This window comes from Pochonia chlamydosporia, assembly GCF_001653235.2.
Source record: "Pochonia chlamydosporia 170 chromosome Unknown PCv3seq00018, whole genome shotgun sequence".
In the NCBI taxonomy this organism is placed as follows: domain Eukaryota; kingdom Fungi; phylum Ascomycota; class Sordariomycetes; order Hypocreales; family Clavicipitaceae; genus Pochonia; species Pochonia chlamydosporia.
Window position 1 is genome coordinate 1 of NW_019154053.1, and position 138,117 is coordinate 138,117.

The 138,117-nt window shown below is 49.4% G+C and overlaps 33 protein-coding genes across 33 annotated transcripts; 19 read left to right on the forward strand and 14 right to left on the reverse strand.

Annotated features, from left to right (window-relative positions):
• Window positions 1-3,691: 3,691 nt before the first annotated feature.
• Window positions 3,692-5,081, forward strand: VFPPC_18454 (MULE transposase domain-containing protein; the record flags this gene model as incomplete). The annotated part of the gene is made up of 2 exons (XM_022430060.1): window positions 3,692-4,102; window positions 4,155-5,081. The coding sequence occupies 2 exons, from the start codon at window positions 3,692-3,694 to the stop codon at window positions 5,079-5,081; spliced, it is 1,338 nt and encodes a 445-aa protein (XP_022284928.1).
• Window positions 5,082-6,207: 1,126 nt separating this feature from the next.
• Window positions 6,208-9,690, forward strand: VFPPC_18455 (phosphorylase superfamily; the record flags this gene model as incomplete). The annotated part of the gene is made up of 1 exon (XM_018294785.2): window positions 6,208-9,690. The coding sequence occupies one exon, from the start codon at window positions 6,208-6,210 to the stop codon at window positions 9,688-9,690; it is 3,483 nt and encodes a 1,160-aa protein (XP_018136283.2).
• A 1,632-nt stretch (window positions 9,691-11,322) lies between these two features.
• VFPPC_11380 (HNH endonuclease domain-containing protein) lies at window positions 11,323-12,621 on the forward strand (the record flags this gene model as incomplete). The annotated part of the gene is made up of 2 exons (XM_018289589.1): window positions 11,323-11,665; window positions 11,744-12,621. 2 exons carry the CDS (start codon window positions 11,323-11,325, stop codon window positions 12,619-12,621), a joined length of 1,221 nt encoding a protein of 406 aa, XP_018136284.1.
• A 3,278-nt stretch (window positions 12,622-15,899) lies between these two features.
• On the reverse strand, window positions 15,900-20,173 carry VFPPC_18456 (protein kinase subdomain-containing protein; the record flags this gene model as incomplete). Its single annotated transcript, XM_018294786.1, has 10 exons — window positions 15,900-15,905; window positions 15,962-16,096; window positions 16,693-18,104; window positions 18,156-18,791; window positions 18,865-18,898; window positions 18,946-18,980; window positions 19,037-19,472; window positions 19,580-19,616; window positions 19,660-19,902; window positions 19,950-20,173. The coding sequence occupies 10 exons, from the start codon at window positions 20,171-20,173 to the stop codon at window positions 15,900-15,902; spliced, it is 3,198 nt and encodes a 1,065-aa protein (XP_018136285.1).
• A 688-nt stretch (window positions 20,174-20,861) lies between these two features.
• Window positions 20,862-22,274, reverse strand: VFPPC_11383 (beta-lactamase domain-containing protein; the record flags this gene model as incomplete). Its single annotated transcript, XM_018289590.1, has 1 exon — window positions 20,862-22,274. The coding sequence occupies one exon, from the start codon at window positions 22,272-22,274 to the stop codon at window positions 20,862-20,864; it is 1,413 nt and encodes a 470-aa protein (XP_018136286.1).
• Window positions 22,275-24,220: 1,946 nt separating this feature from the next.
• On the reverse strand, window positions 24,221-28,264 carry VFPPC_11384 (nicotinamide N-methyltransferase; the record flags this gene model as incomplete). Its single annotated transcript, XM_018289591.1, has 1 exon — window positions 24,221-28,264. One exon carries the CDS (start codon window positions 28,262-28,264, stop codon window positions 24,221-24,223), a length of 4,044 nt encoding a protein of 1,347 aa, XP_018136287.1.
• Window positions 28,265-28,948: 684 nt separating this feature from the next.
• On the forward strand, window positions 28,949-31,847 carry VFPPC_11385 (hypothetical protein; the record flags this gene model as incomplete). Its single annotated transcript, XM_018289592.1, has 3 exons — window positions 28,949-29,592; window positions 29,653-29,934; window positions 30,767-31,847. The coding sequence occupies 3 exons, from the start codon at window positions 28,949-28,951 to the stop codon at window positions 31,845-31,847; spliced, it is 2,007 nt and encodes a 668-aa protein (XP_018136288.1).
• A 3,753-nt stretch (window positions 31,848-35,600) lies between these two features.
• VFPPC_11387 (F-box-like domain-containing protein) lies at window positions 35,601-37,578 on the reverse strand (the record flags this gene model as incomplete). The annotated part of the gene is made up of 4 exons (XM_018289593.1): window positions 35,601-35,987; window positions 36,052-36,964; window positions 37,022-37,461; window positions 37,525-37,578. 4 exons carry the CDS (start codon window positions 37,576-37,578, stop codon window positions 35,601-35,603), a joined length of 1,794 nt encoding a protein of 597 aa, XP_018136290.1.
• A 641-nt stretch (window positions 37,579-38,219) lies between these two features.
• VFPPC_11388 (hypothetical protein) lies at window positions 38,220-39,293 on the forward strand (the record flags this gene model as incomplete). Its single annotated transcript, XM_018289594.1, has 1 exon — window positions 38,220-39,293. The coding sequence occupies one exon, from the start codon at window positions 38,220-38,222 to the stop codon at window positions 39,291-39,293; it is 1,074 nt and encodes a 357-aa protein (XP_018136291.1).
• A 388-nt stretch (window positions 39,294-39,681) lies between these two features.
• On the reverse strand, window positions 39,682-41,955 carry VFPPC_11390 (hypothetical protein; the record flags this gene model as incomplete). The annotated part of the gene is made up of 2 exons (XM_018289595.1): window positions 39,682-40,214; window positions 40,389-41,955. The coding sequence occupies 2 exons, from the start codon at window positions 41,953-41,955 to the stop codon at window positions 39,682-39,684; spliced, it is 2,100 nt and encodes a 699-aa protein (XP_018136292.1).
• Window positions 41,956-43,399: 1,444 nt separating this feature from the next.
• On the forward strand, window positions 43,400-45,880 carry VFPPC_18457 (restless-like transposase; the record flags this gene model as incomplete). The annotated part of the gene is made up of 1 exon (XM_022430061.1): window positions 43,400-45,880. The coding sequence occupies one exon, from the start codon at window positions 43,400-43,402 to the stop codon at window positions 45,878-45,880; it is 2,481 nt and encodes an 826-aa protein (XP_022284929.1).
• Window positions 45,881-47,772: 1,892 nt separating this feature from the next.
• Window positions 47,773-49,029, forward strand: VFPPC_11391 (ankyrin repeat-containing protein; the record flags this gene model as incomplete). The annotated part of the gene is made up of 1 exon (XM_018289596.1): window positions 47,773-49,029. The coding sequence occupies one exon, from the start codon at window positions 47,773-47,775 to the stop codon at window positions 49,027-49,029; it is 1,257 nt and encodes a 418-aa protein (XP_018136293.1).
• Window positions 49,030-50,530: 1,501 nt separating this feature from the next.
• VFPPC_11392 (hypothetical protein) lies at window positions 50,531-57,704 on the reverse strand (the record flags this gene model as incomplete). The annotated part of the gene is made up of 5 exons (XM_022428755.1): window positions 50,531-50,917; window positions 51,370-54,629; window positions 54,697-54,894; window positions 54,983-55,456; window positions 56,243-57,704. The coding sequence occupies 5 exons, from the start codon at window positions 57,702-57,704 to the stop codon at window positions 50,531-50,533; spliced, it is 5,781 nt and encodes a 1,926-aa protein (XP_022283926.1).
• Window positions 57,705-57,796: 92 nt separating this feature from the next.
• VFPPC_11393 (hypothetical protein) lies at window positions 57,797-59,479 on the reverse strand (the record flags this gene model as incomplete). The annotated part of the gene is made up of 1 exon (XM_018289598.1): window positions 57,797-59,479. One exon carries the CDS (start codon window positions 59,477-59,479, stop codon window positions 57,797-57,799), a length of 1,683 nt encoding a protein of 560 aa, XP_018136295.1.
• Window positions 59,480-59,837: 358 nt separating this feature from the next.
• Window positions 59,838-62,329, forward strand: VFPPC_11394 (ribonuclease H-like protein; the record flags this gene model as incomplete). The annotated part of the gene is made up of 2 exons (XM_018289599.1): window positions 59,838-59,878; window positions 60,118-62,329. The coding sequence occupies 2 exons, from the start codon at window positions 59,838-59,840 to the stop codon at window positions 62,327-62,329; spliced, it is 2,253 nt and encodes a 750-aa protein (XP_018136296.1).
• A 595-nt stretch (window positions 62,330-62,924) lies between these two features.
• VFPPC_14915 (hypothetical protein) lies at window positions 62,925-63,683 on the reverse strand (the record flags this gene model as incomplete). The annotated part of the gene is made up of 1 exon (XM_018292683.1): window positions 62,925-63,683. One exon carries the CDS (start codon window positions 63,681-63,683, stop codon window positions 62,925-62,927), a length of 759 nt encoding a protein of 252 aa, XP_018136297.1.
• Window positions 63,684-64,318: 635 nt separating this feature from the next.
• On the reverse strand, window positions 64,319-68,139 carry VFPPC_18458 (nacht and ankyrin domain protein; the record flags this gene model as incomplete). Its single annotated transcript, XM_018289600.2, has 3 exons — window positions 64,319-66,158; window positions 66,226-67,081; window positions 67,134-68,139. 3 exons carry the CDS (start codon window positions 68,137-68,139, stop codon window positions 64,319-64,321), a joined length of 3,702 nt encoding a protein of 1,233 aa, XP_018136298.2.
• A 642-nt stretch (window positions 68,140-68,781) lies between these two features.
• VFPPC_17038 (hypothetical protein) lies at window positions 68,782-69,370 on the forward strand (the record flags this gene model as incomplete). The annotated part of the gene is made up of 3 exons (XM_022429056.1): window positions 68,782-68,881; window positions 68,924-68,981; window positions 69,040-69,370. The coding sequence occupies 3 exons, from the start codon at window positions 68,782-68,784 to the stop codon at window positions 69,368-69,370; spliced, it is 489 nt and encodes a 162-aa protein (XP_022283927.1).
• A 260-nt stretch (window positions 69,371-69,630) lies between these two features.
• On the reverse strand, window positions 69,631-69,921 carry VFPPC_17039 (hypothetical protein; the record flags this gene model as incomplete). The annotated part of the gene is made up of 1 exon (XM_018294789.1): window positions 69,631-69,921. The coding sequence occupies one exon, from the start codon at window positions 69,919-69,921 to the stop codon at window positions 69,631-69,633; it is 291 nt and encodes a 96-aa protein (XP_018136300.1).
• A 2,424-nt stretch (window positions 69,922-72,345) lies between these two features.
• Window positions 72,346-76,128, forward strand: VFPPC_11731 (ankyrin repeat domain-containing protein; the record flags this gene model as incomplete). The annotated part of the gene is made up of 2 exons (XM_022428776.1): window positions 72,346-73,483; window positions 73,541-76,128. 2 exons carry the CDS (start codon window positions 72,346-72,348, stop codon window positions 76,126-76,128), a joined length of 3,726 nt encoding a protein of 1,241 aa, XP_022283928.1.
• Window positions 76,129-78,076: 1,948 nt separating this feature from the next.
• Window positions 78,077-78,670, forward strand: VFPPC_18459 (hypothetical protein; the record flags this gene model as incomplete). The annotated part of the gene is made up of 2 exons (XM_022430062.1): window positions 78,077-78,436; window positions 78,533-78,670. The coding sequence occupies 2 exons, from the start codon at window positions 78,077-78,079 to the stop codon at window positions 78,668-78,670; spliced, it is 498 nt and encodes a 165-aa protein (XP_022284930.1).
• Window positions 78,671-80,236: 1,566 nt separating this feature from the next.
• VFPPC_11398 (hypothetical protein) lies at window positions 80,237-81,024 on the forward strand (the record flags this gene model as incomplete). Its single annotated transcript, XM_018289601.2, has 2 exons — window positions 80,237-80,441; window positions 80,507-81,024. 2 exons carry the CDS (start codon window positions 80,237-80,239, stop codon window positions 81,022-81,024), a joined length of 723 nt encoding a protein of 240 aa, XP_018136302.2.
• A 2,626-nt stretch (window positions 81,025-83,650) lies between these two features.
• On the forward strand, window positions 83,651-87,763 carry VFPPC_18460 (kinesin light chain 3; the record flags this gene model as incomplete). Its single annotated transcript, XM_018289602.2, has 1 exon — window positions 83,651-87,763. The coding sequence occupies one exon, from the start codon at window positions 83,651-83,653 to the stop codon at window positions 87,761-87,763; it is 4,113 nt and encodes a 1,370-aa protein (XP_018136303.1).
• Window positions 87,764-88,089: 326 nt separating this feature from the next.
• On the reverse strand, window positions 88,090-89,460 carry VFPPC_17040 (MULE transposase domain-containing protein; the record flags this gene model as incomplete). The annotated part of the gene is made up of 1 exon (XM_018294790.1): window positions 88,090-89,460. The coding sequence occupies one exon, from the start codon at window positions 89,458-89,460 to the stop codon at window positions 88,090-88,092; it is 1,371 nt and encodes a 456-aa protein (XP_018136304.1).
• Window positions 89,461-90,930: 1,470 nt separating this feature from the next.
• VFPPC_18461 (gag protein) lies at window positions 90,931-92,205 on the forward strand (the record flags this gene model as incomplete). The annotated part of the gene is made up of 1 exon (XM_022430063.1): window positions 90,931-92,205. One exon carries the CDS (start codon window positions 90,931-90,933, stop codon window positions 92,203-92,205), a length of 1,275 nt encoding a protein of 424 aa, XP_022284931.1.
• Window positions 92,206-92,979: 774 nt separating this feature from the next.
• Window positions 92,980-96,138, forward strand: VFPPC_18462 (polyprotein; the record flags this gene model as incomplete). Its single annotated transcript, XM_022430064.1, has 1 exon — window positions 92,980-96,138. The coding sequence occupies one exon, from the start codon at window positions 92,980-92,982 to the stop codon at window positions 96,136-96,138; it is 3,159 nt and encodes a 1,052-aa protein (XP_022284932.1).
• A 500-nt stretch (window positions 96,139-96,638) lies between these two features.
• VFPPC_18463 (transposase) lies at window positions 96,639-99,059 on the reverse strand (the record flags this gene model as incomplete). The annotated part of the gene is made up of 1 exon (XM_022430065.1): window positions 96,639-99,059. One exon carries the CDS (start codon window positions 99,057-99,059, stop codon window positions 96,639-96,641), a length of 2,421 nt encoding a protein of 806 aa, XP_022284933.1.
• Window positions 99,060-100,836: 1,777 nt separating this feature from the next.
• Window positions 100,837-103,524, forward strand: VFPPC_11403 (peptidase; the record flags this gene model as incomplete). Its single annotated transcript, XM_018289603.1, has 2 exons — window positions 100,837-100,944; window positions 101,017-103,524. 2 exons carry the CDS (start codon window positions 100,837-100,839, stop codon window positions 103,522-103,524), a joined length of 2,616 nt encoding a protein of 871 aa, XP_018135923.1.
• A 6,161-nt stretch (window positions 103,525-109,685) lies between these two features.
• Window positions 109,686-113,651, reverse strand: VFPPC_11405 (retrovirus polyprotein; the record flags this gene model as incomplete). Its single annotated transcript, XM_022428756.1, has 3 exons — window positions 109,686-111,400; window positions 111,454-111,560; window positions 111,625-113,651. 3 exons carry the CDS (start codon window positions 113,649-113,651, stop codon window positions 109,686-109,688), a joined length of 3,849 nt encoding a protein of 1,282 aa, XP_022283889.1.
• Window positions 113,652-113,773: 122 nt separating this feature from the next.
• On the reverse strand, window positions 113,774-114,928 carry VFPPC_17131 (reverse transcriptase; the record flags this gene model as incomplete). The annotated part of the gene is made up of 1 exon (XM_018294880.1): window positions 113,774-114,928. One exon carries the CDS (start codon window positions 114,926-114,928, stop codon window positions 113,774-113,776), a length of 1,155 nt encoding a protein of 384 aa, XP_018135926.1.
• Window positions 114,929-123,202: 8,274 nt separating this feature from the next.
• Window positions 123,203-125,158, forward strand: VFPPC_11408 (hypothetical protein; the record flags this gene model as incomplete). Its single annotated transcript, XM_018289607.2, has 1 exon — window positions 123,203-125,158. One exon carries the CDS (start codon window positions 123,203-123,205, stop codon window positions 125,156-125,158), a length of 1,956 nt encoding a protein of 651 aa, XP_018135928.2.
• Window positions 125,159-129,719: 4,561 nt separating this feature from the next.
• On the forward strand, window positions 129,720-131,285 carry VFPPC_11411 (hypothetical protein; the record flags this gene model as incomplete). Its single annotated transcript, XM_018289608.1, has 4 exons — window positions 129,720-130,350; window positions 130,404-130,699; window positions 130,754-131,086; window positions 131,157-131,285. 4 exons carry the CDS (start codon window positions 129,720-129,722, stop codon window positions 131,283-131,285), a joined length of 1,389 nt encoding a protein of 462 aa, XP_018135930.1.
• A 3,763-nt stretch (window positions 131,286-135,048) lies between these two features.
• On the forward strand, window positions 135,049-137,976 carry VFPPC_11412 (hypothetical protein; the record flags this gene model as incomplete). The annotated part of the gene is made up of 1 exon (XM_018289609.1): window positions 135,049-137,976. The coding sequence occupies one exon, from the start codon at window positions 135,049-135,051 to the stop codon at window positions 137,974-137,976; it is 2,928 nt and encodes a 975-aa protein (XP_018135931.1).
• Between the last annotated feature and the right edge of the window lie 141 nt (window positions 137,977-138,117).

The following is a 138,117-nucleotide window of genomic DNA, read 5'->3' on the forward strand; positions in this document are numbered from 1 at the left end:
ATAATCGTTATCGTCATTGCCGGGTACATCTTCTGGGTCTTCGTGCTCTTCGTCGAGAAATGCCTGCGCGGCAACATGCTCCGTGCCTATGGCGCAGATCCAGCCCACGGTGTAGTCCGTACGTTCCAACTTTCGCTTCGTAGCGTTGACAGCTAGCGTCCGAGTATCATCACGACGTGGTCTTTTCCTCCTTTGCTCTTGACTCGACACTGCGTCTGAAATGTTCCCGTCCACGGACTCCGTCTCCCGAAGTCGTGTCTGCAGTTCCTGGGCTGTTGTCATCTTCATCAGCCAGAATCCGCGAGAGTTCACATAAAGATATCGCGATGCCAAGCGTTTGAGAGCGAACGGAGCCGCACCGCGCCGTCGTCAGTTCTCAATATGTTGTGACTGTGGCGCTGGACTGCAGCAAGCGGACCCGATTCTGCTTGCTCCCGAGCCGCAAAGATATCCGAAAGTCGCATTGCTCCGTCAAAAGAGCAAGCCGTATTGCCTAGTCGGCTGAGACTGGAGGAACATCTGCACACTACCTGGTGGGAGTAGCGGCGAAAGGTGAGCCATTTTGGGCAGCGAATAACAATCGTGAGAATCTGAATCGTTTCTTTTTTGGTCTTAATGCAGATGCTGAATGGCTTGCCGAACTTGATTGGTCCATTGAGTCCTTTACGAGAAGCGGCAGTTAAGAAAAGACGGGCCCAACTAACAAGCCTGGCATTAATTCTTCTTGGAGATGTGCAGACCGGCGGCTCATGCTTTTTTGCTACATTATACTTGTAAGAACTTGACATGAACGTAGCAAAGTTAGTGGACAGCAGAGAATTTTAATGTTATAGAACTTAAAACAACCCACCTCTTTTTTTTTTTTTAGAGTAAAGGCCCTGATTTGGTGATCTTGAAGTTATGTGAAGTAGAATCGACGAGTTTTGTTTGACAAGGCAGCACCTCTAATCAGCTCCCATTTATCACTCAGCAGCGTGGAATTACCCGACACCTACGGTCGGCAGATGTCTATACGCTACGAAGGATTGGGATACATGGTGTTGTGTCTGCCGTTCTCTCGTCTGTAGCAGGTCATCATTGACGTATCACAACATCAACAAGGCCTTTGCTAAACTTCTTTCAACGACCCAACAAGCCCGAAACTGCACTCGTGATTCTTTCAAAAAATACTTTGGGAGCCGCTTTAAACCAGATTGGTGATGAGTTATGAGGGTAAGTCAATTAAGTTATGCAACTGGGTAAAGCTTTAGGGCACATACGACTTGCGGTGTTGTAGTTGGTCAATATATGCTATTTGCAATGGCGTAAAAGAGACCATAGGTCCCCGACGCCAAGCTTTCATGCAGGCAAGTCAAAAGGAAGTGTTCCGACCTACCATTGCCCTGTAAGATCATCCGCTTCGCTCCAACCTAGGCACTGAGACTGCGAGAAGAAATTTATTAAGCGCCGCCAATATTTAGTTTATCCAATCCCATGAATATAATAGTTTCATAGTCCTTCTCACCCATAATGCAATAACCAATCCGACCTAGCAAGTTGTCTAAATGCTGGCTTCCTATGACTCGACTGTCCGGACTTATTCGTCTCTGATGTTGAGGGGCCTCCGTAAATGTGTACGGAGCTTCAGCAAGTCGGAACCACAATTTTTAGTGGGATGCACTCAGCCGGAATTCGGCAAGCCAGCTTTGCGCTAATGTCAGACATGCATTTACTAGTCAAGCGCCTTTGGGAAGGCGTACATAGATGACGATCTCCGAGTAAGAGCGGGCGTGGACTGATGGGGGGTTCCCGTGGACTAGTTCCGAACTCAAGGCTTGGCCTTTGCAAGCCTTTGCATCCAGTATGACGAGGGTGACATCAGCAGAAAATACGGTTAATGTGACGGTAGCACTAAGGCTGGTTCTAAACTTTAATTCTATACCCACCCTTAGTAGCATGGTGTAAGCCATAATATGCAATTATCTATACATTAAATAAAAGAGAGAGCGCTGGTGCCTATTTTGCGTTATATCCAAAGCTACAATTGTTTACGGCCGACCCTTGCTGCCTGGCCGCATACGTAACGAGACACCAGCCACCAAAAATAAAGACTATTTAAGGTACTGGGGTGAAAGCGATTTTCACAAATGAGCCATCATGGAAAGACTATTTGCTGCCACAGAGTTGTTTGCCCAAGTTGCCACGTAGGATTGCCTCCCCTTTTTACAGAGTTATAGTTTCGAGGGCGCATCCTTCGCGCCATTCTGACTGGACAAACACTTGCAATTGTAGGGGTATCCTTGTAACCCTATCACACCTGCAATATTTTGCAGGCTACAAATAAGTTACATGGTGGGCAAGATCAAAGTCGATTGTCTCATCTATCCGAAATGGAGTATGGCTTGCCACTAATTAGTGGACAGTCTTTAATCGGACGCACCCAAATCTCTATTCGGACGCACCCCCCCACATTCAGCCACACCTAAGGTACCTTAAGCCACATAGCCTCCGACTTCGCGGACTGAAGCAACCGACGTCGAAACTGTTCAGTGTTGGTTGTCATTGTCGCCATTCTTAAAACTAACCAATTAAGCATTGTTGAGGTGATAGAAATTCCTCTTTGACTTCTAAACCACCGACTGTCAGTTGTCAGTGGGTAGCAAGCGTCCCAGTAGTTCTTACAGGACTGCGGTCTAGATGCTAGGACTTCGAGACATGCAGAAGTCCTAGATCTTAACAGAAGCGCCAATCTGCATATAGCCATAAAATCCTGTTAAGACAAATATGTTAATTCGCAGTGTATTGAATACAATAGCTTTACAAGCCGTCGATAAGACTCTTCTAATGCTGGCTATGGCGCACCCTCCAGGCTTCCCCGAACCGTCTGAAACGCTACCTGTCGACTCAGCAGATGAATCTATTAGTGACTCCGATGAATGTAACGAGATCGATGAATCTGAGGATTGGAATGGTGAACCATGGGAGGCGGTCTTTCCATCGGACTCTCCTCTTCTAACAACAACTTATGAGTCTCTTGAGTTGCTCCTCGACAGCCTAAAGGAGTTTTGTGTTCAGAATCGGATGGGCCTCATCACGATACGAAGTCAAAAGAATAAGGCGAAGACTAGAACAATAAAATGTGAGCTTGTCTGTGATAAAAGTCGGTATAAGTCCAAGGGAGATCAATACGCCAAAATACGGAACACGAATACAACGAAGTTGGCCGCCAACTGCCCGTTCAAAGTTATCGTTCAGTCCCTCCATGCCAACAACTACGAATGGTCCATGAGAGTTGTCAGCTCCCTTCATCGAGACCACGGGCCATCACAAGGCCTCACCGAGCACTACCAATGGAGAAAGTTAACAGACGAACAAATGAACCTCCTGAAAGATCTTTGTCTTGACAAGACGATCTCTTCTCGATCCGTTCATAAGCAACTGTGCCAAAAGTGGCCTCAGATTGCTATTCGCAGGACAGATATATATAACTGGCGATGGAAAGTCAACCAAGCCAAACGTCAAGGTACGGCCGCCAAGACTTTGTACGGACGCTTTCTGAGTCAAAGAGAGTCTGGATATGGGGCTTAGCTGGATTCATGATGAGTTCCGTTTTCGAAATGCCGCTTGGGCTTATCATAAAGGGGGAAAGATGTGGCAACAATTCTCGTCATGTCTCCAGATTGACGCTACATATAAGACCAACTGCTATAAAATGCCTTTGGTTACTGTCGTAACTGTATCGTCGGAGAAGACGTCCATGCCAATTTGTTATGGCCTTCTTAATAACGAACAAGTTGCTACTTATGAGTGGTTCCTCCAACAGCTGTCGAGATTCCAACAAGCAGGCAACATCGCGCCGCCAAAAGTTATTATCACGGATAAGGACGACCAGCTGCGTGCTGCAGCACGGCAAATATTTCCTAATGCGCAACTTCAGCTATGTGTCTTCCATATCAACAGCAATGTGGTCTTATCTATTAAGAAGTGGTGGAAGAAAACCGATGGCTCTGAGACAGATAGCGATAGTGACAATGCAGATACTGCTGACATTCAAGAGATGGAACGTGGGAATGTCAACGTTAAAGATATGAAGGATTCCAAACTTGGCCCTGTTCCCAAACGAGTATTAAAAACTCGAGCTGGTCTGTACTCCTCTGGAGACATATGGTATTTAGGAGATCGGAGGAGAGTTCAATCAAGCATGGCGGCAACTTCAAGAGACCTTTGAACACCAGGAGCGCATTCTGAGTTATCTCAAGAGCACATATTTACCTTTGAAGAAAGAATGGGCATGCTGCTATACTCGCCATTATCGGAACTTCGGTTTGTTTACGACAGCACCGGCCGAGTCAAACCATCATTCTCTGAAGACCTACAACCTATCCCTTCGGTCCGACCTCCCTGATGTCGAAGAGGCCACAGCTAGTCAGACAGTGGATAAACGTCTGCTATATAAAGACAAAATACAACAAGCAAACACCACCATTCGGAACCAGTTCTCAGGAAGAGAGTGGCTTGGCCAGCTGCCTTTAAGTGTCACTCGTTGGGCACTAGACCAACTCAACGAGATCCACAGGCCTATGGAATCAGGCCAGATCTCCAAGAAGCCTTTACTAGCGTGTACAGGCTCTACTAAGGCTCAATACGGCTTGCCTTGTGCTCACATGCTCCTCAGGTTAGCTGATCAAGATAAGCCACTGAAGAGGGAAGACTTGGATCCATTTTGGCACATCAAACGATCTCGAGAAATTGACGATCCTCTTCTTCAGGTACAGCGTCCTCCGATGGGAATACCCAAGGGACGACCACAAAATGGCGAACCATTTGGCAACGAACGTGCGATTCCCGATCATCAACTTGCGCCTCAAGGGTCAACACGAAGTGGCGTTAAGAGGTCAGCACGTCGGAACTACTCTCAATTCGAGCTAGGGTCAACTCTTGACGAGGAAGACGCAGCCGACCTACCAGACCAACAACAGCCTCGGCGAAAACGGAGTAAAGTTTCTGCTAGAGTCACAACTCGAGTTACTCGTCAACAGGCAAAGGGACACAGGGGCGGGTCCCCAATAATCCAGCTAAACAGCATCATTCTCCAGATGTAGAGGAGGACCATAAAATAACGAAGATTTTGCTTGCGAAGGGACAGAAAAAGTGGAAGGAAAAGGAAAAGGTTGGTGATAGCATTGTAGTTGCAACGGATTAAGGTAGGAAGTCACCCTGGGGTGGTAGCAAAATACTACTCAGGCACTGTAAGTAGTTGTTGGTATGGTGGAAATACTGGAGATATCACTTGCAGCAAATTTGACCGGGACATTATCGGAGACTGCTGTGGCTGAATGTGGGGGGGTGCGTCCGAATAGAGATTTGGGTGCGTCCGATTAAAGACTGTCAATTAGTGAATGGATCCCTTCGGCTCTGGGAGATGTATTAGTCTCTCCATCCCTTATTGTGCTTGCATTCTCCTGTATCTTCATGTATAATTCTAGTAGGGCTGTCAAGGTCAAGGGAGCCGCCTTGGCACCAGGGTGTTATTCCATAATCACAATAACCTATTCCGATTCCAGATCAGTGTTAGGGTGTTCCCTTCCCTAGCGCCGTTTCGTCCAACCTGGGTCCGTTTTTCTGTATGATGGGGTTGGATATTTGGCATCCACGATTGGAGCTCAGTGAGGCGACTCCTGCCGGGCTGCCACGTGATTCTTGGCCTAGGTAACCTCTGGAGGTAGTAAATGTAGGTGGGATACTCAGCCTGGGAAGATTGGAGTTCGTGGACCAAAGTCAAAGAAACCCGAGTGGCAGTCGGAGCGTTGGCCGGCCACAAGATTGCCAATAGTATAGAGGAAATAAAAAGATGCCTTTTGCAACTAGACAAAAGTACCTTCATTTAGTGTACCCCGCTCTGAGTTCTGTCTGGTGGTGTCCCTTCAAACCAAACCACACCTTGTGGTCGGAACCGTGAGGCGCGGCTGAGTGTTCCGTATCTGCGTATGTACCTGTCGAGATTATTAGGCGGCACCTCCTACTGTAGTTGTCCAGATTGCTGATTCCCAACCCACAAAGCTGTTCAATTCATCTACAGCCGCGGCATTTCGATGGCCAGAGAATACAACCAATGCTGCAGAAGCACGGGAGATGGGATGAAATGCAATACACGCACACTCTGGCTAGAGTAATATGAATGAAAAATTTCAAGCAGCACATTCCTTGTCAACCACGAGTGCCGTTACAATGACGGCTCCGCGACCTTCCTGCCGCGAAGACTTCGAGATCGCGATCATTTGCGCTTTGCCACTCGAATATAATGCAGTGGCCCTCCTGTTTGACGAGCGCTGGGATGAGTACGGTGACACATTTGGAAAAGCGCATAGAGATCCCAATACCTACACCACTGGCCGCATGGGCAAGCATAACGTCGTGCTGGCTCTCTTGTCTGGTATGGGCAAAGCCAAGGTAGCTGCCGCTGCGGCAAGCATGCGGTCGAGCTATGGGGACTTGGAACTAGTGCTTCTAGTGGGAATCTGTGGCGGCGTGCCGCATCATGGTCAGGATGAGATCTTGCTAGGAGATGTGGTTATCAGCAAGAGAGTTGTTCAGTATGACTTTGGCAGGAAATATCCCGATAAGTTTTTGCGCAAGGATACGATCGAAGATAATCTAAGCAAACACGACAAAAACATTCGCAATTTTCTCGCTCTATTCGACACAGATAACGGCAAAGAGACACTCCAAGAACGGACTGCACACTTTCTCACTCAGTTGCAAGCCAAAGCTGAGAAGCACCAGGCTAAATACCAATATCCCGGGACGGCCGAGGATAAGTTGTTCGAGTCAAGCTATCGACACAAGCACCGCATCTCACCGGCGTGCATCTGCAGCGACTGCCATGGAAGGATGGATCCCATATGCGACGACGCTCTTAGTGCGTTGTGCGATGATTTGGGATGCGACGAAAGATACCTAGAACGCAGAGATCGACTTCAGGCGAGGCGTCAGTTGGAGCAAGAAAAGAAGGACAGGGCGCAAGAGCCAGCCGTCCACATTGGCGCAATTGCATCTGGCGATACAGTAATGAGGTCGGGAGAAGACCGGGACAGGATCGCCAAGAAAGAAGGCGTTATTGCGTTTGAGATGGAATGCGCCGGGGTATGGGAAGAAATGCCATGCATTGTCGTGAAAAGCGTGTGCGATTATGCCGACTGTCATAAGAACAAGAAGTGGCAGGATTTCGCAGCAGCAACAGCAGCATCGGCATCGAAGGCAATTCTAGAACGATACATCCAAACAGACAGACGCCGTGGCCGGGTCGTGGACGAACCGCTGGTAGGCCATTTTTTAGTTCCGTTTGGAAGGAATCAGACCTTCGTTGGCAGGGAAACGATTTTATCAAAGCTTCTGGAAAGAATCTGCCCAGGCACGAACCAGGACGACTGTCAGAGAACCGCCGTCGAAGGCCTCGGTGGCGTCGGTAAGACGCAGATCGCACTGGAGGCTGTCTACCGAGTCCGCAATGTGCACCCTGACTGCTCCATTTTCTGGGTCCCGGCCGTGGACGCAAACACCTTTGAAAACGCTTACCGCGATATCGGCAAACGGATGAAGATTCAGGGTATCGACGAGGACAAGGCTGACATTAAGCGGCTTGTTAAAACTGCGCTAAGTGACGATAGTAGTGGCTGCTGGCTCTTGGTAGTCGATAATGCCGATGATATTACGTTGCTCTTTGGCGTCACTAGACTGTCAGACTATCTTCCATTTAGTCGAAAGGGCTCGATTCTGTTTACAACGCGGAATCATATGACCGTAGTGAAGCTAGACATCCCGAAAAGTGGTGTCCTCACCCTAGCGGAGATGAGCAGAACCGAGGCCACGGAACTATTGCAGACGAACTTGACGTCAAACCAGACGAGTGATATTGAAAGCAACATGGAGCTGCTTGACTTCCTGACCGACTTGCCACTAGCCATCAAGCAGGCGTCGGCTTACATGGCCGAGACGGGAATCACAACGGCACGATATCTCCATCATTATCGGTCCAGCGATAAAAATATGATCACGCTACTTAGTAGGGATTTCAAGGACCAGGGCCGCTACCAGACCATGAGAAATCCGGTCGCCACAACCTGGCTAATCTCCTTCGACCATGTCTCACGGGATAAACCACTTGCAGCCCGATATCTGAGATTTCTGTGCCTCCTTGGGGAGAAAGACATCCCTACATCTTTGCTGCCACCACCAGAAAGTGAGTTAGACATGGACGAGGCGATTGGCACGCTCAGAGCATATGCATTCATTACTCAGCGGGAGGGGCAAGATTCGATCGATATGCACCGGCTTGTTCGACTAGCGATGCAAAACTGGCTAGGGAACGAGGAACTGAAGAGCTCTGTGACGTCTGCGATACAGCGGCTTAATCAAGCGTTTCCGTTTCCAGAGCACGAGAACAGGGATATGTGGATGAGATATTTACCGCACGCACAAGCCGCACTGGAGTTTCGGGAGCACGCCGAAGGTGGGAAAGTGGACGCTAGTCTTTTGTATAGTGTGGCCGAAAGTTATTCCTTACTAGGACGATATCAGAAGGCAGAGCAGATGCATCGACAGTCGCTACAGGTTTACGAGACGGTGCTAGGCAAAGACCATCCGGACACACTTTCTAGCATAAACAGCCTCGCAAATGCGCTTAAAAACCTGGGGAAGTACGAGGAGGCCGAGCGGATGCATCGGCAGACACTCCAGCTTCGTCAGAAGGTGCTGGGCAAAGACCATCCGCGCACACTTGACAGCATGAACAACCTCGCCAATGTGCTTAGACATCTGGGGAAGTACGAGGAGGCCGAGCAGATGCATTGGCAGACACTCGAGCTTCGTCAGAAGGTGCTGGGCAAAGACCATCCGGACACACTTTCCAGCATGGACAGCCTCGCAAATGTGCTTAGACATCTGGGGGAGTACGAGGAGGCCGAGCAGATGCATCGGCAGACACTCGAGCTTCGTGAGAAGGTGCTGGGCAAAGACCATCCGCGCACACTTGACAGCATGAACAACCTCGCAAATGTGCTTAGACATCTGGGGGAGTACGAGGAGGCCGAGCAGATGCATTGGCAGACACTCGAGCTTCGTCAGAAGGTGCTGGGCAAAGATCATCCGCGCACACTTGACAGCATGAACAACCTCGCACTTGTGCTTGATAATCTGGGGAAGTACGAGGAGGCCGAGCAGATGCATCGGCAGGAATGGAAGTTAACAGAGAAGGTGCTAGGCAAAGACCATCCGTCCACACTTTCCAGCATGAACAACCTCGCAAATGTGCTTGGTAATCTGGGGAAGTACGAGGAGGCTGAGCAGATGCATCGGCAGGAATGGAAGTTAACAGAGAAGGTGCTAGGCAAAGACCATCCGGACACACTTGGCAGCATGTACAACCTCGCAAATGTGCTTGGTAATCTGGGGAAGTATGAGGAGGCCGAGCAGATGCATCGGCAGGAATGGAAGTTAACAGAGAAGGTGCTAGGCAAAGACCATCCGGACACACTTTCTAGCATAAACAGCCTCGCAATTGTGCTTGATAATCTGGGGAAGTATGAGGAGGCCGAGCAAATGCATCGGCAGACACTCGAGCTTCGTGAGGAGGTGCTGGGCAAAGACCATCCGTCGACGCGAAGAAGTCGGAGGAATTTTGAAAACTGCTTGAGGGCGAAGACATCTCCTTAAGGGCGGCTTTGCAACCATGGTCCGTGCACGGCCGCTTTTTTGCTTGGGAGGTACAGTACTTCGCAAACGACGCGTCTGCTAAGAACTGACCGCGTCTTGCCTACCTACTGTTTTTGGTGTGTTTTTTGGAGGCATCTTGTAATTACATCCGTGCCGTGCTTGTACGATGCCTCAACCGAAATCTTCCAGTACCCATGTGGCATTCCTTCTGAATTCTAGCCAACCTGAGGACCTCGATGACGCCGTAACACTTGAGCAAAACTCCGACTGTGCCAAGGCTGCGGGCGGCATTCAAACGGCGGTATTTTTAGTGGAGAGAGAGCCAACTCGCGATGTTAATGGCGGCGACTGTTCACAAGGTTGGGAATTTGGAGCTAGTAGTACACAAATAGTTGGCTTATGAACCAGAATGCGAGCTAGATAGTGAATCCGACGATGACGATGATCTATACCTGCCGCACTTCTCGCCGTTTGAGCCTCAGTGGCAACCTAAGACGGTTTTTAAGGGACACAAAGGTCCCACAGGTGATCCTGTGCCGCCATCGCAGCCGCTGCTGGCCGCCCAATTTTCCCTAGCTCAGAATCAAATAGCCTGGTCTCCAGATATCGGTAACCTAAAGGTGTTGCGACTGGTGATAGAAAAAGCTCATACGAGTACAGACAAATCCAACTCTACCTGAACGGAACAGGTTGCAGGGGCAGAGCAGCCAATCATGGGACGATATTAGGAAAGTGGGGATCGCATATTCCTACAGAATGCTTCATCCCTAATTCTGGATCAGCATTGGCCAGGTTTTGTGGTCAGCCAAAAGAATCGGATTTTACCCCTGTCGCGGTAATTCCAATCTACCCCCGAAAGTGGCGCATGAAATCCACCTCTACGTAGATTGGGATAAAGTCTTACCATTGTAGGGAGGTAGGTGGGTAGAAAATGTCATCAGCCTTCAAGCGTGCAGGCCACAATTGAGGTAGAAAGCACTACCTAATCGATTTGCGAGCTGCTTTGCTTGCACAACACAAATAGAAAACGCTACTTCATGCCCGCAAGATCTTAAAAAGTTCCAAAAAAAAAAAAAAATTCGCGACCCAGAACCGTAGAAAGGGCTACCACAGGTAATCCACGGCCGCTTGTACCCCGCCACTGTACAAAATAGTCACTTAAGCCAGTGGAAAACGCTACCTGTTCTGAAGAGGAAGCGGCTTTGCGTAGGTGGGGGTGGAAATCATTTTGACCGCGAGAGTGCATGCCTCCTGTTGTTGACCGCGAGCTAAAAACGGCCTAGTGCGCATGCCCGCAAAATCCAAAACGGCAACTTACGCCAACCCGACACCTGCCTCCCGACTAAGCACCATCGCCGCCCATAGAATAGGTTAACGCCCATTTTCTCAGGAGGTTTCTGCGGACGCAGCCAATGGAGGGCTGGCAGAGTGTCCTCAAAGAAGCCAGCCAATCAAGTACGCCCAGTGATGAACTCCATCCCTGTCAAAGTACCATCGGAAGAGCAAGAACTATTAATCCGGAATATTACCTAGCCAACAGCTTATTCACGTGACTGACCAACATTTGGGTGATCTAACTAGGGGCGTTTGCATTTTACATCACATTATTACACTCTTCAGTTACAACAAAAAATGTCGGCAGCCAACTCACAACAGGTATCGACAACGACAAGTTCAGATTCAGACGGCCCAACGCTCAACTTGAAAACACCCCGCACGCCTTTCAGGTCCATACGAGAATCACACCAAACGTTCTTCCTCCATCCTGGCTACCCTGAAAAGCATAACATTCTTCTCATTCTTCCGGCTCTCGACTCAGGTGGAATTCACCATGAAACAGCACGCATCGCATGTGCCATTCTTGCTAATTCCAGATGGGACGGCTTTCTATCGCTAACAAAAGACGGCCCAAAGCTCGAGGAGCCCCGCGATGCTGTTCTTCCGTCGCGCCGATATTACTTTCGTATAGAAGGAGGTAGGTCGTCATTTCCGTTCTTGGTTCGCGTGCTACCTCGTGACTACTCTTTCTAACGGAATGCATGGGGCAATGTAGATGACCGATATCCCGTTGTACCATCTTTTGACAACTTTCCATGCCCCCTCGAGCTCCCTGATTCATGGTGTGAGGACCTCGCTCCGATTGAACAGAGCAGTGTGGACGATGTGGGCAAACGGGACCAGATTTGTCGAGTAACTGGCTCTTCACTGCCAAACGAAAACGCGCACATTATTCCCCAGGCCCAGAGTGAATGGTGGCAACGAAATAGTATGTTTGCGTACACCGTAAATGCGGATCAAGGTTTCGACACGAAGTGTGCCGACAATACAATCCTTGTCCGACGCGACACACATAAGATGTGGGATGATCATCGATTCGCTATCGTGCCTAAGGCAGGGAAATGGGTTGCTCATGTCCTTTGGAACAGCCCAACGGTGGAATTAGAAGAATATTACCACAACCTCGAGCTTCAACCACTTCGCGGTGTATCGAGATACTTCCTCCTCTGCCGATTTGCTCTTGCTATCCTGTCTAAGAGCGCTTTTCTTAGTCAAGGTGTCCCGCGTCGATTAATAACCATAGTAGAGTCAGGGTCTACCCGCGTCCGTTCCATGTCGGCAGACGAGTACCGTGGCATGTTCAATACAAGTCGCGCGAACAGCCGAAGCCAAAGCCCGAAGAAGCGACAACGATCGACACAGAATGAGAAAGAAGGGGATGAACATATCGAGCATCCATACACAGAGACACTCTTCGAGATGGGAAGCGACCTAGACGAACCTGAGCGGGGTAGACCTCGAAAAAGGAGGTGCTCATGGGATGACGATTCAGTTAGAATCGGGATGAGCGAGACTTCCAAACGGTGGCAATCATCCAGTAACCACGACTATTTGGAGACGCCACCACGATCTACAAGCCCAATAAGAACTTGAGAGCATATATTCTTTGCCCCCCAGCCAAGTGTGAGCGTCGGGTACGCTCCAGGCGCTTCAACCCTACTACTCTATCAGTGTTGGCGGAAACGGGGCCCGTTTCCATGCAAACTGGTCAGATCGCGTCCAGCGTGTAACGGAAACGCGCCCCGTTTCTAATGCCAAAACGAGACCAGACCAGACGGACTACTACCAGTACTTTACATCATAATACAGACTTGCTTGGGAGTAGATAAAGCTGGCAAGGCTCCAGCATGTTAAACAGAGCGAAAGCAGCATAATGTTTTCTGTAATCACCTGGGCCAGCCAAGCAGACACCTCGTTCACGACTTACAAGCCAAACGTTCATGAGCTGCGCTATCTCCAGTCACTCGGCCTGTTCTTCAACGAGCCGGAGCCTGCAATTATATGCACTCGTTGTGGCTTTGCACTGAAAGCAGACTCTGATCGAGTTTCGCGACATCTCGGCGAGAGGCACAGCCTACGAACACAGACATATCCAACTCTACTATAGTTGCACTTGCAATTTGGTGGAATTGACCATGTTCAAGGGTGCTAGAGTTGGGTTTCGCACACCCATGTAGAGTTGAAATTTGTCCTCTGGTCCTACTACTGTGCAAAGGGTACAATGTAATGTAGTAAACTACACACTTTTCGTCCGTGCGCTGCCTAATCCCTAGATTTATTTTTACTCCAATTCCCACGCCTGTGGCCCGGTACGTCAAGCGACGGCCCCTGTCGCGTATTTTTATAAATTGCAGTGAGAAAGCCAAAAGCCTCTCAAGTGACATGTTCACCCGATCCTTCTGAGCATATGAAGTCCCTGAGGCTTTTCCCATATCGATCCAGTAATCTGTCACCAAAGCTCCCCGCCCCCTCGTTATCCCTACTGTGGTGGTCGCTCATCCGATCAAGAATGTCAATAGAGATGAAGGAAGAAGCGATAGCCCAGGCCTGTAATTTCTGGTCACTCCAACCATCAAATTCTCGTTCACTGTGTATCCGAGCGAGAAGGTCAAAAGAAGGAATCCGGTCGAAGAACGAGTCCTCACACCAAGCCACATCCGACGTACGACAAGTTTGGCATCCGCCTAGTGGTGTTAAACGGCAGGCAACTTTCATTTGCCCTGCATATGAAGCAAATAGCATCGGTGACGAGAATCGATACCGAGGTGTTCCTGCTGTTCGAGGTATCGTAACGAGTACCATCTTCTGACCGGCTTTCTTTTCTAGTCTTGACCAGTAATATGACATCAGGCGATTCCAATCGCGAAAGGAAGGCACTTTCATGTCTCGCATCAAGAAGGGTTCCACGTACTCTTCCAACCATCGACGTACAATTTTGACTTTCTTTCCCGTGGATAGGTCCTTCAATAAACCACAAGGCAACACTGGGAATCCGGGCGATATATCAACATCATAAGCCAGACGCCCGCCGAGTGTTCCGTCCCGACACTGGCGCAAAAGCCCAAATGAGGGTATTTCGGTCATCCTCACTTTGGGTGGCGCGCTTTTATGTTACTGCTTCTTCGTATTAGTAGCGTCTTCCAGAGTTCGTCTCTCGCTTTTGCCGAATGAAGATACTGTCCTGATGATTTGCGCTTTTGCTTGACAAGTTGAGTAGTTGGCAACTCCAAAACGATGCAGTCGAACAGGCACCGATCGTGCATAGCACCGATGTTTACCCGCTGAAGGCTGGGACCAGCGCCAGTATTGACGATGAAAAGTACTGTCAAAAATGACTAGGCCTGTCGTGGTATTGTCTAAGAGCTCTCTCTGGTAAGAGTGTCATTACTCCAATTACATTAGACGTGGTTTGACTTGAGGCCCGCTAGATGTGTCTTTCTGACCTCCAACAGCCAGGCACTTTGCCAATAATTCATTGCAGTGGATTTGGAGCATAAGAGTCCATATGGCCATAGCAAATTGGCGCTTCGATTAGAGCTGGTTCTGGCGGATTTGCTCAAGAATGAAGGCTGAATGAAACTTGTATTCAGCTATTAATTCCGGCTCAGTGCGGCTAAACTGCCTGTGCAAACTACATTAGAGAAATAATATGCTCTTTATTCAGCCGTTAGTTACTCACTTCCTGCAAAGTAGAGAAAATGCTATGTAATTGAAACCTGGCACAGGCAATACGCCGTAGGTGGATGAATGTACAATGCAGGTGTGACACTGGACGTCGACTAGGCTGTTTAAGACGGAAATCGCGGAGAGAAACGGATGCCGTCAAGGAGGTGCAAAAAGCCAGCTTTAGCTATTTATTTAAATACATCTCAAGCTGTAAGTTAAGTAGCATTGTAGGTGCCAAAATTGGTGCATGGTCGATCCGACATTGTTCTTGAGATGTCATTTTGATGTCGGTTTTGGCGTATTTCTGGTCCGACAATATTGGTAGGCGCTGAACAACTTTAATGGCACATTCTTATGGCAAATGCGCAAGTGTGCCTCCACTTCATTCGCTACACATGCAAAGCAGCATCGCGATCAAACCACCACGCAGAAGTGGTGTAGATGCAGAACGGCTCCATGACGAACACAAAGAACCTCCTCGGCGAATTTGTTTCATTCAAAGGGTGGTGGTTCCCAACTATCCAGTTAAGCTTTGTGTAGCGGGCTGAGCCCGAGCGTGGCTCACTCGCCTTCCACCCCGGCCACTGCCGGGGCGGTACCCACCGCAACCGAGATTATCAATACTCCTTCCTTCAGCCCTCAAGCTCTCCTCTTTCTTGTTTTGCTTTCTCTTTCTTCTCTAGCTTTTAGATACTCGTGTGGTCGCTTAGCCAGTTGTCAATACGCTTGCTTGGACTGTTACACTTAGCCACCTACCAAGCTGAACAGGGCATCGCGTCTCAGCAGTCACTTGGGTTTGATTAGTTCATGAACCCTGGTTCGTTGTGGCGCAATCGCTTACGACAAAATCTGGCCAATGCTGATCCAGCATTTGGTATGAAGTATTCTGAATGAAAACATTATCCCCACATGGCTAATATTGCCCCGTGATTGGCTGCTTGGCCCATGCAACATGTTCTATTCTGCTAGAGTTGGATTTGTCTGCGCTCGTAGGCTCCAAGCTAGCCCGCTGTGGAGCATGATAAAACACGAGAAACCGAAGCGAACAATAGTGATGTGGCCTTGTACAGTACGTGTACGTACAGTACTGTATTTTAGCCCTAGTACCGTACGTACAATGGGGTTGTACAGTACAGTACATACATACAAATTTCCCCTTCCTTTTTGGGCAATAGTGAGCCCTGCCCTTGCACCATTTTTGAGCCTCAAACCTCAGATTCCACCTCAGTGTCAACACCCAATATATCACCCGTCGACTGTAATACACCTCCCACTCAAAATCCTCATTGGTTGAGGCCATCGCGCCGTCCATCCAGACCTTCTTGCCCTGCGCATTCACAAATAACTCGAGATATGAATCTTCGAGTTCTAGCCAGTCCTTCTCCTCAAGATCCGCCCAGCGCTTTTTTAGGGTTAGCTTTGGTGGGCGCCATCTTTTTAGCGATACCTTCAATTGGTACAAAATCAGGAGTGCGTTGAGCCAACAGAGCTTTTGTACAGCTCCGTATTTGTACGATGTGACCCACAAATTCCCCTATTTGGAATATCGTACGTACGCAGTACGCGTACGTACTTTTTCTTCTTGTACGTACGTACGTACAACAGTGTTGTACGAAAAGTACAACATCACTAGCGAACAAAGGATATTGCAAAAGCAGAAATTAGATAACAAGGACGTATGGGCTTAATGAGATAAAGCCTGGTTTCAGAATGTACACATGTCATAGGTTTATAGTTGCCATTTTGGAGTTCTCCACCGGGCGTTAATAAAAGTAAGAAAGTAAGTAAGTAAGTAATAATTAACCCCTGTTGCGTTTCAAGCGTACTCATGCTATTAACGACTCGAGATAAGAGTAGAGAAGCCCTAGCTTGTTGACTGTATTGAGAGTGGACGTATGATGTGGACCGAGAGCCTTCTCGTAGCCTGCTAGTGCTCGCTGGTACATCTCTTCTGCCTCTTTCAGCTTCCCTTCCTTGTTTTATATACAAATCCCCAACACCGTTGACTGTATCAATGGTGGAGGTATGATCTGGACCGAGAGCCTGTTCGTAGCCTGCTAGTGCTCGCTGGTACATTTCTTCTGCCTCTTGCAGCTTCCCTTGATCAGAGCAGAGAGCCCCAAGGTTGTCGACTGTAAGGAGAGTGGACGTATGATCTGGACCGAGAGCCTTCTCGTAGCCTGCTAGTGCTCGCTGATACATCTCTTCTGCCTCTTGCAGCTTCCCCTGACCAGAGTAAAGAGCCCCAAGGTTATTAACCGCTTTAAGAGTGAACATATGATCGGGACCGAGAGCCTTTTCGTAGCCTGCCAGTGCTCGTTGGAACAGCTCTTCTGCTTTTCGCATTTCTCCTTGATTCCTACAAAGAATCCCAAGATTGTTGACTGTATCAAGAGTGGACGGATGATCTAGACCGAGGGCCCTCTCGCGTCCTGCTAGTGCTCGCTGGAACATCTGTTCTGCTTCTTGCAGCTTCCCCTGATCAGAGTAGAGAATCGCAAAGTTATTGACTGTATCAAGAGTGGACGGATGATCTGGACCGGGAGCTTGCTCGTGGCCTGTGAGTGCTCGCTGGTACATTTGTTCTGCCTCTTGCAGCTTCCCCTGGCCAAAATAGAGAGCCCCAAGATTGTTAACTGCAATAAGAGTGGACGGATGATGTGAACCCAGAGCCGCCTCGTAGCCTGCCAGTGCTCGCTGGTACATCTCTTCTGCATCTTGCAGCTTCCCCTGATCCCTGTAGACGTTCCCCAAAAGCAGAAATGCTTCCCATACTGCAATATTATCTCCCCACCAAACCCTATGCCGTACGTAATTCGCGTGTGGAATAAGCCGCTGCTGAAGCTGGGCGTAATTTCTGGCACTTGGGCTGGGGACAGAGTACCCTACGGATATTAGCGCCAGTTCATCGAACTTCCTAAAATCCACATCTTTGTCTATACTGGCAAGGTAAATGCACCAGTCTTGTACCACTGGATGCAAGGCGTAGCTTTCATCTTGCCCCTTTGTCTCGAGGAGAGAAAACCCAATGAGCGTCTTAACACTTGCTTTGAACGCCAGTCCGCTTGATATAGTCCTTTGCAGCCAGATTGGGACATTCGGGCTGTAGCGGCTGCCATTTATCAATTCATACCAGATATCTCGATTATCAAAACGAGCAAATAAAAGTAGTAGCTTTGCTGCATCTGCGTCCCGTTTTTGTATCTCACAATATGAGATCATCCACGTTTGTAACATATTTCCCTGTGGGTACTGGCGCTCAGGATTTGATTCCAGCTGTAACTCGGACCAGGATTCTTGGTAATACTTCCAGTACTCAGTGATGCTGGCTCCAGTTTTACGCATGAAGGCGCCAGCGATGGCGATTGCCAATGGAAGTCCGTCTAGTCGATTAGCAAGAGCAAGGGTATCTACCTACATTAGTACCATCAGAAAGATCTGCGTAATAGACGTTTATGTACCTGGATCATTTTCAGGACGGCTAATAGTATTCTTTGTTGATAAATGGCTGCATTGCAAGAGTAGTTTGATTGCATCATCGGAGTCCAGTTTAATGACCGGGAAGGATTCCCCTAGTTCAGTCAACTTTGGGAGCCTGGAGGTAATGAGAATGGAGCCATGATCGGCCGCAGGGAAGAATTCTGCAATATCGTATGCATTACCAGCAGCGCTACTGGTAGGGGAGTATTGGTCGATGTTGTCAAAAATGATGAGCCAGCATGAGTTTCCTTCCAATGCGAGCCAGCGTAGGACATACCTTGCTCGTTGCTCCACCTCCTCGTCATTGACCGCTTTCGTATGCGGTGACTGTCCTGGTAATCGGGGAAAGACAGAGCTCAAAGATTGCAAGATTGTGCCTCGATCCTTGCCACTCAGCCAGAAGATGGCTGTAAAATCGTCTTTGTGGTCTCGTGCGAAGCGAATCGCTAGCTGGGTCTTTCCTATCCCCCCAAGCCCATGAAGAATCGCAACTTTTCGCAACTGGGAATTCGTCGGCTGTAAATACTGCCATAGCTCGTCTAGTTCGGCTCGCCGTCCCACGAAATTTTCAATCACTGGCACAGCGGTAAGATGTAACGGTACGTGAAAGAGGTGAACTAGATACAAAAGACTGGTTAGCGATGAATTTGGAGTCATAGCAATAGCATGATCAGGTCACGGTCTTCGTACCTGACTGCCGTCGAATGGTGCGGACGATATATTCCTGTACAAGTCAGCAAGGAACAGGCTGGCTTGCATTAATGCACATACATGTATAACAGCGGCAAAGTAAGTCTCAGTCTTGTCTGCAAACATCAGCTAAAAGTCCATATTCGCTACGCAAAGTCCTCGAGATACACACTCTCTTTGAGTCTCATATTCAGAATGCAGTCCCTTACTCGGAACTTCTGTGTTATATGCGTGAGGTAGCCCTCCGTCGCTGCTTGTATCGGCCCCTTCTTCTTGTACTCCTCAAGCCCAATTTCCTGCAGCCCCTGCTCGACATTAAACCTGAAGTACCGCTTCTCATCGAAATGCCGGGCCCATCTTGCTATGAATCTTTTCTCCATGTTTTCCGTCTCAGTGGCAATCTGCACCAATGTCTGCCCGAGGAACTTAATCATACTATCTTCGAATGGTTTCTTGCCTGGGTTCCCTGTTCCAATCGAGATAAAGCACTTGACCAGCGGCTTCAGGTCTCCCGTCTCAGAGCACCATATGTTCGACGCCTCACCCTCTACCTCGTCCACAGGATTGTTTGCGCCTAGTCCGCCGTCGGCAAACGAGCGGTCACCGATCTAACGGGTTCAAAGAAAGTTGTGGCGGCAGATGTTGCGAGGGCGGCTTCGCATATCGTGGCGCGGATACTTGGCTCGTGAGGGAGGCTGTAGCTTCGGAGGCGGACGATGCCCTTTGTGTGACGGTCGGCGGTGCAAACGAAGCTGGCTATGTTAGAAATATCAAATTAATTAGTCATGTGCTTACGTTCTGCATCCGCGTTCAGCGCCGTTATTAAACAGGTCCTGCTGAGATGCCCCGCTGTCCTCCACTACCTTCCGGATTGCGTTCTCCAGCTTCGTCGAGTCGAACCGCGCCTTGATATCGCCCTTAAGGTTGACAGGGAACGAGCTCAGCTTCTTGCCAAACACTGCTGCGGCAAGTTCGCTGTACGCGTCAATGCACTTGTCGACATCCATCTCGAGCCGGCCGAGCATGATCGCGATGAGGCTTGCTGATAGTTAGCGCGTCGGACCAACGATGACAAGTTCACTCACCCTCCAGTGCTTGTGCCTCCGATAAGGTCAAACACTTCGCACGGCTTCACTGGAGGGAGTTTGATCTGCTTCCGGGCATGGTTTAGTCGATCCATGATGCTCTTGAGGATGTAGAGTGACGAGAGGCCCCGCACGCCGCCGCCATCCAGGGACAGTAGGCATAAGCCAGTAGTGTCAACTGGGTTCGGCTCGCCGCCGTGATTTAGTGTAGCTTCTTGCTCCATGGTGGCCGCAGCATTCGCCGTTTTGCCTGTTTTACCTTATTCGCAAGATATAATATGTCTAGTATTGTAGTGGGAGGTCAACAGTGTGCACTGGTAATTTCAGGTTGTAATGAAGAGCACAGCCCTTGGGTTTGATCACGCAATGTGGAGAATGATGGATGTAACCTGCAATGAAGGAGGTCATGCCAGCCATTCAAACCGTGTCACTTGCCGCCGAGAATTGTAGGAACTAAGAGGACCCTCTTCACGGTCCGGCCCTAGTGGCCAATAGCGTCGCCCCAATCCTGCTGCCTAAAGAAGCCCGGCGCCGTTGTCATGGGTGGTTGTGGTTCTTCTCGTTGTAGATTGTAATGGTCCAAGCGACTATACTTGGCTAGGCGACTATGAACAAGCATTCCATAAGGAGTAAAGCTTTACTTAGATGGCAGGGATGGTATGGGGCTGCAGGGGTGGTGAAGACGGTACGGCCACTTTGTATTGGCCGGTCAATCTGCGCAGGGATAGTGTAGACTCTTCTGCTTGATTGATCCTAATGGTGACACCTCTACTGAGTGTGTCCACTTTCCCAGTCGCTGCAAGCCCAACCCGAACCCGTACGGACCTCTGATCACAGATATGTTCCGCCAGGTCCCGTTTTCTGCTCCCTGCCCAAGCGTCGTATAGATAGATACCAGTTGATTCTTTGCATTCACATTGCTGGGATCGGCAAAAATGCATTTATCCAAGAGAGTAGCGGCAAATCGTAGGTTTCCATTGTTCTGGTACTCCTTGGCTTTGTCAAGGACAGCTTGCTGCCGCCCATGCATTTGACGTACTCAGTTGCTTCATCGGTAGGCTGGAGTCTCCATAAGTTCGCAGGGTTGCCGTCAAACCAGCCCATATACTTGTCATAAATTCCTTTGACGTTGTGACTGACTGAACCATAGTAACCCTGCGGGTTCGTTCGCGCGCTCAGAGCAGGCGGCGTCTTAATCTGCTCGGCAATTTCCACAGGAGTGCTACCATTGTTCAGTTGACGTAGTGTTTCATTGTGAAGGTACGCGTAGTAGTCACGCTGCTCTGACAAGAAGGTCAAGACCAAGTTCTGCGAGTCGTCAGCTTTGCCATTTGTAGCATCACTGTTCTCGCCTGCAGACTTCCAGGTTGGCCAATGGTGGCTGGAGAATACCACATCGGTCATGTCTCCGAAAAGAGTGATGGACTCATCGAGGTATCGAGACCAAAGTCTCGCGTCGCGAACTGGCGCTCCGCGTAGCGTTTGGATATTGTGCAGGGCGTGTGTTGCATTTTCAGCCATGCAGAGAGCGTTATAGTCTCGAAAGAAAAAGTTTACTTCGGCAGGGTTCTCTGTCCCGGGGGTCAGTTGGCAAATGATCTCTAGCCCTTCAATCCCAGGCTTGAGAACGCCATCACTTGTGATGCTCTGTTTCGGGGCCACCAAGGAACTCTGTCCCGTTGATGGCACCTGCCCCAGGCCGCAACCGATTTGACCGTCTGCAGACTTGAGCAATCCTTCTCCATACATGTAGATGGATCTTCGAGACATGGCAGCTCCGGCGTACACATTCTCACTGACGGCATGTTCGAGAAAGCCTTCTGGGCCGATGATTTGGAGGTCCGGACCAGCTATATCTACGATGGCCTGCGCACCACCGAAATGGTCCACATGACAATGGGTGTAGAGTAGTGCCTCAATTTCAGGGTTTTGCTGGAACTGACTGTTGTGATAGACTTGGTAGAGTTCAATGGCTGCTCGAGCTGTTTCAACAGAGGTCAAGCAGTCGACGATGATAATCTTGTTCGTCTTTGGGATCTGGACAATGCTCATGTTGGCGAGGTCAAGGCCACGTACTTGATAGATGCCGCTGGTCACCTGATAAAGGCCTGCTGTGACGCTGCAGAGTTGACCTTGTCGCCATAGCAGCTCATTTGCGGTGGGAGGACACTCTTCCGACATAAACTGATACGCATCAGCATCCCAGACAACATCGCCACTCAAGTCCGACAAGATTTGAGGATTGCTCAAAGTTGCCACCAGACCACTCTGAGCAAACTCAAAGTCGTGATTGTTGGGATCGACAGGTTTCGCAGGTAGAGACATGTTGGTCACAAGGAGTTGACTTTTTGATAGCAAGCTTTGAATAACGTGAATTGGTGAGTGAACAATGTAGATAAGACGTCTCTATCTTCAAGCCGATTGAAGAGCGCTTCCATTCATTTAAATATCTTGCTCGACAAAGAGATACACATGCTAGCCGTCAACTGAAGCTGGTACGACTGCTCGAGTCACATGGTGATTCTTGTTCCGGAAGCCAGAACGGAAACCTGCATCGATTTTGAGCTCGGATGGTAGGCAAGCGGAGCTAGTGTGCGCGAATAGCAGCGTCGGCTCAGTTATAGATGTGTGATTTCTGATAGTTCACGGCGCACCGCAGATGACATACACAAGCTACAAAAGACGAGATTAAGTTATGTGTGTTCAAGTCGCATTTACAGTGGCCTAGACTCTCAGTGAACATGGAACCCACAGAAGGACCCTCAGACTTGCATTCAACTTGAGCAATACTTCGGCCGAGATCGCTAAGCCTGCATCAAGACGTGCCCATCTTAACGCATATTGGGCAATCTGCTTTTTCCTATTGCCAAGTTGTCACAACTTGGGAGAGAACGCATTATCTTTGAGGCTCTTTGACATCCAATAGCTTCGAGATTGCAAGTAGCGTATGCAGTTGGTAATTACTGCTACGTTGGTCTGTCTTCTTTGTCGGTAAATAAATGTCTTCATTTACCAAGCCAACGTAGTCGTGGTGTACCACCCCCAGTTTCTGGTGTCCTGAATATTTAGTTGCAGGTCTAGGATGTTGCATTCCGACTTACACTACAGATTTCCTGCGCGGAAGTACGAATCCGGTGTCAAGAGCCATTACCTCGTTAACAGCTAGGAACCAGCATTCATCATGCACTAGGTCACACATGACATATTGCTGTAACTTCTATCAAACAATTGGATTGTTTTCAGGACCGCCCCGACGCAATCTGGAGACGTACTGTGGAGGTCACCGCTTGGCGTCCGCAATTGCTTGTCCAATCTTGAGATGAAGCAATGCGAGATGAGGGCCGTCCAGCCAGTGTTCGAAGCGAGTGAACTGCATGCAGCATACCACTTATTGATGCTTTTCTTTTCTCCTCCTTGCGGCTTGTTGTCTCAACATCCCCAAGAATTGCGGTGACGTCAAACGTCGTACTCCCTTGCTGTCTAGATACACAATATCCCGCCTCCTCTTGTTCATCCCGTATCACTCTAACCTCTCATGCATGGTGCAGCGTCAATATTTTCTGCGCTTCACTGTGTTTGGAATCTATGTCACATTTTGAGTCGTGCTCAGCATTAAACGAAACCCGTTCATGTTTACTCCATATCTAGAAATTTGATGTGTTACATCAGGCCGACATATGTTGTGTCGTCTGCCGGTTACAAAAGTGCCTTGACAAGGTCTAGAACTCATGACCGTGATAATACCATTGCAATTTGCATTGAACCAGATTTTTAATCCCAAGCCTTGCAACTCTAGAGCATCCCGAAACTGGGAGCCGTTTATGCAGGTGTTTTGCCGCCAACTCCCAGCATCATCAGAAGATGCAAGTATACAAAAGAACAAACGCCAAGGCCCCGGATTGCTCCGGGCGATATCTACTAATACGAAATCGTGCATCGGAGCACCAAACAGAATTCCCCCATCTTTGGACGGGTCCAACGAGGGAGATTCAGCAGCTTCGCTCTCTCTTTTGTCTCAAATATTGTTCTTTTGTGAAGTCAGCAGGAATGGCTCACTTTCGCTAGGAGGGTATCGAATCTCGGTAGATGCAGTCTTACCAGTACACACAAAAGAAGATCTTCAATGTCATGGCGATATGTCAATCTGGCTCCTAATCGCCAGCCGTGTTTGTAAACACGGATATCGACTGGAGGTCAATTGAATTGGCTGGCACAGTTGGAGTTTCTGTATTAAGCCCAGTTGCATGCCCAAATGGTAGTTGTTGTTCATCTTATCCAGAAAGCATGACGTTCCCATCGCCTACACCTCCTAGTAGCCCTCCCCTGGAGACTTCATCTGGTAGCACACTCGGATATGCCTCTGTATGTTTCTCAAAGCTCTGTGACGAGTGCTGTATGTTTCCTTGGCTTCCCTGTTGCTGCGGGCCCGATCCAAGGCCGTAATGGGCACTTGGTTCTTTGGGGTCATGCCGGGAATCATGACTTGCTTGGTGCAAAAAGGTGTGTGAAGTTTCCGCAATGAACCGTCTAACCCCTTCTATTTGTTCTGATGACATGTGGTCTAGGTCCTCTACCCTTGATAACAGATGATCTCTTAGGCTTTCTGGGCTGATTCGATGTTGAACATCAAACTGAGCATTAAAGAACGGACTTGGTAGTTGTTCATTTTCGGGGAAGAGAATGCGAAATATTTTGTTCCAGGATTCCACTTCTTTGGTCGGCATGCGGACACTTATCTTTTTGAACTGGTCTTCCGTGATCTCCGAAGCATGATCTCTGTTCAGATGCTGCTTGACGCGTGAGACGTCGGCGAAGGTCCATCCATAACACCGATGGCTGGAATCACCACATTTCTGTGCCAATGGGCAAGCCCAGGGGCGCTCACCAAAGTCATTATCGCCTTGGGAATGGTCCTGGGTAGAACGTTGACTATTTGCCCTCCTGAAGCCTGCTGGCATCCCCCCTCTCGACAACTGGCGCGAGACATTGCCAGCTGATAGCGACGAAGCTCTCCTTTTTCTGTTTCCTAAGCTATGTGAGCCTCTAGATGCGTCACGATAACTTGCACTTGACGAGGATGGATGTAGATATCGGCCGGTTTGTGGCGTGGCCGGCGTTCCCGGCTCAAGATTGCCTCCCTTGTAAGGATACCGGGGGTTTTGTGATACAAATGATGCGCCATCACTGGCCCAAAACGAATCGGACTCAGCCGTGACGTTTGTAAGTGAATGCGGTGCCTCGGAAACGGAACCCTCTGATGCGCGAATGTTGCCAGGTCCCAGTCCTAGAAGGTTTCCGTTTTCTTTCCATGGCCGCACAAAGCTTGAATCAGTGGTATGTTGTTGTAGGGCAGCGTCAGGGTTATTTATGCCGAGCGGTCCATAATAGGACGCTGCATTTGCTGTACGGCCTGAGTCTGACACGGAATATGGGAGAGCCTTTTGTATCAATCCAGAGCCTGCTTCGTCTGGTCGCGAGCTTCTTATATCATTTTGATGACTCTTTTCATTTTCGTTCGACGGTGCCGGATGTACATCTAATCCCGCTTGGTGTTGCGGCCGGATGGATGAAGATCCAGGTTGAAACTGGCTGTCGGCAGGGTGGCCGATCGGTCGCTGGCACCAAGTCAGGGCTGCGTCTAAAACAGGATCCAAGCCACGGTAGACGAATTTCTGGGTGATTACTACTCTTGTTGGTTGGACGTTGGTCGCTGTCAGCTCCTGATCTGGACTGATTTCTGTTGCGTTGATCGCCGAAAGTTCCTGATCTGGAACGATTTCTGGATTGGGCACTGTCGATGTTATGAGCTCGACCTCGGTATCGGGTAATGCTATTTCCAAACGGTTGGTAGTCCCTGGGGATTGTGGTTCATCCCGCTGAAGCGCGTACATCTGTGAAATTAGATGGTCGAATTCATTGGCTGGACGCTGGAGTTGTACCACGTTTGGAGACTCTGGGGCAATGCCTTCCTTCCAATTCGCATAGGAGGAGTACGTAGGATTCCACATCGAGCCATTCTCTTTCTGGGGCATATCGTCGATTCTGCGTATCGGACGCTGTGCCAAATTGATTAAGCTATTCCCATTCGACGCGGTAAAGATGAGACATACCGAAACTTTTGACATGTTGACACCACCACCAGCGATGGCTCTGTCAGTCTTGGCCTCCATAAATGCCATGCACGCTTGGCCAATTGGTACTGTGGATCTTGAACCGCCTTTTTGGACACGGCACGGAAGGCAAACTGCGTTCACACGGGCATTCTGCGGTCTGCCTTCGTCCACTTGGGTAGAGAACCCCTTCCGCCGGCCCTTCCTGGGCACAGGATTACTCTGGTCAACTTTATTGATATATTGCAAGGAACATTTGCAAGATTTGACCCCAGGAAGAGATGTGTGAATGTTGAGAGAGCTGTAGACCAGGTTATTTCTGTACGTCGAGAGTGACAACCAGTCGGCGGTACTCTCCCACCATCGCTGGAAGGGGGGTGACGACCGCTGCTGAATAGTACTATTAGCCTTCGTAAGACACATGTCGTTAAATGGGTCATCCAAAATCTCTAGCGCATGCTCGCCGTCTATGCTGCTTCGTCCGGACAGTGTCGAGGCCGTCGTGCGAATCCCTTCAAGGAGCTGGTGTAGCTTATATGTCTCTTTTGATTGACCGAAAAATGATGTGTCAGGTCCAGAATAACTGGCTGCGGTCCAAAGCCGACCATACTTTTGCTCAGGGCCATTGCCACTAGGGTTGGCTGCCTTGGGTCTATCCTCCTTAGTAGCAGTCTGCGTGTTTTCACTGTCGGTAGTATAGGAATCGATTTCGTACGGTCCTATTTGGCAATACTCTGCAGGTTGGGCTATAGTGATTGCCATCAGAGAAGCTACTTGCTTGTTCGTCGCGCCAGGCAAGTCCTCTACAGAGAGAAGAAGCTCCGGAAAAACATGATGAGCGGCCATCACATAGGCAAATCCCGTTTGTCGGCATCCTGCCACTATATGGCCGAGGATCTCGCCAGTAGTCGCGTCAAGAACCACAGAGCCGCAATCTCCATTGGCAAGCGGCCCATCAAATTTGATGGGAAATACTTCTTGAAACGACTTGCCATGCGGTACCCTAGTGAAAGAGGGTGATCCGGCGACAACGCCAGTCATGCGATCCCCAGAGGAAGTGCACGCAAAAATCCTCGCATTCTCCGATGGATACATAGCCAAGGGAGCATCTGAGAGCCCGGAAGCGCTGTCTGAAAGGAGGGAGGAAACTTGAGAGTTCCAAACTTCAGTAATGTCGATGAGAGCCCAGTCCTTATCTACTGACCAAACCGCCAGCTTCCCGACCAGTGAGAGCAAGTTTGCAGGCGGCACGACGATTTCTCGACTAGAGTAGTCGGCCTCACGCTTAACAAAAGGCAAGAGTCTGTCAGATGCCTGCTCGAATGAGAATAAAGCCGGTGTCGTACCGCTACCTTGTGATGCGTCGAATGTTGGGGTAGAAAAGCTACAATATGAAGATTGTTCGGATAAGTAATCTTGAACACTATAATTCACTGACTCATTGTCATCTGACCATGCATCAGGGCTTTGACTACCGATGCTCGTGATCATGGCATCCAGTTCATCGTCGTAATCCGCTTCGGAGTCGCTGTCAATTTCGAAATCATCGTCCTGCCCCAAACTTTGTGGTTTTAGCTTGCTTCCTTCAAAGAAGGCGTGACCAGCCGTAAGATAAAACGATCGGCCGTGAGTTTGAATAAGATTCCCCGTTGCGGGACGCATAGAAGATCCATGACGCACAAAGATGGTCATGCCCGTAGCTCGCAAAGGTGTCGTCCGGTCATAGAAAACTTCTTCCACTGGCTGCAAAGGCCGCATGTTGGAAGCCATTTCTTCATCAGACGCAAGCTGGACTAGCTCTGCACCCCAACCCGGGTCTTCCATTACGTGACCGGTCCTAAATCCCGGGTATTCTTTGAGTATTCCAACGGCCTTGATGAACTTTCTGGCTTCTTTGCTGTATGATGTGTCCTTGCAGATAAACAGAATGATTGGAGATGCCGTGCGGTGGCTGGTGCCAATCATATATAGCGTAAGAGTAATCCCGTCCGCGCTGGACACAGATCCAAACCAGCCGTCCAGGTGAGCTAATAATTTGTCTTTGATTTCAGAGTAGAATAGCCTCTGTACTGGCCCTTTCGCAACCCAGCAATATTGTGCAAGGTTGAGGGAGCCGACACAAGTCCCAAAGCAATCTGATGGGTACTCCTTGCGCAGACGCGTGCGGCCTCGAGAAGTCAAGGCTTGGATGAATTGGCTCGCCATTACATGAATATTCAGGGGAATATACGGCCTGAAAGTTGAATTTGAGAGGCTTCAAGTGAGATGAATGGTGATGACACAGATCTTCCCGCCGAATGACTCAGGGGACCGTGATGGTTTAATGAGCAGAACATCGACATACTTGCCCGGAATAACCCGACACATCTCTGAGTTGTCCTCTCTGTGTCTGACCCATCCCGGACAGCGTTTTCGATGTGACGTGGCATTGCCAGAAACTACGAGGCGCATGCATGCACCTTTCGGCGTCAGGCAAAGCCTTGTTCAACTCTCAGCTGTATAGCATACATGAAGCCACGGCCAGGGTGGTCATTTTTATGACAAATACTGTCAAGTTTGAAAAGTTTTCTATCATGCTGCTTTTCCCACTTGGCTCAGTCTATTCGCGGTTTCCGCCAGCAACTCAGACGTCGTCAGGGGCAGTGTTGCGTTGTAAGCACAGCCCGATGCCAATAAAACACTTTTTGATAAAAACAGCCTCCTGGACTCGGCCATCAGTGTCACGTAGCGTCACGAAAAACGGGGCATCTGTTGCTTTCAGGTCCTAGAGACACCAAATCGTCTGGGCATAGCTGAGGCGTTCTAATGGTCCATATAAAACACTGGCAAACAATTCGTCGACGTTTACCAGCGCTTCTCAGAGCTCCATCGCCATTGCGAAGTGACACCATGACAAGTCAAAATAGATCACTCAACAAGTCTCCCCTGGACGATGCCACTCGAAGAGACATCGTCAACAGCTTCTGGCCGACAGATACACTCTCCAGGACACAGCAAGCCGACTGTGTTTGGGATTCATATTTTCAATACTATACCAGACAATGTCATGATGCGCTGATCGATCAAGGGCAATATGTCTTTGCTAGAACACACGACGATATCATCGATATCGTCCGCCAGCTCGAGCAGTCAAGCCCAAGGATGGTGCTGCGCCAGAATTTGAGATCAAGACTTGCCCTTCGTGGTCGGCCCAACGAGGACGACATCATTGACGGCACAATTGACCTGTCAGCTCGACTATATGCCATGGTAAATATTGCTATTAAGAACCCCGTCATATCCAGACAAACCCAACTGAGGTGGGAGAGTGGGAGTCTCCAGGACTTCCTGCACGACTATTTCAGTGAGCCACCGCAGCTTGGCGGGGAAAGTATACGTTTAGAACGAATGTTTACGGCGATGAACCTGGAGCGCATTGCAGGCATCCAATTCAAGCCAACGGACAACTTGGGAGACCATTTGCGGATGATTGACGAAGAAGAAAAGATTGTGGCAATATTCCACTGTGTGCCGTTTTTGAGGCAACAGCAAAGGTCTGTGCTTGTCTGTGATAAACTCCCGGCGGCCTGCGGATGGTGGCTAACAATAAACAGCAACGTATTACCTATCCGTCTGAAGGAAGAAACGTTGCGGACTCTATCACTTCTCTTCCCGCCGCACGACCTCCAAACTCGAAAGTGGCTCAGCAAGCATCCGGAGGCCTCCAAATTGGACAGGTCGTTGTTCGGGTGCGACCCATTAAGGCTCGACGACAGACAAATCGCCAAATTCCATTTCTGGCATGACCGAATTGTAATTCTAAAGCAAGCGTTTGACCAAGCTCGACCCTCAACGATTTCCCAATGGTGGTATGATCGCAGAAATGGCGTCCAATGGTACACATTCTGGGTTGCCATTATTGTATTATCCCTGACTATCTTTTTTGGGATGGTGCAAAGCATTGAAGGAGCGATGCAGGTGTACAAGGCATTTAGGCCGGATTGAAAAAAAAAAGCAAAGTTTGTTTGTCACCTTTCTCCGGCTCACTTCGGGTCATCTGCCTGATTCGACAAAGGCAGATGTACGTGTATGTTACTCAACACCCATCACAATTCAGCCCATCCAGGCTTTCTTGGGGGCTCAGCGAGCTGGTGTAGTGAGAATTAAACATGATTGGCTGCATTCAATGTTGCCTTTTATGCATGCTGGAGATAATGTGCCCGCGTATGGTTAACCGACAGCCGGCTGAGACTTGCCACAGTCACAAGATGCGGATTACTTTGTTGGGCCACATGGAAGCTGCATTCACCTTCATCAGAAGTTTCCTATCTTCTCCTCTTCTCCTCCTCAGGCTCATATGGCCACCGCCGGCAGCTTTCAACACGGCCTTGTTTGAAGGACGCCCAAGGAAGGCCGCGATGGTGTCACGCTGAATACGCTGGTTTACGTATGCCTGGTAAGTGGCAGCGTTTATATAGCATGGATTTAAAATTTGCAGAAAGCTGTGACAAAGACCCAACCTCTGGAGGTAGTAAAGGTAGCTGTGATACCGAACCTGGGAAAATTGGAGTTCGTGGAACAAGGTCAAAGAAACCCGGTAATGGCTGGCGACGAGGCTACTGTTCGAACCGATTGGGCTTGTTACGCCTGAACTGACTGCTTAGCTAGTATTTCATAATTTTATGCTTCTACTCCGTTTTACTTCCGTGATCATGATCCGCATTGCAGTCCGGAGACGGAGAGCGCTAGCGAGAACACGAGGCCAGCAGTTCTACAGTACCGGTTAAGTGCGTATGACTGGAAGGTCATCGAGATACTTGTCAAGCTTCTGAAACCATTCGAAATCGCCACAAAACAACTTCAGGGAAGCGGTATTCCCGGAGCGAGGTCCACTTGTGGAAGTTTCGATGAATACTTCCCTGTCTTCGAGATCCTCCTTGATCACCTTGAAAGCGCCATTGAAGGTACAATATTGGAAGAGGTTGAGGATCCAGTGAGCAAGGAGAAGAGGGATGTCGAAGTTGCCATCTTCGACGGCCTTGACAACAAAACTCGGAAATTGCTCAAGGTCTTTATCAAGCTTGGATGGAAGAAGTTGCATAAATACTACAACCGTCTGACTAGCGCCGCCTATGTAGGCGCTGTTGTTTTCAACCCGGCGAAGAAATGGCGTCTTCTAGATCGACTTTGGTCTCGGGTACCATCCCGTAAGACCGAGACTTGGCGATCGGAGTACGAAGAAAAACTGTTGGAGATCTGGGAGAATAAGGAGCGCGAAGTTGGCTGTGAGGTGTTCGCTTCGACTGACGGGGCCTCGATGGATTACATCGAGCGGAGGCTTGCAAGGAGTGTAGCTGGCCCACCAGGTACGCAGACTTCGCCCTTTGCGGCGTCCTCGCGCAGGGGCAAGAGCACCCGAAAGACAAAACAGTCGGCAGCGGGAGCGATGGCTGACGATGAATATGCTCGGTACTGCGCTGAGGATGTTGTAAACAGTCACCACTACAGAAGCAGGCCGATTGACTGGTGGAAAATTAACGGTCATCGGTACTCGCGACTGTCTCTAATGGCAGTTGATATGCTGACTATTCCATCGTCTTCCGCGGAGAGCGAGAGGACGTTCAGCAGCTCTGGACGTATGATGGTGCCATTGCGGAGCCGACTGAGGAGGGAAATAGTGGCGATGGCTCAATGCATTCGATCATGGAGTAAAGCTGGGATCTACACACCTTCATTGCCGCTTCTTAGCCTCAGTGAAGATACCTGGGCTGACATCCTTGTGTCGCCCAAGGGGACGGGTGACATTTAATATGCTCAGTACCTAATTGACTTGTGTTCCGCGACGTCTCGTATAAAGTGACCATGTCCTCGTGACGTTTTTCCGCCTTCGTTCGGACTAGTTCTTGACGTTTCCCACGTGGAATGGAAATGCCCGACCGCTCGATCGAATTCGAATCGAATTCGATCAAGTCTTGGCATTCGATTCCATCCGAATCTATAGGAGACACGTTCGATTCGAGTCGAATCTAGAGGGGCCACATTTCGACTGGAACGCCAAGCCTTGGCGTTCGATTCGATACATTCGTAAGATGTCCATCCCTGGTGATGACGAGGATGCAGGTTGCATTGTTGTGAGGCAACAAAATTAACTAGCGTCCATTGATTAGTATTATCTCGTAACGGTATCACTCCTTTTATCAGGTTTTGTGACTGTTAGTGATGTGGAACATGAGCTAAATAGCGCCGCTGCGATCGTGCCCCATCGCCCTGGAATTGACAAGGTTGTGGGATTAGGTGCTGTTAGTGAAGCCTGGTTCACCGCCTTCGAAAGGAAGTACCAGTGGGCTACGAAAGTTTTGGACGAATCAAAAGTGGTAAAAGTCAGGCCCACGTAAGAGTCAGGCCCCCGTAGCCAAAGTGTCAGGCCCCTGCAGCAATTCCCTTACTCGGGGGGAATGACCTCAGGGCAGGACAGCCAGTTGGCGAAATGAGGCTGCAGGTGCTTAGGAAGGAAACCATTGTCGGGCTTTAGGTGTTTAGCTTACAGGGTAGAATGAGCAAGTAGCGCATCGTTATGGCCCTTTAGGGATCATTCCTCCGGGCATAAATAAATTACGTTACATTAGTTACATTACATTGTCAATAGAGTTTATTAGATGTGACTGTTCTGTACCAAACAAGTTGAAAGCTGTAAGGGGCTGAGCCCGATGGTGGCTCAGTTTGCACTCTCGCCTTTGTCTCCAGCCTTGTCGCTGGTAACCCCCAGCAACAAGCGAGATTAGCAGAAGTAAGCTCACAAGCCTACAAGAGCTCTGCGAGCTCTTTCTTCCTAGCTCTCCTTTTCCTTTTCTCCTTAGCTTTGGTTACTTGTTCATAGTCGCCTAGCCAGTTGTCAATATACTCGCTTGGACCGTTACAGTACTTCTGGAACAGCGGTTCTTGGATATAGCGTGTGAGCGGCCATTTTATTGGAAGAGAGAATCGCACCGGAAGCACGAAGTGCACAGTACAATATATATCCCTGTTGAAGAGATACAGCGCTGGTGATAAATCATGATGTGAGCAGGATTAGGAGCTGCAGATTAGGCAGTCGTAGCCCAATATATTGCCAATACTTGCTGGATGATAGGTCTGGAACTGCCGATGTCTTAGCTGGACCACCACAGATGCAAGGTCTTATCCGCGGAAGGTGGCGTTAAGGAGGGTGCTTTGAAGAGATTCCCCAGCTGTGTTTGACTTACAACGTAGCTGTCACTAACCCCTGTCAAATTAGCAACAAGGCAGATTCGAGGCCAATACCAAGGCTGCAGAGCGTCACTATGGCTCCATAATCTGGTTTAAGATGAACATCATCTTACTGCTGCTCGCAGGGTGGCGCGGATACGGAACAGCCCCCGTTTTGCTTTTTACTGCACAGTGACTCCGCTCAAAACCAGGAAAGGGCCCCCGTTTCCTGGCTGAAAGTCAGGGTTAGAGACTATGGAGTTCGATTGGCCAAAAAGCTGGAACGGGGCCCGTTCGAGCACACAAAATAGGAATGTAGAAAGATATATTTTGCCAGGCAGGTATGATAGGCATTTCGGGCATCTCGAACCCCGGCAGGGTTACAAAAGGTCCAAAATCGGAAACATCGTATAGACTAACCCGATTTGAGGATCTGGTATCGTCCATCCATACGACATCGATGAAAGTTGCCGCGTAGTCAAGACCAGAGGCATAGAAATTAGTGACCATCACAAGAAGACGGCAAAATATGGAGCCATTGTTCGCGGATGCGTCCAATTTCCATTTTCTGACCCATCGGATCCAAGCAAATCCTCGAAGACAAACTGGACAGGGCCTTGTGGACGGCGTGACGGCTTCGGATCCAAAGATGGAAAGCGACATAAGCGTCTGCTGCAATCTCAACGTCCTCAAGGCGAAATTGGACCATGTCGTTCAATGTTCTTCGAGATTAAACCAATATACTGATCAGCCAGAAGGACGGCAAAGCCAACGTTAGGTAGAGAATGATATAGAGAATGCTCGAGGAACGAGAGTTTCTTTCTTTCCCTGCCTCTGTTTTTCGGAGGGGGACCTCCACTCTAGATTTTTTCTCTTCAGGTGTTTAACGTCACTGGCACTAAGCTCAAATCGCTCAAGCCGAACAACCTTTTAATCTCCTTAAGCCACTTAGGTGAAATGCCGTGAAAAAAGAGCTGAAGAGAATGTGGCCATAGCATGGTCAGTGTAATAAGCGCCTGGGGAGTCATTCAGCCACATGGCCTATGTTGCGGTAGTGAGGCTGTCGACATGCATTTGTAGCGCACCACCTACTGTACTCCGCCAAACTTGGCGCTGAACAAGACGGGTTAGCCTTGATGGCGGCCTTTTCGCGGAGACAGAGATCCGTAACATACGAAATAGATGCTGTGTGCGACCTGCAGCTGAACCCTATTGCTGCCTGGCGATGCACACCAGATACTCCGCAGCATCTGCCATTGCTGGCAGAGTACCTGGGTAGCCAGAAGTCTGTTTCTCTAAAGTAGTTGTGTAGAGGTAGACAGACGAACCACCAGATCACCGGGCCGATAGAACAGGGATGAACTATATTACTGTAATATTTACAATCCATTTTGATGACGAAGTTTATTAATTCATCAGCTAATCCCATAAGGAGCCTCAAAATGAACCGGCAATGTGGTCTCAGGCTCTCGGCCCAAGGCAATTACGGGGCGTTTGGGACTGCTTGTGGAAACACAGCTCCCGGACAGCCCCAGCAAGAACAAAAACTTTCAGTGCCTTGAGCGGTAAGAAAGGTGTACTTGAAGTGCCGCAAGGCGTCCTCCACCTCACTGCGCCACATTGGCCTTGTCAGCTTTTCACTTTGGTTGAATGATGCGAGTCTTCGCCACTGAAATATTGCTCGCCTCGAACTGTGTCGAGCGCTTTGTGTCAAGTGATGGTGGCTGTGGCCAAACAACCAATGGGACACCCCGACTCTACCCCTCTCCACTTCGCCATCGCCTCCCTCATCTCCACATTGTGATTGGGGAAACTCTGGTAGAATTTCCCGTTCAATGACGGCCACTAGGAAGACGCGGTAGGCGCGTAAACTCCAAATGAAGCCGAATGTCCTCACCGGTCTGACACAGAAATTGGCCGTAAACGGATATGATAGCAACACGGCAAAACAACGTCCGATTACATGGGTATGGCAAAATTCATGCGTGCGCAAGTGAGAGTTCTCTAATACGTGTCTTTATTAGCCAAAGTTGGCTTTTTTTTCCTGCCTGGAGCCTGCCGACGGCATGGGTCATCATCCAGTTATGGCGTTTTGTCGGTCGCTGTGCTTTTTTCCAACTCTACCCCATGTCTTCCAATGTCTTTCAGGGTTACCGTAACAATCCGACTCTACTGCAGCTGCGATGGAGTGCAGCAGTAGAGCCTGTCACTTGCGGCCAAAAAACGGCGACAGCCATCCGTCAGTTTAAAAAGTTATATGGTGAAGTCAAAGAGCTAAGTACAGATACCCGTGCGATATATTGCTGCCAACGTAGTGCATGTATTAATACATGTTTCTTCACGCCTCGAAGAAAGCTTTGCTTGGGCACGCTTCCAGAAAGTCACAAAAACGCCGCAAAAATTCATGGCTCCTCAGGGCGCTCCTACCCTTATAGTCCCGTATTGCTCTGTACGCATGCGGCATCGTTTCATCGCGCTGGAGTATGACAACCTGATCTTGCACCGTCGCGCCAAACGAAGCGTCCCCAAAAAAGATAACCTTTAATGACTTCAACCCTTCCGGTCCAAAAGCCCAGTTAGCAAAGAGACGAAGATCGTCTGATAGAGGGCGATTCGAGTCCGTGCGATGTACAGGCCATAAACTATGAGCATGGTAAGTCGATAGAGATTGGCGGATGTGGATGACTTGGATAGGACTAGAAAGCAGTGGGCTTAGTAATATTTTCTAGGAATTTAATGAAGTTAGCTTCATCGAGCTTACAGTGGAATCTAGCACCCTTCCTACTTACAAAGTAATCCGGCGAGCAAGACAGACCGAGACATTCCAGTGCGAGGCCCGCCAGAGGGTGTGCGGGACTTTGGGGATTTTGATCGAGATCACAATATTCGTGGTCGAGTATGCCTAGGTACATATCATCGAAGAAGCCCTCTCTTTCGGAACCTATTCGGGAATGGACGCTGAGACGCCTCAAAGTGGCCTTGTGGCGAGCAATGCCACTCCAAATGTCCACATCTGGGTGATCCCGAGGGAAACATACAAAAAGCTCCTCTAAGCCTTTGATACGTCCAAGAATATCTCCTAGGTCCGCTCGCCATCCCACTAGACCACTGGCCCAGTCCATTTCAATCTGTTTCACCTCTAGAGTGGTCAAGTGCAGTAAGTCGCCGGGTTTCAGGCCGACATGCAGAAAAGCAGACCAGCCCGGACAATCTCTCAGTGTGATAGACCGTAACGTGTCGAAATTGAAGACTTCACCGGCTGCTGCCGTGAGAGGAATGTGGGAGAGGGAAAGGTTCCTCAGTGACTGGAATCTTGATCCGCTGTCGGGTATTGCGGACGTGAGATGCGCCGTAAAATACTTCTCAAGCTCCATGTCAAGGGAATCCCTTTTCCCCAGATAAAGACATAGAATACCTTCCATGTAACGCCAACTAACAAAATCCAGTTCAAGACTCTCCAGCCTGCCAGCGTTTGCTCGTATGGCCTCAAAAATCGATGCGAGGTCGTTAACCCTTGGTGCCTTCCATCGCAAACCTCTCAGATTCTCAAATTTAGTAAAGTTTACCTTGCTACTTTCGTCCCCCAAGCACTGGCAGTAACAATCTGTTATCAAACTAAGAGACCGAATGCTTCGCTGATTTTTCGTGATTTCGCCGTCCGTCCCCAGCAAGTCGTCCGGCACACATACCCCGAAGTCCCACCTACAGCAAGGCTGTTAGTGCAACAAACTACCAAACAGAACAGAGGATGCACCTTACGCGAAGCTCTGCAATTGACCAGATTCTATCGTGGCCAATATCTCTTTTGCACGCTGACCCAGAAATTTGAAACGCCAGTCAGAGTGAATGCCCGTGATCAACTTGCCACACTCTTCGTCTTCGGTGGTGGAACCATGGTCTAAGGAGTCCGGAGGGTCAACATCTTCAATATCGGCCCCCGTCATGATATTGCGTCGCCTTTGTTCGTGTATGCATCGGTTATTTTCAATGTTGTTTTTGAGGAACTGTTCCCAATCGGATCGGAAGTGGAGATGCAATACGTGTTCTAGTGCCTCTGACGGGTATGCTGGATCGGGTATGTAGTACTTATAAGACGGATCTTTGGTGCGGATAGCGAGGAACTTCCATAACCGTCGTGTGACCATTGAACGAATAGATTTGCAAACAAGACTCATCGACGCTAGATCTCGTGCCATCAACTAAATCAAACAGTTAGTCGTCGCGTTCAGGACTGTTCCGTGCGAATTTACCACAATACTGACATTTTTTAACACCATATCAAGCATTTCAGGTGGCAACCGGCTGAAGACGTCCATTTTTTTACGTCGATATATGCCATAAAACTGCAAGCTTCGACCTTAGGGGCATGCGTCAGCGCCTTGTTCGGTCTGCGATTGCCGTAGAAGTGAGGTGTTCTATAGAGTTGCGGCTCTTCGTCCACCGTGCTTCGTTTCGAGTTAGGTCAATAAAACCCCTCGGCTGTCGATAATATGGATGGAGACACGTAGCATCATCGTCGGCTTCCCCCCGGTGATCAGTGTTCATTGAATAACGGACAGAGGTGAGAAAGCACTAGATACAGAGGGCTAGCGGATGGGAACAAAGCATTTCAAGCCGGCCCTGGCGCCCCTTTGAAACGCATCTTCAAAATGCACTTGACATTGTCGTAGCGCACACGGCAGTTCAATTTAAATCTTCCCTGTCGTGTCGCGTCCTCTCAGCAGCTAAGACGCGTTGAGAGGGCTCCACCGCCATCCCACCCCAAACTTAGTATGCAGCCACATCACACGGGAACATCATCCGTAATTAAACTACGTACCGGGGTTTAATTCGTGCAAGTGATCAAGTCTGTAGGCTGCTTCTTCATGTTTTTAACACTCTCCGGGCGGCCAGTTTGCTTATCCCTTTACTTCAATTTTCAGAATTTTCCCTTTGCACGTGCCTTAGTTCAACAATAATGGACGTCGACACGCACAATAGCCAGTCCTTGGAGACTTACCCTGTCATGCTGGAACAAAAGAGTCTGCGAGAGCTCATCTTAGCCCCTTTAAAGCGGCGCAGTGACGTGCGCACAATGATAATTTGCACAGATCATGTTTCAAGGGACGGCCAAGATGACGATAGCATTACTGACACACACGACTACAGTAACGGCGACAGTGACACTAAGCACTTTGATGCCGAACGCGACGATGTTGCCACTGTCGCAAGCCCGGATCCAGGTGCTTATTGGAGCTGTCTGCTAGATCAGGAAAGGTTCACCTCGGGCCTTGACCTGGCCTACCTGACCGACGCCATGAAACAACTCCCCAACTGCAAAAAGATTCACATCAGCGACACATGTACCACTTCTGGCGCGGTGATGCTAAAAGATAGGATCGGAACCCGGCTATGTAAAGGTTTCGACCCGTATTCTCGGTACAGCAAACATTTTGTGATGCGAGTATTAAGGACGACATTGCTCGCGATCTCTGGAAGCGGCATTAAAGTGGTAGAACTCGACATCTGCCTTGGCCTTGCAAACGAGGGCGGCCAACACTCCATTACCGACGATGTCTTTCACCTTCCTGACGAGTATCGGCTGTTGTTGCGCCATGGCTTTACGAACATAAAGAAATTAAGGCTAGTTGTGAACACGCAGAACGACGAAGATTGGGATGAGAATGTCTCTGAATTTATTAAACTTTTCCCAAACTTATCGCTTTTATGGTTGCGTGTAGCCAATCATGATACTAGTGTCGAGTTCTCATGCCTCACCGAGGCACTACAGGCCCTACCATTGGAGGTATTCGAACTAGTCAATTGCTCAACTACGCAGGAGAACCTAATGCCGCTGCTACTTCATAATCAGACGACACTAAAGGAAATCGTTCTCAACAAAGTCAATATTGAACGTGGTACGAACGGGACCTGGAATTGGGTAAAAAACCACCTGCGAACCGAGCTTCCGAGATGTTCGCTGGACTTCCGAGATTGTCGAGTCGCAGGAAAAGTTCCTACCTTGCCTATGGCTTCTTGGCATGAGTTCTGAAAAAAATAAACATGTCTATACTCATCCTCGATAAGCTATAGTATATTAATAGCAACACGATTTCATTCCGCGAGCATTAAACAATAACATTAGTGCTCCTCGTTAAAAGGTTGACGAAATGCTCTTCGCAAACCGCATCGACGTGGCCCACTCGATATTCGTCCAGGCCCTCAACACACGGTTGTTAAACTAAGAGGTTCAGTAAAACGTGGTCGGCAAACCTGCGGCATCAATGGCCCATCGGCATTATATTAAATTAATGTAAGACTAATGTGCAGACTAGACGAGGGGGCCATCACCATCACGTCTCAATCTCACTCTAGTCGAAATTTCTACGACGTATGTTCCATTCGACCTTAACGATAAGCGATCTGGTTGATGTCACGTCTTATGTGTCAACAGTCCCTGCGAGTTCATCCCATGGCTCTAAGCTGTTAGTTTCAGACTCAACTCCAGACTCAGGCTCTGGCTCAGATTGGCTGTCCTCCCTGACAAACAGCTGTGAGCCTGTTTCCGCTTCATCTATATCCTCAGCAAAAATTTGCCTTTCTGGAGGCTCTGTTTGTGCCAAAAACTGTCGTAAGAGTGATGGAGACTGGGTTGTTAATTCCGCTGCTTCGGCTTTAGCTTCTAAATGACTGGGAATGGCGTACTGGTGTCCGTCATTGTCAAGCCGGCGCCTCGCCCACTTAAGCCGCTTCTTGACTCCTTCCGTGAGACCTGGACAGGACCTTATTTTTCTCAACAAACTCACCACGGCATCTCTCGTGGGTAGCAAAATCGTCGGCGTACTCAAAAGAGAGTCGGATCCGGCCTTAGCGACAACTGCTGGTGGTAGTGGAACTCGGAATGCATCTGCCGTTCCCAGCTGCCACGGTACGATGTAGTCTAGCTGATCCTCGTTACCCCAGTTTGGGCCCGCTAATAGAGTCATTCGTCTTAGCGCCCGTCGGCAATGATTGTTCACCACTTCCCTGCTATTGGATTGCAAGTCTTCCGTTCGATCCATTATACAAAGCCAGTGCTGATGAACAACTCGTTCTAAGTCTTAGAAGCGGATGGCGGTCAGTATTCTCGGAGCTTCAGATTGCATACACTCCACGCGCAAGTCACGGTTATCTTCGGGCGGCGAGAAGTACGGCGCCCAGTACTGCATCTGGAAAAAACTTGGCTTTCCATGGTACCATGTCCGAGGCGTGCGACTTGTACCAACTTCTTTCGCTTGGTTGCAATTGAAGGTCACCATTACAGAGCGACCGAGAAAAGGTTTAATGTGCTGCTCAAATCGCCCCGCATAAGCCTTGATAGGGCACCATATTCTCCTAAATGTCCTTAAAACTTTAAGGAAATAAATCTTGTTCCATTTTGGTTTTGCAGGTCGAAAAAAAACCTCACGATCCAAGAAATCCGTCCAATTATGTTTCGGCGGTTGATACTTGCGGGTGGTCATCCAACATGGGAGCTCCATTGGCATGTGCGTGTTATCATCATCTTCGTCAGGAACAACTTTGGCGTAAACAGCCCAAGCGTCCTGGTAGATCTCCCATATTGTCTGGGCCGTGACGATCCGGCTCCTCTCCGCCACCACATTCTCTTGCGCCTCTTGCAGTCGCGTAAGAGCTGGCAGTAGATCTCGACCGATGCTGCTCCGCACGCGATCCCAATACGCTTGCATCTTAGCCAGGAGATGTCGGTTGTATTCACGCGCAATTTCTTCAGCAGATAGCCGAATGACGCGTTCAGCTAGTTCATTGCCCTTCTTATCCCGGCGCTCTTTGAACGCCCGTTTGGCTTCCTGAACCCATTCCTGGAGGACATATTCAACGGTCAGCTGGGTAGTGGTCAAGCCTTGGATGTTCGTCTGAGACGTAAGCCTCGCTTGCAGGGGACTCCTTGGGATGTACAGTTCAATTAAATTTTCAAGGGCGATATGCCCACGTCGCCAATCGATCGTTTCATGAGGTAGCCACAGCATTCCTGATGTGTCTATTTGCTCGTCCAGCCCAAGGCCGCACCTTTCGACAATCAACCCGTCGGTCTTCTTTACTCGCCAGGTAGGATACCAGATCCACTTGTCGTAATTTAGCTCTCTTTCACTGCTGAAAGTATAGATAAGCAACCTGCAGAGGAGCTGGGCAGTGTAAAGGGCAAATAGCCGCCGGACAAACTGCTCTCCAGTGTTGCAGAGAGATGTTTCGTCGTTGCTGATGAGTTTTGCTTCCAGAAACAAGTGATCTAGCGGAAGAATAAGCCGCGCCGCCTGCGTGAAGATGAGATCATTCATGTCTTTGGTGGGCACAATCCAAAAAGGGCAATGCTCATCCGAGTCAGCGCCGGCCGCCGGTACAATGTGGGTTCGCGGACCAGTGTGGGGATGCCGGTCCGGATCAAAATGGCCCTCGCTCCATTCTTTCAAGATGGTTCCCAGGCAAAACGTAACTTCCTTCCGAGCTCCATAGTCTATACCAGCCCGAGAATTCGAGATTGCTGCAACGTGCCGTCTGTTTGCTTCCCAGGCGCGGGAAATAGACTCTCGACAGCGCCGAGTTGTGAACACTCGTTCTCGATCCTTGGTCATAGAGTCACGGTCCTGAATCATATCCTGAGTTAACGCCAGCAGGGTATCTGGATTACGGACAGAGCATACAACAACTCGGAGCATGAATGGAGGTAGGCTACAGGTGGATGATTGCCATTGGGGCCGAAAAGTTGCCACTACACTACAATTGAAGAGAAGAGAGAGCTGCACCGAAGTAATCAGTCTAGTCAAACTACCCTAGAGCCACAACGTGCTCGAAGAGCAGCTGGTGATGTTTCCTGTCAGTACTAAAGAAGTTGCAAATACTGCGAAATTCCAGTGACGTTTGATAGTGGGATTAAATCAATAAAACAAGAATCTACAATAATCCTATTAAATTCCAAAGCATCTTAGTTTTGCACATTGCGGAGGTTGGTAATGCAAAGTTGGGCCTGCTGGTTTTTGATCTCAAACTTGATCCACAATTCCTGCACCTATGCGCAAAGTGAGACTGAATGTTGCTGCGTTGCATTCCGTCAGGCAGCAATGCTTAAGGAAAGCCTGGTGCAGAGCAAAATTCGTCGAGTCTTCGGAGTCTTAGTCTTACTCTTGACCACTTTAGACTCACGATGACTGACTCAATCATGGCAAAGTACAGTTACTCCTCTTTAAAGGAGAGCGATATACGGTTGCTCAGAATTCTGCCAAATGCAGATAAGAGCTCCCGGATAGAATGTTGCCTTTCGACCCATTCCGTTTTAAACTCAGGCAGTTCACCTCATTTCGAGGCTTTATCCTATGTATGGGGTTCTGAGAATAGCAGGTCAGAGACCCAATCAACTACACGACTTACACTGGTTGATCAACTTAGTGTATTACACTCAACTAAATCAACTAAATCAGGACAATCCTGACTAATCAATTAAACTAAATTTGGGCCTCTCGTGTACGTGGATTTAGTTGATTTCAGTGTAACTGTTGATGGTTAAAGGGCTGCACATTTGATCTCGAACTTAGCTTCAGGGTAGGTTCGGCTGCGGGCGAGACGACAAGTCAGCTTCCTCCCCCTATTCTACATCCGTAATTTGTATTCTAACCAAAGTGCCTTAAGGTAGAGCCTCCGCTACTGCGTCGTGCGTCTGTTGATCCTTGGTTGATTGACTTCGGCATCTTTTTACCCATCTTGGAACCGTATTGCCATGTTTTGAATGACGTGTAGCGGAACGATGGCTGATGCCTAGTTTATTGAAATATCTTCCTGCTAGCTAGCACCTGCTTGATCATCACATAACACCTATTTCTGGCCATCTACAACAAGTATCATCGCTTCTTTTCTGTAAGGGGTCGCCGGTCGGCCCCAGTAAGTTCCGTAAGGGGACACGCGGCTCATTCAGCTAACAAAAAAGAGAGAGCAGACGTTCTCGAGGGGTGGACTCTCTACTATGGTGGTTAACTGGGCAGTCAATGCTCAGGGGCTGGTTGTGAGACCCTCATTTGGTGGCGTTATCAGCATTGCCATCAACCCAGGTGCACGGCAACGAGTTAGTCCGTGACACTTTCACATTATGTCTTTATGTTTACTATGACCATGAGCGCTTCGGAATTCCTAGAATCGTCCCCAATTTCTATCGATGATGTCCCAATTGACTTCGAACTCCCAGTGCCTTCCACGCCTGCTTCTTCTGCCGAGAGCTCATTGACGCCGTTCTCCCCGCCGCCGACGACATTGCCCACTCCTGATAAGTACGATACGCGTCTTTGGGGACATTTTCCGGGTTGGGTATGGTCAGAAAGAAGCAAAGACAACTACTCATGGGCTTGGGAATATGGATACGACATACAACATGACGACGAGCGCAGATGGGTCTGCAAGCCGTGTATTCAGAAGAACGACCCCAGACCTAAGAATTTCGTTGCTATTGGCCTTCAGAATGCGCTGAATCACTTATACAAGGATCACGGAATATCTGCACCAGATAACAAGACAAAGTCCGGCTTGCAAAAGAAAGCCGAGGAGAAGCCAGGGAGCAAGAGGCCAAGATCGATTGTGGATATATGGAAGCTCGACCCTTTAAGACCTCGAGAACAGGCGATTGCCAACTCTATGATACGCGGATTTAATCGAAATCACTTTCAACGTCTCCTGATCGAGTGGATAGTCGACACGAATCAGCCCTTTAGTGTTGTTGAACATGAGAGACTCCGGGATATCTTCGAATACCTTAACCCTGCAGTCAAGATCACGAACGCCAACATCTCTGATACCACAGTTCGCGCGCTCATCAACTCCGAATTTAAAAAGCACAAGGCGCGCGTCATTGAAGCCCTGCGAAAGAGCCCCGGCTTAATACACGTCAGCTTTGACGGATGGAGGGCGCGGAATCGACACTCGTTATACGGTATCGTGTGCTTCTTCAGGGACGAGAATAGCAAGCCCCACAAGGTCGCTCTGGGGGTCCCCGAAGTCCGCAGACATTCGGGGAACAACATTGCAACAGAAGTCCTTTATACCATCGAGGCTTTTGGCATCGAGGAGAATATTGGGTATTTTACCCTTGACAATGCCGAGAACAACGACACAGCACTTGAGGCTATTGGCAAAAAGCTCGGCTTCAATGGCGCTCGAAGGCGAGGCCGCTGCTTCGGCCATATAGTCAATCTGTCTGCGAAGGCACTACTGTTCGGGAAGGATACAGACGCGTTCGAAGAACAACTTTCTGGTGCAGAAGCGCTGTCTGAAGCCGAATACGAACTTTGGCGACAGAAAGGGCCGGTTGGGAAGCTCCATAATTTCGTCGTGGATGTTGATCGATCGGACAGACTGACATACCTGTTGAAAGAACTTCAAGAGTACGACATATCCATGTCGGACGATCCGAAAATACGGTCAAAAAGCCCCGTCTCGGTAGTGCTAGATAACGATACGCGCTGGCTTTCCCAGCTCTATATGATCCGCCGCGCCTTGAGACTTCGAAGGTACTTCGAACTGCTAGTCGCGAAGTTCCGAATCCAATGGGAGGAGGAGAATACATCAAAAAGAACTGGCCAGTTGAAAAAGTCGGCTGTCCGGCCTCGAATCCTTAGAGACGAGAACCAACTTACGGCCAACGATTGGTCTGTACTTCAACACTTCGCGACGATCCTTGGATACTATGAAGATGCAGTCAAGACTCTAGAAGGCGACGGTTTAATCAGGAAACGCAAGAGGGGTTATACTGGTTCATATGGGAACGTTTGGGATGTGATCAATGGGTTTGAATTCCTGCTTGGCAAGCTCGAAAAATATAAGGCGATGGCAAAAGATTTTCCTGACCCCGAACAGTTCAGGATCGGCATAAATATGGCCTGGGAGAAATTAGACAAGTATTACACTATTCTCGACACAACACCGATATATTATACCGCCCTCGCACTCCACCCGGCATACAGATGGGGATGGTTCGAGCAGGCCTGGGTACATAAGCCCGACTGGATCAGATCTGCAAAAAGGATAGTTCAAGAAGTGTGGGACGAGTCCTATCGAGATTTCCATATTGTGGTGGCCTCAAATGACGAGCCTGTTGCAAAACGACAGAAGCAATACTACAATGCCTTCGAAGAGCATTGCGAACAGTCCCGTATCGACTCCATACAGACAGAGCCTCTACTGGACGACGACACGATTGGCGACGAATACGAACGATGGCAATCGAGCCATGAGAGCACTGACAAGACTGTGCGAGATCCGATAGCGTATTGGCATGAGAAGCGCCTGCAATACCCTCGTCTCTCCCGAATGGCCCTCGACTTTGTCACAATACAATCAATGTCTGCAGAATGTGAGAGGATGTTCTCGGCAGCAGGGCAGATGGTTGTTCCCCAACGGTGCAATCTTCAGGCGCAAACAGTTGGGATGTGTCAGGTATTGAGGTCGTGGTTTCGGGCAGGCATTATCAACGACCTAGATCCGTTATTTCTCTCGATCATAGAGGAGAAGAAAGAGCTCGAGGGCATCCATCTTAATGATGATGAGTTCAGAAGACGGGAGCTATCGTGGCTCGCTGCCGCGGCGAAAACAGCTGGCCATTGAAGAGGCGATTCGAGTGCTACAAGAGTGAATGAAGGGAAGGGGACGGGAGCAGCCGAAGGTAGATTCGCACCAGAGGAGCCTCGGGAAGCCCTACTTGTTGTACCAGCCAGCAAAAGTGGACATCACCTCCTTCTAAGAGGGAGGTATTTGTTAGAATATGTCGTCTCTGACACTTTTTAATGCGAGGGGATGGTTAGCGTCACTGTGGCCAACCCTGACACGGGCGCGATGAGATCAACTCAAGAGATAATGCCACTATATTGCACGAAAACCAAGATGAAGAGGAAAGAGGTATGAGCAAGCGCGTGGACGTGTAGACGCGTTAACTTAGTGCCATCATGCGCTGCCCCACTACGCCGCGACTCTGGATGATGCCGCCACAAACCTCCATCCACTGAAGTCAACTACACTTAAATCAACTACATTTGAGGTGTCCGTTGATACACTACATTCAAAGTTTCATTACTAATCTACACTTACTCTAAATTGACAGATGCCGTGTAGTTGATTTAGTTGATTGGGTCTCTGTAGCAGGTACCCTATCTACTTGGACGGCCATGAATTTACAGTCAGGACCAATCTTTACGTAGCGCTGTCGCATCTTTGAGATCGGTTTGTTGAAAGGGTTGTATGGATTGACGCTATATGTATTAACCAAGATGACAAAAATAAAAGAGGAAGATAAGTTTAGTCTATGGCGACAATCTATGCTAAAGCAACTCGTGTAGTTGTTTGGGTTGGAGAGGGCGATGGGACGACTGCCAGCAATCAAGTGCTGGAAGAAATACGAGTTGCCACATACCAAAAATCCGCGTACTCCGCAATTAGGAAAAGAGATCTCCAGGCAATTCTTTAGCAGCTCTAGCGACCGTGGTTTGAGCGTATCTGGGCAAGTAAACGGACGTGCAATTGTATAAGTTGAAGTTATTAATAATATTGATTAGGTCCTTCAAGAAGTTGCCGCAGCTCGAAATGTCCTGATCAAGATCGGCCACACCGAAATCGATGGATATGAGTTCTGCTCAGGCATAAGGGAATTACACAAGTACTTCAGAAGCAGCCCAGAACTTCGACTTCCTAGTCGAATTCTTTCAGTCGTTGACCTCATGCGCGATGCGGCCTTGCGGCGGCATCAGTGCAAAGATGGTTCTTTAGACAGGGTATCCTTAAACATATATCCCCTATGTCAGCTAGTGGATATGTACCACAACCGTAAATCTACTGAGCGTCATGACAAGATTTACGCCTTACTCGGCATGGCGTCTGATAATCATGGTGCAGCAGAGTTAAGTGTTGACTACACGGCCGCTTGGAAAGACGTTTTTCGGGCCCTTATCCACCATCTCCTCTCTAGTCAGATGTCTGTCGACACTTGGAATGATGAAGAGATTGCGGTAATTAAGGGCAAAGGTTGCGTTCTTGCCGAAGTAACCGCAGTAGAGTGGTCTATGCGCCCTGACGACCACCTTAACGACAGACAGGAGGTGACCATTGCTTGGAGGAATGTGCCGAGCCATTTCGATAAAGAACCAACATATTCCTGGGCCTTCCAACCCTCAGCCAAGGCTATCTATCGTGGAGATGCTGTTTGCCTTCTCGAAGGTTCATCAAGGCCGACAATTATCCGGTTACATGAATAATATTCCATTCTTGTCACGATTGGTGTTCCCTTGTCAGACAAGTTGCGAGAGCTGGCCACACAGACAAAAGTGTTCCCGAACGACTTCCTGCTCGTTTGGGACTGGGATGGCCCCGACCACGAGCCCCAAACTGAAACAAACTATGAATCCATCAAGCAAATTTAAAAGGTGCCTAATTGTCTGGAGTCAGGACTGCGAAGTTCTTTGAACCAAGCCAGTCGGATGCGGGATATTGGACTGCTGCTAGAGGCAATGAAGATCCGTGAAAGGTCAGAAAACATGTTCCAAAAAGCCATGCAGATTTGCGAGGTGGCACTAGAAACCGCGGGAGTGGAGGAAATAACAGGGGTCGGAGATATGATGGAACAGCTATTTTTCAAAAACAATGGTGGATGGGTGCCGCTCCGCCTGGCAGCAGACAGAGGGCACCATGGAATCCTTGACTTACTGCTCGCCTCCAGCAACGTTGACGGAGGGACAATGCTACGACAGGCAGCAGAGAAGGGACAGGATATGGTTGTTAAGCTTTTGCTGAGAACTGGTAAGATCGACCCGGACTCTAAGAATGAGTATGACCAGACGTCCTTATGTATTGCCGCATATAATGGGCACGAGGCGGTTGTCCGGGCGCTTCTAGCAACCGACAAGGTCGACCCGGATTGTCTGGACAAGAATAACGCAACACCGTTATTCTATGCAGTACATAAAAGGTATCCGGGAATTATTTCACTCCTGCTTGCTACTGGAAAAGTCGACCGAAAATTCCAAAATAAAGAAAAAGAGATGCCGCTATGGTGGGCAGTGTGGAACGGATATGATACGGTCGTGAAGTCGCTACTAGCTACTGGCAAGGGCAGTGCGGTTTCTAAGAATAAAGATATTCTGATGCTACTAGTTGCGGCAAGGAACGGGCGTGATACTCTTGTCGAGACGCTACTAGCTACTGACAAAGTCAATCCGGACGCTAAGGATCGGAATGATCAGACACCACGATCAGTCGCTGCAAGGTTTGGACATGATGCGGTTGTGAAGATACTACTGGCTACTGGTAAAGTCAATCCGGACTCTAAGGATAAGTCCAATCGTACACCACTAGCGTGGGCGGCACGGAGCGGGCATGATGCAGTCGTCCAGGCGCTACTGGCTACTGGCAAGGTTGACCTGGACTCTAAGGATGGAAATGGTCAGACACCACTATCAATCGCGGCAGAGTTGGGACATGAGGTGGTTGTGAAGTTACTACTGGATACTGGAAAAGTCAATTCGGACTCTAAGAATTGGTACAACCACACACCACTATCAATTGCGGCAAGGAACGGGCATGATGCAGTCGTCCAGGCGCTACTGGCTACTGGCAAAGTCAACCCGGACTCTAAGGATAAGTCCAATCTTACACCACTATGCTGGGCGGTAAAAAACCGGCATATTGCAGTCGTGAGGACACTAAGAGCTACTGGCAAAGCTAACCTTGATCCCATCCTGTCACCTTATGAGGTTCATGCTAACTGAAGTGCTTTCTTTTCAAAAGAGATGATCCTTGCTTCTGTCCGCTATTGGCAGAGGCTACGATATCTGGGAGCCAAGTATTGACATCTGTATTGAGGTAGGCCAGGAGAGCCCGGAACTTGGGACACTCCGCACGTCAAAATGGCAAAGAACAAGCCGTAATGAACCTCACGTACAAAGCTTCAAGTTGGTCAGGCGCGATCGAATCTCCCGATTGATCACTTAAAAGGCGGCGCTTTTGGGGGTTCTCTTGGGCCGTACTGTAAGACGGGCTTGTTCGAGAATTGCCCGTATGTTTGACACCTTTGTAGTCCGTGGGGGCATCTTTCGAGAGACCGTGAAGGACGCCACTGCCGTGTAATTTACGTTCATCTTATGTAAGATAATTTGCTAGTTGAAAATTGTGGCCACCCATCCCTGGAAAATGGTAACCAGCACCACGGCCATTAGCTCCACAATGGCCCAAGCCATCTGGGCTAAGTAGGAGTCGGGGCTGGCTTCTGATGGTATATAAGACTCGGGAACTGGGACTGTGATACAACTCGCCACGGCCACGGGACGGGCTGCATGAAGAGGAATCTCAGACGGATGTAGCGTTTCCAGTTTCCAGTCCTTCTTCATTTGTTGGTCGTTCAGCCATCGGAAACAATGCGAGCTTGAAGCGTGGCGTTCGATGTTGCCTTTTACTCCTGGCTACTTGAATAATTGGACTGGCTTCGGCGTTGGCCCTTTCTTCTGTCCGGGTGCGGCCAATTGGTGTACATGGCCACTCAGCAATATTTGACTCGCTGTTTCCTCGTGACTGTTGCGGAAGTGACCGGATTGTCTCATGGTTCTGACTCCTTGATACGATGGCCACCCAAGCAGGCTTTTGGATGGACAGCAGGGAGTGTCGGCATTTGCCTCGTCAAATCAAAACCATGCATAACCGTGGCAGATCTCTGCTCTTTTCGATAGAGCACAGACCCATCTCGCCGTGTGTGTAGTCGTTGTGAGCCGTGGTGTCGATAGGTGTATTTAATATGTGTAGCCATTACAGAGTGATTTATCGTAGCCTTCGATCTCAACCCGTTGCAGTCGGTCTGCTGGTCCCAAGGGCTATCAACTCACTCAAACGAATTGAATCACTCAGCGTCTCCTGAGGAGATTGTGCTGGTTTGAGGTGGCGGAACTGGACGGCTCGAAGGGAGAAAAGATGAATTGAGGAGGCTGCAGGATGTGTAATGCATCCAGCCTCGCGCCTGAGGCGTGGTTTGTTGGGTTCAGGCATCGATCCAATCGCTGCCACAGATTCAATTGTTGCCTTCTGCAGCACAGAGATATGAGCGGGTCTGTGTCTTGTGCAGGTGGATTGAGGTCCGCGTGTCGTGTGTTAGTTTCGGCACGGGATCTTAAACAGAAAGAAGGGGTGTTCAGCCGCTGTCGGGACGACCCAGAAAGGAGCATGACTCCCAGCTTGCGTAGTGAGCTGAATCGTTTGCCTGAGCGAGCCCGTATGTTGCTCCTAAGCTGGATCAGAGGAGCCGTTAGTCCACATTGACAAAATCACATCGAGGCGGAAAGTAACTTCTCTCCGGACTCCTTGGCCGTTGTGGGCTATCGCATCGGATAGAGCTTTCAGATGCCATCTGTTGGCTTCCCAAGCTTTCAAAATGGCGGGGCGGTTTAGCTGCGGGATAGAGGCGCGCTGATGGTTCTGATTGTTGACTGCAAGGTCTCGGATCATCGCTTCATCGAGGGCAAGCAGCGCAATAAAGCCGGAGCCGAAGAGGCGATGGTCTCTGTGCATGACTGAAAATGGTTTTTTGTTGCAATTATATGCCTTGGCGCGGATGATAGCAGGCTTGTGAGCGTCCGGGTGGCCAGGGTTGAAGGCCCATAGCAATTTTGCCTTGGAGACGTAAACATGTCGCAGTAAAATTACCAAAAGTGAGAAGCGTTATGCCATGGGCTCTCAGCTGAGAGCAACCACAACCGCTTGTCGAGACTAGCCAGGCATTGGCTTTGGAAAGGAGCGTATACGATTCCGACCCGTCAAGTGTCAAAGGTGACGAAATCAATACATAGTCACGAACCGCAACATCGAACCATCAGGAGCGAACATCGAGGTGATTCGGGTCAACCCTACTCAGAATCTGATTCGTCTGACTCAGCCATTGATTGACTCTCTCTTGATATCACGCGCTGTGGAGGTTCGATCTGGGATAAGAATGACTGTAATAGAGAGGGAGGCTGCCCAATAAGCTGTGCAGCAGTATACTTCGCCTCTAGGTGGCTAGGTATTTCAAACAGATGTTTGTTGGCGCCTATTGTCTCACCAATCCATGCAACATAGTTAGTCACCTCTGCGCAGAGATTCGACTGCGACGAAATGTGTTTTGTAAACGACATGATATCATGAAATGTAGGCAGAATCACGGTTGGTCTTGACAAGACTGCATCCCGATGTGCAGCTTTAACTGACGATAAAGGAAGGGGAGCGCGAAATATATCACCTTCATGACTATCATTTTGGGCTGCCTGATCAGGAAGTGTCCATGGTATTACGTATGGCAATCCATGTTCACCTTCCCACTTCGGTCCTGCAAGAGTCATTAGATGGCGAATTGCCTGGAGGAACACATCGCTTTTCTCGTCGGGCGACATGTCTTCGAGCCGTTCAGGCTGACCGATCGTTTCAAACCATAGTGTCTCAAACGCGTCATTTTCGTCTTGGAACTCAATTGCAGTTAAGTCGTTTGATTTGGCATCATGCGGAATATCGTAAGATAGAGGACGGGTCACAATTAAATCCCAGCAAGTCCCAAGGTGCTGCTTTGGCGGAGAGAAATATGGGGCCCAAAATTGGATTTGGAAGAATACTGGTTGATCTTCGTACCAAGTTCCAGAGCCATGATTCGTACCTATCTCTTTCGCTTTATCGCTGTTGAAAGCCACCCTGATGTAGTTGCCGATAATGCGACGAAATCGGTTGTCGAACGAATCAGCGTGGCTGTATGTCATATTCCACATTTCCTTGAAACTTCGATACAGCTCTCGAAACTGCACCCGATCCCAAGACGGAGGGTCTGGCCGGTCAAAGAGGCGGTCGAATATGAAGGACGACCAGCCATTTTTCAGTCTTGAGTATGCCCGTGTCACCATCCAACATGGCAACTGTCTCGGCATTTGAACATGCGAAGTGGCGTATTGTGTTTTACTATATTCGCTCCACGCCTCTACATATACTTCTCGGATGATCTGAGCATCAAGTATTTTACTTCTCTGCTCTTGAGTGTCCTCCTGGCCACGCTGAAGCCTCTTAAGCCGCGAAAGTCTGCAGCGCCCAACGCGGGCGCGAAGCCTGTCCCAGGTGCCGGCTAGCTTTGTGAACATATGTTGGTGATATGATCGGGCGACCTCTTCAGCGGCCAGGCGAATAGCCTTTGCAGCCAATTGCTCCGCTTCAGTTTGTTGTCCCAGGTCAAATGCTTGGTTCGCCTGGTGCAGCCATCTCCGAAGATACAACTCTGAAGTAGCTTTTGTTGCGCTGAGCAACCGAATGTTTGATTGAGCAGCAATTCGTGGATGCAGGGGACTTCGAGGGATGTAAAGGTGGGCCAGGATGTCGAGTGCAATATGTCCCCCCGCCCAGTCTAAACAAGCTTGGGGGATCCAGAGCATGCCGGACGACTTTACTACTTCATCAAGCCCAAGGCCTTGGCGCTCAACTATCTTAGCTCTTTGATTCAATTGTTTGTCTCCTACAGTCCACTTGGACTTCCATATCCAGTTGTCGAATGGCAATTGTTGCTCGCTACTCAACGAGTATGTTAGAAGGCGACACAAGAGTTGAGCCAGATAGTATGCGAGGACAAGCTGGACAGAGACTTCTAGGGTGTCTTCTATATTGTAATCCCTCGGCGGGTTAATCAAGGGCTGCTGGAACAAATGATCAAGCGGAAGTATAAACCGCGCCGCTTGTGTTAGTATCAAAGCCCTGATATCCTTTGTTGGCACTACCCAAAATGGGCAGTGCGTCCCGTCGTTGGTATCTAATGATAATTTTTTGTGGACCTTGCCAATGTGGGAATTCAGCTCCGGGTTGAAATAGCCACGACACAACATGGTCAAGATGGGACCGAGGCAGAAAGTCACTTCTTTCCGGGCTCCATAGCTCGGAAGAATCTTTGCCTCACAAACAGCTTTCAAATGTCGTTTATTTGCCTCCCAAGCACGGCGTAGGGATCGTCGGTTAATCTGCGAGGTATTTGCTGCTTCATTGTGTCGGCTCATTGACCAGAGATCCTGGATCATTTCGTCTGTAAAGGCAAGCAATGGAAGGTACCCTGAGCCAAATATGCGGTAGTCACTATACATGACGGCGAAAGTTTCCTTGATACTGTCATATGCCTTGGCGCGAATAATTCCTGGACAATGCGTGTCTGGGTGGCCGGGATTCGAAGTTCCAGTCGATTTGGCATTTGCTTTATAGGTAGAGGCATCCCGAAGAAGGTAGGAGCGGAAGTACGTGGATGCTAAAGGGCTGCCGGGAACAATAGCGGAGAGTCGTTCGTGGAGTTGGTGGTTACACCGGTCCTTCCAAAGGAGAGTAAAAGGTCCGGCTGGAAAATCGTGGACTCCTTGGGTTGCAACGTGATCCCGACATCCAATGTCCACCCAACAGGAGCGCATGTCTAGCTGGTCCGGATTAAAAGCCTTTAGCACGTTTTCCGTGAAACACGTTAAAGTGTCCTGCAGAGTCAAGCCGGAAACCCTGTTTTTCAGGCCATGGGATTGGAGTAACAGCTGCGGGTTCTCGAAATACGCAACCTCGGCGCCACTGGCAGTTGGAATCCGAAGCAAATTTGCTTTTTCGATAACTGAACTCCAGAATTTGGCTAAATACTCTGCTGGAATACTATACCGGAGGCGAAGGGCCCGACTCTGATCATCCGGCTTCCAGTGAGTATTCCCAAGCTTTTCCTGGTAGGAGCGCGACTTTGCATACAACATATCATATGATTGTGGTATTTCCCGTCGGAATGGGTCAGGCACTGTCTCATATACTGCTGGGATAATGATATCGTCGTAAAAGACTTTCTGGCGTTCCAGCGAGAGAGCGTTCTTTGAGGCGGAGGTTTGCGAGTTTGGTCCTTGGTCAGCTTTGGGAAACAGGACGAATACGGCAAAGCGGACATTGAAAACGTCGACAGTGCCGAGATGAATATGCCTTGTCTTCGCAATGCTCAGTCCATGTGGTTGTACTACTTGATTAGTGGAGTGATTAAGCGCTGCAGAAGGGAGAAAGGAGAGTAAAAAGTCATTCGGTGATTTGACAGCCCCGAGGGTCTTGGCGCCAATCCATATGCTGTCGACATCCCACCGGCGGGATATTTCTAGTGGGGTATGAAGCAGCTCAAGTTGCGTCTTGTGGAAGGATAGTGGCTCATTTGGACAATCACCCAGGACTCCGCTCCATTGATGAAATGATGAGCTAGGTTCGTAAGAGCTGGTCTCGCCAAATATCATGTTGAGTGTTGGCATGAGTGACTGCAGAAGCCGCACTCTCTGCCGGAGTGTATGGACCTCCTCGGGCTCGTTGAGATCTGGTACGGCAGAGCCTAAGGGGTCGGATTTGTTAGATTGAACCGTAGAAAAAAAAAACGTCGCTCTGAACACGGTACTTACAATTACACTCGTGCCTGAAAAATTCCTTGAAAACTTCGTCGTATGTGGCACTTTGTGAGTCAATGAAGTCGGATGAGAGGCTAGCAGATGGAGGAAGCACTTCTTGCATATAACTACCAAGCACCGGGTCTGATGAATGACCATTGTCGAGTGGCAATGAATGCCCGTCGAGCGTGGGCTGTGGTGTATTGCCGCCATCTGGCAGGAGCAACGGTGAGTTGCCGTACGATGTCGAACGACGGCTAGTCGGGAGGCTAGCTAGTAGCTACCTCGAAAGTGGGCCAACTGGGGTTATCTGACTTTGGAGTACATGCGCTGGGTGAGGAGCTGTGCTGCGCATGATCTTCGAGAGTGAGCTGCGATAGATCAGGGATAACTCGCGTCTCATCCTCTGTATTTATATTGCCGGCATCCCCATTCCCAGCAGTATCGAATAGAGGATCGGGCTGTTCTTTCTGTTGAAAGTACGATTCATGTTGTCTGGCTCGGTAGCGCTGTACTCGGAGGCGTGTTTGTTCTCGTCGCAAGACCGCTGGGTCTTCTTTTGTCGTCGTAGAGTCCAGATTTGTTTGCTTTTCCTGTGTGGTCGTTATATCTAGAGATTCTGCGATGAGCCGATGGTCATGTGTTGCCGTAGGCGCCGTAGGCGTCAATTCTGCGGCAGTTTCTGGCCAAGCTTCAATTTCTAAGACGTCGGAGACTGCAACACCGTCTTGTGGAGGAGTTTTCGAAAGTGGCTGAGACCATGTTAATGGGGATGCTGGAGCGACATGCAGGCTGTTAGGTAGATAATCATTTCTTGCCCAGATTTGACTTGATGTCAGGTCGCTAGCTGGCAATGACGACTCGATGACTCTGACCAAGTCGTTCCCCGCATATTGTTCCCGAAGTTGCTGCAGTTTCCGCAAGCGAAGTCGTTCTCGGTGTGCTCTTACCCAGAGTCGCTTCCTTTCTCGCGTCCGCTCTGCAGAGACTGGTCGCGGAGCCATATATAAACCATTTCATCTCAAAGCGAATTTGTGTCGGCGCGTACAGGATAACTGCTCTGTATGCTTGTAGACAATAGCCCCAATAATTCATGCCAGTTAGGAGCCAGACCGTATGTGAAATTGAAAGTTTGCGACCTCGGACGCTTGCCCCTTTTATTCCAGACCGTAGGTACAGGTAATTTTCGGAAATAAGTGCGAACTCGTTTCATCATTGGCCAGTGGTATTCGCTCGCAAATTAATCGCTGAACTTGGGCTCCTGGGCAAGGATACCCACATATTATAGCAGGGGTTCCGTAGACGTATTAAGTACTAGTGAGGGTAGTGTAGACGTCAAAGACTGGCAAGAAAGGCAAATATTCTGTTCATAAGCATGGGTGTAACGCTGCCTCAACCAGGGTGTAACGCAAATTGATGTGGAGACATGTGTTATTGTTTTTGGCCAAGGACAGACATGGAAAATTGACGTGAATGGCCCAATTCTCGGAGCTACCCCACTTCCACGAAGCTTGACACGGCGCCAACCTGAACCTGTCCACACCTGTGGTACAGATGTTACTAAACGGCGTGTATGTGCCGTCCGCAAGCCACTCGTGATGCTCCTCCTGGAACCTCTCCAGCACGGCAAAGTCCAGCTCTTCCGGATTGTCGGACTGGTCCTCGAAGACGTGCTCCAGCATGAGCAGCCGCACGCACCATACCAGACCCGCCAGCTGACCGGTGTAATCCGCCGCGCGCTTGTAAGATAGCTTTTTCGGGTCGATGCCGAGAACGGCAGTAAAGTGAAGCAGCGGGTTCTGGAAAATATTAAACGCTATTTTCTGCTTGATAGATGCGATCCAAAATTCCATCACGCTGCGGTCCAGCATATCCTCCAGTTCTGCCTCTTCCTGCCTGTCCCCAGCATCTTCTTCCGAGCGCGACCGACTAGCCGCCACGATGCCGCCGCCGGTGGGCCTACCTTGCCGTGTTGATGACGCCGGACCCCTCCGAACGGCGGCGCCACCGCATCTCAGATCAATCGCAAAGACCCCTTCCACCACGACACGGAGCCGATCCCACTGCAGATCCGTGAACCGTACCCCGAGCTCCGTGTTTGCTGCTTCCTGGCCCATCTGCCACGCCCCGAAGCAGTAGCATAAGTAACGCGCCGCGTACCTCTTGTAGTCGTCCATCGAGCTCTCATGATCCTTAAGCTGGACCGGCTTTCCGTGCGGTGTTGTCGGCTCGATGCTGTTCAGCCATCGCAGCGTCTCTCGAGGTACAAGCCTTAAACGGCTAGTGCATCGCGCCATTACTCGCTCGAAGCTGTCGGCGATAATCCTAAGCTGCCGTTGTCGCTGCTTCTCCGTCGCTGCCCATACCCGCTTTAGTTTTGCATCTGACATCGGGCCTTTGCTCATGCGGCATATCTGCGCGAGATCTTTTTCCTGGAAGTGCTCCGCCCATCCCGTCCATGACACCCACGGGTTATCCACGTCGGCGCCGCCTGGGGCCTCTCCGGTCCTCCGACGCTTGTCCTCGTCGCTGGTCAGTTTTTGGCCATAGCTTGAAAGCATGTCATCGAACCCGGAACCATAGCCAGAATCGTCTCCAGATGCATTGTCGTCCGCGGCGATATCCGACACGATGCAATAACGAGCCCGTCCTCCCTTTGAAAACGACTGCAGTGAGACCTTGTCTCCAGGACGCGCCCGTGCGGCACCACTTGTGTTTATGGCCTCTCTGTGACCCTTTGATGGGCAGGCGTAGTGCGTAGTTAGACTGTTTGGGTGTACGGTCAGAAAGTCACACGGCTGATACGGGCCTTGAAACCCCTTCAGCATCGGTAACTGATTAATGGCAATGCTGCCGTTTACTGGCAGCTTCACCTCATGCGGGTCGTAGAGCGTTAGCGACAGCTCTTCCTCGTACGCGAGCACACGCTTTATAGCCTGACCCTTTAACTTGTGCTTCCTTCTGTAGTGTCGCCCGATGCCACCATCCCGCGGTGGTCCGGATGCGCACACCTCACGAAGCATAGACGCGTATTATGAGCTCTGCTCATCTAATTGATTTCTATGAGAAGATCTGACAACTTGTAATCCGCAAATATCTTCCCACTGCCATGCCCTTACATTGACACTCCCGCTTGTTCGGGTAAGGAGCAAAAGTCCAAGTCTTGGTCACTGTCTGGTTCCCCACTTATGTTTCTTCTGTCGCGGGAGACCTCTGATTTGATCACTGTGTCAGGTTTAGCTAGGATGATGTCTTGAAAGGTTCCAATGATGTCATGTATGCGCGAGCCAGTTTTGATCTGGCAGACTGCTAGCTTCTGCTCGGCACTTTGAATGGCTCTCTCTTCCCTGACGTCCAGGTCTGCCCGCTCATTTGCAATCGTGCTTCTTTCCAAATCTAGCAAATGCCTCTGTAGTTCTTCCTCTTTTCGGAGTCCGAGGATCTCGGAGTTTATCTGTTTTTGAAGGGAGCGCAGTGCGCTCAGAAAGCGCATCTGTCCAAGTGCCTCTGTTAACTCCACAGCCTCTTCCATACATTTTTGTAGCTGTGTCGCTGATATATCAATGCGGACGACGGCCACGTGACGTATAAATGCCATCGTCTGTAACAGCGGCTCGAGTGATGCAGTTGACAGTTCATATCCAGCAGGCAACGACTCGCGCTGCTGGAGCAGCACATCCTTCCATAAGTGAAGTTCTACAGCCATGGCACAAGCCCACCGACGTTTCCCCAATAAGTCAGGCAGGGCTTGTTTAGCAAAATCAAAGCATACTTGCTCCATCACTCTTTGCAGGTGTACCATCAGCTCGTGTTGTGCCTCAAACGGCAGCCTGATAGTGAAAGTCGATACCCCGCTCTCGTTGGCATCGTCTGCCACGATTTTGCTTTGAATCTGTATTGTACATGGCGATTTTCCATTGGCGATCCCATCCAAATTACATGGCAGCTTAGCTTGGATTGTTCCGCCAATTCCAGGTACTCTTCCGCATCGTTGACACCGTACCACGACACCCCCTTCTGTTGGCCCTGGAGAGTTGTTCCTTGCATCTTTCGTGTTCGGAATTGTCACTGTCGCGCTTATCGCGGAAAACCATTCTGGAAATCGTTGACTTGCTAAACAAGCTGATTCAAAGATGCCCTCTACAATCAACGTTCTTGATATAGCCACAAGTTTAGAGACTCCGTGTGCCTCAACAATGTCTTTCAGTGTGTTGCCTTCCGGTGTGGACAAGTACGAGTTGACCAGTTTCCGGATGGGCTTCTTCTTCCTTAGCTTAGCATTCTTACCCACGAATACATGTCGCAAGGCAACATAGACACGCTCGGAATACAGGTCTTCTGTGGACGCCATACTAGTGCGCGTCGAATGATCAGATTTGAGCGGCTCGGTTTGGGTCGGCTCGTTGATGCCTCCACGACGTTGACTCTGTAAGAGGTCAGAATCTCCCAATGGCCCAAGCAGACTTTGTCCTTCTACTTCTACAAGTTCGACCCCAGCCGCTGTCAGACCTGGGGTATGGGAAAGTTCTGGGAAGCGTTGACTCGCCAGACATGTTGAGTCGAATATCCCTTTCGATAAAAAGTCGCCTGCTATCGACGTTATATGAGTCATCCCGTGGGCGTCAACAATATCCTTCAACGTATTGTCCTTATCACAATCTAGATACTCATTGACCAGCTTTCGGATTGCCTTTCTTTTAGATCGAGCGTTTCCACCTTGTAGCTTAGCAGCTTGGCCGTGGAAAACATGCCTCAGGGCAATATATATTCGTTCTGGGTATCGGTCTTCTGCGGACATTATGGAAATGATAATGAGATTGTACGAGTTCCGAAGATAGCGAGACAAGTATTTTCAAAACAAGAAACTAGGCTTGTAATGTATTATGGTTGACGAGGGCTAATCACTTTGTGAGGCTCGTGGCCAACTTCGTTTACAAGAAGAGGGCAGCAATGAAGCCCGCTACTGATGTCTCAGCCGGCCCCTCAGAGCGGCCCAGAGCGGCCCACGTTTACTGTCAGGTAATTGACATGCATAGCTGCCTAATCGGCAAGGACACGATTTACCCGATGATAACTGACCAAGAATTTCTTCTCGCCTCTCAAAAATTGCGGAATGATGCTTCTTTCGAGCAAGTCATAGCCGCGCCGATATCACAATGAGCACTGCTGAGCTTCAGCAGGCTTTCTATCCATACGCGTATGGATTAGTGTATGGAATACTTTTGTATTCCATACAGTTAATCCATATTCCATACAGCTTGTGAGTATTCCATACGTATGGAATACCACGGAAAATAGTTAATCCATATAAAAATTTGTTGGCCAAGCTCAGGGTGAGGCCAAGTTATCCCTTTGCTCTGCGGTATTGTCAGACGACTACCAGAATGCTTTCACGCTGACGCTCTCGTTTGAAAATGTCCTCGCTCCATTCTACAGCACCCACAGGTGGCTATGTGGGGTCGTCAACTACCACCAGGGAACTCCAATCCTCTCCAGGCCTCAGCAGTGTCAGCGGGCCGAGGGTAGGAAGCGAAAGACAACGGCAAATACTTGGGCTCATGCTCGTGAGCCGTATGACACAGAGCCTGTTCGTTGCGCTCGACGAAATGAGAAGTTTTATTATTGTATGCACTGTATTGACCCTCCCTATTCGACAACGGTCTCGACGACATTCCGCAAGCACCTGCTGAATAGCCATGCCATTCAGCTGGAAGCAACTGAAAACCCAATCAAGAAACAGCGCGACAGCCTTATCCATGATGCCTTTGCAAAAGCTGGCGAAGTGCATGTTGCGAAGCAATTGATTAGACGAGAGGAAGCCCTAAGAAGCGCTGTCAATCGGAAGGCCGCACTAGAGGCTCTGGTCCAACTTGTTATTGTCCGTAACCTCTCATATAACTGCAGTTCCTGGCCAGAGCTCCATGCGCTGATTTCCGCGGTCAACCACACGGCAAACGATCTGATCAGTCTCTCACATGGTTCAATACAGAAGCTTGTCTCCAATTCTTATTGCGTACATAAGGACATTCTGCGGAGAAAGCTCCAATCATCTCCTTGGAAACTTCACCTTTCGTTGGATGTTTGGTCTGCGCCAAATCATAAAGCCTTCCTCGGAACGTGCGTTAAATTTGTGGATTCGGACACTAAGGAGACACTGCAGGCATTACTGGCAGTGTCAGAGCTTCCTGGCCTAGACGGGCCCGGTGGCCACGGCGGAGCTGAGCAATGGAAGCTTCTTCGGCAGGTTCTTGATGACTATAACATTTGGAATAAGATACCCTTTTTTACTGGCGACAACCACGGCTCAAATGACAAGCTATGCCGCTTTCTCGGAGAACACCTCCAAGAGAAAGGCATCAAGTGGGAGGCCAAAAAGCAGAGAATTCGATGCCATGGTCATGTCCTCAACCTCGCGGTCCAGGCATTTCTATTCATTGATTCGAAAGAAGCTGCCACAGCGGCTCTGGAGCAGATTGAGGACGGCGATAGAACTGCCTTCGGCAGTGATTTCATTGAAAGAGTCAATGCCCAAAGGGCACTTGGCAGGCGGCGTTTAGGTCCCCTGGGTAAAGTCCATAACATCTCAATCCACATGCGTGAGAGTGACTACCGATGGAATTTGTTTAAGAAGCGTGCTGGAAGGTCTTTGGGACTCGATAACGATACGCGGTGGAATTCGTGGTTCCTTCTGTTAAATGCTGTCCTTGATCTTCAAGAACATGTGGATTGGTATCAACGGAAATACTATGATGATTTGCGGGGTGATTATCTGTCACCCGATGAGTGGCAAGCCCTGAGGGAGACACGCAGCTTCCTACAACCATTCTGGAGGATTACTCAACTAACAGAAGGCCGCTATGCTACACTCGATCGTACCCTCTTCACCATGGACGTCCTTCATAAACATTACACCCAGGCATTCCAAAAACACCACAGTACCGGTGCACTCCGAAGCTGCATTGCAGCATCATGGGCCATATTTGACAAGTACTACCAGCTCACAGATGAGAGTCCCGCATACGGTGCCGCAATGATACTTCACCCGTCGCGGCGCCTGGCCCACATCAAAAAGAACTGGCCCAAATCGTGGCACAAACCAGTCCTTGATAGCGTTCAAAAGTATTGGGAAGATCACTATCAAGCGCTGCCAATCACAACGACAACACCACAGCTTAGGGATCAGACACAGCGGCTCGATGAGTACGATATGCTTGCTCGAGAGCTCGATGTTGTGAGCCCGGCTTTGAGCGAGCAGGATGAGTACCAGTCCTTCACCGCACAGCCACCCGTACTTATTGACTGTTCGCCGCTTGCGTGGTGGCTTCGAGAGGAGCAGCAACAAACATGCCCGCGTCTCTCCCAGATGGCTGTTGATATGCTTTCCATACCGGCCATGTCGGCCGAGCCAGAGCGTGTCTTTTCTGGAGCTCGGCGCACGATATCATGGGATAGATGCCAGCTGGGAAGTTCAACAATCGAGAGGGGTGAATGCATGAAGAGTTGGATCAAGAGTGGCATAACACAAGGAATTCCTGTAGATCTAGATGAAGGGGATAAGAATGGGGCTTCAGAGGATTCAGAGGGGCCTGCGGAGGAGGACGTCGATCAAATCACAAGACGGCGAGCCTCTACGACCGATTCACTGTAAAATATATGACGTCATCATTCAGTATTCCATACGTATGGAATACTTTCCATACAAGGTGCATTCCCTATTCCATATTCCATACGGGTCTGTATGGAGTATGGAGTATGGATAGAAAGCCTGAGCTTCAGTGGAAGGACCATCGAGTTCTCCTGGATATCATCGATAGGCTGCGCTCAAAAGGCTTTGGAAAATATGTTGACCTTCCGGAACTCGTTGTGTGTAGAGATCAGTCAGCCGGGAAGAGTTCTGTTCTCAAGGCAAGGGCAGTTGGAATCTGCCGGTACTGAAGATAACTATCTTCAGCCTGGTTCTCCCCATAGCCATGCCTCGAATTGCGCTTTACAAGATAACAACAAGTACCGGACACTTTACTATGGCTTTTTGTTTTTGTTGTAGCGATGTAATTACCGTTAGCGTGGCTACAGTACTAGCCCTCAATTTATACTAAGTGAAGTGAACGGGTAGAACGAAAAGCAGATGTCATGCCTTGGGAGTTGACGACGCGCGTAGCTTGAAAGGACAATACAAACAATTGGTCCTAGAGTGCTTTCTGACGTGCGGAGTCAATCAGCCTGAACAAATTCTCCATTATGGTTTATTCCACATCCTGAACATTATCCAGCCGATGTTTGAATTCTTTTTCCAAATGTTCCCATTGCTTTGGCGATTTATTCTTCTCTCGCTCAAGCGTAATAAGTTGTCGCATTAACGACTCGATCTTCCGTACTAATTTAGCTTGCCGTAGCCGCTTTTGTCCTAGCGACTCTTCATCCGATGTGGCATCAGTATCATCGCTAATAGGTTCAGACTCCGACCCACGCCAGATCTGACCACTGATCTCATGAGAATTTCGACTACGTAGGCTTCGTCGGTGATGTAGGAGTACCTCGTATTTCTCAAGCTCTTGGCGGAGAAATGTAGCACATGTACCGGGCGAGTTGCTTTCGTCCCATGTCCTTGAGATATACGCCCGATGCTTCACATCCCATCTGGGAGGAGGTCGGCCGTAGTTACTGGAGCGAATGTTAAATTCCAATACCACGGCATTAGGATCGGGTTGTGGCGCAAGCGTGCCCGCTGACCAATGCTCTCGAAGACTTCCTAGCTTCGCGTATATTTCTTCTTCGGACAAACGAAGCAAATCCTGCTCCGGCTGCACAACATAAGGCATACACTCATCTGCAGCAGCATCTGGTGCTAGTTTCCAGCCATCGTTCGGATGATGTTTGATGCATGTTGATGGGAGTGGTTTTCGCAACTTGCCGTGCGACTCCACCTGCTGGTAATAGTCATCTAGCCCTCGGTGGAAGCTGGGCCACCATACGAACTCCTTCGACTCTTTGTCTTTGCGCATGAAAGCTGTATAGTGCCAATCCCTAGTCTGTAGATAAGGCTCTACCAGACCAATATCGCGAACGGGCACCTTGATCGAGAAGATGGATTCGCTTTATGCTGGTGACATAGACATATCGAAACGAGCAATAGCAACCACCCTCCATGCGTAGAAATCGCAGCTGTCTATAACGGCGTTAAAAATCCTCGTGGGCCTTGTTGGCAACCTCGACCAGTTGGTAGGACGAGCAGTTGCACGTTTTCCTAACGTGGCCGCCGATGGCAGACACAACCCTCTCCGTCACGTCCATCACAAGCCTAACCCATTCTGCACGATTCAGAAGTTGGAATTAGAGGAGAATATGACACCTTGCAGACATATTTCTGACTCTTCGCTTAGCATCAACTGAATTAATGTTAACCCATAGCATAAGTTCTTCACGCAAGCGATCACGCTCTTGCGTAGACCTATACGATCTTTCCAAAGGTATTGAAAATTAGATGATGTGTTTCTATGACTGCCATGGGTGTTGATTTGAAGCCAAGTTTGCATGACCTAGGTCGGGATTCGGCCATCCACGTTGGGAGAAGCGCGGATCCTTGCATAAGGCTTTGAGGGTACCGTTTTCCAAAGGGAAGCAAGACTATTGTGCGTAGTTATCGAGATTTCGATTGCAGCAGCTTGACTATGGCCTCGTGTCCGTTCTCGGCGGCCAACGAGAGCGGCGTCTGACCGTGCTTATCCTTCGCCTCGACATCGGCGTCCTCGAGCAGCAGCTTGACAATGGCCTCTTGCCCCTTCTCAGCGGCCCAAAAGAGTGGTGCCACACCGGTCTGCATGGCCCACGATAGTAGCGTTGTGCCAGCGCCATCTGTAACGTAGGGGTCAACGCCAAAGCTGGCGATCAGCAGCTCGACGGCGGCCTCGTGCCCGTTCTTGGCGGCCAACAAGAGCGGCGTCCGACCGTACTCATCCTTCGCGTCGACGTCGGCGCCCCTGTCGAGCAGTAGCTCGACGGCGGCCTCGTGCCCGTTCTTGGCGGCCAACGAGAGCGGCGTCCGACCGTACTCATCCTTCGCCTCGACGTCGGCGCCCCTGTCAAGCAGCAGCTCGACGACGGCCTCGTGCCGGTTCTTGGCGGCCAGCGAGAGCGGCGTCCGGCCGTAGTAGTCGTTGTCAGCCTCGATGTCGGCTCCCCTGTCGAGCAGCACCTTGACGATGGCCTCGTGTCCGTTCGAGGCGGCCAACGAGAGCGGCGGCCAACCGTACTCACAGTCCTTCGCCTCCACGTCGGCGCCCTTATCGAGCAGCAGCTTGACGACGACCTCGTGTCCGTTCTTGGCGGCCCACGAGAGCGGCGTCTGACCATAATCATAGTCCTTTGCCTCCACGTCGGCACCCCTGTCAAGTAGCAGCTTGACGACGGCCTCGTGCCCCTTTTCGGCGGCCCGCGAGAGCGGCGTCTGACCATATGCATAGTCCTTTGCCTCCACGTCGGCGCCCCTGTCAAGCAGCAGCTTGACGACGACCTCGTGCCCCTTCTCGGCGGCCCGCGAGAGCGGCGTCCAACCGTACTCATAGTCCTTCGCCTCCACGTCAGCGCCCCTGTCAAGCAGCAGCTTGACGACGGTCTCGTGTCCTCTGTGTGAAGCGGCATGAAGCGCGGTGCCGTAACTTCCACCTTGCGCGTTGACATTGGCGCCTCGACTAAGCAGGTATTGTACCGCGTTTGCCAACCCTCCAAATGATGCGTAATACAACGCAGGAGCTGGTTCCATTCTTGAGTAGTCTCCCGGTAACAGGAAAAGGGTATCTGGACGATAGAGGCTGTAGCAGTTCTTATATGAACTTTTGTGGTGGCAGAAGAATTTCTCGATATAATGTTGCAGTTTTGTGTCCTTGCCTTCAGCCACTGCAGCATGGCTCATCCAGTACCTTGCCGAATACTCTGCCAAAGGAAAAGCCTCCCTGATCTGACGTATCGGAATATCCTGGTCTAAATGCAACAAATATGCAATACACACAGTTGCAATTGACGCTTCAGCAACCTCGTCCCGAAAGATTTGGCCAATGTCTTTGTCATGCCGGCCAGACGTCAAATATTCCTTGACGGAGAAATGGGCCAACTGGAGCTCCATAGGCTTATCATCGTCATCGCCAGAATGGCCTTGTTTGGAAGCCACCACTACCAAACTTGAGCAGTAACACGCGACTTCCCGAGGATCGGGCATCCTATGTTTTGGATTAAAGTACTGTTCCCCTTCGGTATCCACTGCTATTGCATCGACCACTTCCTCAATACGTAGTGGCCGCTCAGAGTAGGTCAGGAATTGAAGAATCCTTACGGCGTTTTGCTTATATTCTGATGGAATACCATGCAAGATCCTGCTGTAGGTGTCGTCCAGAGTCTTCGGGAGCGAATTGAGAGCAATTTGGAGTGTGCGATAATCCAAACACTTTTCTAGCGCATCAAGCTGACATGCAACCCATCGAAACCTGTGAGAATTTTTAGCACGGCCCTACGGACGGATCGTAAAATGTAATCATTGAGGCATTTGCTTACATTCCATCAGCCTGATCAACGAGCCGGGACTCAATCTCCTCCTGGACGTCCAGTTGCGACCGCCACCTCTTGAGCCCTTCACGCTCTCTCACTCTCGTGTGGACGTACGCACGGATGTCGTCGGTAATGGCGCCGCTCTGAATAGGCACTATATCCACCTTATCTGCAAATCCGCTTACTACAGACGTGATGTCCTGTTCTGGCCGACTTGTCACAAGAAGATGGACATTCCTGTACTCCGAGCTGATGAGATCCCTTATCCACAAGAGCAGTCCTTCCGTCGATGGCCCTTGCCTTGTACAGCATTCGTCGAGGGCATCCAGAACAATCCAGACTTCTTTGATCCCTTCTATCATACGTAAGAAAGTCTTGCAAAGCGATTCGCAGGGTGGTTGCCGACTTCCGTCTTGGCAAGAGGAGTAGAGGGAATCCAATTCCTTCCACACACGTCCGCCTTTAGGATAAAGTTGGCTGATAAGGGACCGCACCATGCTGTTAAGTGTCTGCTTGCCCGTATTATTGAAGTCGAAATAAAAGTAGAGGAGACCCTGCGGATTGGCCCGCTCGAGAGCTTGAATAATAGTCGAGCTAAGAATCGTTTTTCCGCATCCAGGGATGCCATGAAGCCACAAAAAAGAATTTCGCCTTTGCTTCCATTCCACGAAGGCATCAGTTTGCAAGAACCATAGGCCAGAACCTTCCTGGCGTTGCCGCATGGCGTTATTGTAATTCGTTGACGGATCTGGCGGCGACAGCCAACGTTCCGTCTTTTCGCGCTTCTGTTCAAGTTCCAAGCCTTTGACAACATTCTTCGTGTCTTGAACATCACTGCGCATTTTGTTCACGCCTTGCTCAACTTCAACGTTGTTAATAATATGAAGTTTTATTAATCGATAGACTAAACTAACCTGTAGAAAGAACATCTCCTATCTTTTTTTCAGCTTCCACCTTATTTGGGGCTATCCGACAAAGAAGTTCTTTGGCATATACCGCAGCAGCCACTGCTGCATAGCTCTGCCACTCCTTGTTTTTGTGGGAATCCGAGTAGTCACATATTCCGCGAACCACGAGGCAGGGGAAGTGGTTCATTAGCCCCGCTGCCTCCATTTCAAAACATAAGACGCCCTGTTCTGCTGCGAGTTTATCACGAACCAAGGCGTCCTTCATAAGCTGGTTCGCAGAAGCAATCAGACCGTAGTGGACCGCAGGACTCTGATGTCTTGTTCGCTCGAGTCGAGTGATCAAGTTCGGTGAGTCGACGCCGCAAACCTCCGCACAGCCGTTTTTCTTATCTGGAGGATGAACAAAATCGCTGCGATACAGTCTATCGCTGCTCGCGCATGGCCGGCTAAGTTCCTCCCGCAGGTCCTCTTCCTGCTCAAGAATTATGTGGTTAATGGCTTCCTCTAGCTGACGCCGTTTCCTCTGGTACTGGGTCTTTAGCCCGTTCACCGCCGCCAGTAAGACTGTTGGTGGCCGGTTCAAGAACGCAGTCTGTCGGAACGCCTGATCCTGTATCGTTTTGCCGAAGTCGTACTGCAACACCCCGCCCTCGCCATCGCGAGGAGTGCTGATCACGATGTCGCCTAATCGGACGTCGTTACCGCTGGTCGGCGCCCCGCCGCCGATGCCGACCATGAGGCCGATTCTGACATTTGGGAAGCTATGCAGCATATCTCTTGCGACGCTGGCCGCAGACGATGTGCCGTATTCGCTGTCGGGCAGAACAGCAATAACGACATTGTGCTTCCCAACTCGGCCCAAGGTGTAGCCATTGTCGTCATGAGGGGACACATATTCCAGCGGCTCGTGTTCTTCGTCGAGACAGAGCTGTGCAGCAAGGTACTCGATGCTTATGGCGCATATCCATCCCACGGTGTAGTCGGCATTCGAACGGGAGCATTCAGTTGACATCTTAGGCCACGGTATCAGATGCTGCCTTCAATCGATCTTGACAGAGGCACTTACCTTTGGCTTAGTCCGCGGTAGTCCGAAGTCATCTAAGGTTCTCCCATTTGAGAGACATGAGACGCACAGCGCATCGGGCGAATCTCCTCCAAGCTTGGCGTTGTGTCTCGAAGATGCCCAGGCAGGCGTGGGGCTCCACGAACTAGAGGAAGCCGGGTTGGCGACTTCACAGCATTGGAGGGTATGTCCTGCCGCTGAGAGTCCCATGCAGGAAACAGTTGTTCATTCTTATTGGCCAACCGGGAGCAGAATTTTGACATGTCATACCGTCAGCTGTAACCGTGCAGGAAGGCAGTGATGTGAGTGCCACTCAATCTTGGCCTACCGCTCACCATTAGGCTCCACGACCAAAGCCCTCTTCTGCTCATTTTTCTAGCAGGATGGTGATCGGAAACCAATTGTCACTCTGTCGGTCGTTTTGACGCAGCGTGATGGTGTGCCAGCTTTCCTGTGGTCCAAACGTCACAGGGATGGGCGTCCTGGCGCTACGGTCTTACCTTCACAACACAACATACTCAGAATCTTTTGAAACGCCAGCCTCGTCCGATAAAAGAAAGTCGCACCACCTAATATTCTGGCGCGAGAGCAATGCGATGGAACGACGGCCCTGGTAGTCTCATGATGGGGATGGCCCAGCTTGCTCGGTCTACCGCACCATTAGCCCAAACAATGGAGGGAGTGCCTTGGTGCTTTCTCGCGTTGTGACCTGCTTATTCGACATGATTGCAAGCCGGGGTGTTATTTAATTTGCAGTGCCTCTCTATCGCAGTCGCAGTTCTGAATTTAAGGTAATTATACATCAGTATGGAAGCGCTATTTATAGCTGGAGAACTTAAACCATGATAGAAGGGTTCTAAATGGGGAACACAAGGACTTCCCATTCGAGTACAATCCTGCTCACCACTTCCAGCAAAGCAAGGTCAACAGCATGGCCAGTCATGACGTCGTAACCCGTACCCAGGCCCTCACCCTGCGAGTTGCTGGAACTTCATATGAAGAAATTCTTCGACAAACAGGAAACAAAGCCAAAATTGTCGGTCGCCTTTTACCCGGACCAATGCAGCAAAGATTTGATCCTCAATCTCGGCATCCATTTATCCGCGATCATTTTGTAAAAGAGCGATTTGGAGACGTTCCCACTCTGGGGTTAACAGGCACGTCCTTTGCAACCCTCTAAGTTGCAAGGGACTCTTTTGGACAAATTGAACAGCCAGCGTTTCATCCGAGTTGCCGACAATAGAGATAATTCCTTGGGAAGATTCTTTTAGCTGGTAGCCCTGAAAAGGTCGAAGAGCTTACTAAGAATACCAATAACAGTCAATATCCCATCGCCAGGGACAACCAGCCCGCCCGGCCCCACCTGCAGACGACCTCCGTGTCTTCATCCGGCTCCCGCCCGGGGCGCCTGCCAGGAGCCATAATGGCTACGCAGAGAAATCACATCTCGACAAAGCTCGGAATTGACCAAAACAAGATCCCACAGGCTAAAACCGTCAAAACTTGATGGGCGATTCGCACTGCTGACACGGCTACTCGCGAGTTGCTCTTGGATCGACAATCGGACTGGGCTATAGAGCTTGGAGCCGCCGCTATTGAAAAGAGCCAGAAATGGTTTAAATACGTAGTGCCAAACTGCCCACGCAGACTCACAGACCTAAAAGGCACAGAATTGAACCATGAAACTGCGGTAAAAGAGGACATATTCTGCCAGACTAGACTATATCCCATCGAGGTCCGACTAACTCTCAAAGAATCCTGGGACCCTCTAACACAAACTCTGATCGTATCATTTATTGAACCAATCCACTAAGCCCTTGGCCTTGTTTGGCACTAGCCAGCCGGCCAGGCTGCTCACGAAAGCAAGTCCACCATACCAGTGCTGCTGGGACTACCACCTGCGGCGCGAGTGCCAGCGGGAGGCAAGATGCAAACGCAGCAGGGCATGAGAGAGCAAGAGCAGCAAAAGCACACCGTCAGTGGCAAGCCATACTCCATTTTTAGATGAGACAATCGACTTTGATCTTGCCCACCATGTAACGTTTTTGTACTCTGCCAAAATATTGCAGGTGTTATAGGGTTACAAGGGTACCCCTATAATTCCAGGTGTTTGTCCAGTCAGAATGGCGCGAAGGATGCGCCCTCGAAACTATAACTCTGCAAGATGGGGAGGCAATCCTACGTGGCGCCTCGGCGAATGGAGGACAGTGCTAGATATAACAGGCAGCAGAATAACGCAGCATGCGGAGCTCACTTGGGCGAACAACTCTGTGGCAGCAATAGCCTTTCCATAATGGCGCATTTGTGAAAACCGGTTTCTCACTAGTACCATAAATAGTCGTTATTTTTTGAAGTTAATGTCTCGGTACGTGTGCAGCCAGGCAGCAAGGGTCGGCCGTAAACAATGTTAGCTTCGGATATAACGTAAAATAGGCACTGCGCTCTCTCCTTTATTTGATGTACAGATAATTGCGTATTATGGCTTACATTATGCTACTAAGGGTGGGTATAGAATCAAAGTTTAGAACCAGCCTTAGTGCTACCGTTACATTAGCCGTATTTTCTGCTGATGTCGCCCTCGTCTTACTGGATGCGAAGGCTTACAAAAGGCCAAGCCTTGAGTTCGGAACTAGTCCACGGGAACCCCCTACCAGTCCACGCCCGCGCTTACTCGGAGATCGTCATCAATTAAAGGCTCAACTATGCCCTCCCAAAGGCGCTTGACTAGTAAATGCATGTCTGACATTAGCGCAAAGCTGGCTTGCCGAATTCCGGCTGAATGCATCCCACTAAAAATTGTGGTTCCGACTTGCTGAAGCTCCGTACACATTTACGGAGGCCCCTCAACATCAGAGACGAATAAGTCCGGACAGTCGAGTCATAAAAGCCAGCGTTTAGACAACTTGCTAAGTCGGATTGGTTATTGCATTATGGGTGAGAAGGATTATGAAACTATTATATTCATGGGATTGGATAAACTAAATATTGGCGGCGCTTAATAAATTTCTTCTCGCAGTCTCAGTGCCTAGGTTCGAGCGAAGCGGATGATGTTACAGGGCAATGGTAGGTCGGAACACTTCCTTTTGACTTGCCTGCATGAAAGCTTGGCGTCGGGGACCTGTGGTCTCTTTTACGCCATTGTAAATAGCATATTTTGACCAACTACAACACCGCAAGTCGTATGTGCCCTAAAGCTTTGCCCAGTTGCATAACTTAATTGACTTACCCTCATAACTCATCACCAATCTGGTTTAAAGCGGCTCCCAAAGTATTTTTTTGAAAGAATCACGAGTGCAGTTTCGGGCTTTTTGGGTCGTTGAAAGAAGTTTAGCAAAGGCCTTGTTGATGTTGTGATACGTCAATGATGACCTGCTACAGACGAGAGAACGGCAGACACAACATCATGTATCCCAATCCTTCGTAGCGTATAGACATCTGCCGACCGTAGGTGTCGGGTAATTTCACGCTGCTGAGTGATAAATGGGAGCTGATTAGAGGTGCTGCTTTGTCAAACAAAACTCGTCGATTCTACTTCACATAACTTCAAGATCACCAAATCAGGGCCTTTACTCTACAAAAAAGAAGAGGCGGGTTGTTTTAAGTTCTATAACATTAAAATGCTCTGCTGTCCACTAACTTTGCTACGTTAATGTCAAGTTCTTACAAGTATAATGTAGCAATAAAGCATGAGCCGCCGGTCTGCACATCTCCAAGAAGAATTAATGCCAGGCTTGTTAGTTGGGCCCGTCTTTTCTTAACTGCCGCTTCTCGTAAAGGACTCAATGGACCAATCAAGTTCGGCAAGCCATTCAGCATCTGCATTAAGACCAAAAAAGAAACGATTCAGATTCTCACGATTGTTATTCGCTGCCCAAAATGGCTCACCTTTCGCCGCTACTCCCACCAGGTAGTGTGCAGATGTTCCTCCAGTCTCAGCCGACTAGGCAATACGGCTTGCTCTTTTGACGGAGCAATGCGACTTTCGGATATCTTTGCGGCTCGGGAGCAAGCAGAATCGGGTCCGCTTGCTGCAGTCCAGCGCCACAGTCACAACATATTGAGAACTGACGACGGCGCGGTGCGGCTCCGTTCGCTCTCAAACGCTTGGCATCGCGATATCTTTATGTGAACTCTCGCGGATTCTGGCTGATGAAGATGACAACAGCCCAGGAACTGCAGACACGACTTCGGGAGACGGAGTCCGTGGACGGGAACATTTCAGACGCAGTGTCGAGTCAAGAGCAAAGGAGGAAAAGACCACGTCGTGATGATACTCGGACGCTAGCTGTCAACGCTACGAAGCGAAAGTTGGAACGTACGGACTACACCGTGGGCTGGATCTGCGCCATAGGCACGGAGCATGTTGCCGCGCAGGCATTTCTCGACGAAGAGCACGAAGACCCAGAAGATGTACCCGGCAATGACGATAACGATTATACCTTGGGCAGAGTTGGGAAACATAACGTTGTCATTGTTGTCCTACCCGTCGGAGAGTACGGTATAGCCGCTGCAGCAAGCGTCGCCAAAGATCTGTCACACAGCTTCCCTAACATCAGGACCGGTCTGATGGTCGGCGTTGGTGGCGGTGCGCCAAGCCGAAAGCATGACATACGTCTCGGCGACATTGTGGTCAGCGCTCCTGGTGATGGAAATGGTGGTGTGTTCCAGTACGACTTTGGCAAGACGATACATGGTGGAAGCTTCCACACAACGGGCTTTCTCAACCAGCCGCCAGCCTTTCTACGGACTGCGGTGAACGGACTCAAGACCCAGTATGAGAGGAAAGGCCATCAGCTTGAACAGGCAATCAGCATTGTTCTTGAGAGAAGCCCAAGAATGCAGCACAGGTATGAACGGCCGCCCTCTAGTACTGACAGGCTCTATCAAGCCGAAGTCGTGCATCCTCTAAACAATGAAACAAGCTGCGCGACGTGCTGCGGTAATGATCCATTAAAGCTAGTATTGCGACGTGAACGGACTAAACATGAGGACAACCCAACCGTTCATTATGGCTTAATTGCCTCGGCGAACCAGCTGATGAAGGACGCCTTACTCCGGGATATGCTCATAGCAGAGAGGGATGTTCTGTGTTTTGAAATGGAATCAGCTGGGTTGATGAACCAATTTCCTTGTCTCGTAATTCGTGGCATATGCGACTACTCAGATTCACACAAAAACAAGGAGTGGCAGGGGTATGCAGCAATGGCAGCGGCTGCCTATGCGAAGGATCTTTTATGCAGAATCCCGCCAAACAGCATTAAAGCCGAGAAGAGAATTGGCGATATTCTGAGAGGTTAGTCTCCAGGAGTCTAGGAATATTATCATATATTAATACATGCAACTACAACAGGCCTCCAAGAACTTGAAGAAGCGCACCTGGGCATCTCGCAGAAGCAGCTTGAGATCCAGGAAGCCGCAGTCAAGCAGAAACAGTCCGCTGAGCAGGAACAATGTCTTCAATTGTTCCGTCTGACGGACACCAACGAGGACACCACGTACGAGTGGTACAAGGATCGCGTGGAAGACCGAGTGGAAGGTACCTGCCAGTGGTTTCTCCAGCATCAGCATTTCCAGGAGTGGCTAAAGCAGGATTCGGGTCCACTCCTAGTCTCCGCGGATCCTGGCTGTGGAAAGTCGGTATTGGCCAAATACTTGGTCGATCAAGACCTACCGCGATCGTCAACCATCTGTTACTTCTTCTTCAAAGAACAAGATCAGAACAAGGTCCGCCAGGCACTCTGCGCCCTGCTTCACCAGCTCTTCTCTCAAAAGCCGTCCCTGATTGACCATGCCGTGCCACAATTCCGCAAGGACGGGCAAGGGCTGATCAACTCTACTCAATCTCTCTGGACTATCCTTGGAAACGCCGTAAAAGATCCCCAGACTGGGCCAGTAATCTTGGTCCTAGATGCCCTGGACGAATGTGCCGCGCCAGATTTTGAGAATCTGATGCGGAATGTGAAGAGCCAATGTAGCAGCGACCAGAGCCATGGCAAGCTGAAGTATCTTCTAACTAGTCGGCCATATGAGAAGATATTGTCACAATTCCGCGACCGCGACCTGTTGTGGGATTTTCCAAATATTCGTATACCAGGAGAAGAGGAGTCGGAAGCCATCAGCAAAGAGGTCAATCACGTCATCACACACCGGGTCAATCAGCTGTCTGACAAGAAGCGCCTCTCAGATGATATCAGGAGCCATCTGAGGAAAAGACTACAGGAGACTACCCACCGCACTTATCTTTGGGTATACCTTATGTTCAACTACTTGGAGAATGAAAACTTTAAAAAGACTCGGAAGGGGGTCGAGTTCATCATTTCAACACTTCCGAGCAGTATCAATGAGGCTTATGAACAAATTCTTAACAGGTCCGAGGCTGAGTATCGCCCGATGGTCCGGAAAACCTTGAGTATTATCTTGGCAGCGAGTCGGCCGCTAACACTGTCGGAAATGAACATTGCCATGAATATAGACGACAAAGCGCGATCTATTTACGACGTCGACTTAGAGGACGAAGAGGACTTCAAGTCACGTCTCAGAGCTTGGTGTGGGCTGTTCGTCTCAATCTACCACGGCAGGATTTACTTCCTTCATCAAACTGCTCGTGAGTTTCTCCTCGCAGATTTGGCATCACCTACAACTATGCCACTGGAGCCATGCTGGCATCGCTCAATTGCCACCCGTCACGCACACACCATTCTTACAGGGGCCTGCGTGTACTATCTGAACTTCCTTAACTGTGATTTTAGCCTTCCCATAGATCCGAATGAGGAAACCTGCAACTCCGTCAAAAGACATGCCTTCTTAGATTATTCGGCCAAAGCTTGGGGGTCTCATTTTCGCGAAGCTGGCATTACTGAGGACGATCCCATTATGCCTTCCGCTTTGAAAATTTGCGACCCCGATTCGAAGATCTACTCGGTATGGTTTAAAATCTACTGGCAAACCACATATAGGAGAGCTACTGGGGACTTTACAGGTCTTATGTTACCGTCGTACTATGGCCATCAAGCCGTGGTCAAGCTGCTGCTCGAGGCTGGGGCCGACATCGAGGCCGAGGATAAGTGGGGTCGAACGTCGCTGTCATGGGCAGCCGAGAACGGGCACGATGCTGTCGTGAGGCAGCTGCTCGAGAAGGACGCCAACGTCGAAGCCAAGGACAATTATGATCGGACACCACTTTCATGGGCCGCCGAGAACGGGCACGAGACCGTCGTGAGGCTACTGCTCGACGGACTCGCCGATGTCGAGGCCAGGGACGACTATGGTCAGACGCCGCTGTCATGGTCCGCCGAGAATGGAAACGAGGCTATCGTGAGGCTACTGCTCGAGGAACTCGCCGATGTCGAGGCCAGAGACAACTACGGTCAGACGCCCTTGTTGTGGGCCGCCAAGAAGGGGCACGAGGCCATCGTCAAACTGCTTCTCGAGAAGGATGTCGACATCGAGGCCAGGGACTACTACGGTCAGACGCCACTGACGTGGGCCGCCAGGAACGGGCACGGGGCTGTGGTCGGGCTGCTGCAGAAGGACGCCGACATCGATGCCAAGGACAATTACTATGGTCGGACGCCCCTGTCGTGGGCTGCCTTGAACGGGCACGAGACAGTGGTGAGCCTCCTCCTCCAGAAGGGCGCCGACGTCGAGGTTAAGAGTAACTCCGGTCAGACGCCGCTGTCATGGGCCGCTGAGAACGGAAACGAGGCCGTCGTTAGGCTGCTGCTCGAGAAGGGCGCCAATATCGAGGTCAAGGACAACTCTAGTCGGGTGTCGCTATCATGGGCCGCCAAAAAGGGACACGAGGCAGTCGTGAGGCTCCTGCTCGAGAAGGGTGCCGACGTCGAGGCCAAAGATGACTATGGTCAGACGCCGCTGTCATTGGCCGTCGAGAACTGGCACGATACCATCGTGAGGCTGCTTCAACGGAGATCTCGATAACGACGAGACCATACTGCGGCCTATCCTCAGAAAATGGTACCTGCATAGCCCCTCACGATCAAGCCGTGTCTCCAATACCTTGGTCTTAGCTTGCCAGAGAAGCTTTTCCTACCGTGGATTGTTAAGCAAAGCTCTCTTACTAGTGTTATGTCAGGCTATTTTGGTTTGGACCCGGCGCCCATGGCACAGTCAGAGCAGCATATTGGATTTTTAGTAACTTTGTCAGAGGTGAGTCGAAAGAGCCTAGGCTCAATTAAGGTATACTTTGACTTCAAGTATACAAAGTGCGGCGCCTGAAGTAGATCATCAAAGTTGCTTTTAGAACTTCACCTTAGTAGTCGCTTGGGGGTCAAGGTGGACGATATGGCATCGCTCCTCTAGCTGCTTCTCAAAAAGGACATGTCGACACTGTAACGGGCTGAGCCCGAAGGTGGCTCGGCTTGCAGTCTCGCCTCCGTCCCGGCCTGCCGGGCCGGGACCCGCCAACAAGCGAGATGAGCTGCGTCGAGCTGAGGAGCTTAAGAGCTCCAGAGCTCTCCTTTTCTTGTTCTGTTTTCTCTTTCTCATTTAGCTTTTAGATACTCGTAGTAGTCGCCTAGCCAGTTGTCAATACACTCGCTCGGACCGTTACAGACACCGTGAAGATATTATTAGACAATAAGAGCAGATATCAATGGTCAGTGCGGAGAGTATGGCAACGCCTTCAGGCTGCGTCTCAAGAAGGACATGTCGAGATCGTGCAAGTACTGCTAAACAAGCGCGGATGCCAGTGCCCGGTGTGGAGAATGCGGCAACACTATTCCAGCTACCTCCGGTGGGAGACCAGCTAAACGGATGATGCTCAACGAGGATAACGCAGATCATGGTTAAGTCACACGTTAAAAAAATTTATAAAATGAAAATTAATAAACAAAGTTTGGGGCTTGCATCATGTGAAAGAGCAAAATGAATGTCAGCTTAAATGCAATCCTGAGTCTTTTGCTGTTCGCGAGGCTCCAGCACCATTCGAAGCGTTGCCACTGCAAGTTACCACCGTGTTGAAACTGGACTTCTATGGAGCTACTAAGCGCATGGCCAACGCTCACTAAGAAAGCTAAGAAGCCGATCCTTGGCGACTTGAGCCGAATTGTCACATGGTTTCTTCGGGGCAACTGGGCGAAAGGCCAAGAGTTCTAGCATCATGAATGGGGGCATCTGAGGTGCGAACTGAGCATGTGCATCACGATGATTTGGTAACGGTGGGGCATACTCAATCGTAGGGAGGACATCATGACGTACTTTCAAGTCTGAACAATGGCCCCCAACATCACAAGCATCATGGCGTCCAGTAGGGTGGATCACTTGCAGATCCGGCAGTCAACAGAATTGCCCCGCAATGGCCCAGTAGTCGGCTGGCGTGCTGCTATGTGCTGTAGCATGTGTAGTCGAGTGCCAAGAGGAGTGATTACAACCTCGGGGCCACTTGCTGGGGAAGTTCGGCCAATCACTTTACCGCGCACTTATTGTTAACCAAGAACGGCAACCAGAAGGAAAGCTCAAGAACAACTATAACACTCTTCCTCGAGCAGACAAGGTAAAGGGATCCGTCAACCACTCACGTCAAGGCGCTTTTAAGCGTGGAGACGAGAAGAAAGTGCGCAGAGCGTTTGTTTGATCATGTTGAGTAGTCTTGTTAGGTGGAGGAGTCTGGCCAATCAGGCTACCACACACTTTACGTTAGCAACGAAGGGTCAATCAACTACAGTCAAGCTTTCGCAAACAACACCACACGGTTCCTCAAGCGGACAAGGTAGTGGGATCTATCAGCCACTCACGTCTAGACGCTTTAAGCGTGGCGATGAGTAGAGGACGAGAAGGGAATGCACAACGCTGTTTGTTCGATGACAATGAGTGTGTTTAATTTCTTGGCTCCAATGAGACTTCGTCGCAATTTTAATGGACAATAACCATGAGGGAAACTGCTCCCTTTGGGCTGGGGCGTCGCGAGCCGCCGGTCGAGAGAGGTAGATATGCAGCTGCTGTTCCCCAACACCGCTTCATCAATGTTATTCAAACAAGCACTGAAAACTTGATACCAGAAATTATCGCACTGAAAATATGGCTAACCGACACTTCGACATGCCCCTGCTTCCTCTTCGCCCTCTGTGAACAGCAGTGCCTCAGCCGAGAGCCAATAGCTGCCGTCAAGCTACAGCAACCCCCTGCTGCTTATGTCCATGACAGAGGTCGTGGCCATTATGGACCTGGGCAAGATGGAGGTGAGAGTCGGAATCAGCATCGGCGTGAGTGTGGAAGGGCTTATGGCTCAGTTAGTTAATATGGACATGACACAAGCGGCGACAACGACGACGACAATGACTTTGTGCTCGTGCCAATTCCGCCTGATTCTAATGCGCCAGCGCAGGTTCTGCTCCCCAGCGGCAACTGGCCCATGAGGAAGGGGCATTTCATTCGCGCCGAGGTTGGTGTAATTTTGGTCATCGCGCTCGTCGGTTTTGGGGTGTACAAGGGCAAGATAACAACCGGCGCCAGTGGGCCTTAATATCTGGTACATATACACGCAGGCTTTTACATGTAGCCGTCATCCTCGATGTTCTGTAAGCTCCTTAGGTGCTGAGTGGGCCTTTGGCTTCTACAGTTTGCATATTACTTTCCAGTTAAATCCCGTTCACTCAAGCACCATTGGTTCTCTCGAAAGACTCAAAAGTGCATGAGTTGGTACGTAGTTATTGCACGTTGTGTGGATTGAATCGTATTATGTAGTTAGGTATTTTGACTTCACGTTTACGCAGCAAGTTCATTCGGTGTTTGCCATATACTATGGCTAGTTCTCTACAAACATCCAGAAGTTCTGTCCACGATAGTTTGTCCCAATCCAGACGTAGAAGACCGGCATCCGTAAGCTTTCCGTACTTTTCAGGAGGCTCATGTATTCATGCGTGTCCATCATGCTGATCGGCAAATAAACGTAACGTCAATTCAGAACTACGTCTTGGGCTTGATTCTAGGCAACCATCGAGAAGGCCGAGAATCCTTATATATCTCATTTTGGACACAAACCAGCCCGTATCTCGCTGTTACTGGGTGAAATTAGCCATCTTTGTCTAACTGCAGCTTCATTCTCGCCAATAGCGCCTAGTTCATGATTTTGGATTGGGAAGGGTTGATACTCATTCGATAATTGCTGCAACGCTGCAATGTCGAGGCGAAGGGTTACTCGGCCGTCATTTCTGTCAGGATGATACCTGGCAATGTGAACTATCGTACGAAATGTGTCATTAAAAAGGTTTGATCCCGCCGAAGTCCGTAGTACTGAAATCACATGAGAAATTATGTACCGAACTAGAACCGTTTATCTCGTTTATACGAAATGGAAAAAGGCTTAGCATCAATAATATCCTAGGGTGTCGGAGTATCGCGTTCGACAAAACCGATCGTGGCTTGCTTATGCCACCATGATTTGGGCCAGTCAATATGGAACTTAGGCTTGTAACTCATTCACAATCAGGAATATTATTCCTGGCTTCACTAGCAAGACTTTTAGGTCTATACTCCAGTTCCTGGGTGTGGCGGGCCGAAGGGGCGTCCGTGGAGGCGATCTGAGCCTTCACTAAAGCTCCGTCACAACGTACTCCCCCCAAACCACGACATTGCCTTCAAAATGATCGCTACTTTCCTTTCAGCTTAGCTGCAAAAATCCATTCGGCCCTCTCAACCTTTAGGTTGCCTGTTAGCATAGTTTTGTATCCTGGGGTGTATCCAGACTGGGATGCAAGCCCAGTCACTTCATATTTACCGACGTCAATGCGCTTCCGGCTGCATACTATCCCACGGTTCGATGCGAACGAAAGTAAACAAGGTATAAGATGCCCCAGGCTACCCATAGTTTTAGGGGAGGCAAACATCTCTTGCTGGACACTTCTTCAGCTTCCCAATACACAAATTCGGGGTAGATCCCCAATACCATTGAGATAAACCAAGCATACATCCCGCCACGAGTACGCTGGACTGCCTTCCACCGATGGAGCGAAGCAACAAGCATACTCCAACGACTCCTAAGGCTTCATCTTGCTCCGCTGCAAAACAGACTCGAAAGTGGTCCGCAAGTATGGCCAGCCCTGAGAGCAACATAAATACGGTGGCATCAAAGGTCTCCAATGACAGCCCGGGTGGCTTTTCAAACAACTCGAGCCCAATCACCTCATTATCCAACCGCTCTCCTAGATCTGGTCCTGAGGATGTTGAGTGGGCAGAAGTAACGGACCGGGAAGAGAGGAGGCGGATCCAGAATAGGATATCACAACGAAGGTTCCGTAAGTGAGGCTCTGTCTGGCGTTTTGGCGCATCTCGTAACCATAGCTGGCTCTAATATTCTTAGGCCAAAAAGCGAAGGAGAGGAGAGCGAAAGAAAATCGTGAATTACAGAACCAAAAGCACGCTGGGAATATCTATTGTACCCCGACGGCCACATATCTTAACGCCGACCAAGAATTGTCTGGCCTACCATGGGGCAGCTTGAGCATATGTCCTGTGGCCAACAGGGGTCATGTACGCGACACACAGCAAAGCGGTAGCCTCAACACACATATCGGTGAGCTTCATCAAGTACTGTGTCCTGACGGAACGAGCATAGCCCCTAGTTTTGCACCAGACATGTTCCTTGAGGCCTCCTGGGATTTTAATCTTCGGACTCTGGATGATGTGGTCGCCCCGGCATCACCCGCCTCGGCGAAAGTAGTTGAAGCTCCAAAGTGGAGTCCCCCACTCGGATCTGCGTCACCTGGAAACGGCACTGATTCCATCGCCTTACCCCCAGACTGTGAGTACACCTTGCACAGCAACAATATTGCGATAGGTCGTGAGACCGTGCCCCGTGCCCAAATTGGTATCCCTTAGATCCTCTCACCCTCTTCTCCTTCATCATACGCAGATTTGACCGCTACAGCACGTGTATGCTACTGGTTCTTGTTCTCAATCTGATATACTCTTCCAGATATTCCAATATTAAGGAAAGCCTCCGGTGATATGCGGTCGAATATGGATCCATGCGTCCCACAGTAACATTCAATTACAATACCTTCAATACCTCTTACCAAACACATGGCTGCGAATAGTATTCCTGGCGTTCTAACAATGCGCCCATCACTGGAAAACGAACCAACGGCATGAGTTATTTATTACGTGGTGGAATCGGATGGATTTCGTCAATAGCAGTCTTAAGTTGTGACACTTAGGTTCACGATGTACCCTTTGGTTCACTATCGGTGTCCTAGATAATTATTGAGATTTAAAATCATGATTCAATTTATTGATATTTGTATCCTCCTGTGATCTTGTGAGAGGAGTTTGACACTACTCTCACTTGCATTGTCACGTGCTTTGATGAGGTAGTTTTCGATATTGGGTGTCTGTACATAGCAGAACCAACCCCGGCATTGCTAGGGCTGTTTAAATTTAAAGCTATACATCAGCTGACAGTCTATCAGTTTGTGCTACTGCAGACTTCGTTGCCGATCTATTACAGTTCATTTCAGTCCAGTGTATCTGCCGTCAATCGGATTCCGAATATTATACGATGAAAAGACTAACCTCGGAATTTTGAGCTAATATCTGTTGACCGCCCAACTGCAGGCCGATACCCTTTGTAACCCTGATGCTCCGACCTCCTGTCCGCCTGCCCCAGAGTATCCAGAAAAATGCGCCGTATAGCTCTGTGGCTCTGTAACGATCAGTGAAGAGGACGACTCACTTGATTATTGGGTTTACAAGGCTCCAACGAATAGTCCTTCTCACCTATAGTGTAATAACTAAACCGACCTGGCAAGTTGTCTAAGCGCTGGCGTCCTATGACTGGACTGTCAGGACTATTTCGTCTCTGGCCTTGAGAGGCCTCCGTAAATGTTTACCAAGCTTCGGCAAGTCGAACCGCAATTTTTAGTGGGATGCATTAGGCAAGCCAGTTTTGCGCTGTCAGACATTGCATTTACTAGTCAAGCGCCTTTGGGAGGGCGTAGTTGGGCCTTACATACATGACGATCTCCGAGTAAGAGCGGGCGTGAACTGATGGGGGGTTCCCGTGGACTAGTTCCGAACTCTAGGCTTGGCCTTTTGTAAGCCTTTGCATCCAGTAAGACGAGGGTGACATCAGCAGAAAATACGGTTAATGTGACGGTAGCACTAAGGCTGGTTCTAAACTTTGATTCTATACCCACCCTTAGTACAGTAGCATGGTGTAAGCCATAATATGCAATTATCTATACATTAAATAAAAGAGAGAGCGGCTGGTGCCTATTTTACGTTATATCCAAAGCTACAATTGTTTACGGCCGACCCTTGCTGCCTGGCCGCATACGTAACGAGACACCAGCCACCAAAGATAAAGACTATTTAAGGTACTGGGGTGAAAGCGATTTTCACAAATGAGCCATCATGGAAAGACTACCGGTATTGCTGCCACAGAGTTGTTTGCCCAAGTGGCACGTAGGATTACATCCCCTTCTTACAGAATTATAGTTTCGAGGGCGCATCCTTCGCGCCATTCTGACTGGACAAACACTTGCAATTGTAGGGCTATCCTTGTAATCCTATCACACCTGCAATATTTTGCAGGCTACAAATAAGTTACATGGTGGGCAAGATCAAAGTCGATTATCTCATCTATCCGAAATGGAGTATGGCTTGCCACTAATTAATGAACGGATCCCTTCGGCCCTGGGAGATATATTAGTCTCTCCATCCCTTATTGTGCTTGCATTCTCCTGTATCTTGATGTATAACTCGAGTAGGGCTGTCAAGGTCAAGTGAGCCGCCTTGGCACCAAGGTGTTATTCCATAATCACAATAACCTATTCCGATTCCAGATTAGTGTTAGGGTCGTCCCTTCCCTAGCGCCGTTTCGTCCAACCTGGATCCGTTTTCTGTATAATGGGGTTAGATATTTGGCGTCCACGATTGGAGCTCAGAGGCGACTCCTGCCTGGGCTGCTACGTGATTCTTGGCCTAGGTAACCTCTGGACGTAGTAAAGGTAGGTGGGATACTGAGCCTGGGAAGATTGGAGTTCGTGGAACAAAGTCAAAGCAACCCGAGTGGCAGTCAGAGCGTTTGCCGGCCACAAGATTGCCAATAGTATAGAGGAAATAAAAAGATGCCTTTTGCAACTAGACAAAAGTACCTTCATTTAGTGTACCCCGCTCTGAGTTCTGTCTGGTGGTGTCCCTTCAAACCAAACCACACCTTGTGGCAGGAGCCGTGAGGCGCGTCTGAGTGTTCCATATCTGCGTATGTACCTGTCGAGATTATTAGGCGGCGCCAGCTACTGTAGTTGTCCAGATTGCTGATTCCCAACCCACAAAGCTGCTGAATTCATCTACAGTCGCAGCATTTCGAAGGCCAGAGAATACAACCAATGCTGCAGAAGCACGGGAGATGGGATGAAATGCAATACACGCACACTCTGGCTAGAGTAATATGAATGAAAAATTTCAAGCAGCACATTCCTTGTCAACCACGAGTGCCGTTACAATGACGGCTCCGCGACCTTCCTGCCGCGAAGACTTCGAGATCGCGATCATTTGCGCTTTGCCACTCGAATATAATGCAGTGGCCCTCCTGTTTGACGAGCGCTGGGATGAGTATGGTGACACATTTGGAAAAGCGCATAGAGATCCCAATACCTACACCACTGGCCGCATGGGCAAGCATAACGTCGTGCTGGCTCTCCTGTCTGGTATGGGCAAAGCCAAGGTAGCTGCCGCTGCGGCAAGCATGCGGTCGAGCTATGGGGACTTGGAGCTAGTGCTTCTAGTGGGAATCTGTGGCGGCGTGCCGCATCATGGTCAGGGTGAGATCTTGCTAGGAGATGTGGTTATCAGCAAGAGAGTTGTTCAGTATGACTTTGGCAGGAAATATCCCGATAAGTTTTTGCGCAAGGATACGATCGAAGATAATCTAAGCAAACACGACAAAAATATTCGCAACTTTCTCGCTCTATTCGACACAGATAACGGCAAAGAGACAGTCCAAGAACGGACTGCACACTTTCTCAGTCAGCTGCAAGCCAAAGCTGAGAAGCACCAGGCTAAATACCAATATCCCGGGACGGCCGAGGATAAGTTGTTCGAGTCAAGCTATCGACACAAGCACCGCATCTCACCGGCGTGCATCTGCAGCGACTGCCATGGAAGGATGGATCCCATATGCGACGACGCTCTTAGTGCGTTGTGCGATGATTTGGGATGCGACGAAAGATACCTAGAGCCCAGAGATCGACTTCAGGCGAGGCGTCAGTTGGAGCAAGAAAAGAAGGACAGCGCGCAAGAGCCAGTCGTCCACATTGGCGCAATTGCATCTGGCGATACAGTAATGAGGTCGGGAGAGGACCGGGACAGGATCGCCAAGAGAGAAGGCGTTATTGCGTTTGAGATGGAATGCGCCGGGGTATGGGAAGAAATGCCGTGCATTGTCGTGAAAGCTGTGTGCGATTATGCCGACTGTCATAAGAACAAGAAGTGGCAGGATTTCGCAGCAGCAACAGCAGCATCGGCATCGAAGGCAATTCTAGAACGATACATCCAAACAGACAGACGCCGGGGCCGGGTCGTGGACGAACCGCTGCCAGGCCATTTTTTAGTTCCGTTTGGAAGGAATCAGACCTTCGTTGGCAGGGAAACGATTTTATCAAAACTTCTGGAAAGAATCTGGCCAGGCACGAATCAGGACGACTGCCAGAGAACCGCCGTCGAAGGCCTCGGGGGCGTCGGTAAGACGCAGATTGCACTGGAGGCCGTCTACCGAGTCCGCAACGAGCATCCTGACTGCTCCATTTTCTGGGTCCCGGTCGTGGACGCAAACACCTTTGAAAACGCTTACCGCGATATCGGCAAACGGATGAAGATTCAGGGTATCGACGAGGACAAGGCTGACGTTAAGTGGCTTGTTAAAACTGCGCTAAGTGACGATAGCAGTGGCTGCTGGCTCTTGGTAGTCGATAATGCCGATGATATTACGTTGCTCTTTGGCGTCACTAGACTGTCAGACTATCTGCCATTTAGTCGAAAGGGCTCAATTCTGTTTACAACGCGGAATCATATGACCGTAGTGAAGCTAGACATCCCGAAAAGTGGTGTCCTCACCCTAGCGGAGATGAGCAGAACCGAGGCCACGGAACTATTGCAGACGAACTTGACGACAAACCAGACGAGTGATATTGAAAGCAACATGGAGCTGCTTGACTTCCTGACCGACTTGCCACTAGCCATCAAGCAGGCGTCGGCCTACATGGCCGAGACGGGAATCACAACGGCACGATATCTCCATCATTATCGGTCCAGCGATAAAAATATGATCAGGTTACTTAGCAGGGATTTCAAGGACCAGGGCCGCTACCAGACCATGAGAAATCCGGTCGCCACGACCTGGCTAATTTCTTTCGAGCATATCTCACGGGATAAACCACTTGCTGCCCGATATCTGAAGTTTCTGTGTTTCCTTGGGGAGAAAGACATCCCTACATCCTTGCTGCCACCACCAGAAAGTGAGTTAGACATGGACGAGGCGATTGGCACGCTCAGAGCATATGCATTCATTACTCAGCGGGAGGGGCAAGATTCGATCGATATGCACCGGCTTGTTCGACTAGCGATGCAAAACTGGCTAGGGAACGAGGAACTGAAGAGCTGTGTAACGTCTGCGGTACAGCGGCTTAATCAAGCGTTTCCGTTTCCAGAGCACGAGAACAGGGATATGTGGATGAGATATTTACCGCACGCACAAGCCGCACTGGAGTTTCGGGAGCACCCCAAAGGTGGGAAAGTGGACGCTAGCCTTTTGCATAGTGTGGCCGAAAGTTATTTCTTACTAGGACAATATCAGAAGGCAGAGCAGATGCATCGACAGTCGCTACAGGTTTACGAGAAGGTGCTAGGCAAAGACCATCCGGACACACTTGACAGCATGAACAACCTCGCACTTGCGCTTAGACATCTGGGGAAGTACAAGGAGGCCGAGCAGATGCATCTGCAGACACTCGAGCTTCAGGAGAAGGTGCTAGGCAAAGACCATCCGGACACACTTGGCAGCATGAACAACCTCGCATATGTGCTTAATAGTCTGGGGAAGTACGAGGAGGCTGTGCAGATGTATCGAGGGACACTCGAGCTTCGTCAGAAGGTGCTGGGCAAAGACCATCCGCGCACACTTCACAGCATGAACAACCTCGCATTGGCGCTTAGATCTCTGGGGAAGTATGAGGAGGCCGAGCAGATGCATCGGCAGACACTCGAGCTTCGTGAGAAGGTGCTAGGCAAAGACCATCCGGACACACTTGACAGCATGAACGCACTCGCAATTGTGCTTGACAGGCTCGGGAAGTATGAGGAGGCAGAGCAGAGTCAAACAATGGCTCTCAATGGCTATGAGAGGCTACTTGGCAAAGACCATCCGCGCACACTTGACAGCATGAACAACCTCGCAATTGTGCATGAACATCTGGGGAAGTATGAGGAGGCCGAGCAGATGTATCGGCAGACACTCGAGATTAAAGAGAAGGTGCTGGGCAAAGACCATCCGCGCACACTTCAGGGCATGGACAACCTCGCACTTGCGCTTAGATTTCTGGGGAAGTATGAGGAGGCCGAGCAGATGCATCGGCAGACAGTCGAGCTTCGTCAGAAGGTGCTAGGCAAAGACCATCCGGACACACTTGACAGCATGGACAACCTCGCAATTGTGCTTGATAATCTGGGGAAGTATGAGGAGGCCGAGCAAATGCATCGGCAGACACTCGAGCTTAAAGAGAAGGTGCTAGGCAAAGACCATCCGTTCACACTTGGCAGCAGGAACAACCTCGCAATTGTGCTTGATAATCTGGGGAAGTATGAGGAGGCCGAGCAAATGCATCGGCAGACACTCGAGCTTCGTGAGGAGGTGCTAGGCAAAGACCATCCGGACACACTTGGCAGCATAAACAACCTCGCAGATGTGCTTGATAATCTGGGGAAGTATGAGGAGGCCGAGCAAATGCATCGGCAGACACTCGAGCTTCATGAGAAGCTGCTGGGCAAAGAGCATCCGTCCACACTTTCCAGCCTGGGCAACCTCGCAGATGTGCTTGATAGTCTGGGGAAGTGTGAGGAGGCCGAGCAGATGCATCGGCAGACACTCGAGCTTCAGGAGAAGGTGCTAGGCAAAGACCATCCGGACACACTTGACAGCATGAACAACCTCGCACTTGCGCTTAGACATCTGGGGAAGTATGAGGAGGCTGAGCAGATGCATCAGCAGACACTCCAGCTTCAGGAGAATGTGCTAGGCAAAGACCATCCGGACACACTTTCCAGCATGAACAACCTCGCAAATGTGCTTGAAAGTCTCGGGAAGTATGAGGAGGCCGAGAAAATGCATCGGCAGACACTCGAGCTTCGTCAGAAGGTGCTAGGCAAAGACCATCCGGACACACTTGGCAGCATGAACAACCTCGCAAATGCGCTTAGTAATCTGGGGAAGTACGAGGAGGCCGAGCAAATGCATCGGCAGACACTTGAGCTTGAGGAGAAGGTGCTGGGCAAAGACCATCCGTCTACGCGAAGAAGTCGGAGGAATTTTGAAAACTGCTTAAGGGCGAAGACATATTTTTAGACAGTCTCTATTGATACGCACCCAACTCTCAATTCGTACGCACCCCCACACATTCAGCCACAGTGCGCTCCGTCATCGGCCACCTGGGCAAATCGTTGCGAATATCTCCAATAACTAGTGCGTCCACAGTCATGGAAAATAAAATATGAGACCATTCCTAACCTAAAGTACAGTGTTGAGCTACCTTCCCTGCTCCTTCTCCCAAAGTTACGTCCTAATCCAACGCAACTGTAATACTGTCACCAACCTTTTCGATTCCCTTCCTTATTGTAAGCAGCGGATCTGTTACTTCCATATCATCCTCCACTTCCAGAATATTATGCTGCTCAGTTGTGATATACCCTTGTTTCTGAGTCTTTGCCTTCTGACGGGTAACTCGAGTTGTTACTGAAACGGCAGTCTTTCTCCTTTTTACGTCGTGGTTGTTGGTCTGGTGAGTCTGCTGCATCTTCCTCGTCAAGAGTTGGTCCCAGTTCGAATTGACAGTAATTTCGACGCGCTGAGCTCTGGACACCACTTCGTGTGGAGCCTTGAGGAGCAAGTGGTTGTTCTGGGATTGCGCGTTCGTTGCCAAATGGCTCGTTGTTTCGTGGCCGACTCTTAGGTACTCCCATTGGAGGACGTTGTATTTGAAGAAGAGGATCGTGAATTTCCCGCGATGGTTTGATATGCCAAAATGGATCCAAGTCTTCCTTCTTCAGTGGCTCATCTTGACTAGCTAACTCCAAGAGTCTGTGGGCACAAGGCAAGCCATATTGTGCTTTCGTGGAGCCTGTGCAAGGTGGCGGCATCTTCTTGGGTGCTTGGCTTGATTCCATAAGCCTATGGATCTCGTCCAGTTGATCTAGTGCCCACCGAGTGACATTTAAGGGTAGCTGGCCAAGCCATTCTCTTCCCGAGAACTGGTTCCGAATTGTGGCATTTGCCCGCTGTATTTTATCTTTGTACAGCTGACGCTTATCGTCCGTTTGACTAGCAGTTGCTGCTTCAACATCTGGTAGGTCAGACCGAAGGGATAGTTGGTAGGTCTTTAGAGAATGATGGTTTGATTCGGCGGGCGCGGTAGTAATCAATCCAAAATTTCGGTAATAGCGAGTGTAGCAGCAAGCCCATTCTTTCTTCAAGGGCAAGTATGTATCCTTGAGATATTTGAGAATTCGTTTCTGGTGTGAAAAGGTTTCTTGGAGTTGTCTCCAAGCTTGAGTAAATTCTTCTTCAGATCTGCTATACACCATATATCTCCAGAGGAGATATAGACCAGCACGAGTTTGTAACACTCGTGCAGGAAGAGGACCAAACTTTGCATCCTTCATGTTTTTGACCTTCATATTCCCACGCTCCAGCTCTTGGATATCAGCCGCGTCTGAATTGTTTTGATTATCATCCAGATTAGACTCCTCTGAGTCGTTGGTTTTCTTCCACCACTTCTTAATGTATAGGACCACGTTGCTATTGATATGGAAGACACACAGCTGAAGTTGCGTATTGGGAAAGAATTGCCGGATTGCATTACGCAATTGATCATCCTTATCTGTGATAATGACCTCTGGGGAACTAATAATGCCTGCTCGTTGGAATCTAGATACCTGCTTGAGAAACCACTCAAAACTGGCACCTTGCTCGTTATTGAGCAGACCATAACAGATGGGCATAGATGTCTTCTCTGAAGATACGGCCACAACAGTAACCAAGGGCATTTTATAGCAATTGGTACTATATGTAGCATCAATCTGGAGACATGACGAGAATTGTTGCCACATCTTGCCCCCTTTATGGTATCCCCAAGCGGCATTTCGAAAGCGGAATTCGTCCCCAATCCAATCTAAGCCCCATATCCAGACTCTCTTTGACTCAGAAAGCGTCCGTACAAAGTCGTTGGCAGGGCCGTAGCCTTGGCGCTTGGCATGGTTGGCTTTCCATCGCCAGTTGTAAATATCAGTTCTGCGAATAGGAATTTTTGGCCACCTTTGACAGAGTTGCTTACGAATAGATCGACAGGAAATCGTCTTGTCAAGGCAAAGACCTACCAGAAGACTCATTTGTTCCTCTGTTAACTTTCTCCAGTGATAGTGCTCAGTAAGACTTTTCGACGGGCCGTGATCTTGGTGAAGAGAACTGACAATTCTCATGGACCATTCATAATTGTTAGCCTGGAGAGATTGGACGATAACCTTGAACGGACAGTTGGCAGCTAACTTTGTTGTATTCGTATTGCGTATTTTGGCTATTGATTCCCTTGGATTGTACCTACTTTTATCACAGACAAGCTCATATTTTATCGTTCTTGTCTTCGCCTTATCCTTTTGACTTCGTATCGTAATGAGCCCCATCCGATTCTCAATACAGAACTCTTTTAGGGCATTAAAGAGTCCATGTGAGGGTTTGGAAAGACTTATTCAATCTACCTAACGATGTTGTTACAAAGAGGAAGAATTAATCGAAATAAAAGGAGAGATCCCCTGGGTCTCTCCTGTAATATCCTCTACGTGCACTGACCATGACGTTGGTTGTATAGGCAACCATTGGACATGGGTATCGCGACCACGGTCGCGATCAACTATATCGTGACGACGCAACGAGGCCTTCGGCCGAGTCTCCTTCAGGGTCTAACCCGTCACAGTCCATCGGAAGATTCATAGGTTTCTGTGAGAAGTGGTGAGTTCGAGGGAAAGACTATCTCCCAAGGCTGACCATCCCAGTCTTCAGAACCGTGGAAACTGTCACAGTCATCGGAATCGCTGCATTCATCCGCTGATTCTACAGGCGGCGCTTCACGAGGCCTAGGAACATACTTGGGCAAAGTTGTACAACTGTAGTTTAGCCCTATACTAGACAACAGGCGTAGTATGAGCCTTATACTACAACTACGCGTTGTATTATGTGTAGTATTGTTGCACTAAAGTCGTGCATAATCCTGCTCCATACCGGTTAAGTGCATAATGGGGGTGTGTCGCTTGCGACACGCCTACGCGCATAAAAAGGAGACTGGAAGATCAAGCAGAATGGAACAGAACAGACAACAGTGAATACACTGGGCGAATGCCTACACACCCATTCAATTTTACAGTGACGCCTTTGTGAAAGTATCCACACAGTGATTCTGACAATTAAGAGTCTCATTTGCTAGCAAGAGCAATCGCGCGAACAGATGAATTACGGTGATGACAATGGCGTCCACGGAAAACGCGAAAGGAACGACGCGTCTCAGGTCCAGCAAAGACTGGGAGGTCTGGAGCGACAAATTCATGATGAAAGCTATAGACTTAAACGTATGGTCACTTGTAGACCCGGATTCAGATGACGAACCGATTGCCCAGCCACGACCACCGGAGTTTTCAGACTATCCACGAAGAGTTGTCCCGTCTGCGACAGCTGGATCTACTCCATCGGGACTTAGATCATCAGCTAGACAACGGAGAAGTTCCCAGTTACGGGGCTCAGAGACGCTAGATGATGAGATAGAAGTGGCACCCGAACCGGATAGTGACACGGAGTGGGCACACAACACGCTACGCGCCCGAGGCTACCATGAACTTGTGGCTAGAGACCGAGACATATACGATCGAGCCGGAAAGGACTACGACCGAAGATACCAAGCTTTCAAAGACCAGCAGGCAGCACTGTCTAAATTGCGTACCTGGGTAATGGACACAATTACAGATCATTACTACACCACCTGCTGCAAAGGCGAGTCATCGATCCGAGCATGGCTCCGTAACCTGAAAGAGGATGCCAACGTTGATGCAAAGCGATTGAGGTCGGATGCCCGTGAGAGGTACAGGGCTGTCCTGAAGCCACTGGCGGCGCCACCATCAGATTTTGAGACGTGGATCAACCAGTGGAAAGAAGCATTTGCGTACGCCAGAAGTAAAGATGTCTCTGATGTACAACATGCAGATGAATGGCTGGACGATTTAGTTCAGGCTGTCAGAAAGATAATGCCAAATTGGGGTTCAACCTTTCGGGGTGACCACCGACACGAGCTAGATGAAAATGATCTGAGCTACCATGAGGTAGCGGCTTCGCTGCGTGAAGAAGCTCGAGATCTACGAATTTTAAAGAAGACCACCGGTCGTGTATCCAAAGGAGCTTTTGGACCAACGTTTGGGACCGATCCGGATCAATGTTCAGATGAATCTGCCGACCAGGTAGATGGCCAGAAAGGCAAATCAAAGACAATACACGAGAAGGAACAAAAAACGGACCGGCGCAAGCGAAGCAGAACCCTAGCTGACGATGCTACCTGCCAAGCCTGTGGGAGCAAGTTCCACAACCTTTCGAAGTGTTACTACATAAACCAGAGTATTGCACCACGAAGTTTTAAGGGAAATCCAACTATACGCTTAGGCATTGAAGCCCGACTGCTCAAAGATACAGCCTTTGCAGAGGAAGTCAGAAGGCACACCAAGCCTAAGGAAGAGGACAAAGAGAAACAACTTTGACTCGTACGGGGTGTTGGCAAATGTGCGGCCACATTCTTCACTGGCCATGCCCCACATACAGTGTTCGCCATCACCCAATACCCACTAAAGAACTCGGCGATCCTGGACTCTGGATCGACAATTCATATATTCAACCAGATAAGTCGTTTTAACAACTTCCGCACGGCACTACCAGGAGACTGTGTTACAGCCGGAAACCACGACGTACCAATTCAAGGATATGGTAACATAGATATAGAGGTTCAAGGCCCGAAAGGGAAAACCTTGTTTAGATTGCGGGACGTAGCGTTTTGCGAACATTTCGCCGCAAACCTCGTCTCGTTGCGTCAGTTGCAAAGGTATGGCTACTGGTGGGACAACCGTCCTAACCAGAACTGCCTCCGCACTCACCACGGAAGAATTATATGCAACATATTCGACCGCCATGATCAATATGTCCTAGAATATATTCCGGGAGACAAGTCAAAACAGTCGTTCTTCGTAAGACGGAACACATTCAATTCATGGACTGGGCGGCGACCTGCCGGCGCAGATGCAAAGAAATGGCATCTTCGACTTGGTCACCCAGGCCCACAGGCCCTCGAGCACTTAGTCAATTGCTCGACTGGAGCAAGGATCAAAGGCTTAACAACTACCGAATGCGATGACTGTGCTGTATCTAAGGCTAAACGGCAAGTCAGCCGCAAGCCACGGAACACAGAAAATGCGCCAGGAATACGACTTGCAGTAGACTTCCATGATTTTCAGCACAACTCTCAAGGAAAACAGCATGTGATGTTGATCACTGATAGGTGGTCTGGATACATATGGGACTTCTACCTCGCTGATCGTGGAGCGGAAACCATGATTGAAGTATTCAATACTTTATTCGGCATTCTTGAAAGACGATTCCGAATTAAACCGAGTGTCATCGAGTGCGACAACGAAATATACAAAAGGAGGCTACAAGTGCGCCAGTTCTTGGAATCTCTCTTCATTGTGATCGAGCCCTCAGCCCCAGACACACAAGCTCAGAATGGCGGTGCTGAACGCTCGGGGGGCGTAATCAAGAACAAGGCACGCGCAATGAGAAGCGGGGCCAGGCTACCGGTCTACTTATGGGTAGAGGTTTTCAAAGCTGCTGTATACCTATACAACCGAACACCAAAGTACATCTATAAATGGCAATCACCGTATGATCGCTTCTACACCTTCGTGGCTGAACGCGATGGTGTTGCAATTGATGGTAGAAAGCCAGATCAGAGGCATCTCCGAGTGTACGGATGCAAGGCATTCGCTATGACAAGAGAAGCCTTACGAAAATCCAACCGCCTGGAAAGAATGAATCCAAGGGCATGGATTGGTTACCTCGTCGGATACCAATCCACAAATATTTATCGGATTTGGAACCCAAAACTAGGTACCGTTATCTCCACAAGAGACGTGACATTCAATGAAGACGAATGTTTCAACGGAGACCTTAATCAAATGAGGGACGACCTCCGTCATATGAGTCGAGAAGAATTGGTTGCCATTCTTCGAGACATTGAGGAGCCGTCGAACCAGGATGATATGCAAGAGGACGTCGAAGGTGAGGATGATATTGTGTATGGTGCGGGAAATGGATGGAACATTGGTGCAATCCAGCGAGTGGATGAGCGGAGCGGGGATGGACGAACTGAGGTGCCAAGTGCACGATCAGTGGTTGACGGTTCTGGAAGAAGTGCCCAGACTGCAGCCGTGAGTCTCCCTGAAGTGTCAGAAACACTTCCCGTGTTTGATGACTGTCCCAGTGAAGGTATCCGAACACGGACCGGCATGCCACCGGCAGAGTCAGGATCACAGGAATCTTCCAGGAAAAAGGGGCAGGATCACATCTTACCCAATTTTGGGGCTCAACAACGGCAGGATGCCGGCTGTAGGGAGACGTCCCGCAGTCCGCTACCTGATGCATTTGCGAGGGAAGCCCCCGCGTCGGCCAAAGATGCCGACACGCAAGTCCAACATTATCCAACACCAGCACGGTCAGAATCTTTTCCTGCGGCCCTCATGGCATATTGCTTTGGGGATACAAATGAAGTTCTTCAAGCTGAAGATGAAACAATCCAGCGCTCCGACATTGATGTCTGGAAGGCAGCATTCGCTGCTGGGCGACATGCAATGCCAATTGGAGTAATTGACAATAAGCAAATAGATAAAGCCAAATTTCTTCGGTCCCTCAAAAGACCGGAAAGGCGATCAGGACCAAGCGGCACAGTTAATGGCCAGCCAGTTGACAAGGACAAGTTCCGGAAGCTACTGGCTAAAGCCGTGTCGCTCCACAGACGGCAAATGCCAGCTCTTCCAAGGTCGCACCATGAAGTGCTGATGCATCCAATGGAGTCAGAGTTTCTCCAAGCAGAAGCTATTCACCTTCAAAGTCATGTTGACATGAAGACGTACAAAGAAATACCCAAAGACGACCCGTCAGCAAGAGGCGAGCAAGTCTTGGACTGCATGTGGGTCTACACATACAAGTTTGACAAGCATGGCTGTTTCCAGAAGTGCAAAGCGCGGCTAGTTGTTCGAGGAGATCAGCAGGCGAAATCCATACACGAGGACACATACGCCTCTACACTAGCTGGACGCTCATTCAGAATCCTCATGGCTATTGCTGCACGGTTCGATCTCGAATTAGTGCAATATGATGCTGTCAATGCTTTTGTCAATGCCAAAATAAACAGAGACATATTTATGAGAATGCCTCCAGGGTACCGTAAGCCTGGAAGGATATTGAAGCTCCAAAGAGCACTATACGGATTAAGATGTTCGCCCCTGCTTTGGCAGAAAGAGCTGACAAACACCCTTGAAGAGCTTGGGTTTGAGAAGGTCCCACATGAACCTTGCTGTATGATGAAGAATGGCATCATAATATTCTTTTATGTGGACGACATCGTCCTAGCATATAAAAAGGGCAAAGAAACTGAAGCCCAAAATTTGGCTGACCGTCTGAAACAGAAATACGAACTGACCGGCGGAAACCAACTACAATGGTTCCTGGGAATTGAAATTACCCGAGACCGAGATCAGAAGCTCATTTGGTTATCCCAATCTGCCTATATTGATAAGATAGCTAACTTAGCAGGGAGCGTAGATCGAAGACTGAATGTGCCCATGTCGGGACCAGAGCTCTTACCATACGAAGGAAGAGCGTCCGTCGCCTCAATACGGAAATATCAGAGGAAGATCGGATCACTGCTTTACGCAGCAGTAATAACCCGACCAGATATTGCGTTCGCAGTGTCAAGACTGGCTCGATTCAACATGAACCCTTCAAATGAACACCACGACGCAGCAGATAAGGTTCTTCAGTACTTAACACAGACGCGAACACTTGCGTTGCAACTCGGCGGAGGTGACGAGTTCCTTGTGGCAAGCGACGCATCATTCGCAGATAACTCAATTGACCGAAAGAGCTCCCAAGCGTATGTAATGAAACTCTTTGGAGGAACAATAGCCTGGAGAGCCAACAAACAGGACACCGTAACTACCTCAACGACAGAGGCAGAGCTTCTTGCAGTGTCCCAAGCCGCAAAAGAATCAATGTTTGTCAGTCGTATGCTCAAGGAATTGAGTATTCGCCTTGAGAACCAGACAATCCAAATTCAATGCGACAACCAGCAGACAATCAAAGTGGTCAACAAAGAGATTGGTTTACTCCAAACCAAACTTCGACACGTTGATGTCCACAACCATTGGCTCCGGCAAGAGGTGCAGAACAAGACCATTTCAGTCGAGTATATGCCAAGTAGCGAGATGATGGCAGATGGGTTAACCAAAGCTCTCACCACTCAACGCTTCAGAGAGTCTGTGGTGAGACTGGGACTAGTGGACATTGCGACGCGGCTGCAGCAACGACAGCTGAATGAGATGGACGAGACTTTGCAACAGATGCTTAACCAGCTAGAGATGTGAGAATTTTGGCGCTCAGCTTCGACCTGTGGGTCAAAGCTGGGGGGAAGTGTTGCACTAAAGTCGTGCATAATCCTGCTCCATACCGGTTAAGTGCATAATGGGGGTGTGTCGCTTGCGACACGCCTACGCGCATAAAAAGGAGACTGGAAGATCAAGCAGAATGGAACAGAACAGACAACAGTGAATACACTGGGCGAATGCCTACACACCCATTCAATTTTACAGTGACGCCTTTGTGAAAGTATCCACACAGTGATTCTGACAAGTATGCCTGTTGTACAACGTGTTGTGGGCACGTGACACCAAATTATTAAGACAGTCTTTAATCGGACGCACCCAAATCTCTATTCGGACGCACCCCCCCACATTCAGCCACAGCAGTCTCCGATAATGTCCCGGTCAAATTTGCTGCAAGTGATATCTCCGTATTTCCACCATACCAACAACTACTTACAGTGCCTGAGTAGTATTTTGCTACCACCCCAGGGTGACTTCCTACCTTAATCCGTTGCAACTACAATGCTATCACCAACCTTTTCCTTTTCCTTCCACTTTTTCTGTCCCTTCGCAAGCAAAATCTTCGTTATTTTATGGTCCTCCTCTACATCTGGAGAATGATGCTGTTTAGCTGGATTATTCCCGCCCCTGTGTCCCTTTGCCTGTTGACGAGTAACTCGAGTTGTGACTCTAGCAGAAACTTTACTCCGTTTTCGCCGAGGCTGTTGTTGGTCTGGTAGGTCGGCTGCGTCTTCCTCGTCAAGAGTTGACCCTAGCTCGAATTGAGAGTAGTTCCGACGTGCTGACCTCTTAACGCCACTTCGTGTTGACCCTTGAGGCGCAAGTTGATGATCGGGAATCGCACGTTCGTTGCCAAATGGTTCGCCATTTTGTGGTCGTCCCTTGGGTATTCCCATCGGAGGACGCTGTACCTGAAGAAGAGGATCGTCAATTTCTCGAGATCGTTTGATGTGCCAAAATGGATCCAAGTCTTCCCTCTTCAGTGGCTTATCTTGATCAGCTAACCTGAGGAGCATGTGAGCACAAGGCAAGCCGTATTGAGCCTTAGTAGAGCCTGTACACGCTAGTAAAGGCTTCTTGGAGATCTGGCCTGATTCCATAAGCCTGTGGATCTCGTTGAGTTGGTCTAGTGCCCAACGAGTGACACTTAAAGGCAGCTGGCCAAGCCACTCTCTTCCTGAGAACTGGTTCCGAATGGTGGTGTTTGCTTGTTGTATTTTGTCTTTATATAGCAGACGTTTATCCACTGTCTGACTAGCTGTGGCCTCTTCGACATCAGGGAGGTCGGACCGAAGGGATAGGTTGTAGGTCTTCAGAGAATGATGGTTTGACTCGGCCGGTGCTGTCGTAATCAAACCGAAGTTCCGATAATGGCGAGTATAGCAGCATGCCCATTCTTTCTTCAAAGGTAAATATGTGCTCTTGAGATAACTCAGAATGCGCTCCTGGTGTTCAAAGGTCTCTTGAAGTTGCCGCCATGCTTGATTGAACTCGTCCTCCGATCTGCTAAATACCATATGTCTCCAGAGGAGGTACAGACCAGCTCGAGTTTTTAATACTCGTTTGGGAACAGGGCCAAGTTTGGAATCCTTCATATCTTTAACGTTGACATTCCCACGTTCCATCTCTTGAATGTCAGCAGTATCTGCATTGTCACTATCGCTATCTGTCTCAGAGCCATCGGTTTTCTTCCACCACTTCTTAATAGATAAGACCACATTGCTGTTGATATGGAAGACACATAGCTGAAGTTGCGCATTAGGAAATATTTGCCGTGCTGCAGCACGCAGCTGGTCGTCCTTATCCGTGATAATAACTTTTGGCGGCGCGATGTTGCCTGCTTGTTGGAATCTCGACAGCTGTTGGAGGAACCACTCATAAGTAGCAACTTGTTCGTTATTAAGAAGGCCATAACAAATTGGCATGGACGTCTTCTCCGACGATACAGTTACGACAGTAACCAAAGGCATTTTATAGCAGTTGGTCTTATATGTAGCGTCAATCTGGAGACATGACGAGAATTGTTGCCACATCTTTCCCCCTTTATGATAAGCCCAAGCGGCATTTCGAAAACGGAACTCATCATGAATCCAGCCTAAGCCCCATATCCAGACTCTCTTCGACTCAGAGAGCGTCCGTACAAAGTCATTGGCGGGGCCGTAGCCTTGACGTTTGGCTTGGTTGACTTTCCATCGCCAGTTATATATATCTGTCCTGCGAATAGCAATCTGAGGCCACTTTTGGCACAGTTGCTTATGAACGGATCGAGAAGAGATCGTCTTGTCAAGACAAAGATCTTTCAGGAGGTTCATTTGTTCGTCTGTTAACTTTCTCCATTGGTAGTGCTCGGTGAGGCCTTGTGATGGCCCGTGGTCTCGATGAAGGGAGCTGACAACTCTCATGGACCATTCGTAGTTGTTGGCATGGAGGGACTGAACGATAACTTTGAACGGGCAGTTGGCGGCCAACTTCGTTGTATTCGTGTTCCGTATTTTGGCGATTGACTCTCTGGGCTTATAATACCGACTCTTATCACAGACAAGCTCACATTTTATTGTTCTAGTCTTCGCCTTATTCTTTTGACTTCGTATCGTGATGAGGCCCATCCGATTCTGAACACAAAACTCCTTTAGGCTGTCGAGGAGCAACTCAAGAGACTCATAAGTTGTTGTTAGAAGAGGAGAGTCCGATGGAAAGACTGCCTCCCATGGTTCACCATTCCAATCCTCAGATTCATCGATCTCGTTACATTCATCGGAGTCACTAATAGATTCATCTGCTGAGTCGACAGGTAGCGTTTCAGACGGTTCGGGGAAGCCTGGAGGGTGCGCCATAGCCAGCATTAGAAGAGTCTTATCGACGGCTTGTAAAGCTATTGTATTCAATACACTGCGAATTAACATATTTGTCTTAACAGGATTTTATGGCTATATGCAGATTGGCGTTTCTGTTCAAGATCTAGGACTTCTGCATGTCTCGAAGTCCTAGCATCTAGACCGCAGTCCTGTAAGAACTACTGGGACGCTTGCTACCCACTGACAACTGACAGTCGGTGGTTTAGAAGTCAAAGAGGAATTTCTATCACCTCAATAATGCTTAATTGGTTAGTTTTAAGAATGGCGACAATGACTACCAACACTGAACAGTTTCGACGTCGGTTGCTTCAGTCCGCGAAGTCGGAGGCTATGTGGCTTAAGGTACCTTAGGTGTGGCTGAATGTGGGGGGGTGCGTCCGAATTGAGAGTTGGGTGCGTATCAATAGAGACTGTCTATAATATAGCATAGTTCACAGGTCTTAGCCACGAAGCCATATATAATGCACAGGTAGCATCTGCATCATAATTATTTCACCCAGCGCTGAGATGGAATCATTGCATTTGACACTTCAACTGCCGAAGGGTGGTGTCCTGCAGCCTGATGAAGCCCCATTTCTATGGGCGGCGTTGGGGTCTTTTCGCTGGAAGGTTCGGGTCCGCGTAAATTTCCCATTTAGGTTTTGTAGTCAGTAGACTAGACCTAATTTAGTTTCGCGGTCAATGATCCCAGCTCGTCAATTTCGCGGTCAAGTATTTGCCCTTTTGGGTTGCTCGTCAACATTGCTTTTTTCCAGCTTCAGGGGCTCAAAGCTGAGGAAAAAACGTTGTAAATCAGAAATACGGGTTCGGGTTGGGCCTGCAGCGACTGGGAAAGTGGACACAGCCAGTAGCGGCATCAACATTGAATCAATGGGCAATGTCTTCGAGTCTACACTATCCCTGGGCAGGTTGACTGGCCAATACAGACTGGCCATACCGTCTTCACCACCCCTGTAGCCCCATACCATCCCTGCAATCAAAGTAACGCTTTACTCATTACGGTGCAAAGGGCACAATGTAATTTAGCAAACTACAGTTTTTTTCGTCGGTGCGTCCCATATGCATCCCATGTCCATCCCACCTGCAATTACACATAATGACACACTTTTCCTCCGTGTGCTCTGTCGGCTGCTGTAACGGTCGAAGCGAGTATATTGACAACTGGCTAGGTGACTATAAACAAGTATCCAAAGCTAAAGAAGAAGAGCAAAGGGAACAAGAAAAGGAGAGCTCCAGGAGCTCTTAAGCTCCTGAGCTCGCCGCTGCTAATCTCGCTTGTTGTTGGGGCGCCGTCGGGCTCAGCCCGTTACAGTTACTGACTTGCGTTGCAGTCCAGGTCTGCCATACCAAGGACATCAGTTGAACAGCACTGAGGGTTGCTGTAAAGTCCTGAAGGGCAAGAGTCGTAGCTATAAGGGGTATTGCTAACAGGGACAGCACTGCCGAAAGGGATGCCTGCTCGGTGGCGGTCGCATGGAGGAGGTCCAAGGTGATATCGGAAGCCCACCCATGAGGCACATATCAAGCTAATTCAATGCAGCCTGGCTATCTGTCAGGACCATGGTTAGGTCTCATGGACAGCTTACTATGTCAGATTGCCTTTCAAGATGCATCGGTTTTGTTGATGAATGGCACTGAGCATGGCCTGCCACACCGTCCCGCAGTTGGGTGTGATCCAACCCATTAAATGTGTATATCTGCCTTCACCAACCTCTGTCCTTGAGATTGTGCCAGCCTCGCACCATTCTTACTTGCATCTTTCGTTTTTATTGTGCCACCCTTGTGCGTTCCGTCATTGTCGAGGTAGTCGACAACAGTCTCAGCCATGGTGCGGACCGCCATGTTCATGTCGCTTCTTGCGACTGCGGCCACAGCTCTGGCTGCCGCTGCCCGGGTTCCGGGAGGTTATATCGTGGAGCTCGAAGACGGTCAGGTAAGTATGACCTTGAAATGCAAACTACGAATCATCAAGAAAGTACACTTAGCTGACTCGGTTGATACTTAGGATGCCTCAGCCGTCGTCGGCGCTCTCAATGGCGAAGTTACCACCCGCATGAAGCTCGACTACAAGCTCTTCAAGGGTGTATCTATTCAGCTCCACGATGTTAAAAATGCCGAGAAAAAGGCGCAGAAGATTGCACAGATGCCAGCAGTCAAGCACATCTGGCCAATCGACCTCTTTGGTGTACCCGACGCCAATGTGAGAGTAGTCGGAACACCAGGCAAAGTCTCGGCAAGAGACGACAAGCCCGCTGACACTTTCTCACCTCACATCATGACCCAGGTTGACAAGCTTAGAGCCAAGGGCATTACTGGAAAGGGTGTACGAGTAGCCATTATCGACACCGGTATTGATTACACGCACCCTGCCCTGGGTAACAACTGCTTCGGAAAGGGCTGTCTGGTGTCTTTTGGCACCGATCTTGTCGGTGATGATTACACGGGATACAATACCCCGGTTCCTGACAATGACCCCATGGATTGCCGAGGTCATGGGTCGCACGTTGCTGGCATCGTCGCTGCCCAGCCTAATGTCCATGGCTTCACCGGTGCAGCTCCCAGTGTTACACTCGGAGCGTATCGCGTGTTTGGATGCGATGGCCGGGCTGGCACTGATATTCTCATCTCTGCCTTTAACAAAGCCTTTGAGGATGGTGCTCAGATTATCAGCGCTTCCATTGTCGGAGCCCGCGGCTGGAACGAAGAGCCATGGGCCGTTGCCGTTTCCCGAATCGTCGAGCAAGGTGTGCCCTGCACCATCTCAGCTGGCAATGATGGTGATCACGGCTTGTTTTACATCAGTACCGCAGCCAATGGCAAGAAGGTCACCGCCGTAGCGTCATATGACAACGTCCTCACGCCGTCTGTGCAGTTTCAGGCCAGCTTCAGCGTTGATGGCGCAAAGAAGACTGATTTCCTCTACGTGCCGGGCACACCAGCTCTTGCCAGCGTCTCAATGACTCTCTATGCCACGAGTTTTGATACCACAATCGCCAATGATGCTTGCACGCCACTCCCCGCGAACACGCCCGACCTAAGCAAGTATATTGTACTTGTTCGACGCGGCACATGCCTCTTCGCCGACAAGGCCGTCAACCTGGCTGCCAAAGGCGCCAAGTATATGATGGTCTACAACAATGTTGCCGGCGATTTCGCCCCAAAACTCGGAGACTCTGCTTCCCTCATGAAAGGCGCTGGTATGGTCACACCCGAGACGGGCGCCGCTTGGGTCAACAGCCTCAAGGCTGGATCTACAGTCACCTTGGATATCACCTCCTTTAGCAAGGCGGCTTCCGTGGTCGGCCAAGTCAACAACACTGTCACCGGAGGCTCCATCAGTCTCTTTTCCTCTTGGGGGCCAACCTGGGAGATGGACTTTAAGCCCCAAATCGGTGCTCCAGGAGGCAACATTCTGTCCACATACCCAGTTGCCAAGGGCAGCTACGCCGTCTTGTCCGGTACTTCCATGTCGTGCCCCATCACAGCCGCCATCATTGCCCTAGTTTCCCAAGTCCGAGGCACGCGCAACCCCGAGCTGATCAACAACCTTCTCTCTGCCACCGCCAACCCACAGCTCTTCAACGACGGCAAGCAGTTCTCCAACAAACTCGCGCCGGCTGCGCAACAAGGCGGTGGCATGGTGCAGGCATACGATGCCGCTTACACAACCTCCTTACTATCCCCATCCAGCTTGTCCTTCAACGACACAGACCATTCAGCCCGCGAACTCAACTTTACCATTTCCAATGTTGGCAAGCGCTCCGTCACATACAAGCTCAACCAAGTCGCATCCCTGACCATGTACACTCTTCAAAAAGGATCCATATACCCCATGGCCTTCCCCAACGACGCAGTCGACTCCTACGCCCGTCTCAAGTTCTCCCAAGATAGCGTAACCGTCGCCCCCGGGAAACAAGTCGTCGTGGAAGTTATGCCCACTCCACCGTCTAGCCTTGACGCCTCCCGTCTCGCCCTCTGGTCTGGATACATCACCGTCAACGGCACAGACGGCTCGTCCCTCTCCATGCCGTACCAGGGTCTCACAGGGTCCCTTGGCAAAGCCACTGTCCTTGCCTCCGACCAATCCTGGATCTTCAACTCCAACGACTCCAAGTACTACGGCAAGGTCCCTAACAATACTACATTCAACCTCCCTCCCCCTGGAAAAGCAGGTAGCCAGGACGTCCTACCAGCAGTGTACATTGGCCTTGCTCTTGGATCTTCGCAGATTCGAGTCGATGTCGTCCCCATGACGACTTGTCCTCCCAAGGATCTCACCACTGAGGTAATGGGTGTGAAGTCCATCGGCCAACCTTTTGGGTTCCCTAGCTATTGGAATTCCAGGGGTATTAGTTGGTGGTCGTGGGATGGTAAGCTTGATTCGGAGAAGTATGCGCCCGCTGGGAAGTACAAGTTTGTTACGAGGGCGCTGAGAATATATGGCGATGCTAAGAAGAAGGAGGATTGGGATGTGGCTTCAACGCAGTCCTTTGATATCAAGTATAACAAGTGATTGCGAAACGATGTCATTTTCTTCAGTATATTTAATGTATATAAAATAATTCAGACAATTTCAACGATACAATTCATGTTCCATCTCAGCTTCATCCAGGTAGGCCCGACTCTTCGTAATCTGCCATGTTTGACCTTCCAATCGCATCCCCATTCACGATGCCCAACTCCCCGACTGACCGTCTTATAAAGCCAATTCCCTCCAAGTACCGCACATTACTCCCCACAGCGTCACACATATCCTAAGGTGTAACGTACCCCTCCGGACGAGAAGACTGCCCATCAGGCTGTGTCAAGAAGTGCTGGGCCGCCCAAAGGGGATGTCTCTCCCCAACACTATTCACTTGCTCGAGCGCAAGTTTCACCCACTCTGGAAACGGGATAGCATCGTATTCAAGACCGAGTTCCTGGTGAATCAGGTCCCAAAACGTGGACATGTACATCCCATCCAGCATATCTACCGAGGAGCATATCTCCTCCGAAGAAAGTGCCTGATTGATGATTATGCGAGAAACATACTCCTGTCCACCTGTCCACCTACATACAATTGTAGGACATGATCAACTGTAGTACGGTTTATTTGGGCGCCCCATAGTTACTCCACTATTCCGGGGGTACGGTTGATTTAAGCGACTAGGGTAGAGTTGGTTTGGTATCGATAAGAGCCGCCAGCAAATTGGAAATTAAACACTTTACACGTAGCAGGGGTACACGCCAATAACGCGTGCAAGAGTGAAATAGTAAATCTTTACTGAGAGCTTTCATGTTGTACAGAATTGTCACATTTTGGTCTTTAAACGATTCTACGCTCGAAATCTCCATTTTGTAACTGCATGGAGCCGTTCGTCCACCTAGTCCAATACCATGTGGTGGCTTGTTCACGCTGCCGGTTTGCATGCGTAGCGGATGAGGTAGTGATGTGGCCTTGTACAGTACGTGTACGTACAGTACTGTATTTTAGCCCTAGTACCGTACGTACAATGGGGTTGTACAGTACAGTACATACATACAAATTTCCCCTTCCTTTTTGGGCAATAGTGAGCCCTGCCCTTGCACCATTTTTGAGCCTCAAACCTCAGATTCCACCTCAGTGTCAACACCCAATATATCACCCGTCGACTGTAATACACCTCCCACTCAAAATCCTCATTGGTTGAGGCCATCGCGCCGTCCATCCAGACCTTCTTGCCCTGCGCATTCACAAATAACTCGAGATATGAATCTTCGAGTTCTAGCCAGTCCTTCTCCTCAAGATCCGCCCAGCGCTTTTTTAGGGTTAGCTTTGGTGGGCGCCATCTTTTTAGCGATACCTTCAATTGGTACAAAATCAGGAGTGCGTTGAGCCAACAGAGCTTTTGTACAGCTCCGTATTTGTACGATGTGACCCACAAATTCCCCTATTTGGAATATCGTACGTACGCAGTACGCGTACGTACTTTTTCTTCTTGTACGTACGTACGTACAACAGTGTTGTACGAAAAGTACAACATCACTAGGATGAGGTCGACACGCACCTCCTAAAGCGGCATAAGGATGTGCCTCCGGGCAAACGACGAAGACTTGCGGAGTCCATACGGCGACTACCCGGCATAATTCGGAATCAAGCAGAGCTGGGAACGTTCCAATTTCCCCCTCCAACAACGGGTCCAATACCGGTTCTCGACCCACCGAGTCCAGACGGCTTCAAGTGTCGGTCTTGCTCATACATTGTTCTAAGCGAACAAAAGATGAAAGAGCATAGCCGTGGCAATCATGGCTGGGTGAACCCGCGGAAACGAGGTAGAGCAACAACCATGCAGGCTTCTGAGAAGGATGATGTCCCGTGGGTGACCGGTGTACATTGTCAACGGTTTTTTCGATCCAGGGCTGGCAGTCGTTGGTTTGAAGCAGTGATCGGAATGGTCCGGTATGGTATGGTATGGTTTGACGTATGGAGGTCAAACCATACCATACCAGATGCTTATGTAACTACCGGTATGGTATTACCGGTAAGACCAGTAATACCACCAAGATTGTTGTACCCCATCGGCTTTCCTATTTGGGTAATTCGTGAAGCCATCGCCAAGTTCGGCATTCGACTCATTGTGTTCACCTACCCTACAGTAAAAATTCGTTTTCAGGGCGCCGGACTTCCACGTCTCTGCGTATTTTCTCATCAATATAGCTTCGACAGTGCATTGATATTGACGTGGACTGAAGTTTAAGAAGTCGATCAACGCGTGGATTTCGGATGAGATCAACTCAAGAGGTAATGTAATGCCAGTGCAGTGCTAGGATAAATAAGATGCAAGCGTTGACGCGTTGACGCGTTAAGCACCCTATCCTGGTGCTGTCCCGCTACCAGAGCCAATCTGGATGCTCCAAATCAGCCACCTGCCGCAAACAGCTTAGCGTTACCAGTATTACCAGGTAATACCATGGTATTGAGATCTCCCCAAACCATACCAAGTCTTGGCGGTATATACCATACCAATACCAAGTCATACCAGACCATTCCGATCACTGGTTTGAAGTCAGCCTTGGTGGAAGCTGCCGCGCCCCTGCGCGGAGTAGGCAGCTACATCGTACGCCGAACCGTGCTGCTAAGAGAATCCACGGCTCAGATTGCCTGACACCGGCCGCTGAAGATCATCTTCGTTCCGTTATTGCACGAGATCAAGCATACGTTGACGTGGAAGATGAACTCCAAGCACTCGATACCTCTAACAACCTCCAATCGTTTGCGACCTCTGGTCCCTGGATGGATAGAACACAATGGCTAGCCATCTACGGGGGGGTTAGAAGAGATAGATTGCGGGCCCTTGTGCGATTACCCGATCGTTACCAACTTGCAAAAGACTACGTTTTGTGCCAGGGATCAAATAATTTGGTCTTAATCAGCCCTTCCGCCGATGAGCAGAAGATGTCGTGTCTACTGGGAGCCATGGACCATCTTCTTGATAGATGCGAGGAATCTACCATCAAACTAGTCGTCACTTACTTCGTTGGTTACAAAGCACTAGCCCAAAAAGCTGCACTCGAAAGGCATTCTCATTAGTTGCGAAGGTCGCTAGCAAGCAACGATACCGGCGAATCTGGAAATGCTTGATTGCATTTGTGTTTCGAATATCTCGACTTTCTGCAAGCGCAGAGAAAGAATTAATAGGAGACCGACTAAGCTTTGGATTGCGCAACCCATTACAAGCACTCTTCAGCCATAGGTCGTGGGACTACATCGAACAAAGCGAAGGGTTATGGCCAACTCAAACACAACCGGACGGCTCCGAAGTATCAGCGCCAGAGGATTCAAGTATTTTTGGCAGTGACAGCGATGTGGAATCCGAATCAGGGGATGAAAACGATGACGGGCAAGCTGACGACAACAGCAGCAACTCAATCGAGAGCCCCAGCTGGGATTGTGACGAGAGCGCCTCTGAGACCAATGGCCACCACAAAACGCCTACGAGTACAGACATATCCAACTCTACTACGGTTGGATTTGTAATTTGGTGAAATTAAGCGTGATCAAGGGTGCTAGAGTTGGGTTTCGCACACCCATGTAGAGTTGAAATTTGTTCTCTGATCCTTGTACAGTTGGATTAAATTCGACCAACTACCTTCATGATATTTTGCCACAGTCGCTAAAATTATCCAACGATAGTGAGCCAAAGAAAGCCGTCATTTCGGTAGTTCACTGTCAGGGGTACTTGTAACGGGCTGGAGCCGCTTGGATAGGCGGCTGCGCCGCCTATCACCAACTCCAAGACAGGTTAATTCTAGAACCTTCTATGAGGGGTAAATATAAGGCGCCGTGATGATGCCACGACGTAGGAAGACTTCCTTTTCCTTCCCTATCTTGGTAGTAAACAGCATAGGGACTAGTTAGTTGAATCAACTCGCTAGAGGCCTTTCACAGCATATACCGCGAGTGACCAAACAGGGAAATTGGTTCATCAGCCCTGCCGCTTCCATTTCAAAACACAGGACACCCTGGTCGTGGTGCTTTCGTCTGCGGGCTTCGTCGTGAGACAATACATTTTGCCTTTGAAACGGCGCAGTCTTTGCACTCGATTTTGAGCGGGCCATGGATTTTGGCTCCGGTTGTCTGTTGAACTAGGCGCTCAAGGGCTTCAGACCCAAGGTGTCCTAGGCGTTGGTGCCAGCGAATGGCTTCTGCAGCGGACTCAGGTCTCGGCTGCGTGGATGAGGTGAAGGCGGTTGCCAGTGGTATATGCGATTCGTAATCGACTTGGTTAAATTCAATGACAGGCTGGCGATATCGCCTCTTTGTGCGAAAGATCGTCTTTCCGTCTCTTGAGACGGCGCCCGTTGCTGGGTTCCAGTTGTACCCTCTTTGGAGAAAGAGATCCAGGGACGCAATGTTTGTATGGAATCTTGGGATGTAGGCTACATTTTGGAGCCTGAACTTGTGCGCGTTTCCGATGCGGATGATCACATCGCCGTATCCGAGGATTTCGAGTTGTGCATCTCTAGAGTAAGCTCCTTCGGGGTTGTCACAAAGTTTGTATGATCCTTCAACGAAGCGTTCGGAGTTATTGCAAATATGGAAGTCGGATCCAGAGTCCAATATGAAGGAATCACGAAGTGGATAGCCGGCTGCAGTTGAGAAAATGGATTGGATCTCTGTGTCGGATGGTTGTTGTATCGGTCGCGGAGCTTCTGGCTGAATCTTGGCTATGGCTCCAGCAAAGGCGGCACCTTTGACTTCCGATCCATCCTGTTGCTGAGGCTGTTCCTCCTTCTTCTTCCGGTTCCTGATGGACCGTTCGACTTCGCCCTTGATAGTAGGGTCTTGAAGCTTCTGATCGATTTCTTCCTGGACTTTATTGTCAGGAGACCATCCCGCTGGTCGTACCGCGTCAGAAAGGTAGTAGCACTCTGAATAGAAATGCCTGCGACCGCAGAGGCAAATTGGTTTCCCCCCTGGGTTCTTGCTGTTGGTTTTGGATGCATCAGGCTCCCCTTCACCTTGGAAGGTGGCGAATGCACCTCTGCTGCTCGAGCTTTGAGCAGTTGATCGATATGACCGTTCAAAAATTTCACTGATCTTGATTCCATCAGGGAACGTCTTTTGCCACTCGTCATCCTCGTGGGATAGGGCCTTTGCTTCCATCTGATTGATCCAGACCTTCGAGAATGTCGAGTCAATAGCATTTACTGCTTTAAGGAAATGTCGAGTCTGTCGCAGGCCTCTTACATCAGGCAGATCAAGATTCTTGGCTTCGTTCAGTACGACTTGCCATTTCGAGATCCATTCCTCAACCTTTGTTCTGCTGACTGCCTTAAGCGTAGCATAATATCGATCCGTGACTTCAATCTCCTGAGCCCAGTCAGTTGGTTTGACGAGGTTCTTCAGGATAATGAGTTCATTTGCGACATCATCTTCTTTGGCAATGATATCATAGTATTTGCCAACGGTTTTGACGATGTGTTCCTGTAGTGTTGCCAAAGTTTTGGTCCTGTCCTTGTAGGTCTGAAGTTGGCTTCGATGCCTCGCCTCAAGGATTTGGAATTTGCTAAGGCTGTCACCTTGCAGTTGCTGTATGTCAGTGGCGTTTGCCTGGGCTTGGCCCGGCGTCGGCTCGACTGGTGGCGTCAAGACTGGCTTGTGTATAACCTCGGGGTCAACATATTCCCAGACTTGCTGATTCTTCGCGAGCTTGCGGATTATACTTATCCACACGTCCCAGTTACCGGATCCTTTGAGGATAACCCGGGAAGAGGCTTCGAGGTCGTCAGCGGCCATTATAGTCAGTGCTGTTTAGTGCAGTAGAAGCTTTGTGCCTAAATCAAATTAAGTCGGGCAAACCGGGCTCATAACTGTCACACTTCACGACTTGTTTGCATAACTGGACGACGATCGGGCAGAAGACCCCCTGTGAGTCGGGCAACGAGAGACTCTTGATTTCCTACACAAAAGAGTGGAACCATACAATAACTAAATACTCTGGAATACTGCTGCCTGCAAGGCAGCAGTATGAAAAATTTGAAAATTGCTGTTGCCTCCTAGGCAATAGCTGTGACGGTACAAGGCACGAGCAAGGTCGAGTGCGACTTGGATAAAGTGATTGTTCACAAGGAGAGTAAGAGCTTCCGAAGGAAGCTCTGACTCGAGCTATCTGAGTTCTAAAGTGGGGCCATTCCCTTACATATGGTCTCGTCTTACTCCCTTACTTTTGACTGCCTTTGTTCCATCAAATACGTTTCCTCCACGTCTTGCTTCGCCTGGAGCCGGGCGCTTCGGATTTCTCGTCTTGTGGGTCTGGGTTTGTTTCTGTAGCGTTTCTCGAACTCCTTGATTGCTATGTGGGCGTTGACAACATTGTGTAAGTGTTCCCATGTCGCTTCCTCGCGACCAAAACCTCTCCATAGTATGTGGTATTTAAAGCCCTTACCCTTTGTACGTTTAGAGTCCAGTATCTTGTCGATCGCCCACAGCCTCTCTCCTCTCTCATCTAATGCTATAGGAGGAGGTGGAGGGTTGTGCTGCCCGGGGAGTGGGTCGTTTGGTGATGGTCGTAGGAGGTTGGTGTGGAATGAATTGTGAATTGAAGCTAATTCATGTGGCAATTTGAGCTGGTAGGTATGGGAGCTAAGAACGCGCTCTATTCGAAAGGGGCCGATGAACTTGTGGTCGAGTTTTGGGTTGGGCCTGGCTGAATTGATGTTTCGCGTGCTAAGCAGAACCATATCTCCCACTCGATAAGCTGGTGCTGGTGACCTGTTTGCGTTGGCAAATTTCTCTTGTGAGGCTTGGGCTGAAAGCAGGTTTGTGCGCAGTAGGTCAGTGATCTCTTGCATCTTGGTAACGAAATTGTTGCCCTCCTTGCAGCGGTCTGCTACGTCTTTGGGTGCTTGCTTTGGGACTACTCGCGGAGGGCCGAAACTCATTCGGGGGTGGTAGCCTGTATTCGCAAAAAATGGGGACATGCCAGTTGAATCGCTGACAACATTGCGGGCTGCGAACTCGGCCAGTGGCAGCCACTCATCCCAGTCGTCCTGCGCGAAGCTGACATACTGGCGAAGGTATTGTTCGAGGAATGAGTTGGCATTTTCCGTTTGGCCGTCAGTCTCGGGGTGGTATGCTGTAGATAGGCTGATGTTGGTCTGTAATCGGTGGCAGACTGCTTTCCAGAATTCCGAAATGAACAGTGGTCCTCTATCGGACACGATTGAATCTGGTAACCCATGGAGTTTCCATACATCTCGTACGAAGAGCATGGCTAGGTCGTGCGCTTTCATGTCGGTTCTGCAGGGCGTGAAGTGTCTGTCTTTTGACAGCCTGTCGACTACGACCATAATTGCGTTGAACCCACGAGTGGTAGGCTGGAATGGCCCGATGAAGTCGACAGACAGATCCCTCCATCTTTGCAGGGGAATTGGAAGAGGTTTCAGTGTACCTTGATACCGTAGCTGGGAGTTCTTGTTCCAAAGACACCCATGGCAGTTTCGAGTAAATTGTTTCGTGTCGGCGCTCAGCTTCGGCCACCAGTAAGAGCGTGAGATGAGCTCATATAGCTTGTTTTTCCCAGGGTGACCTGACTCGACGCTGTCATGGGCGAGCTGGATCAGAAGAGTGCGAAGCTCGCCCTCAGGGACGTACAATCTGTCTCGAAAGTACAACCGGCCGTCGTGTATCATGCATTCCGACAGAGACACTTCCTTTGAATGTGGGATGCCGTGAGGCTTGAGCATCTCGTCCTTGATTTTCATCCACCATTCATCATCCTCGTAGCCTTTGTCAAGCAGTCTCGTGATTTTGTGGTCGATTGGTTCTGGTTCAACTTCGTCTAGAAGGGCGGGGCAAAGTGTGATTTCCTCTTCCCAGGACAGGTTTGCAAAGAGTTCTGAGAGCTCGGGGTCAATTTTCAGTTCATCTTGTATAGAAGGGTCAATGTTGTGTGGTTTGAGCAGTGACTATTGCTGATACTGGATGCGGTCGTCATCTTCGTCTTTTGGCAAGTCTTGTAATCTTCTTGTGAGTGAGTCGGGTTTTCTGTTGTCTTTTCCTGGTACCGACTTAATGGCGAATTGAAACTGTGATAGGAATTCGCTCCACCTAACTTGACGTCTTGAAAGTTGTTTGGTTGTCATGAAATACCGAAGGTTGGCATGGTCTGTGATGACGGTGATCGGGTGGTGTGCGCCTTGGAGTTCGGGTCTCCAGCATTCGAAACAGCGTACTATGGCTAAGAGTTCTTTATCGTATATCTCGTAATTGCACTCGGCGGGGTCGTATTTTTTGGACATGAAAGCCACTGGGTGCAGTACTCCTTGGTCGTCTTCTTGAGAGAGAATACCTGAGGACACGAAATCGGACGCATCACATTCGACAAACACCTCTTTTGTGGGGTCAAAGTGTCTGAGGATTGGGGCTGACGTGAAGCTGTTCTTGAGCGTGTCGAACGCCCCTTGGCACGATGAGGTCCAGTTCCATGTGACTAACTTCTTTGTCAGGGCAACCAGCGGTCGTACGATGCGTGAAAATCCTTTGATGAATCGTCTGTAGAAATTCGAGAACCCCAAGAAGGCTTGGGCGTCTTTCACGTTGATAGGGGTCTCCCAGTTAACGAGGCAGTCGACCTTTGCGGGGTCCATTCGTACGCCGGTGGTTGAGATGATCATGCCTAGATATTTTACTTCGGTGGTCTCGAATTCGCACTTCCTGACATCGAGTTGTAGGCCAGCGGCTTCAAGCGCTTGTAACACTGATTTGACGTGGACTCTGTGAGAGGCTAGGTCGTTTGAGTAAATGAGAATGTCGTCGATATAGGCCGTACAATATCTGTCCAAGAATGGACGTAATACTTCGTTGATCCGAGCTTGGAAGGTGGCTGGGGCGTTTGAAAGTCCGAAAGGCACTACTAAACTCTCGAAGAGACCGTATCTTGTGTTGAACGCCGTCATCCACTCTTGGCCCTCTTTGATGCGTATCCGATTGAACGCTGCAACGACATCGAGTTTGGTGAAGTATTTGGCTTGGCTTAACTGCGAAAGGGTCTCCTGAATTAAGGGTAGAGGATATCGGTTCTTAATGGTGATGGCATTAAGTGCCCGGTAGTCGACGCAGAAGCGAAGGCCACCTCCTGGTTTCTTTGCGAACAACACCGGGGAGGCTGCTGGTGATGTGCTGGCACGTATGAAACCCTTGTCGAGGTTTTCCTGCAGAAATTTCCGGAGGACAATGAGTTCGTCTTCCGACATCCCGTACAGAGGTCCGTGGGGTGGGGTTGTGCCAGGTTGGAGTTTGATTTCGTGGTCGCAGTCTCGGTGGGGGGGAAGTTTATCTGCCTCTGCTTGATCGAATACTTTCAGGTTTTCGTGATAGTGTTTGGGCACTATTGTTGCAGGGTCAATCAAAGCCTTAGGCTCGAGAGCTTTGTGAATATCCGCGAGTGAAGCTCCCGAAAGGTACATCTCGGCTGCTAGTCTCTGTGAGGTTCGGACTTCTTGGGTCTGTTGGTATCCGGCGTCGGAGGGTGTGATTCTGTCATGGGCCTGGAGTTGTTGGTTCATCTTTTGCATATCCGTAAGTGCAGCGTCATATCGTGCTGCTTTAGGTTCTACAAACGTGGAGGCTTCTGTAATAACGCCAAGTTCGGCCAGTCTCTTATCAATCTCATACAGCGACAGTGAGAATACATCGACGTTGCGCTTTTGGGCCAGTGTGTGGAATGCGGCTGCACCGACCCTTCGGGGCATTGATGGGCGTGGAGTTATAGCTGTGGTTGTTGGAGGTTGCAAAGAGAGAGTTCCGGAAACTGTCAGTTGGTAGTATCCCTTCTCCATGCAGTATTTGCGGCAGTGATCAGAGTTGAAAGTAACTGTATTGGTAATCCAGTTGATATTTGGGTTGTGGTCTCTCAGCCAGGGTTTTCCGAGAATGATGTTGTACTTCCCAAGCTTCGTTACGTAAAGTAACATTTTTTCTCTGTGTCCTTTGATTTCCATGTTGAGTTTTACTACGTGAGTGATGTCGCCTGCCGAGGAGGGTCTTCCATCGACTACATTCAGCCGGCGACGGTTTCGTAGTTTGTGAAACGTGAATTTGTTGTGGTGCGCAAAAGACTCGTCTATAAATCCCTTTCCAGTGGCGCCAGAGTCAAGCATGGAATTAGTCTTTACCATACTTGCATTATTGTCTTCCGTCAGAGTGCATGGTAAGAGTAAATGAGCTTCGTTGGAGTCAAGGGAAGGGACTTGTAGGTCGGTCTTTTTCTTTCGTCTCCTGCGGCGACTTCCGCCGGAGACTACGCTTTTCCCTTATTCCATGGTGCGGTATCGCAATTGAGGGAGCGGTGTTTGTCCGAGTTGCACCAATGACAGAGCCCATGGGCAGTGCGGTAGGTTTTGCGTGCTGCTCTCTCTGCGTCATTTTGCGGTCTACGGCCAGAGGCAACATCTCCAGGTCCCCAGGCGATGGCGGTCAGATCCATGGGGTCTCCGCCGTTAGGGGTTGGTAACTGCGGTGTGCTGGTGGGTTGCAAACCCGCGGGTTGGTTAGCAGGGGAGTTGCTCGTACTCTTCTTGAAGTAATTGGCATTGACTTGACGACATTCGTTATCACAGGTGCGGACGAGATCCATAAATTGAGTGAGTTCAGTGGGCATGTCTTTACCCTTGGTGAGGGAGAGTCTCCAGGTAATGTTTTCGTGAAGGCCCCGTCGGAGATGGGCAATGAGGGCCGCGCTATCCCACCCGGTGAGCTTGGCGACGGCGTACCATTCAGGGAGGAACGTCGTGAGAGGTCTATGGCCTTGTTTCATGTCGAAAATCTTGCGTTGGGCCGTGGCTTTGGCATCAATGTCCCCAAAGGCTGATTGAAGCACTTCTTTTATGGCGTTGACGTTATCAAAGAGAACTACCCCATTTTTAATGTTGTAGCGGACTTGGTCATGAGCTTTACCTTTGAGGCATGAAACTACGTATCCCATACGTTGATGCTCTGAAGTCCACCAATCCTTGTTCATTTCGAGCTTTAAGTCGAGTTGTTGGAGGAAGTTCTGCAGGAGAGATGGGTCTTCGCCAGTGAAGGCTTCAGGATCGGGGTGTTCGGGTGTGCGTTGTGAAATCCCTCTTGATTGGATGATTTTTAGGTATGCTTCATTTTCTGCCATCAGGCGGGTGATTGTTGCGTCTCCATCGCTCCTAGTAATTAACGTATTTTCCAGGCGAGTTTGGAGGTCTTCTACTTCTGCTATCGTTGTTGTGGCCGAGGCGCGTAGGGACTCGATTAATCCTTGCATGCTATAGGCGGCGTTGCACACGAGGAAGACTTCCTTCATGAGACCGGTTGGGTTGGTTGCAAAGGCATTTCGGAATGTCTCCTCGGTGTTACTAGCGCTAAGCAGGGGGCAGGGAGGTACTCGATCGATTGGCGTCGGTGAAGTGCCGTTCATGGTCATTATTGATTGGGCGCGGCGAGAGTGGCGTCGTTATGGTGTTAGTGAAGTTAATAGGTTCGTTAGGTTCCGTTGGTTGGTTTGATTGGTTTGGTTGATTTCGTTTGGTTTGTTGATTTCCTTTCGTCAATTTGAGCTCGTTTGGTTTGGTTCGTTGGTTTGGTTGGGAAAGGGGTGAAAAAGGGGTTGAAAACTCTGTTTTCCGTGGGCGAGGCTGAAGGTTATGACGGAGTTGGCGATGTTCACGTCAAAGACGGTGATCTACCATGTTGTAGTGCAGGTGAACAATATGTGACGGTACAAGCCAGGTCAAAGTAGAGCAGCATTATAAAGAGTGCGGTTCGGCTGCAGCGTTGGAGTAGCACCACCATGGCGCACTGCACTGGAATAACACGAGTTGTGGCACGCCAAGCAACATATGTCGCGGGCTGGTGTCGAGCATCAAGTCTGCGAATGGTTCTGCATACATCACTTCGAAAGTTACCGCGCGATATTCCTAGTCACCTGCCAGGAGGGCATGAGTTAAGGAGCCTAGAGCTGATGATGACTTAGTCACTCAGATAGCCGGAGGGAATGCGACGGAATTCGATGTGCTGCCCGACTGGTGGGTTAGATTTTTGTAAGGCTGGGTCCGGCTCACAGCTTCTCCAAGCTGTAGCAAGGCAGCCGTATGATAATTGTTGTTGCCCCGTAGGCAATACCCTACTGCGATTGCTTTGAATGAGCGACTTCATCTTGACAGCAGTTCGTAACATTAAGAGCTTACGCCAACATGATAGCTGCCGAGAACGAGGAACACTACAAGTCACGTCTACAGTATACAGATGGCTGCCCCAACATGGACAAAGATGTCAAATTCTGCTGCACTAATGACACGAGTAGTAATTTAATACGAAGGATACTTTCTTTCTCCCATGAAGCTTCCACAGATCGGATCTAGGAATCAGTAAGACCAGAGCTGATGTTCGGTAGCCAATTCAGTGTCAAAATTTGAATAGATACCTTGTCTACCATCTTCAGGTGGAGCTCTATGGTTTAATAAGCCTTGGTGTAATCCCAATATTTAGGACACCATCCAGAGTTTTCCCAATTAATAATACCAAAAAGCTTTCTACTATAGATTAGAATATTTCGCACATTTAGGTCCCTGTGCGTAAATACGATTTAATGTCTGCTGCTGTGTGAAGCAAGTGGCACTGGCCGACCATGAGAAGGTCGCTAAACTCCTCGTTCACAAGTGGTCCAATAAACCCCCACACCCCCACCCGATCCTCGTCAAGGTCCAACCCGGCGTTGACTCTCTAGGCATAGCATGCGTTGCCAAGGGCATTGGTGACGTGAAAACAGAGCACGAAAAGGAGATCCGGAGAGACGGAGAGCTGCCAAGCTCGCGGATCGCCAAGCCAAGCCACCTTCGGGCTCGGCCCGTTACACTTCATGTACAACAAGGTGTGATTTAGCCAAGAAAATGTCATTTAGAGCTACACATAAAGTTATAATCTCACAGCAAGATCTATGAGGCTGTGTTTCTTTCGGCATGAACGTCCACCGCGGAATTGAAACGCAACTACCAAAGCACTGTAGCAATGTGACCAAGATCGACGGCCCCTGAGTAAGTCTGCAATGTGGTACAAAGGTACCGGTATTACACTGAGATATATCACATTAGTAGCGGGCGCTTGCGGGCTCTTGCAAATATCTACTCAAAACGCATTCTTTGAGCCAGTGCCGAAGGACGGAAATGTTGATCCAAAAATTCGTCATAGTGGCTTGCAATACGAAGGAGTACGACTTGCCTGTCTGTATTTCCTAGACTGTTCGGCAGACTCCGTCAACTGACTTCTGCACAGGTTGGTTAATCATCTGCCACATCTGTATGCTTGATGTAGGACAATTCAATGCACCAGCACCATCTCATGTCGCTGAAAGGGTACAGGACTGGCTAAGGTTTCATATTGAGCCTGGAAGCTACTAATAATACTCATCGGGCTTTCGGCTAGGGCCACACGTATTAAATTAGAAGAATATGAGATGCCAATGTCCCGAAGTAAGATCGAGGTTCAAAGGCTGAGTGACTTCATGAACCTCTATGGTTGACTACCTGAGCACATCCGTATTCTCATGGTCGGTTAAAATACAGTGGAGATCTGGCTTCAAGCATAAGTCACCCTGTCTTGTTCTAGCACCGGGTCTCGAAACGAGCCCTTTTTGAACAGTAGCCAATCACTTCCACAGTACTTGCCTGCATGGTCCGCAATGCTTCTTGCGTCTTCACATAGATAGATAGGACGAAGGGGTGACGTCGGCAAACATCCGAAATATAGCGCACCCCATAGTCTCCCACGTCAGTTAGGCCTCGCATGGCTGCATGAGATGCGCGGTGAACTGTTGTTCCAAAGGAAAGCGGACAGCCAGTTCAGGCCAAGAACTAACCAGTGAATCGGTCGCTTGGGCTGATTCCGATACGAGAACGTCAATTTGCATGCAGCCACGGCGGCGCTAACCGCAATTTGCCACATACCGTAGGACCAAGGCGTCCGTACTCTGTTTGACCGCGGAACGCCACTATACCGGCAGTTGAGGGTACCTCGTTTCAGGGAATGTCGTCCGAGATCTCTTATCTGAAATGGGCAAGGCCAACACAGTTGCGGCAGCGGCCAGCACGTGGTCGAGATACGGAGCTCTACAGCTAGCGCTTCTAGCGGGGATATGTGGCGACGTTCCGTCCTATGGCCAAGACGAGATTATGCTAGGAGATGTGGTCATAGGTAAGACGGCTGCTCAATACAGAAAATAACCCGATTAGTCTATACGCACGCATACGGTAGAAGACAATCTAAGCAAACACGACAAAATGTCCGAAGCTTTTCGTCGATGTTCGACACGGACAACGGCGCCGCTTTGGTCAGAGACAGGATCGCTCGTTATCTCAGACGGCTCCAATCAAAAGAGGGGAGGCATCAGACCAAATCCAGGTTATCCTGGGACAGCTGAGGATAAGCTATATGGATCGTCATATGCACCGTGTCTCACCTACGTGCATTTACAGAGATTGGCATGGAAGGATGCATCTAATGTATGGCGACACTCTTAGTTCGCCTTGCCATGATTTGGGATGCGACGAAAGATACCTGGGACGTAGAGAACAACTTCATGCGAGGTGGCAGTTAGAGCAGGGAAGGAAAGACGAGGCGCAAGAACCTGCTGTCCATATTAGCGCAACTGCATCGGGCGATACAGTGATGTAGTCAGGAGAGTATCGGGATAGAATCACCAAAAAGAAAGCTTTATTGCGTTTGAGATGGAGAGAGTTGTGGTATGAGGAGAAATGCCATGCATTGTGGTGAACGATTATGCCAACTGCCACAAGAACAAGAAGTGGCACGATTTCGCAGCGGCGACGGCAGCATCGGGATCGAAGGCGATTCTAGGACGATATATCGAAACCGACCGAGGTCGGGCCGGGCAGTGGGAGCGAATCAATAGAGTCGGTTGTAAATATAAGGTTACACATCATGCTTATTAGAAGGAATACGAGAAGGGGCCTGAACCCCTGTTCCGTTTATTGCCCGAGATTTCAAGCCTTCAAGGAATCCTTCAATGCCTATCATCCGATACGACATACCCCACATATCTCGGCTGCAAAAGCCACACGGAATATGCCAGGTAGGCTCTGCGTTAAGGGTATTTCCCCAGTGCCGAAATTGAGATATCACATGTGATTCCTTCAACCGGGTCTAGAAGAGTGTACTCTGATACCTCAGGTGTAAGCCTCCACGGTTTACGCATGTACGAATATATATTATAAGAGCAGGGCGTTGGGAAGTCGGCAGATGGTGAACTATGCAATACACAATGCCGAGCTGAGAGAAGAGAGGACGTCTCAGCCTTACAACATGTCAGGAACCCCTATCTGCCAGGTGATTGGTGCCCACGCTACACATGCATATTCGCGCCATTCTCAATCAGAATAAGGTTGGATCACCTGAGAGCCCTCTAGCGGCTACCCAGCTCCATGGTCAGCCCGTGGCTTGACCATTGCCTCCCGGTTTCCCTTGGTACCCTGGCCGACAAGTTGACAAATATCGATCCAATAGTGTCTCTGTCAACGAATATAAGTGGTACTAAATGGCTTAGCATTAGAGCGCGTTCTTTTTGTTGACAGTCTCTTGCAGCCAGACGAAGGCTGACAGGCTTGGGGAGCGAGGGTCGGGACGTCCCATGTGATGGGAGGGTTTGTAAATTTTTCTTTATTCACCGCAAGTTTACCAACTGGGTGGTTGGTGGCAAGGCTGATGTAATGCTCAATCATTGCAGAGTCGCAATCCACTCCACGGGAGACCTCCATGAACCGGTTTAGAGGTGGTAAGTGGCGTAAAAGACGGCGTGTATGCGCCTACTGTCCACTGTTAGATTCATGATGCCTCACTTGATTCTAATCACTACCTTAAACTCTCCGAACGTCTTCCATCGCGCTGTTAAGGTTATAGTCGGATCTTGAGCGTGGAGTCGTGGACCGTAGTTGTGGCCCCTTCTAATCCACAAACGAGCCGCTAACAGCGCCAAGGCTGGGAAATGTTTACAGTGGAGAGTTCCCAGTTACAAGGTTTGTGGATGAAATACCTCTTGTCCGTGAACTCACGTAGGCTCGTCAGACACCGGGTAACGATCAATAGAGGGGATAAAGAGGCCGTGTCCATGGCAGCGACGTAAAACGTCTAATCCCGTCACAAATTCAAGCTTATCATTTTAGAATTTTGGCATATATAACTAACGTAGGTGCTTAGCGGGTCGCTCAACATAGCGAGCCGCTCACTCCGCAAGGCAAATGGAACCATCCTTCTTTAACTACATACTTCTCGACGGAAAATCATGGACTCTGTAAAAAAAGAGAAAAACATAATCTTAGCTTACCAAGCTATACAACATAATCCTAAGCTAAGCATTCGAGCAGCTGCAGCGATCTACGAGGTTCCATTTAGCACGCTTAAGGATCGGATCAATGGTATTACTGCGAGATGCGATACTATGCCCAATTGTCGAAAACTTACAAATCTAGAGGAATTAACAATCGGTGAATATTTTCTTGACCTAGATTCGCGCTCATTTCCTCCCCGGCTTAGTGGTGTGCAAGATATGGCGAATCGACTGCTGGCCGATCGCGACGCGCCTCCCGTGGGACCACGATGGGCTTCAAACTTTGTTAAGCGCTACAAGGAGCTTACTACGCGTTTTGCGCGTAGATATGACTATAAGAGTGCCTTATGTGAGGATCCAAAGCTAATTCAACCCTGATTTGAGCTTGTGCGCAATACAGTCGCGAAATATGGCATACTGGAGGAGGACTTCCACAACTTTGATGAGACTGGCTTTATGATGGGCATGATCTCAACCACCATGGTTGTCACAAGCTCGGATAGGTATGGGAAACCAACCTTAGCTCAGCCAGGTGAAAAAGAATGGGTTTCGTCGATCTATTAATTCTCGAGGTGAGGCTATCCCGCCATTTATCATCGTTCGGGGCAATATCATCTGTCCAACTGGTATGAAGACAGCGCGCTACCGAAGGATTGGGTTATCGCCACAACTCACAACGGCTGGACGACAAATGAGAAAGGCGTAGAATGGATCCAGCACTTTGAAAAGCATACTAAAGCACGAACGCGTGGAACTTATCGTCTTCTGATCATGGATGGGCATGAAAGCCACCACTCGACGGAATTTGAGCTTTTTTGCAAGGGCCGTAATATTATCACTCTCTGTATGCCGTCACATTCATCTCATATTCAGCCACTGGATGTTGGTTGTTTTGGGCCGTTGAAGAAGGCATATGGTCAGGAAATTGAATGGTTGATGAGAGCGCATATCACGCATATTACGAAGATCGACTTCCTACCCGCATTTTTTGCGGCATTTCAAGCTGCAATGACAGAAAAAAACGTTAAGGGAGGATTCGGAGGTGCGGGTTTTGTTCCAATTGATCCGGAAAGTGTTCTGTCGCGGCTAGATGTAAAGTTACGCACGCCATCACCTGTGGAGGGCATCGCCGAGCTGCCTAGCCTTTGGGTTCCGAAGACGCCAAACAATCCAGCCGAAGCAACTTCGCCGACCAATTATATTAAAAGAATATAGTCATCAGGAAAGCTCGCCAACATCTATTTTAGCAGCTATTGATCAAGTTGCGAAGGGGGCATGCGGAATAATGCACAAGATGGCTTTATTGAAGGCAGAGAATGAACAGCTACGAGAGGTCAATGCGACAATAAGCAAGAGGCGCGGGGCCAGAAAAACAAGGTTACGTCAAGGTGGCAGCATGACTATTGCCGAGGGACAGGCTCTTCAGGATCAAAAGGACGTTGAGCAGCAGATACAGCAAGATATTCGCCGAACTGGAGGTCGGAAGCCGAGGAATGAGACCAAGATTCGGCGATGTGGCACATGCGGCAATCCTGGTCATAATGCACGCACTTGTCACTGTAGAAACATCTATTGAGAAGGATAGCAATAAAGATTAATTGCAATCTTTGCGCTGCGGTTGCCTTTTTCATGATATGGGGGATAGAGCTGTTTTGGGTGTCCAGCTCACTGATGTGTCCAGCTCGCTGGTGGAGTACGTTATAGTGATCACAAAGACATTGTCCAAGGGCAAGCCGCTGAGCGTCCCACTGTTTGTTTAAATGTGTAAACAATGTCAAGCTAAAAATGCCACATTCGGCCGTAAACTTACCAACTGGCCGTAATGATTATCGCCGTCTCTGGCAGACGGCGGTTGCTTCAATAATTGGCGCCAAAACTGGCGTAATTGTGCACCCGATTCAATTAAACAGGTACCGGCGCCTGGGAACTATTTTGGCCATAACCGGCTGAACCTGCCCATGGCCGTACCCATGTCTGAGGGGCTGGGCTGCACGATTGTGCTGCATGTCGCTTTCAACAATCCCAATACCGCCATTTTCAGTGGGAAATAAACATTTGCTTCTTACAGCTGTGACACTTGCCCTGTTGAACTCCTCCTGACCATTCCATCATATCGATACCATGCTGCCTAAAGAGGAAGACTGCATGTCGCCTGCCCATCCAACTTCTGTCTCTACCAAAAGGTCTACTTTCACTTTGGACGTGATTCTTGATCTCCATAGCTTGTTCAAGTCACGAACGCGACTCTGATGCAGGTCTTGTTGCAACGCGCCTGGCAGGGGACTTGCAGTACCATTTCCTATTCAGACGTTAGCCAGGACTGGCGTCTCTTAAACCCTGCTTAGCGCAATAATCCTTGTCACTTGACTGTCCCGACCTGACTGTCCCGAGCCATTCCGCCCGACGTTGACCTCTAAAATTGTCTTCAACGAAGAATAAAACGGCTGCATCGAATGAAACAAATAAAAATATTACTTTGGTTGCACAGTATAGCGTTGGGTATCTACTTGCGTAAGCTTTACCACATGATCAGCAGTGGTTGTGCGCTGGTGCGTGCCGAAAGCTAGATTTGGACAGAAGTCGAATTCTACTAAAAACGGTTCCATCGCCAAACGTCCCTCACTTTGGAGCATTCTGATATCGCTATACAAAACTGTCATTCACTTTAGTCCTAATCTCCAACTGCAGGTGGCTGGACGTCATATAATTAAAATTTCCCAGGCTAATCTCTCCTCCGTCATGCAACGCGAATATCCTAACCACATATCAGCGAATACAGGTCTATTTAGGTCATACGGCTGAGTATCATTAAGAAAAGAATCCATGTGAGACGGACTATGCCGACTTGGGGCATACATTTCTCACACATGCCGGCTTTCCTGCACTTTGCGTCTGTCAACTGGTCTGCGTACTCCTGAGCATTACGCATCTTGAACGGTTACGATAGGAAGACGGTGCCGTGGTTTTAGCTAAAGGCTCGTATAGATCATCGCATTATCACGGTAGATATGTTGAATATGCGTTCTTATGAATTCAAACTTAATTTCTACCCAAAAAGACAGATCTTAGCATTGCTGTGCACTGTCCGATTGCGATACCGGAAAGTTACCACCCCTATCTGCCAGACGGTTGGGGACCACGACAGCAACGTAAACATTGGCTGGCAGTCGAAGGCCACGGGAGAACTGAGTCTGAAGAAGCAAGGTAGGACCTTTCAGGTCGGCCTTAGTATATATGGATTAAATTTCCTGTCCATTGTTGCACTTCTAGAATTCCTACAATTTGCAGCTCCTTTATTGCATACCTTACAAAGCAGTTTTAGTCCAATATTAGATGGAAATGCTGTCCGGTATCTCAATGATGCCATTCCAGATGGCAGTCCGCCTCCTCTCTCCCGTGCTTATTGTTCTTACCATCCTGACTTTGTTTGCCTCTGCCTACGTTCCCAGTGCTGGCTGTGTTGGTGAAGTGTCCAGTGTTTCCCGAGCCCCGGGTTTAATAGACGTTTTCACTGTCGGGTCCGACGGGAAGGTCTACACAGCTGCGTGGACACCAAGAGATGTATCCTTCCGCGGATGGTGGCACATTGCTTCGACATCAGATATCGAAGTTCCACCCTGTTCCTCTGTTTCAGTCGTATCCAGGTCGTTGGATAAGTTGGACGTCTTCGTTGCCGGTATCGATGGTCGGGTGTACTCGGCTTCGTGGGCACAAGGGGACACGACATGGCATGGTTGGTTCTTCATTAATGCGGAGGTGTTGCCAGGCTCGCATATTGAATCTATTTCTCGTTCGGACGGCAAAATTGATTTGTTTGTCACGGGCCTGGACGAAAGAGTTTGGCACGCTTCGTTCCAGCACAGCGACTTCGCAGCCACTCGCTGGGCACCGATTGGAACACTCAAAGTATCGCCTGCCTCCCGCATTGGGTCTGTGTCTCGTGACAAGGGTAAGATTGATGTGTTCGTCACGGGAGCTGATGGTCTTATCTACTCTTCATCGTGGGAGCCTGGCCTGAGCAAGTTCCGTGACTGGGTGCACATCGGTGGACGAACAGTACCTGGCACTCCTATCACGGCAGTCTCACGAGCGGAAAATCAGATCGATATTTTCCTTATCGGTTTGGACGAGAAGGTTTGGACGAGCTACTATCGCCCTGGCAGAACGACATATGGCGGTTGGAGATCTATTCCATCAGCGAACTTTCCACCGCACACAATCGTGTCAGCCGTAGTACCGTCAGTTCACGACATCCATATCTTTGCCACGTCAAGGACCGGCGCCATAATTACCACTTTCCAGAAGGACGCCACACCGGAGTGGTCAGCCTGGGAGTCGGTACGTCGCGGAACAACAGTTCCTGGGGCACCCGTCGGTGCACTCAGGCGCGGCCCCGGAAAGATCGACGTGTTCATGACTGGTATCGATGCAAAAGTCAGAACATCAGCTTGGCAGGTTGGCCCAAGTGGTTTCGGGAACTGGGCTTCAGTCGGTACCCTTGTCGGAGGCATGACCGACCCTAAACCTGGTCAATGGAGGGAAGTGGGCATTGCATACGGGGTTGAGAACTCTGACTTTTCAGATGAGGCCCAAGGCATAGCCACTGACAACAACTTCTGGTACCTGTCAACTAACACGAAAGACAACAAGTCCGTCCGGAAGGTCAGTAATGCCGGGGATGTGGTAGCAACGATAAAAGTGCCAATGAACGGCGAGGATGTGCATGTCGGCGCATTATCACATTATCAAGGATGGCTGTATGTCCCAATTCAATACCCACATGGCATCTGGAAATTCAGGGCCGATTTTACCCGGGAAGAGTGGCTTCCCATTGGTATCTCAGACAATGTTCTCTCCTTCGCTGCCATCAATCCATTGAATGGAAGATTGTACACGACTCGTTTTGACATATATACACTCCAGACCCCTACTCTCTATGCTTATGACCGCAACACCATGACAAGGAAGCCAGAAGACGATATTATCCTGGGCTCAACACCTATCCCTCTAGCCAATATTCAAGGTGGAGTGTTCACCGCACGTGGGCGGCTTATTCTTGTGACAAGCGATGCGGAAGCGTACGACTACTCGAACTACTTGTTTGTATTTTCGGCAAGAACTGGGTATTGCTTCGGCATGAAATCTCTGGGAAGCTACGGATCGGCTGGTTCTGAGACGGAATCCGTCGCTGTGCGACCGTGGAGATTCGATTCGAGACGGGCCCCTGTGCATGTCTTGGAGCTGGACAATGATATCTGGACGGCGGATGACTTTTATATTCACAGCTATTCTGTACCATTTCCAGACCTTCTTTAATTTCCTCGAAATAGTCATTACTTATGTCAAGCTGTATTTCTTTTTCCCTTCGCTCATGGTCGGCCTTCAGTTGGGAACATGCTCCAGAATGGTGGGCTTCGGTCCAAGCATCTGCCGTTTCACTTCTAGTCTCCCTATAATAATAGTTAATACTTCATTTAATTGACCACATACACTGAAATATTGAGCTCGATGTTGCTCATGATTCGACGCTGTGTCGCTTCAAGTAAATCTTGGGATTGTCAAAACGAAGCAGTATAAATGCAATGGCTGTTATGCGAAGCGCGCCATTCCAAGTACCAATCTGACGCAGGCATCCGCGACAACACTTTCTTAAAACCATGCTGTCAATATTACTGTATCTCTATTAATATAATGATGATAACTACCATCGTCAAAACCATCGTTAATGTAACGGGCTGATCCAGTGGCCAAAACATGACGAAGACAACGCAACCGCAACGCACATAACACCCAGCATACGTTTCAGGTGCAAAGCCAAATATCCAAAGAACACAGAAAATAAGTTATTTTGATCCAAATCTACGCCGGCGTGCAGTAGGCAGGAAAAATACATCAACGGTATCCCTTTGACTGCGAAAGTGTTACGTTTTAGCGCGCCTCATTTCTACTTCGCGATACATCAGTCAGCCCCTCCATCCCCGTAGTAAACAATACAATCAATGCATTCATGACCCGAAAATGGAAGGTATGCCACAGTATTTGCAACCATTTAATACATAAAATTACACGGCTAATGGCTATCTAGGTGCAAAGCGCCTAGCTGCTTTGCCGCAAGGGGCGCCCAAACGACGCTGCATCCAGCCAAACGAGCCGCCTTCATCCCCCTTAAAACCCCTACTGTGCAAAGGGTACAATGTAATTTAGTAAACTACCCATTTTTCGTCCGTGCGCTGCCTGACCCCCAGGTTGTATTTTTACTCCAACTCCCGCGCCAGTGGCACGGCCCGTCAAGTAATGACCCCTGTTCAGGTAATTTTATGAAATTACCTTGTTGAACCCCCCTTATCCACGCCTTCATATGACTTGAAAACTCCCTACTGCCATTTCAACAGGGTGTTTTCAACAAGAGCTCCCTCCAATCTCTCTGTTACTGCACTTCTGCACTTCTACACCTCAACAAACAACGGAGAAAATATCATCAAGAGATAATCCCTCCACCCAAGAGAACTGTTTTCTCGTTAACGCTCGGCGACTATGGGAGACCGAGACCAGGACCAGCCGTTTACAAGCCTTAAGCTGTGGATAGACCATGATGCCGCTGCTCTTATTTGCTGTCACGACAGATGCAGATGCGCCATCTCGATCAAAGCTTCGCGGGCGACATCACATTTGCAATACTCTCATGGCATCTCCACAGATCAGAGAAAAGGTTTAACACAGCAGCTGGCAGCATTTAAACTACGAAACCCCGAAGATATCACTACCCTCGAAGACGGCTCTCCTCAGCACTCATAATTGCGAATACACGAAGGTTTCGCATGCAATCAGTGCAAATTTCGAACCACTAGTCTCCAGATTATCACGAAACGACATTACTCAAAGGGGCCTGAAGGCTATTCGTGCTCTTCTGCTACCGCCCCTAGGAAGTTCGCTGCTCAAAAAGAAGATTTCGTTGAATCCGTGCGGCTACAGATATGGATCACAGGCCCAGGACGAAAGTATTGGATTGTTGCGGATGACAGCAACGCAGCGGACTCCGCTAGGAACCAGCGAGTCAACAAAAAAGAAGTGGATCATTATCAGTCAGTGCGACAGCGAGAGAACGAGAGGGACCGCATCCGCGGGTTGCGGGCGGCCGAAACATGGATTGACAATTCAGGTACCCCATCGCTATCCTTCGCTGAACAACGGCCTTGGCTGGAGCGGACTGGTTGGGAGGAGACATTCAGGAAGAAAAACCGTCACCTCCTCGCCGCTCTTGTAAGTGTTCCGCGATATGGATCAGATGCAAAGCCCTACCTACTACTGCGGAAAGGTGTTGATGGGCTTGAACAAGATCTCGTAAGCCCGGCGAGCGACGAGCGAAGAATTGCCCACATTCTTCGATTATTCGACCCTACGAGTACAGACAAATCCAACTCTACTACGGTTGGATTTGTAATTTGGTGAAATTAAGCATGATCAAGGGTGCTAGAGTTGGGTTTCGCACACCCATGTGGAGTTGAAATTTGTTCTCTGATCCTTGTACAGTTGGATTAAATTCGACCAACTAGCTTCATGATATTTTGCCACAGTCGCTAAAATTATCCAACGATAGTGAGCCAAAGAAAGCCGTCATTTCGGTAGTTCACTGTCAGGGGTACTCATCTCTTAAGGTGCTAACTGTGTTAACTGCATACTCGTAGAAGAACAGTTCCAATTTCTGTACTGCCACATGACTACCATTTTTTTAACTTACAGCGAACCGTTTCTGGACTTTGCTTATGCTCTCGCTATACTTTAGCCGTTTTTGACGTAACACTTACTTGCATTTCGCGTGCTGGAAAGCTCGAGGTGTATAGGCTTTTACATCTGCGACTGGATAGTCGGTGATCTACAGTCGCCCACAGTCGCAAGAATGGAGAGCGATATAGCCGTCGGGCCGTTTACGTTCCTACAGGTACATAGAACTCTTGTTTGCCGCGAATGTGCATTCGCTGTTCTTGTCAATGAAGTATCTTCACACCTTGTAAAGCGCCATCAGGAAATCACGGCTACGGAACGGCGCAACATTGTCAGAAAAGCGGCAGATTTACCCGATGCCAGGCGCATTCAAGCTGATCTACAAGGATTTTGTTTTCCTCCTCCGACAATTGATTGCGTTCCACATCTAGCGCCGCCCAAGAAAGATGGTCTTAAATGCCACGAATGTCCATATATAGCGCGGCAAGTACAGAAGATACAGAAACACTGCAAACTGAAGCACAAATGGGAGAATCCACAGGGGCCTGGAAGACCAGATACAAAGCGAAAGAAGGCGATGCAAAACGAGCTCAGCGGAAAGCAAGGCGGATATTAGAAGAAGAAATGAATGATACAGCAGACACAGAGAGTGCGCTCTGCGTGAGCGATCAGCGTGACTCCGACCCCGAACCTCTGACGGTGAGAGTGCGGAGTTGTCAGACGAGCTCCCCGGTGATGTATGGTGATTGTAATGTATTCGTCGTGCGGAGCAAAGACCAAATACCTAACCTTTCGATGGCATTGACAGCTTGTTACTTCGACTATTGGACAACGACCGTTCTCAATTTGGCGTCGACTTCCTGACTGTCATAAGGAGCCAGCCCAGATGGTTGGATACACTTCTATGCCGAATCAGATGCAAACCTCACCACACCCCAGGTCAATGCTTTCAAATTGGCCTGTGACAATTGGAAAGACAGCTCAAAAGAATACCAACAGAAGAAACCAATCTTGTCAAAGCCATAAGCGTTGTGAGTTGACTCGGACGTAGCCCGTGACAGAAGGCACCTATTTTCCATTAATTGGTAGACAGCTCGTAAGCAAATGTAAAGGCTAATTTAGCGTTCAGATGTTCAATTTGCTGTGGAGCACGTACTTTAACAGTGGCCAGAATTAAGATGTGAAAGAAGATAATGCTTTTTATGAGATTAAGCCTTGCCGTTAGAAATATGCCAGCGTCATTCTCGCATCACCTAACTCTTGGGAGTCCAGATCTGACCCACTAATTGCATATAAAAAGTAGATAATTGCCACGGATCCCCAGGTGCTGACATTCGGTGTCTAGGTGATAAGTTGAATTGAGCTATGTATATTAGCCTCTATATGAGAACCTACCCTTCTTCATAGCCAAGCAATACAAGGCTGTTGAATGCCTGTAAAGCCATTCAAAACAGATGCCCCTAGTTATCCCGCAAGTTGCAAGCCCATGACTGGCAACATTAATGCTTTTCATGCGATCAAGCCGCGCTGAGTTAGAAACATGCTAGTGTCATTCTTGCATTAGCGATCCATTCCGGATGCTGTCCGGCGCATTGACCTGCGCCAACGCACATCCATGTTGCATTGCTTACATTTCCCAAAACGTGACACTTTTCTTCTTCACATACGAAGAGAACACTATCCGAACCGTTTAGATACGCTACTCAACAAAACCCGGAAAGATTCGAGTGCCGTAATAGGTTCAGACTAATGCAGAAGACCTGTGTGAGTGTTCATGAATTATGTCAGTATGATGGAACTTCGCTTGTGAGTCACACTTGGGAACGTGATGATTGGGCTAAACTCCAGAGCATTTCATATGGCTGTCTGAGTTACGTGCACATCTTACTCAAGCTGAACATGCCGCAATGTGATTGTCGCCGAGTCCCGTACGGAGGCAGGCCCCATTAGACAAATGCAGCGGCGATTTCGAAGACCAGGATTCGACTATTCAGTTTAAAAAGACAGCGACCTCCGCTTCAAATCGTTCACATCCAGAACATTCACAATCCAAATCGAAAACGGGTTATCGACATTTGCTATCAGCATTTCCTCAGAGATATATCTTGTGCATAGATTTCGCAGTACGCTTTCCGCTGAACCTCTTCTCGGAGTCATGTTTTCACTTCAACCGTTTCAGCGGTCATTTATTCTGGTGATCGTCCTCCAGTTAATTTTCGGCCAAGTCGCTACTACGGCGTGTACGCCAGATAGTGATATTGGTGCGACGTTTGAAATTCACGAACCAGAAGTGCTTCATCCAGATGGGAAATTGGTCGTTCTGCACAGCAACTTCACCCGTCTGGAGTCGGATCTCCTGCCTAGATGGACACTTACTGACAAACGACCGATGCAAAACATTAGTAACGACCTGGTCCACCATAATCTGGCACACATACTGCTGCAGATGAATGTTTCGTCCAAGGAAATGGCAAAGACTTTGAAAATTGGTGTCCCTGCTATGAGTAAATTCGCTCTAGGACTTCTCAACCGGACGGAGGCGGACGAGCTCAGTACTCGCCATTCCTTGGCTCCCCGTGGATGGGTTGGCGACGTTTTGAAAGCCCTCGCCCAGGTTGTCTTGCCAGGCGGGATTTATGGACTTTGCGCGTCCACTGCATCTGGCACTCTCAATGTATTCCTCCACTTTGCCTCCGAATTTCACGCAGGGAATTCGGGATCATTACCAATTACGGACGACCAAAACTTCTTCTTGTTCCCACTCCATGGCGACATTGCTACGAGTGGTACTTTTCATCATCCCTCAATCTAGAGGAACGGTCTGCTAATTACACAATAGGTCCACTTCGTGTTTACTACAACGCATGGAAACCCGATGGCTTTACATCTGATAGTATTATTGGGACAACCTTTAACCGCGATATTTACACGCCCTGGCCATTTGCGGGCTCTGGAGATGACCCAGATTTCGTGAAGACCACAAAGTATATCATCTTGCACGAGGCCACACATAGTGTGCAATACCGCTCGCTAGGATATAGCCTGGCACTCTACGGGTGGAGCTATATCTACCACGGTTGTAAATGCGGTGGTTACAAATGCATTCCTTACGAGGACGAGGCACGTAGAAAAGAAGTAATATACACCAGTACAACCCTTCGCAGTATGAGCTAAGCTTATTTACTTCAGGGTGAACTGGATAACCTCCTCCTGCTTACTGGATCAGGTCGACTGTTCTTCGATGTTTGGCGTCGCATCGGTCTCAAGCCATTACTAGGATTTCCAACCTCCAAGAGCAATACACCATTCACAACGCGAAGGCGGTCAGAACTTTCTTTCCAACAAGGAATATTGGAACTTGACTTGAGCAACCCAGCTACCGTCTGTTTCCGAACATTCACGAATGCTGAGGTTGAAGCTCGAAGCAACGCGAATTGCTTCATTAAGCCAGATTGTCGCAATAGACACCTCAAGGGAAGAATGCCACCACGCGATCCAAGAGACGACGAAGAACCACGTGATGTAAGCAGTTGCCTTAACTAGGTATTCACTAGATGCTTTGAGCTTTTCGTGCTAATGAGTCGCGCAAAAGTGTGTACAATCAGAGGTCGACGACCACAATGCCGCCTGTCGGGCTGCTGATAATCGCTGGAGGACGATTGAGACTAGGAGGGGATTTAGTTGCCCTTCTCTCTCAAGCATCGTCTATGGCAGGCTATAGGGGTCACTGTTGCAAAACCCCAAAAACCACGACGAGGGTGCCAAATTCGGTTAGCGGCGCTTTTGCTTGGCGCACGGTACATTGCTCGATGTACTTCAGCCTACGTTTCTTAGTTTTTTGGCTTTCACGAAAGGGCAATGTCATATCAGAGGGTCCGCGGCGGACCAGCAGGGTTCTGTTTTATTTCACTCAGCGACTTGACACGTGAATGTGGTGGTTTAATTATCCTCATTCTCTTCTTCTTCATCTTTCACTGGTTTTGGTCTGTCACGTAGTAGTAGACTTGCTGGGCTGACTGGCCGTGGCGGAGAGTCCTCGACTTCAACCACCTCATCATATGGGCCAGGAAGTGCTGGAGTTTTAGACCTGGCTCGTTGCTGGGTCCGAAAGGGGTTGGCCAAGCCGCAACGACCACAATAGTTGGCGCTTGTATAAATGGTGGTGAAGAGTTCATAGTGCTTCTTTCCATCTTGGATGCAATAGATATGCCCAGAGGGGATCTTTGAAGGATCCATTTGGCTTGACGAGAGATGAGAGCAAGTTGAAGGAGACGAGGTGAGGAATCTTGTTTCAGACCGAGCCTTTTAAGGAGAACAAAACAACATCGCCCTTCCTTACGGTGGATGATGTCGCTAGACCGGTTTAAGCAGGAGGCTGCTGCGCTCGTCCGCTGCTGATCAGAAGCGGGGTTAGTGCGGTGATTCTCCGTCCGTCCATCGTGATCCTCATCGCGAGGTGAACATTGTCGGCAGCTCGTCTTTCACTATTGTGCATTTAGATCGCGACTATAGCAAACCGAAATTCTTGCATTGACTTTATATAGAAAGATCAATTGAGAATTGTTGAGAAACGAGTTCGCGATATGGTGCTGAAAATCATCTCTATAGCGGCAAATGGTTCGCCATTTTACAGTTGACGCGCCAAGTGATCGACTAGACTGGCAGCAGGCCACCGCGCGAGCCCGCTGCTAGTCCGTGGTACATCGTTGATAGCGACCCGAAGTACCCAGATGACTAAGGACGTAAGACCCTAAACCTAAAACGAAACGACCGGGGGTTTTGCAACAGTGCTCCCTATCGCCCACCGTAATCGTCACTCCACCAGTCACACCAGCACCCCCGCCTTCGCTCCCGGTATGTCCTCCTACTTGCAATAGGCATGTTGGTATATGTTATAAGCCGAATCCGCCACGTTACTGTGACGACGCGCCGCCAACTCCTTGCGAGGAGAAGTGGGCGGCATGTGGGCTGTAGCAGATAAGACTAACAGTGAGTGTGGCCTCTGCTATGGTCTTCCCTCCCCTGCCAGCTAAGACAAGAAGATATTGTATGAGTTACGACCCAGTTCATAGAATGTGAGGAAGTTGTGTGGCAGAGTAACTACAGGAGGAAGTCCATAGAGTGAACCTACTTGTAACGGGCTGAGCCGTTGAGGTGCACTCGGCTGATGCCGATGCTAATAACGCCACCAAATGAAGGTCTCACATTCAACCCCTAAGCGTAGAAGTATGTAACTAGCCAGCCAGCTCTCGAAGAGAGCTTTCAGTTCTTCTTCTCTTCAATGCAATCAATTTGTTGGCTTCCAAGCACGCTTCTGGCTGAATAAGCCCCGTGCCCCTTACACAAAGTACTGCAGAGCTTCCTGAATCCTTCCTTCCATTTTTGTAGACCATAAGATCAAAGATGGCCGAAAAATTTCATGGTTTTCAATGATAGTGCAAAAAAGTGGTTATTTGGGTGATCTGATGGGTGTCCAGCACCACCTTAAGGTGGTGCGAGTTCTACGAGCTCAAAATAAAGTGGGGCGTGGCACGAGTATTAAGTACGTGAAATACTTACGCCACAAACATGAGTACCTCTTATGCCTGCTAATCCCATACAAAAGGAAGTACCTATGTCCCTGTTAAAAACCCCCTAATTGGCCAAAAGCCCCCCTGCTCAGTAATGCAGCTACAATAATTCAGGGGTGTATTGTACGTACAAAGTTTAACCTACATTCAGTGATTGGCCCTCGAGAAGCGGGAGTACTTTTTGAGAGCACTTGCATATTCGATGGGCTGCGAGATGTGGAATCGGGTTATTATGCTCTGGGATTTGCATGTAGTACGTAGGCGCGCATTGATCAGCATTGTGAAATACAGCTTAGAAGGCTGGACAATGTGAACGACGACGTTCTATTTGAACGGGTAAGGCGGCGTCATGTCAGAAGGTAGTCGGATATCATCAGAGAGAATGCAAAAATGAGGCTGTCGTAGCATGTGCTTGGGAGATGGTACCCGGCTATTCTTACCTAAAATAAGTTCGGATCGCTCCGGGCCCCTGCAGCGACACGATTCACTGGTCAGCCCCATGGCTCGAGCTGGCACTTGCCTCCCGGTTTCCTTTGGCACCCTGGCCAACGAGATGACAAGGTCGACCAAATACTGTATCTTGCAGCCAGGAGAAGCCCTGTGGGGGAAGGGGGGAAGGACACCGGGGATTCCCTTTCGAATTGGTGTGCATATATTGAGCTATTCCTGTCGCAACAGAATCACATGAGAATCGCATAATCGTTGCCATGTATGATAATTGGCATTATCGAGGAGGCGCGAAGCTCGGGACGTCGGCACCTTCGTAGTGGCCTCTTAGTTTCTTCGGGCTGAAGATGCATATGTCGGAGAAGCTACATGACATCGTATTTACATACCTGCCACGTGTTCGATCTAGTGTAGAACACCTTTGCTCGAGTGGAACTTGTGCAAACTTAACCGCAAGCTCGATGCTGTAACGCTCCCTTGACATGTGATGGGGCTGATATGCATCCCCGGCTATGGTCCATCACGAGCTACCGTCGTGAGTGACATAGTATGCACATGCATGAATCACATCCAAGAGAGAGTTAACTAGTTAGATATTTTTCAAGTTAAACTACTAATTAGAGTTCATAACACAATATCCCCAACTAATTTAGGTTGCCCGAAACTGGTCTCTTGTGAGAAGTTGCCATTTTTCATTTTCAGGACTCCATTGGGTCGCAAAGCATTGTCCACTTGCCTAAACTAGTTATGGCCATCTTCTTAATCACGACCTTAGTAGCACCCTAATAATTCCTGATTAAGGCGGTGAGGGTTGGTATGGCTATTTGGGTGCTAGTGAGGGCGATCTGCTTGCGCGCCTGACCATAGAGGGCTGAGAATCGCAGCTGCTTCCCACGCATAAGGATGGAGAAGCCGTGAGACGCATCCGGAACCCGTGAATCGATGGAACATCTTTATCTGACCAATCGGCAATTTCCGTCAGTTTGTAGGACCATCTTATACGAGGTCGAGATGGCTTACCTACCATGGAACTTGTCTCCGGGAACTGCCAACCCGTCGTTTCTGCTGTGAACTAGACGGAGGTTGGATGTGTCGTGGACAAGTGAGATCACTCGCAGGCGCCGGCAGCTTCTTAGGGACCAAAGCCACGCTGCTGGAAATCGCGGCCTGCGCTGTTGGCAGCGCTAATACCGTGAGGAACTTGACCATGTGGCCTGTAGGCTCCGCGAAGTATATAAGCGGGCGCTAGCTCCTGACTATTACATCACATCGGTTGATTACGCTCCGGTTTTGCATCATCTATTGACTAATTGGTGGTCTTGCACTGCGTTTAGTCAAGTTTTATGCCCGTCACGGTGCTGTTACACGTCTAGTTGTCTATCATTATCACCATTTTAACGTGTCTTCGAGACAGCAAATCCAACCTTTTCAACGAAGACATTGGTGTCCTGCCAACTCTCAATTTCAATGTCAACTCGGATCAACTTCGATGACTTGCTAGCCGGTACGATCGTGACAGATCAGTATGAACCACGTGGCATTATCATCGAGCGGGCTCAAATTATACGAGATCCATATACACCCTCTCCCGGCAATGCACTTTATGCTACCGAGTTTTCCGGACCTATCGAGTTCCCGAAAGCCGTACTCAGTTTTCGGTTCGTGAGCCCGAATCATTCATACATTGCAGTATCTCCCGGTACTCATTTCAATGTTGGTGGAGCCGCAACTCTGACGGCCTATGACACACATGGAAATGCTTTGGGAAGCACATATATCGACATTCCCAAGGGCTCCCACTATGCATTCGGCGAGTTTTTTTCCCCGGCAGGTGCTGTCATTGCTTCATTCAAGGTTTCAGGTTATCGGGGTGACTTTGACGGAATCGACAATTTGATTTTCGACGATACTACGGTCCCCCAGACGCCGGACTTTCATCTCATCTACACCGGTGCCGAGATCCTGAGAGTTTCCAAAACTACAACAGCACAGGCAACCGTGAATGTTATCCGAATCCACGGTTCTACTGGAGGGATCTCATTGACTGCCTCCTCTGTTCCAACCGGTGTGGTCATAAGCAGTCTCACTCCAAATCCAGTCGTTGCATCATCGTTCAGCTTAAGAGTTACAGCAAGTAGAGATGCGATTCCTGCCCAAAACAGGCAACTAGTGTTGACAGCAACACCCCTGGTACCCTCGGCCGGGTTGGTCAGTCACACCATCACTCTCCTCGTCACAATCCTGGACCCTTACGACGTCCAGATTGTTGGGATTGAAGTTACCCAAGGCATACAGGTCTTCGATCTCCCGGAAAAGCCAGATCCACTGTCAACGGCGCCGGTGCGTTACAACGGTGTTCGCCTCGCTGCCGGGAGCCGTACGATCGTTAGGGTGTTTTGCAGCCTTCGCACTCCACCAAGAAGCACAGACTTGCCAAGATACAGCTGCTATTTGCATGGATCACGCAACGGCGCGACATTGCCCGGAGGTCCAATTTCTCCCCAGGGGGCTGTTTCAGTCGCAATTGAACGGGGTGGCAATAACGTCTCGGTGGCAATGAGATCAGATCCGGGGTCTGGCGCGGTTTTCCAACTTCCACCGGAATGGACACAAGGGACAATCACACTTCGGGCGGAGGTTCAACCGGATATAGGATTCGGGCCCGAGCTTGATAACTTTGACTCTGTATCGCAAAATGACACGTTTGTTTTAACCGATATCGCATTCACTCGTACCCGCGACGTCCGCGTCGCCGCTATCAAACTGTCAATCAGTTCGATTAACGGGGGTGAAGTCAGAGACCCAGGTGACGTTCTCGAAGACTGCCGAAACCTGCTCCCTATTGCAGATAACCAATTCGCCGTAAGTTTGATGGCAACAATTTCGATAGATCACATATTCAACCAAAATACCGAATCATGTGGTTTTCTTGGGCTGAGCACCTGTTCCTTGGACAGCAGTAGCCGGGCTGCGTTGGTTACTGATTACCTCCGAGATTTCGTAGATGACTCAGGATATATTGACACCACCGGTGGCCGCCTGATAGTCGGCATCTACGCCGCTGCAGCGGGAGAAAGAATTAGGGGGTTGACATCAACAGAGTGCACTGGTCCCTTCTGGGACTGCGATAGCTTAACAGTTGCAATTTTCAGGGACTCCGATAGGCCCCTGACGTCTGCAGCTCACGAGATCGGTCATATGCTGGGTCGGAAGCATGCCAGTGGTACGGGTGGTGCAAAAAACCCTGAAGACTGGCCACCGGACCAACAAGGCTTCATTCAGGGGGTCGGGGTGGACCGTCGTACTATGCGAGTACTTTACCCTAGAGATTCCACGCCGTTTTTTGATTTCATGAGCTATGGCGGCCAAGCTGGAGGTGGCGATCTGGATCACTGGGTCTCAGTGCGTGGTTGGCAAGCGACGTTATCCAGGCTGAGTGCGTCATCCGCGCTGACCCCTACCACTTCTCCCCTGGGACCTAAGACTGAATTTCCCACTGTGGTCGAAAACCTGGCAGATGTTACAGGAGTTGTGGTTCACGCGGTAGTCATAACTGAAGGTGGAATCAAAATCACGAAAGTGGCCCCTGTATCAGGCCGAAAGCCTCTCGAAGGAAAGCCATCAGCGTACCACATAATCGTCCAGGATCGAGACTCCAATACGCTTTACACATCCTCTCCGATACTAGTCCGCAACGACGTGAATATGGCAGGGTATATAATAAACTTGGAAGCAGTGATTGCAGTATCGAATTGGCCGAAAGTGGGTGCCGTTGAAATCCACAAAGCCGATACACCGGTAGCTCGACGGGTCCGTGCCGGGATACCACCTACATTACATGATGTGCTGGTGAAACCTGATTCAGCCGAGAAACCTTCAAATTGGACCGTGCGTTGGCAAGCGAACCACCCTGAGGGCTTCCCTCTCACCGTCAAGCTCGATTACTCGAACGATGGCGGTAACCACTGGGTACCGCGATACTTCGGCCCGAACAACGACACAGCTACCCTGCCCAACTCGTATTTCTCAATCGCAACTCAAAACAAAGGTCGGATACGGGTCAGAATTTCCGATGGTTTCGACCAAGTGTCCGCAGTTTCCACGGGCTTTGACGCTCCTGGATCTGGTCCCACAGTCCGAATTTTTAGCCCCCAATGTTGCGAGACGTTCCGTACCGGGTGCATTATATATCTCCATGGTGCAGCCTTCGATGATAGTCAGGAACCTATTACCGGCCAATCCCTTGTCTGGTTTCTTGGGGAAAAGCAAATCGGGACCAGCAACACAGCCAGCGTCGCAATCAAAGCAGCCGGCCGCCAAGACATTCGCCTGCAAGCGACAGACTCCCACTCACGGACCGTATCCCAGAGTGTAGAGATTACGGTTTCACTCTAAGGAAGGCGAAAGCATGCTGCAAGTTTCATTCTTTTGACAAGGATGAGTATATGTTGCATTTCACGTGCTAAATACGGAGTAGCTGAACACAAGTTATGTTTTATTACTAGAACTTTTCTAAGGTGCGGAGTCGTTAGGCGA